The 121,896-nt window shown below is 47.2% G+C and overlaps 1 protein-coding gene across 4 annotated transcripts; it reads left to right on the top strand.

Annotated features, from left to right (window-relative positions):
- Positions 1-18,799: 18,799 nt before the first annotated feature.
- LOC126536594 (myeloid leukemia factor 1-like) lies at positions 18,800-88,072 on the top strand. 4 transcript variants are annotated; one of them, XM_072287438.1, is made up of 6 exons: positions 18,805-18,969; positions 39,489-39,615; positions 41,067-41,195; positions 59,846-60,005; positions 68,988-69,102; positions 80,693-80,729. In XM_072287438.1, the coding sequence occupies exons 1-6, from the start codon at positions 18,917-18,919 to the stop codon at positions 80,712-80,714; spliced, it is 606 nt and encodes a 201-aa protein (XP_072143539.1). In that variant the 5' UTR covers positions 18,805-18,916; the 3' UTR covers positions 80,715-80,729. The 4 variants fall into 4 exon arrangements, with proteins under 4 accessions (XP_054928769.1, XP_054928759.1, XP_072143539.1 ...); XM_050183628.3 differs by lacking the exon at positions 80,693-80,729 and adding an exon at positions 87,778-87,936 and having other exon boundaries at positions 18,807-18,969; XM_055072784.2 differs by lacking the exons at positions 68,988-69,102; positions 80,693-80,729 and adding an exon at positions 87,778-88,072 and having other exon boundaries at positions 18,803-18,969.
- Positions 88,073-121,896: the final 33,824 nt, after the last annotated feature.

The following is a 121,896-nucleotide window of genomic DNA, read 5'->3' as shown; positions in this document are numbered from 1 at the left end:
AACTCGACCTAGGCTCGTCCTTCCATGCCTTCGTCAGGTCTTTATTGAGCAAACGATGCGCCATCCTCAAGGCTGGAGATTTGGAATCGGAGAAAATGGAGCTGAGCAGAAGCGGCACTCCCCAGGGGTCAGTCATCTCACTACTCCTCTTCAACATCGCAATGGTCGACCTCTCAAGATACCTAGGCAAGGTCCAGGGCATCGGTCACACGAACTACGCGGACGACATCACTGTCTGGTGCGCGGGTGGCAGTGACGGACAAGTCGAAGCCGCTCTCCAGGAAGCTGTCGACACTACACAGCGCTTGTTAACAGACACGGTACTCCGGTGCTCCCCAAAGAAATTGGAGCTCTTTCTCTACAGCGCAACTAGAAAGGGCCGCAAGCCACAGAACTGGAAACGCTCCACTGAAATCGACATTAATCTCTACACCAAGTGCGGAGATCCGATTCTCAAAGTCGCGTCCATTCGAATCTTGGGAATGATACTCGAAGGGGCGGGCAGAAATAGCATCACCATTGACAAACTAGTAAAGAAGACGGATAGCGTCATCGGTCTAATCAAGCGGGTACCTAACAGAAGGAGAGGCCTGAGCGAAGAGAATCTGATAAGGCTAGTCCACCCTTTTTTGTTATGCCATTTTACGTACGTAGCGGCCATGCACGTCTGGAAGAGGGCCAAGCGAGACAACCTAAATTCCATGATAAGGAGGGTGATCAAGAGCGCGCTCGGACTACCAAACTACACACGCACCGACCGACTCCTGCAGTTGGCTATTCATAATACCCTGGAAGAAAGTGCAGAAGCACAAGAAAGGGCACAGATTCTCAGACTCTCCGACACCAGGGCGGGCAGACGACTCCTAACAGAAATGGGCGTCCCCCCGGCCACTGTCGAAGATGCCTACCAGGGCCTTCCGAAAGAGCAGAAAGACATCATATCACCCGCCCCGCGCCATATGCATCCCCAGCGCAACGTAGAAAGAAGGAAGGCCAGGGCGGTGGCGCTCCAACGCCGCGCGACAGAACTCCCTGGCGGCAGCTGCTTCGTTGATGCGGCCCAGTATGGCAACAGCAACAATTTCACGGTAGTGTCGATCAACCACAAGGGTTCGACGATTAACGCTGCTTCGTTACGAAGCACGTCGTCGCGTGCGGCCGAGCGAATGGCCATTATCTTGGCCCTCCTGGACGACAAACATGCCAATATCTTCAGCGACTCCAAGGCAGCCATCCGCGCCTTCAGCGTTGGCGCCGTATGTAAGGAAGCCTGTCGCATCCTCGACGGCAAAAGCATCGCCCCCACACTCTCACGTGGTTCCCCGCTCACATGGTATCCATCATGGGAGGCCCCACAAACTTCAACGAGCTGGCCTAGTCCAAGGCGCAAGGTCTCGTTTCCGCGACCATGGAGAACTCCAACGCCGGCCCGCAGTGGTAGAGAACAGAGATCAACCGACCACACACAATGAAATTACGCAGTACTTTTATCTCGGCAGGAAAGACTTTCCCCTTCCACACAAGAAGTTAAATAGAGCGCAGGCATTGACCCTCAGATTATTGCAAACAGGCTCGTATCCCAGCCCGGCTTTATTCCACAAGCTTTATCCCGACACTTATGCCACTAGTTCTTGCAGGCACTGCAATGACTTCGCTAGCCTAGACCATATGCTCTGGCGTGGTCCCTCGTTACGAGGCACAGAACAAATCAATGAGGACAAGGGCCTCTCCCCTATCAAGAGCCCCGATGCCTGGGCGCAACTATGGGCTGTCCAGAGGTCCCAAGATGCGACAGTTGGGCATGGCCTGACTGTCCCAACGTGGGAGCGGCCCTCAGCGCGCTGAGTCGTGTACCTGCAGGACCTTCATTTTAAAGTTTTGCATCCATCCATCCATCCATAAAGACTTCGACGCCTACTGTGACATGTGATGTGCCGTTGCGACAATTCAATCTTTTTTTTTTGTCTTTTAAATTCTTGGACATTTCAATATTATTTCTCAAGTTGCGTCGCACTGTATGTTTATCGGTCTTCTCAGCGTGCGATTTCCCTCTGCTTCTTTTTCGTAGTCCAGTGCATTAATTCATAACACAAACATGGCCATATGCCATGTCTTTTTTTTTAATGCGCTTCTTACCGCTCCCTTTCCATTCCAGTGAACTTGCCAGAATCTAGTATCAAGTACATAGACCTAATGACATTAGCCCGTCATGACATTAGCCGGGCAGCGGGTGCGGGCGAGCGTCTCAGTGCGCGTTTTCTGGTACTCACTGAACATCGCGCAGTCCCGGCGCCGTAGCAGAAATCTTCTTCGCGTCGGTGCTTGCTGCATGCTAGAGTTGTAGCCTATGGCTGTCCGCCGGTTCTAGGTTTCCCCAGCCAAGCTTCACGCAGCTCCTTGCCCTGCGGCTACGTGTGAATAAGGCTGTCATCGGGCTCCGTTGCGTACGTCCGGCACTGCGGCACCGAGCAGCAGCCTACAATGCTGCACGCCTCCAAAGGCAGCCACTACCTATTACAGTACTTTCAAATGTTGTCAAGCAGACACCCACGGCGGTAAAGCCTCGCCGCTTATAGAGTTACTGTATATGCTACCACAGGTTACCTCTGGTAGCATATACAGTAACTCCTGCCGCTTAATCAGAACCGCGGCGCTGGTGGTACTTTAAACGTTCGTTTTCAGCTCGCTTCCGAAGCAGCCGACGCGGCCGCTGCGTCCACGTGATCCCTCATGCACGTCACAGTGCACGTCACGCCGACGGTGGCGCTAGCTTTTCCAGTGGTGAAGCTCGCCCCCATATTAAAAGCCCCCAGATTTTCTCTGTCACGCTCGCTCTTATTCGTGCCTGCGCACAGACGGCTGACAATCCCTCAAATTAACGTCGCGTATGGCAGCCCTGCCCGAAATGCCGCTTTCTGCTGCTGCCGGCAGGTGGCAATACAAGTTTATACTGGCTTCCCTAGGTAGGCGTTTGGTTGATAACTTATTTGTTCTTACTCAGTGTATTGAAATATCAAGAGTAGAAAGCAGGCCGCATTATGTGGCCTTTTAGACATCAGAGGAGCCTATGACAACGTAGACCGCAACATTTTGTGGGATATTCTGGAAGGGGAAGGCGTAGGTGACGATTTCATGTTTCCGTCGTTAAACACACGGCATGCCGTCCCCTTCCTTAAAATAAAGGCTTTATTCATTCATTCATTCAATCTCCCTTTCTGTTCGAATGTGTACGGCGAAAGATTAATTCAATTCTCTGGTGTTAAGCTGTGGAAAAATTTGCCTTTAGAAATAAATCTGGCAAGAAATTTTGACATTACATGCAAATGCCACTTCTTATCGTGTCAAGCACGTTCTCGAGTTTTGTTTTTGTTTTGTTGGTTTTAACGCAGTTCTGTGATTATATATAGTATTTACGGCTTATCTATAATACTTTCGCTTTTTTGTTTGTATAAGACTGCTAATTATTGCAATACATGTTTTGTATTGGGGGGGGGGGGGGGAGGGACCATCACTAGCTGCTTTAGGCTATGGGACCAAATATCTTTGTACGCACTTTTCATATTATTGTGCAATAATATTTCCTTTTGATTTGATTATCTATAGCTTTTGAGAGAACTTTACACAGAAAATACCGTTTGCGTTGAATGGGAAGAGATTAGAAAGGAAGGAAGGAAATCAACTTTATTCGGGTCCTGCAGGCCACGAGAGCTTTGGGCTCTCATGGAGTGGGCGTCTCCCACGACGGAACCGGGTGGTTGAGTTTCCTGGCGGCGTCGTGGACCTGCTGGACGGCCCAGAGTTGGGGAGCGAGTTCTTCGCTCCGGATTGCTTTTTCAATCTTGCGCTTGTCCGGTTCGGAGTTTATGTGAGCTTGCGAGCACGGCCAGAGTAAATGATATACGTTAAGAGATCCCACGAAACGCGCAAGCAGCTATTTGATGTCTAAAAGATGTCTTGAACGGCTAATTCAAAAGCCTAGTAGCTGTCTTGATCAAGTCATTTTGTAGCCATGGACGTCTAGAAGTACTTCAGTAAGCCCTGCTAACGTTACGCTAAAAGTTGGCTAATGGACAGCTTGACAAGAACAACTGAAGACTTTTATTAGACATTCCCTCAAATTTTTGCGGCAGCTGTTACAGTAACACGACGTTTGCCCACAGTTACAATTTATTTTAAACGAGGCATGGATATCAGAAGAAAAAAAGTTTATATTGTCGGATAGAGTGATGCACAGGTAGTTTTTCCAGATGTGAACCATGGGAATAGTGTAGTACAGCCTCATTGGTCAATTAGTGCTTTTTAATTAGAGGAATCAATTGAATGCCGCCTGTTAGAATTATTTTGCAAATAAAACAAGATCTGTATTGTATGCTGATATCATTCCAATGTTCACCCATTGACCTAAACAAAAACGTCTCTGCGTTAAACACGTCATTATTGACAAAACTTCGCCCTGCTGCGTCTCCACCAAATTGAAATAGTTTCTAGCACAGAAACATTTTGTCAGTGATGCTGCAGTTCAGGCAAAAATTACATCCTGCCTTCAGCTACAGGGGGCACAATAGCCTTACACCAGTATACGAAACCGAACACTGCGCTGCAATGAGTTACGAAATAAAGGATAGTACATCTGGAAAAACACCCTGTGAACCACTCTAACTAGCAATATAAATATATTTTTTCTGATGTCCATGCTTCATTTAAAAGTAAATTGTAACTTACTTTGTGGGTGCCTCTTGTAAGGTAACGCCGCATGCTTGCACAGCATCACACCGAAATAATGGCCAGTTCGTCGGCATACCATCCATTAGTGAATTGCTTGCACGTTGCATGTTACCAGAACTGAAAGATAAATCAAAATACGCTGTTATTTTTTTTCATAAACTGTACGATGAGCTTTTCATGCATAAAAGATGATTGCAAGTGAAAATGCAGCAAGCCATCTACTTCACACCATGTCACATACTCATACTTTATTACCTAATAAATTAGAAAAGATGCAGAAAGTGTAATTAACAAGAGTGACAAATAGCAGCAAAGGTGATCATGGATAAATCTTGAAGATGATTGCCGCCGCTGCCAGAATAGGCCAGCCTTCGTAGGAGAGCACTTGCTGCCCACAAAAGCTTGCTGTCACAGGCCACGCGTGACGGTTCTTGTAGACATAGGCAAGCAATACCTGTACAGAACAGGAAAAAAAAGGAGAGGGAGGAAATGGGAATATTCAAATTGGAACTTCAATTAGCAATATGTGCTAAGCAAGAAGTTTGGCTCACATTAAAAATAAATTTAAGCACTCCTTTCTCTTAAATTACGGGTATCTTAAGGTATGTATGCGATGACGTTTAAAATGACTAGTATATTTCCTATCATAAGAAGCCAACAAACACTGACACCAAGGACAACATAGGGGAAATTACTTGTGCTTAATAAATGAAATAAATAAACAATAAATTAATGGAAATTAAAGTACATGAATAAACACCTTGCTGCAGGTGGTGACCGAACCCACAACCTTCGCATTTCGCGTGCTATGCTCTACCAATTGAGCTACAGCGGCATCGTTTTCCCATCCACTTTCTTGGGTATTTATGTGTCCTAGTAGAACCCTGGGAGTGTTAGCCAGCGCCACAACTCAGAGACCTTGTTCCTGTCATACAGTCACTAAGTTGCATAGCAGAGTCAAAGTCAGTCTTTAAATTATTTTATGGTGTTTTGTGGCTAAAAAGCCACTTACCAACCTGCCAAACAAGTCTCAGAAGCTTCCTGCAAAATATAATCAGTTTAAAACAGTAATTCACTCTGCAGGTAAATGATGTACTAACTTAATTAAAAAGTGAAATAGCGTGTTATATTGTTGAACTAAAAGCAAGTTTGGGATTTTGCGCTGCCTAGCTGTTGCCTTTCTTTCAAACTTAAACATGACACAGTACAGAGTAAGCAGGTAGCATGCAAAGGAGGACTGGTGATAAAGTAGTGTTCCAAAGCAACACTCCTAGCTGGATCAATCACTTTTGTTGATATATTTTCATGTGACCCTAATTGGCTTAGGGCAATACCTCACACAAATGATGCAACACCTTGGATGATGCGTCATACAAAATTGAAAGTATCTCATGATGTGATCAAACGATAACATTGCCCATTGTCTTGGAAGTGTTAACATGCTGTTTGCGCGAGAAAGTGCAAAGTGATTCGTATAAGTGGCAAATTCATCAGTGCATCTATAGCCTCAGGTAATTCTGGGCATGTATGTTGACTTGCAATTGAGAAGCCACTGCACATAAAAAGGTGTATTCAAGTGATGGTCCATGCTGAATAATTGCCCACCTAGTGAAAAGGCAAATGTGGCAGGCTAATGGGCCAGGGCAAATAGATTGCTAAATTCTGTTAACACCTCCAATGATATTATTGAAATAGGTGACAAAAAACAGCACAGGTAAAATTGCAGTAATGACAAAATTTTAAGAGCACCTCTGCAAACTGTTGGAACCCTCAGCATCATGCCTGTTCTACACGCACATATGTTGCAGCGCAATCTATATCTCAGACGCAGGCGCCTCCACACATCACTTTGCGATCTCCTCACAATAAGGTTAAAAAACAGTCTGGCACAAGCTACCTGATGTGATTCATTTTGCAAGCGCCAGCCAAGTGCTGATGGTGGTAGAGTGAAATTGAAGTTTGTCCTTGTATGGAAGCCTCGGCCCATGTTTTATAAATTCTAGCGGCAAAGCACACCTTTTACAGCACACATAAATCTTAAATTAGACTGCTTGCTGATGCTGTACAGTAAATTCCTGTAAAGAAACTAGATCACACTGAAAACATTTAGAATACCAAACTAATCACATACTGGCTTGAATACAGTTGTGCATTAGGGAAGCGAGGTGTAATGTACACTGTTGCAGCAAATTTTTACTCATGTATGGAATACTTGTATGATACAGCAGAGTTAATTTTTGAGTTCTTACATAGCAATGACTACCTACAGGTACATTTTGTAAGGCTTAGGGAAACTAATTATTAGTAGAACTGTGTATGTACACTGGCACTGAGTAATTGGTTATAAGAGTGGCAGCTTCTAACGGACCAGTGCAAAAAAAATGCCCGTTTGTGAGACACCAACTAGCTATTTTACCACGAAGTGCTCCCTGGCCTTAAACCATATAGAAAGCACTGCGAGGACCAGAGAGGGTACAGTACATTGGCTTACACTGATCGTGATGAGGTCCCGTCATCCAGCTAGCGCCAAGGTACAAGAAGGATGTCCAGCCGTCTATAGAGTGAAAGGAACAAAATAAGATAGCATCAAGTCAGTTGAAAGGCAGATTTGCAGCTACAAATAAGGTGACCCAGTCACAGTCATTCATTAATAAATGCCAAGCTGTCGTGATTTCCCTCCCACATGAAGCACCTACTAGGTTAAAGGTTTTGCTGCTTATTTAGAACAAAACACAAGTGAAATTTGTACATCAGCAGACGATTTAATTTGGAATTGTATAGATGAAGTTAACATTGCAGTTATATTTTTGTTTTGCTATAAAGTGGGAACGCTACAAACTGCATAGTCACTGACACACCCGCGCGCACACGCAAAAACAAAAGGACACAAAATAGGGCGACTTCAGTCTGGTTCAGCATTACAGCCAGCGCGTCGTCTTCGAATGCACTCCTTTCGGTTGGTTCGTGCTACGTTAACCACAAAGACTAACAAGCAGGGCAAAGTTCTGACTGGTGTTGCGGAAGTCGTGGAGCGCGCTAGTGCTGAACGGCTGAACACAAGCAGAACCCTCGTATAAAAGTAATGACGAAAACTCGCAGGGCAGAAGAGCCCATATATCAAGAATTGTCGCGGGTAACACCTAAAAATATTCACATTGTTGACGAAAAACGAAGTGCAATGTATTTCACTTACCGGAAAAAGTGTTATCCGAACCTGCGACGTACAAAGACGCACCGAGACACGAAGGCGGCGAACGCAGATCCCGCCATTGTGGTAGTAAGCCGTCGGCGAAAACACGCAATACAGCTGATGTCACGAAGCACTGATGCAAAACACAGGGCAAACAGCATCAGCACAGCTAAATGACTCCAGTTAATATCCAGTAGAAATGTACATAACGGCTTAGAATGACACACAACTTAATAACGAACCCACGACCGAGACATTGCGGGCGGCAGTGGCCGTTTTTTCAAACTTCCTGCCTCCCAGTGTTTCCAGCACAGAATAAGATGTCCGACAAATTTGGATTGTGCCGCCGAAGTGATCGCAGTGTGGTGGCTCTGTCACACCGCTGTGCAACGCCGGCGTTTCGCTCCTGCTGCTGTCAGTATACCTGCGGCGCGAGGATAGAATGGTTTCCAGGCGTCGTGTGCGCGCCCCGTATGGAAAACAGTAACACGCCCTTGATTTTTGAAGTTCTGGTGTGAAATTATTTAATAAAAAAGCCAATTAACTTATGTTGCTTCCAACGAGTTCGATTTGTCTGTGGCGTCTTTTATTCGCTAACGCCAACGGCCGACGGTAACCGCACTTTTAACACGTCGTTTGGCATTTTATGCACTTTTAGACAAAAAGATCTAGAAAAGTTCTTGAGTTAGACATTCTGAATGTGTTTACCAAAACAGGCTCTAGTGACACCAGCAGTGGGTTTTGCCGCAGATAGAATATATACTAGCATATTGCAAGTGCTGAGGTCATGTTTAGAAAAAATTCTATTTTCTGTCTTATCATAGACCAAGACGTCTATAGCCGTTTGTAGCCGTTTCAAGAAGTTTTTAAGAGGTTCTGTGTTTCGTGGGATGTATTGCAATTGGTGCAATAATACTTGTCGTAGAGCTCAGGCATGTAATGGTGCAATCTGTTTTGCGTGGGGTATGTGTCTGTTTGTAGCATTCTGAGTGTAACCGCTTGAGCTCGAGTGAGCGTGCGGTGTGGCGTGCTATACTGTCTGCGTTGTAGGTAGTAGTGTTTAGTGATTTCATTGTATGTAGTGGGCACGTCCTTATTCTCCGAGTGGTTGGTTGAAGCCGCGCGGTCTGTAAGCGCGCGCGTAGCCTCGTGTGCCGCCTCGTTAAGGTTGGGGACGTCGCCGATCTTTGGACCCAAGTGTGCCGGGAACCAGTATATGAAGTGGTTCTTAATCTCTTTCTTTGAAACAATTCTGAGAGCCTGTGCGCAGACCGTGCCCTTTTGGAAAGCTCTGATAGCGGCTATGGAGTCGCTGTAGATATGGGAAAGATTGTCGTCGGTGAGCACAACAGCGATCGCAACCTGTTCGGCCTGTTCAGGCTTCCTTGCAATTACCGTGGCTGCATATCTTATGGATCCGCGGCCGTCCACAACCGCCACTGCGAAAGCTTTGTTTCCCGTGTATGCCGCCGCGTCCACAAAAGCTGAGCGTTCACGGTTCGCCAAGGCTTGGTTAAGAAGGAATTGTCCTCTCGCTTGTCGTCTGCCCCTGTTGTTTTCGGGGTGTACGTTTCTGGGTATAGGGCGGACCGTGATCTCGGCGCGGATGTCCCGTGGGAGGTCCGCAAAGTCTTTTTCTGTGTCTCCTTGAGCAAAGCCTAACTTCTCTAGGATCGTGCGCCCCGGAGGCGTCGTCGAAAGCCTAGCAAGCTGGGCGCGCTGCTGGGCTTCGGCAATTTCTTCCAGGGTGTTGGGCATGCCCAGGTGCCCCAGCTTCTCGTTGCTGGTGTTGGTTGGAATGCCGAAGGCTTGCTTGGTGACCTTTCTGATATGGGCATTCAGTCTGTCTCTTTCGGATCGTGTCCTATTGAGCATTGCCGCAAGGTATGCGAAGTGACAGGTGACGAACGCGTGTATGAGTTTGATGAGATTATGTTCCTTGAGGCCCCTGTGTCTATTGGCAATTCTTCTGATGAGCCCAATAGCGTTGATGGTTTTGGTGATGAGCTTCTGAACCGTAGAGGCATTGACGTCTTTAGTCTCTACGATCATACCCAGGACTGATTTTGTCGACGCACGGTATGGCGTGTCCCGAAGTGGTTCGTACGGTAATTTCCTGATTATAATCGAAGTCTGACGAGTATGGCCTGCGGCCCTTCTGCGTGGGTCTGCGTACGAGCAGCTCCGACTTGGTAGGCGAGCATCTGAGTCCTGTGGGAATTACAAATTCTTCTATGGCGTTCACTGCTTCTTGCAAGATGTCCTGCACCATGCCCGGGGTTCCTTTAGACACCCACATGGTGATGTCATCTGCGTATATGGTGTGCTCGAGCCCGTGGATCTGTCCTAGTTTCTCAGCAAGTCCCGCCACGGCAAGGTTGAAAAGCATAGGGGAGATGACCGAGCCTTGGGGGGTGCCTTTGCTCCCCAGCGAGAGTGTCTCCGTGGAGAGGTCGGCAAATCGGAGCGTAGCCGTCCTGTTATCCAAGAATGACGACGTACGAGTGGAATCTAGCTCTGAGGTTGAGTTCGGAAATGGTGTCCACAATGTATTGGTGAGAGAGGTAATCGAACGCTTTCTCTAGATCCAACCCAAGAATGGCCTTGGCGTTTCTAACGGGGTCATCAATGATTTGGTGCTTGATTAAAATCATGGTGTCTTGAGTTGATAGACCGGGTCTAAATCCGATGAGGGTGTGTGGTAACAGTCCCTTGTTTTCGAGGAATCTGGAGATTCTGTTCTGAATGGCGTGTTCCGCCGCCTTACCCACGTGAGTGATATGGGTCTGAGGTTCTCGACGCCCGAGGGCTTGTTGGGCTTTGGAATGAGAACCATGGTGGCGTTCTTCCATTCCGGTGGGAGCCTGCCGGAAGCCCAGAGCCGATTGATTTGATCCGCTAGGAACCGGACGGAGTCTTCGTCCAAGTTACGAAGGGCCTTGTTACTAATACCGTCCGGACCTGGGGCCGATGTGCCATTCAGGTTTTGAAGGACGGTCCTGATTTCTTCCAGGGTGAAGGGTTCATCGAGGTCGGGGTTGTCCGCTCCCGTGTACGGGAAACCGGGTGCCTCGGCCTCGTTTTCGTGGCTGCTCGAGAGTGGCATGTATCTTTCGGCAAGTATTGCCATAAATTCCTGCTCGTTGGAGTTTTTGAGTTCACGTTTCGCTATCTTGTCAGCCGCCTTGGTTTGGGAGCTCCTGGTTTGACCTTTGTTAAGAAGGTGTATGAGTAGGTTCCAAGTTTTTCCATATGTCATGCTGCCATCGGCCCTTGCACATACTTCGTCCCATTGTTGGTTGGAGAGTACCACACAGTGGTGCTCAATGTCCTTGTTCAGTAATGCAATCTTTTTCCTAAGTCTTCTATTGAGTCTCTGGGTACGCCATCTCTGCAGTATGGATCTTTTCGCTTCCAGCATGTGAGCGAGCTTAGCGTCCATCCCGATTGTCTGGACATCTGTTTCTATTTCTTTGGTCGCGTTGCGGGCGTCCTCCTTTAGTTCTTGCGTCCATTGTTCTAGTGTAGCGGGCTTGTCGGTACGTTCCTTTCTTATCTGTCTAAACGCATCCCAATCCGTGTATCTCCACTTTCGTAGTGGTTTCAAGGCGATCGCTATTGACGTTTCCACAATGTAATGGTCGTGGCCGAGGTCGTCGCCGGTATTATGCCAGGTGGACCCCTCAGTGTGGAGAACGAACGTGAGGCCTGGGGTGGTGTCCCTCGAGGCCGAGTTGCCCATCCTGGTAGGGTAGAGCGTGGACGTGATCAGGTTGAGGCCCATCTCTTCCGCATCGGTGGCAAGATTTCTGCCTTTGGCGCTGGTGACGCCGTAGCCCCATTCTACGTTTGGGGCGTTGAAATCTCCGGCAATTATCAGTGGGTTGTCCCCGGCTTTGTCCCTGGCCTTCTTCAACAGTCTTCTGAAACTTTGCGTTCTGTGGTTCGGGCTGCTGTATATATTCAGTGCTAGTATGCTCTTAGCCTTTTTGCCTTTGGGAAAGACTTCGATGAACAAGTGCTCGCATTTGCTGTCCGGATTACTTCTGTCAATTTCGGCCCACGCGAACCTCTTACTGACAAACGTCGCTACGCCGCTGCAGGCTTTTGTTGGTGGAACGGCAATTGTTTCATATCCCGGAAGTGTGAGTGTGTCGGTGTTGGTCTCCTGAATGAGTATGATGTCCGGCTTGTCTGTAGTGTGTCTGATATGTTGTTGCAAGACCGATTTATTGTTGCGGAACCCGCGACAATTCCATTGCCAGATCATAAGCTTGCCTTGATTGTTCGTGTGCGCTTGGTGCCTTTTGGCTGGTTCTCGCTTATTTGCGTTCTCCATTTTTGCTTTCTACTATGGTTGCGGACTTTACCGCCATTTTGGGTGTGACGATATCGCTTGTTGCAGTGCTCCTTCTGACCAGGGGGGAGGCGGGGGAGTTGACCGGTGCCGTGGAGTGAATAAAGACGGTTCTCTCGAGGCCCTCAATCCTGGCGCCGAAGCCCTTCTCCATCACTTCTACCCTGCTCGTTAGGCCATCGACCACCTCTACTAGTCTGTCGTGCCCATTCTTTAGTGACTCGACATCGAATTGTAGTTGACCTAGGGTACTAAGGATCTTGTCCAATTTACCGTCTATGTCCTTGGCAGGCGTGTCGCATTCCGTGGTCTTGGCCTTGCGTTTCTTGGTGGCTGGTGTGCCCGCGGGTGGGCTTTGACTTGTCGTTTCTGATTCCGCTACGCTGGAGGGATTCGGACTGGGTGAAGTGTCCATGTGCATGTCCTGTGTCTGTGCATTTGGTGAGCTAATTTGCGTTTTAAGCAATCTATTCTCGTTAGCCAGTTCTGTCATTGTGCGTCTGAGTTGAGCGTTTTCGTGCTCGAGTGCTTTGATTCTCTCTAAGATGTCTTTGTATACATTATTCTCTGGCCGCGCTTGCAAGCTCACCTGAGATTGGTCCCTCAGTGGCCCGCAGTTAGTGGGCAGCGTCCCTGCCGTTGTCGAGGCCTGGCATCCCGTTGTTGCCTTGACTCGCTGGGCCCAGCTGTTAGCTCTGGCCGCGGGTGCGAAGCGCACGCCCGAGGTGGAGCGGCCCCGGCTCCCGGGTGTGCGGGAGCGGCTCCTGCGACCTCTGCTGGCCGATCGGGATCCCGAGCTCCCTGTGGATCTGGAGCGTCCTCTGGGCTCGCGCTGTCCGTCTGGATGCTGCGCCGCACCTGCGCCGTTCTGCCTTAAGAGACTCGTCGCTTTTTCTTGAAGTTTCTTGGTCGCAATGGCTGCCTGCTAGTTCTCAATTCTTCGCTTGCGTACCACGTACGGGACCTGGTATCTGCTCTTGCATTCCTTGCTGGCCGTGGGGTGTTTCTCGCCGCACAGCGCGCAAGAGACCTCTTCACAAGCGTGATCTTCTCCGGGGTCTGGAATGCCGCAATCCCTGCAAGTCTGCTTCTCCGGTGTGGGGCATACGTCTGCTCGGTGCCCTAGTTTGCCGCAAGCCTGACATATGGTGATCTGCTTCCTGTAGAGCGAGCACTCTGTCCATGCACATCCGTACATCACGTGGTTGGGAACTTTGTGTCCTTCGAAGACTACGATCACCGTCCCGGTTTCCTTAATGCGCTTCGCCGCCAGTGCGAGTGGGTTTCTCGGGTTGACGATGGACCTCGTTATCGTTTCTTGCGTGTGGTGGAGCGGAATGTTGCGAATGACTCCCTTGCACGTGTCGTCCGGTGCAGTCTGGTAGGAGAAGGCCTCGTACGTCTGCCTGGCGATGGTGACGCTCTGAATTTTCAAATATCCGTTGACGTTCTCGGGTAGTGGGGAACTCACGACCATGATGTTCTGTTTGAGGTTGGGGCAAATCGTGTCCCCGTCGCACTGCATCGGTTCGAGTCCGGCTGCTTCTTGAATGGCCTGCACAATTCCCACGTGTCCGGTTTTGGCGATTTTCAGTCCGCCGCGGACGTGAATTACTACTTTGGCCTCGTGTTGCGGGAGTAATGACATTCTACTTGCCTTGATGATTTCTTTACGGGCCGACATGGGCTTGGGTGCTTTCGCTCTGGCGCCGGAGGCTGCCACGTTGGCAGCCACGTTGAGGTTAGACTTAGGCTTGGTCGCTCTTCGTGGGGCGATGTCGCACCACCCATTCCTGACGGAAACCTCCGAGGGGTCGATTTCTCGGCCGATCACTTCGTAATTCATTGTAGTGCCGTTGGCAAGACTTGGGTAGATGCATAGAGTTTCTCGCTACATTACCTAGAGGGAAATCTGGCGCTGCTGCGCTGTGGTATGCATGGGAATGCCGGTATATTGTGGATTCGGATTGGCATCGTTCTCGTAGAGACAGGACACCTTGAAGACGCGCTTGGCAAGTACCGTTCCGTTTGTCACAATGATTCATTTTCTACTAGAACAGCACGTGAAAAGCTGTTTTAGCTTTATTATTACGCAAAAACATGTTTTGTTTAACTATGAGAACTTGTTATTGTGTGTACGACTACATGTTACCTTAAAAGTATCAGCGGGCCGCTAAAGTTGGAGGACAGACGACAAGGTTCGCGCTCGCTTTGAAACAGTTGGTCGTCTGTTCGTGCTTTTCTTCGCTTGGTCATGCATCATGGGTGAGTAAAGATGTAATATGCGTGAATGTAAACATTTTATGAAGATTTTACTTTGAGAACGCGTTATTTGTGTAGCCATATCCACGTTTTAGACGAAGCGTCTTACAACACCAGCCAACACGAGCCTCGCAGACACATATACCGTCATTCCCATGACGGCACGGTGCCCCCTTAAGAAACTCCCATAGACGGTGGCGCCAGATTACTCACTAGGTGTTATAGTGAGAAACTCTATGGGTAGATGTCTCTGTGCCGGTGGGAGCGAGGACAAAGTTGATATCAACAAGGGACTGAGGCAGGGGTGCCCTTTATCCCCACTGCTGTTTATGATTTACATGGTGAGGATGGAAAGGACCCTAGAAGGAAGTAATATCGGGTTTAATCACTCATACAAACAGGCGGGTACAGTAGTAGAGCAGAAGCTGCCAGGTTTATTTTATGCGGACGACATTGTGTTGCTAGCTAACAAGACAAGTGAGTTGCAACGTCTGGCTAATATCTGTGGGCAGGAAGGCAACAATTTAGGGTTGAAATTTAGTGTTAGAAAATCAGATGTTATGGTATTCAATGAAAACAGTGAACAGACAGTGGAGATACAGGGCCAGGAAATACCTCGGGTAACAGAATATAAATACCTTGATATATGGATAAACGAAGGCAATAGATATATGGAAACCCAGGAAAAAACCATAACATTAAAGGGGAGGAGAAACGCAGTCATAATGAAGCACAGAGCGCTATGGGGATACAAGGGATGCAATAGATACGAGGTCCTCCGAAGTATGTGGAAAGGTGTAATGGTTCTAGGACTTTTGGAAATGCGGCTGTTTGCTTTAAATCAGGGGTACAATCAGGACTCGGCGGGAACCGAAGGTCAGTGGGATGCCTCGTATTGGGCGCTCACGGAAAGACTACAAATGAAGCTGTGCAGGGTGATATGGGCTTAACTAGTTTTGTAGTGAGGGAAGCTCGCAGTAAAATTGAGTATGAAGAACGGCTGAGGAATATGGAAGAAAGTAAATAGGCTGGGAGAGTGTTCAGGTATCTGTACAGGAAAAACATTGATTCACAGTGGAGGAAAAGAACTAGGAAGCTTACCGGCAAGTATGCGGCCTGTAGGCTGGGCAACACAGCAACAAAGAAGGTCAAGCGAAAATTCAGAGAGGCTGAAATAATCTCATGGGTGGCGGCATGGGAAAAGAAACCTGCCATGAGTAACTACTTAAGAGAAAAAAACGAAATCAGGAAAGAAACAATTTATGATAACTCAAAGGGAAGCTCATTACTTTTCGAAGCGAGATCGGGATGCCTTAGAACGCGCACCTACAAAGCGAGATATAAAAAGGAAGAAGAAATATGTGCTTGCTGCGGTAAAGCTAGGGAGACTATGGAGCATGTTTTGTTAGAATGTGAAGACGTCTACCCCGCGGTCGATTTAGGCGCCACTGGCCTCCTTGAAGCACTTGGGTTCAGCGAGAGCAGTGGAAAAGTAAACATGTTCGCAATAGGCATTAGTAAGAGGTGATTGGAGGATTGGTGGAATAGATGTAGGGAAAAGACAAAAAACGGAGACGTACAAAAGCACAGTTCGCAATAGGGGATCAAAAAATTTGGTGGTGGGAATTCATAGCGTTTTCTTTTAACCTAGGTAGGACATTAAGCGGTATAATAGCAAGAGCTTGGTGGCGCAACCCACCGCCCCGTTCCAAAGGGGACGCTAATAACAGCCATCCATCCATGCACGATCACGGCAGCAGCTCGCATCATCATAAGAGAAGGCAAATTTGCACTTTTTCCCAAAAACCTGGTAACTAACAGTGACAAGTGTTAGACTGAACGACGTGTACTCCAAAACGCGATCCTTCTGCAATATTTCAGCAAGAACAGTGCATTGGTAAGCGCAAGAGCTTTTTTCGAAAGCACTAAGCGAGATATGCAGGACACTGTAGGCCATTAGTTATGTGCAGACAGTAGGCTATGATAGAGAGGAACAGCATATGACTGTTGATTAGGCCGCTTCGCTGGCAGTACTTCACGCACGATGCGAGATTTTTTTCTGCGCATTAGTTGCGTTCAAAACACCCGCGTATACGTCAAAGATCACGTGAGCGTTAACAGAGAGCCACGCATTTTGTTCTTTTCTTTTTGCTTTGCTCCTCCTCTCTTCACCACCTTGCTTCATTTACCGCGAGAGAGCGTTCCTATCGGGATGTCGGTCCGAGTGGCGGCAATGGAAAAGAAACCTGCCATGAGTAACTACTTAAGAGCGAAAAACGAAATCAGGAAAGAAACCATTTATGATAACTCAAATAGAAGCTCATTACTTTTCGAAGCGAGATCGGGATGCCTTAGAACACGCACCTAGAAAGCGAGATATAAGAAGGAAGAAGAAGCATGTGCTTGCTGCGGTAAAGCTAGGGAAACGACGGAGCATATTTTATTAGAATGTGAAGACGTCTACCCAGCGGTCGATTTAGGCACCACTGGCCTCCTTGAAGCCCTTGGGTTCAGCGGGAGCAGTGGTAAAGCAAACAGGCCCGCAATAGACATTAGTAAGAGGCGATTGGAGGATTGGTGGAAGAAAAGTAGGGAAACGTCAAAAGACAGAGACGTACAAAGGCACAGTTCGCAATAGGGGATCAGAAAATTTCGACGTGGTAGTTCATAGTGTTTTTTTTTTTTTTCATTGTTTAACCTAGGTAGGATATTACACTCTTAGGCAAAGTTACACCCTTTGGCTTGCCCCTTCTGCCACACAACAATAATCGTTATCTGCCTTGATGCGCTTCCTTTCTTTAACGCTGCGAGCCCGGAACTTTCCAGTAACGAACTGCACGCGCGTTATCAGAAGGGGCACTCCAAACGGTGTAAACTGTTCTATGCTGATAACACGCGTGCCGTTCGTTACTGGAAAGTACCGGGCTCGCAGCGTTAAAGAAAGGAAACGCATCAAGGCAGATAACGATTATTGTTGTGTGGCAGAAGGGGCAAGCCAAAGGGTGTAACTTTGCCTACACACTCTTAAAACGGTTGCACCCTTTGGGGTGTATATTTGTCCCACAACGATAATCGTCATCTGCCTTGCTTGCGTTTCCTTTCCTGAAAACTCGGCGCTCGCTATTTTCCTGTCGAGAACGCTGCGTCACACTGATAAGGCGCATGCCGTTCGTGACTGGAAAGTACCGGGCTCGCAGCGTTAAAGAAAGGAAACGTGGGCAGCACGGATGACGATTATTGTTGTGGGACAAGATACGCCCCCAAAGGGTGTAAATTTTTCTAAGAGTGCACTCTACACTCTTAGAAAAATTTACACCCTCTGGGGCGTATCTTGTCCCACAACGATAATCGTCATCTGTCTTGCCCGCGTTTCCTTTCTTTAACGCTGCGAGCCCGGTACTTCCCAGTCACGAACGGCATGCGCGTTATCAGTGTGACGCAGCATTCTCGACAGGAAAGTAGCGAGCGCCGAGTTTCAAGAAAGGAAACGCAAGCAAGGCAGATGACGATTATTGTTGTGGGACATATATACACCCCAAAGGGTGCAACCGTTTTAAGAGTGTAAGAACAGTTTACACCCTTTGGCTTGCCCCTTCTGCCACACAAAAATAATCGTCATCTGCCTTGATGCGTTTCCTTTCTTTATCGCTGCAAGCCCGGAACTTTCCAGTGACGAACGGCACGCGCGTTATCAGAAGGGGCACTCCAAAGGGTGTAAACTGTTCTATGCTGATAACGCGCGTGCCGTTCGTTACTGGAAAGTTCCGGGCTCGCAGCGATAAAAAAAGGAAACGCATCAAGGCAGATGACGATTATTTTTGTGTGGCAGAAGGGGCAAGCCAAAGGGTGTAAACTGTTCTTAGAGTGTACACTCTTAGGCAAAGTTACACCCTTTGACTTGCCCCTTCTGCCACACAACAATAATCGTTATCTGCCTTGATGCATTTCCTTTCTTTAACGCTGCGAGCCCGGTACTTTCCAGTAACGAACGGCACGCGCGTTATCAGCATAGAACAGTTTACACCCTTTGGAGCGCCCCTTCTGATAACGCGCGTGCCGTTCGTTACTGGAAAGTTCCGGGCTCGCAGCGTTAAAGAAAGGAAACGCATCAAGGCAGATAACGATTTTTGTTGTGTGGCGGAAGGGGCAAGCCAAAGGGTGTAACTTTGCCTAAGAGTGTATAGTAGCAAGAGCTTGGTGGCGCAACCCACCGCCCCGTTCCAAAGGGGACGCTCATAACATCCATCCACCCATCCGGTCAGCCGCAGAGGCATTGGAGGCATCGTCGCACTGTTTCGGTCGTCACTGCTGCTTTAGGCTTATAGTTGGTTGGTGGTCGCTGTCTGCGGCAGCACGGTCTGCGGCTCCTCCCGTCGATCAGGATGGCCCTCTTCGGATCGCTCATGAGAGACTTGGACAGCGACCCCTTCTTCGGGTGAGTATACATCATTAGTCGATCCGCGCGGACCAGCTTCGCCACGCCAGGGAGTCGCCCAGCGCTTCTGGGCGCCCACCCTTGGCTTGGCAACAGCGGCCCCTTCGGCATACGCTCGCTCTGAGAGAGGCGTGCACCCTTTGTGCTGTGTTTGAACCCGTGCGTTGGCGAGTGGTGTGTGCACTTTCACAAGCGCATAGCCAAAGGTTCTCGCCCCAAGCGCGGCGCAGTGGGAATATCTTCTTTCCCGCTGTTGCGCGCACATTACAGGCCACGTCGGCAGGCGATCCTGTCGTTGGCGAGTTCTTGCACGACTGTGGAACCCTGCTAGGTCCATCTCATTTTCGGGTGCTCAGTGCTTTCTAATGATACCCCCGGACGCTGTGCGAACACAACGGGCTGGTTGAAACACAGCAAACGGGACATCGGTGGCTGGCCGCGATTACTTGTTGCGCAAAAGAACGGACGTATGTAACCTTGGGTCTGCTGCGTGCTGCTTCCTTGGAGCGGGCCACACGGGCAAATTGCACTTCAGGGCCCCAAATGTCACTTTGGCAGTGCGCTGCTAAGCGAGAAAGAAAAGTGCCCGTTGAAATTGATAGAAATGGATAAATTAGTATGCACAACACACCTTCGTCATTTAAGCAACGAAATAGTAGTGTATAATATATGTCAAACAGCATTTCGAAAAAACTTCGGTCCAAATGAATTATTTAGGGTTGCGCAAAAAGTGATTTTTTAGACCGAATGCAATACGAATCAAACTGAATATTGACTACTTTTTGAATAGCTTTTGAATAATTAACAGCCATTTTAACAATTATTATTAAAGTGTGTTTACGACCTAGTATTCATATGGTTAGCGAGTTTGTCATTATTTTGCACATTATGAAGAGTTGTTTATTAAACGTGCAAATGAAGCATTAAGAATAGATTTCTTCGCAAGCACAGGAGTGTGCTCATGAGGATGAAATTTATTGTACTTTTGATGCAATTCTGTTTGTGCACAATTGATATTTCAGGGTGGTATAAAAATATTTGTATCTGTGAATTTCGGCAATTCGATTTGAAGACTGAATCGAATAGTATACGATTTGTTATTCTAAAGTATTGAACATTTATACATCCCTAAATTGATTGCAGTTGCAATGACATCAGTCATCACAAGCCAAGACACCCGAAACAAGCATAGAAATAATGGCAGCTTTCATTCCAGATCTCGTGGGGACGCCGAGAGCTTTTAAAGTCGCAAAAAGGAGTGGCTCAAGAATAAGTGCTAGCTCTGCATTGAGTTTTTTTTTTTTTTTAGTTATTTTTAAAGCACTGCTATCGGGGCTACACACTTAGTTGCAGTGAAGTGAGTTTGTCGAACACACTCGCTGGCCAGTGCACTGCACAGGAAGCATCACTAGACCTTTCTGTCTGATAGCCTGTGAATGCCACGTACGTGATGAGTGCACTCGCTCAAAGTGTCACAACTTTCCTTTGTGGTTTTAGAATACCGGTCGCATTGTAGGAAAATGTGGCACCACTGTTTGTGCTGTTTCAGCGTAATATATGGTTGCGGCTGCACAAAGAAATCTTTCTTGGAATTCACTCATTGTGTGCCTATATTTCACCACATGTAGAGAGAGAACATATCTTTCCAAATTTAGCGACCGCAGCACTACTTTATGTGACTACTTGCGTTTCACATGTCATTTCAGAGGGAGTATTGCTGAATAACACCTGAACGCGTGCTGTAATGTCCTCTGGCCCTCTGAGCAAGATACCAGCACCCTTTCTGCAGGGCCTACTTGAGGCTACGATCCCATCATGATGTGTCTATGTCCACAGCTAGGCAAATCTCATGTATATAAATTTCGTTGCGACTCTCGGGCTGTGCAGCCTTCTGAGTGCGTGAAGTAGGGATGGCACGAGTACTGTCGCTCAGCAGAAGGTTTATTGAAAACAGTTTCTCAAGAGCAACGAGATGCCTGTCAACAAAGGAGGTGACAAAATCGGTGGTGACATGCACCAAGTGTAGTTAAGCATTTAGCTCGAAAATGCCTCCTTAGTTAAGTGTGATAGATGGCTGGCTCACACAGGACTGTGCATGCTTTTCCATTTGGAAAGCTTTGGTAATTTCATGGGTGTGCGTACCTATGTGCCTTATGAGAATGGAAGTTTTTGTGAAACATGGCAAGCAGCCACATGACCAACAATGACTTGTTACATGAGAGCTGCATGTACCCTTTTGGTCAGTTAAGAATGTTCCTCTCAGGCGAACATTGGCCAATTTTGCCTATGCAAGCTTTGCTGCAAAACAGAAGTAAATGTAACGCCCTTACAACAGCATGTATAGCCAGTGGTACTGTACTGTACATGCTCCGACGCACTGTACATGCCCCCACCCTCCTATATTTTATCATTGACCACAAAAATGCCACTGAAATTTGATTTCATTGCCTCCTTCTCCCTTCTTTAGTCACACTGTTTCTTTTGTTACCCTCTATACTTTATTGGCATGTGTTTTCAATAAACCTTCAGTTCTCTGACAGTGCTCGTGTCATCCTTACTTTTCCTTGTCTTTTTGCACTGTAAGTTGTGAATCTGTTACAACTCACCCAGTACTCCATTCTTGTTTGTCCACCTAGTTCTTCCTCCTAAAGGGACAATAAACAGGGACAATAAACAATAGACCAACCAGGAAAACCTGGAATTCTTAAGAATGTTGAGTAGTCTGGAAATACTTAGGGAAAACTCGGGGAATTTGTGCTTCTATCAGGGAAAGTCATCTGTAATTTTAATGAAAGGGAACAAAAGTTCAGGTAATACTGGCTCGAGTTACAAAGAGGAATTGCAGTGAATCGTCTCTGATGCCGTGTCATCGGCTGGAGGAGTTGCTGGTGTACAGTCAATGACAGACTTTCCGGAGGCTCAATAATTTCGACAACTTCACGGCACCTCCACGTACCCCATAGAGTCAATGTATAAGAACGTCTCTGAAAACGTATCTGAAATTTGGGACGCAATAACCCTTTGCCGTCCAATTTTCCAGACTTGCCATGAGCACAGGTCCGAAATGGCATTAATCAAAGCCACCACCGCTGCCGCTTTGATTACCTCACCGCCTTGAACCGGTGCTCTCACACGCAGATGCGCTGACAGCCGTAGCTACCATTGCGGCAACGCTAGGCCTAGCTGTTTCGATGTTCGCTATTAAGCTTCTTGCCGTTAAGCGCCATGTTTTTCATTGAAAGAATTCAATGAGCCCTCCCCCTGTCTTTGTGATGCTCGCGAAGCACGATGCGTTGCATAATGCTGGTTCCCGAAAGTCAGCTTCACCTCAATACAGCAGTGTCACAAAGTATTGTTGTAAAGCATAACAAGCGTGGGAAGGGCAATTGTTGCGGGGCACAGTATGTATTCCTTAATTATAAATGCGTGCATCCCGCCATCTCCTGTCACAGTATGAGAACCATTATGCCTAATAAATGCACTTGCAGGCCTTCAGAGCTTTTTCAGATGTGCCTGTGGCGATTTGAGCCCTTAAGGGCAGTAAAAGACACATATTTTTTAACTGCCCGAATTTTCGGACGTATTTGTGGCCCCTAAGAAGTCCGAAAAAATCTGACGTTGATTGTACAACTGACCAAGAGGATGCTTGGTCTGTGGGGTGAACGTGCGGCGGAAGGAGGATGAGAACACTAAGGACCTACGCACTCGGGAATGAACAGGAAAGGAAGCATGCTGTCACTTCATTGAAGAAGCTCGAGCTCACAAAACAAAGTATTGGCTGACGAGTTTGCGAACCCCTGGTTTAGAGTATTGTTTCAAAAGTCTAATTTCGTTAAGTTCATGGTAGTAGAAAATTAAGGCCTAGCTTCCATTTTTTTGTTTAGTGCCAAAACCCCAGCGCTGGTGCATCAGTGTTGCAAATGTATCTTCTGATATTTTGGCCATTCAATAAATGTTCATGAACCTTGCCAAGTTTGTTCTGTGGCACGTAATGTGGTCCATCTTTGCTGATGTAAAGCTCACTGACCCCAAACAGATACGGTAAAGATTCGTGACTTCAAAGAGTTGGCGTTAATGCCACCATAGTTTTTTTATTCTATTGTGCCTTGTCAAGACTCCCGTCATGGCAAGAGTGGCTTTTTTATGCCATTGTAGAAGTGCAATTTACCAGTACTGCTCAACTTATTTTTCTCTTAAGTGACCCTCTTGCATCAAGTGAAGTATGGGCTGCCCAGCCATATTTGATCTCTTATCCACTCCACTGTCTTCTAGTCTTTTAGCCCTTTCCCTACTGCAAAAAATCACAAACGTTGTAGCAAACTTACTGGAATATTTCTGTTCACTCAGTTTGTAGAGATTTTTTTTCTGAACAGAACAGTACCCGCTTTTTCAATTCAGTAGGGTTGCATTATTTCCCAAATTCCGTGAAATAAAAGTTTGAAGGCTTCTCTGCACAACATTCAGGTTTTGCAGTGTGGTGCTCTGTGGGACTATATACGCTGCGAAAAAAAGAATATGAAAAGAAAATAGTCTAAGCGATGCAAAACATGCGGATAAATAGTGGCTACTTTTCGATAGCTCCAAAACCCGCTGTATTTGCTCAGTGGCTGTGGTGTTAGGCTGCTGAGCACGAGGTCGCGGGTTCGAATCCCGGCCACGGCGGCCGCATTTCGATGGGGGCGAAGTGCGAAAACACCCGCGTACTTAGATTTAGGTGCACGGTAAAGAACCCCAGGTGGTCGAAATTTCCGGAGTCCTCCACTACGGCGTGCCTCATAATCAGAAAGTGGTTTTGGCACGTAAAACCCCATAATTTTTTTTTATAGCTCCAAAGGCATTGTTAGTAGATGAAGGAACCGCCCACTAGCAGTCGTAAGAATCTTCAGTCCATCCACATAAGTCAGTCCTCAGAGGAGAACACATCACTTTCTGCTCCCAAGGAAAGCTTCATAGAGCTATCATCTGACGAGGCGTCATAAAAAAAAAAATTGCAGCAGAGCCCAGCTCACGATGACTGTCGACGATAATATGTCGGCATTGAATCAATATAGCGATGTAACATATTGCCACCGTCGAAATGAGTTGTGTATGAGGTGGGTACAGCAGTGGGACTCCTCTTTTGTGCTTCCCTAAGAACACTGTGCCATCTAGCACTGCTACTGTGAAGCTTGTGCATGGCCTCCAAAATTCTTTGCATGCTGGTGTGTGAAAGCTAAAAAAACGGCGGCAGTCTGGCTCCTCACTGGCGTCTTAAAGCCCCTCAATCTCCAAAAGTAGTGCCAACCACTTCCCTCCTCCTCCGCTCCACTGGTGCACTCTGCACGGCCTCGACAGTGGCGCCGCCTATGCTGGCCCTGCCTTAGCAGACAACGGCTAAACGCCACCGGAGGGAATCCATGGAAAAGTTTGTTCGAGCCCTGCGGAGCAGGTTTTGCTTCATCAGTCGGTAACTGGCCTTAATAATGTCGTGTTGGAATCGCAAAAAAAAAAAATAGAGAAAATGACCATTATTTAAGGCGTAAAGCACCCGCACGTTGAGAGTTTGTGTTGCTGAAACACGACACATGCACACGATGTGCTCAGACGCGCGTAATTACCTCAGTTTCATGTTTTGACTGCGTGAAAGTATGTGTATGGGGTTTCATAGGTGTATCTACATGCCTGCAGGATACTTTTGTTCGGCCGGCACGTGAGAGATTCCATCTGTGTGGGGCAAGCAGTGCCTAGCAACAGGGCCACTTCTGCTCCGCGCCTTTTACAGATGCGTGTAGCTCACACGTGGGTTGTGGCGGCCATGAGCAACATTTTTCATGTAGACAGTATTGATAATTTTAACAACGTACCAGCACATAGAATCGTTTATAACAGTGCAAGTGGTTGGAATTAGATAGCAAGTACGAAATTGATCGGACAACTGAAAGAGTTTCCGAAAATAATTACCCCCCCTCATTAGCACCACTAACACTTTTGTTGAAGTGCTCATATTATATCTGTATACTATGTGCGTCTGTATTCTCTTGCGTTGTAAGTTTTCGCAGGGAAGCAGTGTTGCTTTAACCAACTTTCAAGGCACACAAGACAGAAAAAAAAAATTGATTCTTGGGTTTTACGTGCCAGAACCACGATCTAAATATAGGCACACTGTAATGGGGGACTCCGAATCAATTTTGACCAGCTGGGGTTCTTTTAACGTGTTCCCCATGAACAGGACACCGGGGCTTTTACATATCGGCTGTATCGAAAAGCGGCCGCGATTTGATCCCGCAACCTCTCGCGATCAACCCATCTGTGCATACTTTTGTTGCACTGGGCCAGCAATGGTGGCTGGAGTGCGCTGGAAAGATAAAAATATACAACAGTGCGCCACATGCTTCCACATGACAGACTGGCCGATGGAGGAGCGGAGGAGGCTGCAGCATGAGGAGGCGTGGAGGAGGAAACGCCGGAGAGAGCGGGGTGGCAGGAAGAGCTAAGAATGGCTCAACTTTTGGAAAATTGAGGGGCATTATTGCATTCGGACATGCTGTGCCATCTAGTGGCACTACCAGGAAATCTGCATGTAGCCTCTGAGACTAGAAGCGTGGTGCACCAGTGCCTGTGAATGACAAGAATTGTTCCCTCGCTTGCTGCACATTTAGTGGCACAAACTCAATGGCCCAAACAGGCAAGAGGTTCATTAAAAAGTGACACATACCCTGTGCACTCATGGCTCAGCTAGCTAAAGCGTTGGCGCAAAATGTGTTAATTGAAATGTGGCAGATACCCCGTGCATTTGTGGCACAGGTAGCTAATGCGTCTGGGTGCTGTCTTTGAGGAACCCTTGTTTCCACTCAGTATTACATAAAGTTAGATCTTTTTCATCATTTACAGTGCCACATTCCCAGTAGCACATACCTATTTACCCAAATTGGCATCGAAGATGTTCATTGAATGGCACAAGCCTGCTGGCACATATTCAATGACCCAACTTGGCATCAAAGAGGTCCATTGGAGACCAGCACTGACCAAGTGGTACCGTACATATCCAGTACTCCAAGTCCCGCATCTACAGTGACCCACGTTCGCGTGAATGAGGTTTGTTGAAGAGTGGCATGTATGTACATGTTGGCATATACTCTTCTGACCCAAGTTGGTCGGAAGGTTGGTTTCGAACCCTGTTCCCTCTGCACAGCAGCCCGATGCTATACCCATTTGACCACAGACTACCCAGCGGCTCAGGTAGGCAGGAAAACTGTTAAATAACAAACATACATAGATACTCTAAAAAGGTTTAGGCTGTGGTCTGAGAGCAGCTAATGTGGCAGTAAAACAGCAGCAAGAGTCCCAGCAAGAGCGGCGTGTTGCAAATAAAGAAGGTGCACCGCACACGAGCGGCTGCCACAGCCGCTGGTTAGCAATGGCCATCACCAAGGCCATTGCTACAATCGATGCCCTGCTGACAGGTGAGGCCACCTCTATGCGGGTGCAGCACCAGCACCTCGAGCTTGTTACTCCAGCTTGAGTACTGGAAATCGCAGTGGTAACTAGTGCACCAGTGTGTGGCACGATCATCACCATGACGACAAACCTCGGTCTTGTTTATACTGATGCAACCCCTGAAGCAGCTGCTTTCCAAGAAAACGAGATCAGCATTCTCATTGGCTCCAATATTTACTGGGACGTTGTAACTGGCCGTAGCTTGACTATCGCCTCAAGCTACTGCAGTGGAAACCCGTTTTGGATGGACAATGCAGGGAGCCGTTGACAACTCCCAAGATTGAACTGTACAAAGCATCTCTCTGGTTTTTGGTACTGGAGAGTCTCCCAGAGACGATGTGCCATTGAAAGCAACTAGTTCTTTGAAGTTGCCTCTGAATACAGTTGGCATATGAGACATTACTGAGAATGGTAACCAATACAAGTACAAAGCTCCCCTCGTCATGGAAGGGACCGGGACAGCGCCGCAGCTCCTTCGTTCACCGAGCTTCCAAACAAGAGTGCTCCTATCCAGAGAACAAGCCGTCACCATGCCTCAGAAGGGTGGCAAGAAAGGTAGCAAAGACGAGGAAAATGAGAAAGGAAAAGAACACAGGAGCCTTCAAGAGACACGACAGTGACAAGGTTGCCGAACATGGAACGACACCTAAAGCAGCCGCCGCAGACTCGCCTAAGGAACCCATGTACAATAGCGTCGTCGCGAAGTCTCCCAAAGGCAAAAAATGCTCACCTCCTACAAGGCTGTCCAAGCTTAACAGACGAGGCTCAAGGCGATTGCCAACAATAGTTTCATGTACTCCAGACAGTAATTCAATGACGAGTACAAGCATGACAATAAGCAACTACGTCAAGACGAAGGTATACAAGCGCTGCCCTTCTAAAATGGACACCAGCGCATAACAGTCGAACGTTCAATCAGAGCTCAACGCAAGTGGAGACACACTTACTGCATAAATGCTGCATCGAGTTACAAGGGTGCCTGCGATGAAAAGCCACTTGACACCTTCACACTTCTTACTTGGCAGATGTGCAACATGTTTGACTCAAGGGTTGAGCGCTACGCTACCCAAATCAACTTTAATTCAGCATACATCGGCAAGCTTTAACAGATTACTTCTGGAAGCATTGGCACAAGGAGTACTTGCTGCTTCCGCGCTCTGCACACGAGGCAATACCGAAGTTGCCACCAGAACTTCCAATTAGAGATGTCATCCTGGGGTCGAATCTTAAAATGGTTCAGAATTGGAACGGTTCACTTGGCCTTGTCTGATTGGTGAAAATTTTGCGTGCGTCAGAGGCTGTCAGAGACAATGGGGCGGCACCGCAAATTACGATCACTTCACGCGCCTGTCAGTCATTTCCAAAGATGGGTTATCTTTGGCTAAGAGCGGAACTGACAAAGCGGTAGTCTGTTTTGGGTCCCGTTGCTGTGGCTTGGCTGTTCGCTTGCGACCTTGGCTGCGCGCGCTGGTCGCGTGACCACAAAGGCATGCAGGCGTTGCACGCACATGCGTTGGTTGCTTCGGAGGCTATTACTTGCCTTTGTCGTCTGCTTGGTGTTGCTCTTTAGCTGTCGACCACGGCTGGAAGTGTGATACGCGTTCGAAGAAATGACGGATAATGATTTGCATCGCCCCTGCCAGCTTTCTAAGTAGACCTTTTGTAGGCTACGCTATCAACTGGAGGAGACTCGGGTGCAAGCATACCAGTGGTCATTCCACGCAGAGGAAGGAATTGCGCGCTGTGGTTCATCGCCACCAGCCTGCAGCTCCCAGAGGTCAGTCGGAAGCGAAGCATTCATCGGAACGGCCTAGATCTCTGCTGCAGACACTGTCCACAAAGTTGCTCTCGCAATTACTGTGCTGGCCAGTAGAAAGGCTGGGTCAGCTTTCCCGTAACCTCTGCTTCAAAGCCAATGCCAAGGAGATATTTGCATGGTGAGATCGAATTCTCAGTGCTATCGCCAGCATGAATAGCTCGCAGATTGACATTCAGCAATCAGAAGGGTTCAACTTAGGCTAGTCCAGCGCTTCCTTCGTTCGGCTCATAAAACTACATTCAGGACGGGAAGATATTGTGGAGATCTTATGTGGCTGCCCTTCTTTCTCTACTTCGGAAGTGCCACACTTTGTTCCTCAATTTCACAGCACAGTGCACCGTCAGCACCACGCTCTTTGATTTTACTTCATGCAGGCAATGAAGGGTCCGTATATCGCAACGTTCGATTTCAAGTTCCATTGCTTCTATCACACGACGCGCCATAGGGCAGATCGCAGGGATAGCGGCAGCGCAACAGCGAGTGAGTCATGTCCGAGCCGATGACAAAGGGTGAGAAAAGAAGGAAGATTGATATAGTCAGCTAGTAAAGGTGGCCCTAAGAACCAGTTCACGGTTTTGTCGCGCTCGCTGCTTAAGGAGTGCTGGCAGTGAATTCCTGTTGCAGGCATCGTGCAAGCTTCTGGTAGCAGACGACATAGCGCTGCACTCTGCCAACTCATTTTTGCTTACAATACCACCTGTCAGCTGAGAATGAAAAAGAATGACGTAAAAAAAAATTATTTCTGCATTGCATAAATGCCTGGCACCACACGTTTATACTTTAGAACTTGCCATTAACTTATATTTTATATTTAATTTTCAAGCAGAAACATTGTGCAGTGCCTCAATTAGCTCATCATATGATCATGTCCACTTCAAAGGTAGCACCCTGTCATCTATTGGTCATGTCCTCTTCTTCTTCCATTTCCAGCTTGGGAGTGGCACATTTAGTGATGTAAGCGGCGAAGTTAACGGTTCGTTTTCCGAACCGTTATAAAATTCTGCCCCTGGTGTACAACGTCGATTTGCTGCCTATCCTGTGGAAGCTTGCCCGTGTGATGAAACTGCTTCCTGGTAACAACGGAGTCCCTCGAGCGTGCTGCCTGAAGTTGGCATCCAGCTCTGTGATAAGGCATCTCATGCTAAAAAGTTCTTTCGAGAAGCCAGCAGCCTTTAGCAATTCGTTGGCCGCGGGAATGCGTTGCAAATAAAGTACACCGCGCCCGAGCGGTGGCCACGGGCGCTGCTCGTGTAGTTGCTGCCAGATGACGAACGAGTCTGACATCTGGGTACGGGTCTAATCTATGTCATTGTTTGCTACATGGCGAACCCCATGCCTAGCGCTGATGATGATTGGCCAGTGTTTGTTGTCTTTACTGCATTTAACCCTTGGAATGAAAAGGAGCTGTCCTGAAGACCTAAGGGCTCACCTTGATGAGCATGTCATAGTATGTCTTCAGGTGCTGCACATGTACAATATCTCGACCCCAACGGCGCAGGTCCAAAGACGGCGCTCGATGATGCGGTAAGGGCCTTTGAGCAGTAGTTTCAAAGAGAGACCAGTTGCATTGCCATGAACTGACAGCCACACAAGCGTGCCAAGAAGAAAAGTGGGCACATCAATGTTGTCTGCGTGGCTGCTCTTCTGACGCTCCTGGTCAGTTGAAGTTAAGGCCCGTGCGAGTTCATGGCCCTTCTCAGCATGTCTCGCAGCGACAGAAACGGGTACACACTTAGATGCATCATGCCAGTATTGTAGAACTGTGCCGATAGTGTGCAATGGATGGCGGCCGTATAATAAGAGAAAAGGCGAAGAACCAGTGGTGTTGTGGGTCGCGGTTTTGTATGCGTAGATGACAAGGGTAGAATTAGGTCCCAATTTGTGTGGTTAGACGCGACATACATCGCAAGCATGTCGCCAAGTGTACAGTCGAACCGTTGAGTAAGCCTGTTGGTTTGAGGTAGCAGTAGTTGGTTTGTTGGTATGCAGTAGTTGTCTGATAAACAATGCAGCACTGATCGAGGATGGCTTCAACGATTTTGGACAAAGAGACGCGCCTACGTTCATTGAGCAGTTCTTGGGGTGGACTGGGGCGGAGGATAAGACTGCGAAGAAGGAATGCTGTAGCTGCTGGTAAGGGGGCGGTTTTGGCGTATTGCATGAGAGGGTCAATTGTGACAATGGCCCAGCAGTTACCAGCAGTTGTCAGGGGAAGTGGCCCATACAAACCAATGCCGACACGCCCAAACGGCCGGGCAGGGCAAGGTAGAGGCTATTATGTACCTGGTGACTAGGGGCCTGGAGATCTGTGGCATTGGCAATTGGGGCAAGAGCGAACAAAATTCTGAACATAGTTGTACATCCCTCGCCAGTAGTACGGCTGTTAAAGGTGTTGGTAAGTCTTCAAAACTGCCGAGTGCTCACACTGGTGATCAGCATGGAAGGATGCATAGATTTTGGAGCACAGTCTTTGAGGCATTACCAGTAACTGGTACGGTCATCTGAGCAGTAATTACGTCAGTGAAGCAAGTCATCACAAATGGCGAAATGGTAAGCTTGACGATGCAGCATGCGAGATGTTGGTTGTGTTGAATCGTAGAGAAAGATAGAGTAGAGAAAAATAGAGGCAATCTAGTGGTCCTTGCACTAGTGATGATGATTGGCCAGCATTCGTCATCTTTACTATAATACAAATAGATACAAACATTCCCCGAATAGTCTTTGAGGCACCCTAAAAGTGCTAACACATTAATACTTCCTTTTGCATGCACTTTTATTCCCCTGCGGCAGGAAAGCAGCCATGTTCCCCGCACAGGCATCAGTTAGATGAGGCATCAATTGGAGAGTAAAGAGAAAGGCGAGATACAATGGCGCAGCATGGACAAGTCTGGCCATCCAGCATCAAAAATTGCAGCTGGATGAAATTTGACAACTTTAGTCAGCATCGGTTCACTGCGCAAGGTATTTTAGTTCATGGAGACTATACTCGTCAGCGATAAATAAAGGGTTAGTCCGACACGTGTTATATTTTGTTCCATCACTTATTGCAGGGTCCTTAGCTCTTTCTCAAGCCTAAAGGGACACTAAAGGCAAATATTAAGCCAACATGAACTTAAAAGTACCATTCCATAAACCTTACAGCACTTGTTTCATGCCCAGAAAAGAGTTAGTCGAAAGAAAATCGAATCTGAAGTGTGTGCTTATATTTAGAGAAATTCAAATCTCCCACCCCCGAGAGGGCGAGTGGTGACGTTGCGTAAGCCATCACGGCCCTTTTGTGCCCTGGGTGAGTAAAGCACCACCTGACAGACGGCGCTACAGCTTTTTATGCACAACTCAAACGTGTGGCTGTGGAGGAAACTGAGCCAGGGCATAGCAAGGGATTCGCCGCCGCAACTGCTTTTGGTCAAGTGGTGTGGGCCGTTCTGGCATCCCACTACGTCACATGAACCTGGAATTCCCTGCAACTTGCAGTTTGTGCGAGTTTTGCGAGCGATCAAAACCAGCGCAGCACTACACGATACTGAAATTACTGATAGGCAAAAGCACGGGTGGTATAGAGCCAAAAACGAAACCTTTCGACCACCTCCATCGTTGTGACGGGCAACATGAAGGATTTCTTTTTTTTCTTCTATATATTGAATAGAACTGGACAAGTAGCATTTTCTTCTGTCTTATAATGCAATGATCTTTTTATTAGGAGAAGTGGAGCACTAGAGACAGAATTGTGAGTGCCTATGTCATTGGACAAGTACTTGAATGTCCCGGTTCAGCTGCACATCGCATCCTTCATTTGCCTCGATTTTTTTATTACTGAAATTTTGTTTGCTATAATATTGAGGCCTTAGATGTTCTGCAGCATCGATCCATCAATTTAGCGCGACCTAATATTTGCCTTTAGTGTTCCTTTAACCCATGATAGTGTGTGTAAGCGTGACTGAATGAGGGCGCAGGAAGAAACGTTTAGTCGTGCTTACTCTATCATAGATTAAAACAAACTAGCGCACCAACCTGTTTTAACCAAGTTCCTTTAACATTCACATTTCTGCCCCATATGTTAGTACCAGTGCAATGCGATCATTTTACACTTTCACAGATAATGACAAGCTGCCAAACATGGCTTCACGTTGCCTACATTATATGGCCCAAGCTATTTCTAATTTCGGTAAATGTTGTCATAACCTGGGTCACCTTGACAATTTGGCCTAGAAGAACGTCGCTGAATTCCAATTGCAAATTCTTTTTTGACTGAGCTGTTAAACGATACTTTAGTCGTCAGAATATCAATTCTTAAGCCTCTTCTTAGCACATACAAGCTTGGTGTGTAGATTAAGCGGTGACAATTGTGTCTGCACAGTATCAAGCAGCTGCACTACACGAAAACAGCTGAAATATCTGAAGCTCATATGCACTTCCTCTTGAGGAGCCTTGCTTCCAGCCAAAGAGTCGCACGTACAAATGTTTCTACGCACTGCCTGCCTGCACTGTTACCGATTATAGTATGTGACCTTGGTAAATTGTCTAATGTGGAAGAATGGGCAAGCCCCCATTATGGCCGCACCATGCAGCAAAAAGAGGGTGGGAAGGAAAAACTATGCAGATCCTACTGACTGTGGAATTATGCCAACTTATGCGAAGCATGCCCACTATGGCAACGCGAACATGTTCGTATATACCCAGCGGCTCAGGTTAGTAGGCACTGCCATCTCCGCAGTGTGGGAGACTAGATAGATAGGTGCACTCAGAGTGCCTGAAATTTGCAAAGAATGCTCCACATTAAAAGAATGGCAGCGGGGCTCATGATGTAAACACGACGTGGTCCCTCCTTGGCTGAGAGAAAGCAGGGAAGAAAAGTTGGTTAGTGAAGCTCTAAGTCTGGCAGAATGGTAACATAACATTTCAATTTGTTCCATCTTTTCTACAATGACTCGGTTTGAAAAATTATTCTGTTAAGATTGTCACTTGGTGGTGCCCTGCAAGTTCCAGTGTAAAACGCAGTAGCATTATAGGTGGACTTCACCCACTTGGGAGGTATCATCGTCTGGCCTAAAACATTCTTCCAATCCCAAAGGCAGTGCAGTCTAACTTGTAGCGCTAGCTGTCATGAAGAAAGAACGTGCGTAACTGGCGTGAGACACAGGCATCCGCAGATGTTTTAAAGAGCAACATTGGCGTTCGAAAAGCATGCAATTGTGGCCTAATGGTTAGAGCATTAAATAGTTTAATGAACTGTTTATTTATGTTCCTAAAAATAGCATACATTAAGCCTTCTAATCTGGTGCACAAGGAAGAAAAACATTAAAAAGTATCATAAACAAAATGCATATTGCATATGCATATACACATAACTATATAAGCAATAGGTCGGCAATGTGCTTATACTTATTTTACTGGTAGGTACCCAGTGGCAGTTTCCACCTGCATCCCACAGCCACGACGGATGCTATACTAGAATGCCATTATTATGGTTGTGAAGAAGAAGACGCGCCTCGCGGCACAGCCGCATCGCCAACACGCGGCTCGTCTCCGCTCGCGCTGTTGATTGCTGGCGTCCATTTGGACAGTGCTTCGGGCTGCCTCGCCGTTCCCGGTCGCTGTGCCTTCGCATTAGGCGCCACCAATAAACCTTCTCACAATTGGTGGAGGTGCTGGGACTCAAACCCCGTCGCTTGAAACCCTGGAGCTAAGATCAAGAACGCTACCGCCCGCCATGACCGACAGCTCATCCCAAACGGCACCGACGCCACAGTCCGTCACCTGCACCGGCGTTCCACGACAACGGGACCCCAAGATCTTCAGCGGTGCAGACGACGAAGACGTAGAAGACTGGTTTGCGTCATATGAACGGGTGAGCGCACACAACAAGTGGGATGATCCAGCCAAGTTAACGCACGTCATCTTTTATCTGGCTGGTGTTGCCCAACTGTGGTTTCACAACCACGAAAGTGACGTACCCACATGGTCACTCTTCAAGACAACCTTTACGGAAGTGTTCGGCCGACCCGCTGTTCGCAAGCTGCGCGCCGAACAACGCTTGCGCGCCCGAGCACAGCAGACGGCAGAAACGTTCACAAGCTACATAGAAGACGTCGTGGACCTTTGTAAACGAGTCAACGCCGCAATGCCCGAAGCTGAGCGAATTCGCCATATACTGAAAGGCATCGATGACGGCGCATTCCAGATGCTCCTAGCCAGGAATCCGCGCACTGTGTCTGAAGTTGTCAGCCTATGCCAAAGTTACGATGAGTTAAGGAAGCAACGGGCTTCGACTCGGCGTCCTCTGGGAAGCGACGACTTGTTGGCGAGCCTTGACAACATGTACGACCCATCCTCATTCCTTCAGCGGGTCAAGGACTTCGTGCGTGAGGAAGTTGCCCGCCAACTTTCTTTAGTCCCCTTCACTCAGGAGCCCACCTCCCGTATTCCAAACACGCTCCGCACCCTCATTTCAGAAGAGGTCGCCCAAGTTGTCCCTTCCGCACACCATCAGCCGCCTGCAGCCGCGAATCTCAACTCTGCGCTGGCAGTGCAGCCTGTCGCCACGCCTCTCACCTATGAGCAGCCAGTCCTGCCTGTGGCCGCGCTTCTCACGTACGCGCAGGCAGTACGCAGGCCTCCACAGGAGTCTTTCGCGACCCAGTCCCAACCGCTGCCACCGGCAACCCATGCTGCATCTTGGACCACACCGCGAGCTAATCCTTGGAGGACACCTGACAATCGACCTATCTGTTATTCTTGCTGCACTCCCGGACACGTCGCCCGATATTGCCGCCGTCGCCCTCAAGCGTTCGGCGACGCCTCGCGGCCCTTCCAGTACGGCAGCCAGCCATTTCGCCAATACGCCGCTCCTTCCCCCCAACCGTACGCTCGTGCTGACATCCCAGAATTTCCTTCACGTCGTTCGCCATCCCACGCCGACGCTCGCTCTCCCCAATGCGTCGGCGACCCGCACCACCTGACCAGGAAAACTGAACGTCGCAGTTCAAGAGGCAAGAACTGCGCCCCATTCGAACTGTCTAAGTCCTCGCGCCTCTCCTGCTAACGTGGTCGAAATTTGTGTAGAAGGTGTTCCTGCATTCGCTCTTGTGGATACCGGCGCAGCCGTTTCTGTGATAGCCGCCAAACTGTGCCGTTCGCTGCGCAAGGTGACCACGCCGCTTTCTGGACTGTCGCTTCGTACGGCAAGCGCGCAGCACGTCACTCCGCACGCAGCCTGTACTGTACGTGTGCTTATTCATGGCATTGTTTACATCGTCGAGTGTATTGTCCTTCCCACCTGCTCACATGACGTCATCCTCGGATGGGACTTCTTATCCAGCCATAAAGCCGTGATCGACTGCGCACGCGCCGAAGTTGAATTTTCCCCTTGTGACGCACCCTTGGACGAAGATTGCGACCGCCCTTCTAAACTTACCGTGCGCGAGGACACAGATATTCCACCTGGCTCCTTCGCCCTCGTACCTGTCTCTTGCGATGCCATTACTGATGCAACGGTCCTCTTCACACCGTCCGACGTCTTCATGAGCCGTAAATCTCTCCCACTACCCTTCGCGACGCTTGACATGGCTGGCGGCTGCAGCAATATATACTTTTACAATCCCCTCTGTGCGCCTATTACGTTGCTCGTTGGCGAATGCCTTGGCTTCGTGGAACTCCTCGACTCTTCGTCTTTGGTTGACGTCCCCGGAGACTCTTTTGATGTCGACTCCAGCCAACCGTCTTCGATGTCCGCGCTTGAGGAAACGTCCAGGGATGCGTTCTCGAATGCCATCGCCGATACCCTCACACCTGCCGAACGCGCCGACCTTCTTGATCTCCTGCACAAATTTAGAAATTCATTCGACGTTTCACAACCTCACCTGGGCCGCACGTCGGAAGTGCAGCACTACATTGACACCGGTTCACATCAGCCGTTACGTCAACGACCGTACCGCGTTTCTGCCGAAGAGCGTCGTGTCATTACCACCCAAGTCGAAGATATGCTGCGCCGTGATGTTATTCAACCTTCGCACAGTCCCTGGGCATCTCCTGCCGTTCTCGTTCGCAAGAAGGACGGGTCTATTCGCTTTTGCGTCGACTACCGTCGGTTAAATAAGGTAACGCGCAAAGACGTCTATCCTTTGCCGCGCATCGATGACGCCCTCGACAGTCTTCAGGGAGCAGAATTCTTCTCGTCCCTTGACTTGCGTTCAGGGTACTGGCAGGTCCCGATGGCTGCTGCCGATCGCCAGAAAACCGCATTCATTACACCTGACGGCTTATATGAATTTAAGGTGATGCCTTTCGGACTTTGTAACGCCCCTGCCACCTTTGAACGACTCATGGACAACACGCTGCGTGGCCTCAAGTGGTCTATATGTTTGTGTTACCTCGACGATGTCGTGGTTTTCTCGCCTGATTTTCCTACTCACCTGCTCCGCCTCAGACAAGTTTTGACCTGTCTAACGAACGCTGGCCTTCAGCTCAACCTCAAGAAGTGCCGCTTTGCCGCGCGAGAGCTTACCATTTTAGGCCACGTTGTGTCCAAGGATGGCGTTCTACCCGATCCTGCAAAACTTCGAGCAGTCGCTGAATTTCCGAAGCCTCAGACCATCAAAGAACTTCGAAGCTTCGTGGGCCTATGCTTATATTTCCGGCGCTTTGTTCGAAATTTCGCATCGATCATGGCGCCATTGACTCAGCTTCTACGCGGCGACGCCGCCCTCTCCTGCTGGTCCCCTGCATGTGACTCCGCCTTTGCGACGCTGCGTCGTCTTCTCATCTCCCCACCTATTCTTCGCCATTTCGACCCGTCAGCTGCAACTGAAGTACATACAGATGCCAGCGGGGTTGGTCTCGGCGCCGTCCTCGCCCAACGAAAGCCGGGCTACCCCGAATACGTAGTCGCCTATGCGAGTCGCACGCTGACGAAGCCTGAGGCCAATTACAGCATGACCGAAAAAGAGTGCTTGGCTTTAGTATGGGCACTTGGCAAGTTTCGACCATATCTGTACGGGCGCCCATTCGACTTGGTCACAGATCACCATGCGCTTTGTTGGCTCGCCAACTTGAAAGATCCCACTGGCCGCCTAGCCCGTTGGGCACTACGCATCCAGGAGTACGATATTCGTGTCGTATACCGCAGCGGACGCACACACTCCGACGCAGACGCCTTGTCTCGTTCACCTTTACCTCCAGACTCGGCCTGCGGAACAACCTCCGCACATTCCGTGTCATCTCTCGACATGGACTCCTTTGTCACCGCACAACGTCGTGACCCGTGGATCGCTTCTCTTTTCGACTATCTTTCTGGATCATCGACCATCCCTGTATCCCGAACCCTCCGACGCCAAGCAGTTCATTTTGCCATTCGCGACCAGCTGCTGCACCGACGCAATTACACCCCTGAAGGTCGTCGGTGGCTCCTGGTGGTTCCCCGCAGCTTAAGGTCTCAAATATGTGCCGCCTTCCACAACGATCCGCAGTGTGGCCACGCCGGAGTCTTCAAGACGTACGAACGAATTCGCCACCGCTACTACTGGCGCGGCATGTACAATTTTGTACACAAGTTTGTTCGGTGCTGTCTTGACTGTCAACGCCGCAAATCGCCGCCTTTACGCCCGTCTGGTGCCTTGCAGCCGCTCCCGTGCCCTGCCGCACCCTTCGATCGCGTCGGCATCGACCTATACGGCCCGCTTCCTATGACGCCAGACGGCAATCGGTGGATCGTAGTTGCTGTTGACCATTTGACACGCTACGCCGAAACTGCTGCTTTACCAAGTGCTACAGCGCGGGATGTAGCCTCTTTCGTCCTACATCGCTTCGTGCTTCGACACGGCGCACCTCGAGAACTCCTCAGCGATCGAGGTCGCGCCTTCCTCTCCGAAGTCGTCGAAAGTTTGCTTTCGGAATGCCACATTATTCATCGGACAAGCACGGCATACCATCCACAGACTAACGGGCTCACAGAGCGATTTAACCGCACACTTGGTGATATGCTCTCTATGTACGTGGCATCTGATCATGGTAACTGGGACCGCATCCTTCCATTCATCACGTTCGCGTACAACACCGCAATCCAGGCCACTACGGGATTTTCACCTTTCTTCCTCCTGTATGGCCGCGAGCCCACGCATACCATCGACACGCTCCTTCCATACCGTCCTGATGCCTCCGAGTGTCTACCTGTGTCCGACGTCGCCCGACAAGCCGCAGAATGCCGCCAGCTAGCGCGCTCCTTTACGACAGAGCAACAGCAGCGCCAGAAAGAAAACCGCATCGACACGCGTCCAAACACCACCTACGCTCCAGGCGTTCTTGTGTGGTTGTCGGTCCCTTTCCAAACGCGGGGGCTTTCCTCGAAACTCGTCCCAAAATTCGAAGGGCCTTGCCGAGTCTTGGAACAAACGTCCCCGGTGAATTTTCTCATTGAGCCCCTGTCACCACCTGAAGACTTGCGCCGGCGTGGACGTGATATTGTCCACGTCTCGCGTCTCAAGCCCTACCACGACCCTCTACCTCCCGATTCTTAAGGCGCCAGGATGGCTCTTTTTGTCCGGGGGGAGATTGTGAAGAAGAAGACGCGCCTCGCGGCACAGCCGCATCGCCAACACGCGGCTCGTCTCCGCTCGCGCTGTTGATTGCTGGCGTCCGTTTGGACAGTGCTTCGGGCTGCCTCGCCGTTCCCGGTCGCTGTGCCTTCGCATTAGGCGCCACCAATAAACCTTCTCACATGGTCATTGTTCTTGAGAAGTAAGATATGTAGAGATGAATTACTGTCTTTGTAAAAACTTCTAACAAGGGCTTGAAAGCATTTATGTGGGCAACAAGGTTTTAATGTATGAGATTTAATTACAGACAACTGAAGTTACTGAACTATTGCTGCTCTGAAGAAACAGCTTCACTTGAAACTGTTAAGATACTGCAAGGTCGCACAATTCCACTGTCTTTTCTTTTTTAATTCAACTGCACACCAATGGGATGGAATCATTTCAGATCTTCCGTCGGGTTGGATTAAGGGTTGGATTTCGCTGTAACTGGTAAGCGTTATGAAAAGAGCAAGGCATTTGCATCGACTTTGTTCACTTACTGACCCTAAGCATTTTATATCAGCCTGGCTTTTTGAACCTCGTGCATTCCTTGAAACAGTGCCAAAGAAAAAAGTGCCTTGTTTGTTTGACGCCTTAGTTACGACACCAACTCGCCCATTGCTTGAGCATTCATTCAGCCTTGTCTTCTTTTACAGTCCATTCGAAGGCATGAGGCAGATGGAGGCCATGCTGGGTCCCATGCTCGGAGCATTCCCGGGAATCGGGGGCACACGGCGTTCAGCCAGCCTTGGGCTTTTCCCTACCGACATGTTCTCCACCATTGTGAGTGCCCCGTGGGTTGTAGCCCTGCATTGTTTATCAGGTTTTGTGTGACGTGCATGCAGTTCAAAAGTTGCGGAGCCCTTCTGTTCATGTTCAGTTTTCAAATCATAATTTTGCTCTGGTCCTTAAATACATTTTTCCTGTTGTTGTGATGTTCCATATAAAGTCCAAGGGTGACAATACCGTCTCCACGCGCCGTATGCTGTATGTATGAGTGAAAGTACATGAGGGAAGCTGACAATCGCGTCTCGATCTGGTGTACGAGAAAGAGGAAATTGTAGAACAAACACGCCATCTTCCATTCCGTGAAAGGCTGTGGGCGAATGGGTGGGAGGGGGGGGGGGGAGTGGCATTGTGCTTTCACAGCAACTGCGTATCTTGTGGCAGGGTGCAAAGGGAACTGATAATTGCGGCTCGATCTCGCGCACAATAGGGAAGAGAGTGGGGAAGCAGCGCGCGGGTGGGAGGAAGCGGGGGCGGCTTCGACTCTTCCAACAAGTGCATGCTTTGCACAGTAGCGCACGCAGTATTTTGAACGGGGTCTGCAGACGGTTCATACCTTTGTGCACGCTCTGTTCTTGCCGCTCTTGCATTGAAGTGATAGACAGCGTTAAGGTCATTTCGCTCGCTGCAGCTGCCGCACTTGCTCACACCAGTGCTTTAACAGCGAGTGACCATGCTCATCGAGTGTGATGTGTTCATGTTCACTTGTGTGCACTGACACCATGCTTAATTCAGTTAGCAAGTGAATGTTTCCAAGTTTATACAGGCAATAAAAATACTATCCTTACTTTGTGTAGCTGTCTACCAATTTGCTATCGCAATCGATGGTTTGCTTTTTGGGCAAAACTGCAACTCTTGCTTTTTTCACATGGTCCTCGTGCTTTATTTTTGAATCTGATCTATAGCAAGTACAAAGCCGCCCACTGCAAGCAATGCTATCAGCCACGCCAGCGGAGTGGACCTGAATGCTTCGCAGGCTTCGTTTTGTGCCATCAATGTAAAGACATAATGAGCATGGTATGAAAGCTTATCTTTGGTCGTGGACTCACAAGTTAAAAAAAAAAAGAAGACTTAGAACATGAAATTTGTTTCTTTTTCCGGTTGCAGAATAGTGCCAAAAGCTTTACAGCTCCTTTCGTGCAATAAAATTTGTCAGCGACTGTACTTATTTGCTTAAAAGGTCCAATTTCAATATGATAAAGGGCTGACTTTATCAACTTCGTTACCTCAAAGTTCAACTATAGTGTCTTCAAAACGTGATAGTAAAAAATTGCTACATGGGATGCCACACTGTGCCCTTTTTAAAGTTTGGCAGGGCTTTGAAAGCCCTTGAATTTCTGTCTCGGAGACCTGTACGAACCCTGATTGAACAAATGGAGTCTCCGTGTAAAGCCCTGCAGGAGACAGTGCCTCTGAAGTTATGTCTCCCTCTCTCTCTTTCTCTGCAGGGCCGCCTCTCTCAGGACCCAAACTGCCACAGCTTCTCGTCATCCTCGGTGATGACGATGACGACTGATGAGAATGGGCGACCGCAGGTCTACCAGGCCACCCAGTCAACTCGCACTGCCCCAGGGGGGGTGAGTTCCTTGGCATGGCCTGCAGTACACTGGTCAATGTTGCAAACACACAGCGGGTAGGATGAACTAAGAGCCCTGATTGTACAGTTAAACTCTATATAACTCGATACTTTACTTCATTTATTTGAAATTTCATTATATCGAAATTCAACCATTTATGCAAATAAGTACAGTTGCCAATGAATTTCTCTCATACTGAAGAGGGGCTGCAATATTTTCTAATTACCAGGCAATCAGAAAAAACAAATTTAAATGAAAAATGAAGTCATTTCTTTGAAATGCGGAGTCGATGACCAAAGATACAGTTTCATGCCCTGTCGACGACATCTTCACGTCGACAGTACGAAGCGTAGCCTGCGAGGCTTTTGTGTGCACTCTGCTGCCGTGGCTAATAGTGATACCCACAGTGAGATGGCGCAATCGTGAAGAGCGCAGGCAGAGGAGAGAGAACATTTCATTTGGCTCTTGCGTCGACGTGCCTCCGAAAGTCGAGATTACGTGACCTCCAGCACTAAATGCGCGGGAAGACAGCACATATGAAGGCACTGCCATCTCTGCTCCTCCAGACTGCACCAGCCACAGATCTAAGGTCATTAATTTGGATCTCGCGAGAATAAAAAAAAAAAAAATTCCTGAATTATCTGGCATGCTGAATTAATGAATGAACAACAAAAAAATCCGGCCGATCCTACGTCCTGTGGGAGTGTATGTTATGCGAAGCAGAGTGCGGGAGGCCTACCACGTTAACGAAACTACCATGAGAGCACCAAGACGTAGGTGGCTGTTTCATGGCCTACATGACTTGCTTGTCATGTAGGTCATGAGAAGCCTGAGAAGCATTCGGGGATCTTGAAATGCTATCGCCTTCCACACTCAAAGGCAAAGCTTAAGCTTCCTCCCAATTTTTCTTTTCTCTTTTATTTCGTTCAGCATTGTCGTCACAATCACTTTGTGTGGGAGTTTCGTTCAACATTCTGCATGTGGTGTGTCCACGGAGCAAGTGTGCCTTGCAAACGTTGTCGCATCTTCGTGTGTGTTTGTGTGGTTTCACATTTGTGTGCGAAAAAACGTGGCTCGCTTATTTTCGATCTGCGTTGCTGAAGATCACCAACGCGGTGATGCTCTTGTCGATTGTACACAGAAAGGACTTCAGTCTTGCGCAAATCCAAGCAAAACTGATTGCCACCTAGCGTAGTACCACCTAAGCCCTCTAAGCCTAATAAATTTTATTTTTTGGGCTGAACGAATTTTTTTACTCTTCGGCATTTCAGACTACAGTTAAACCTCAATATAACGAAGTCGGTAAAATCTGTAATTTTCTTTGTTATATCAAAATTTCGGTCTAGTGAAATTCGACCTTTCTTGCAAGGAAGCACAGTCGCTGATTGATTTCTCTTGCACGAAAAGGCGCCACAGAATTTTCCGAATTATGGGGCAATTGAAAAAAGCAAATTTGAATGAGAAAACACTGCATCTTGATAAATTTGGGAGCCGGCGCCGAATGATACGGTTTTATGCCACGCACGTCAGTGATATCTTCTCGACAGTAGGAATTAAACGAAGCCAGCCACACTTTCGCGTACACTCTGCCCCCACAGCTGATAGCATCGCCCGCACTGGGACGATGTTATTAGGAACAGCACCGGCAGCAAGGAACAAATGCTTCGGCTGCCTCTCGCTCCAATGGGTCACCGAAACTCGAGATTACGCAACCTTCAATACTAAACGCGTGGTACGACCGCTTATATGGAGCCACACCGTCTCGGCATGTCCACTCTTTTGCGCACACGGCAGATTACCTCTAAAGCAGGGCGTGTGGATGCGTACGCGCTCACCCACCCTTACAGCCATGCGCAGCCATGGTGGAGGCGCACACCAACTTAGGTACCTCCCCACTCCTGCTCGTCGCGCGCGCTTGATAATGTTACCGCGAGCTCGCTCCACTCCCCCTTTTTCCCTTTGCTCACGCAGGAAGGCGGCACTTGTGAAGCCACCATCTTTCTTGTCTCACCCTCGCACACTTTCACTCATACCTAAAGCACACAGTGCGCGGGGCATGATAGGATCTTATCGCACTTTGAGCAAGATGCAGCTCCACTTTGGAGGTCGCTCTTGTCACGGGGCACAGGATTTGAGAGGCACATTTCCAAGCAGCCACTTGTAGTTCGACCATCTCCTTCCATGTATTGTCTCTGCATTCCTTTGCCGTGGCAGTGAAATTTTGTTATACCAGCGAACCCACATGTAACGATACCGGTTTTAACAATACAGTCAAACCCGGCTATATCGAACTCGCAAAAAAACTCCTATCAGTTCGATATAGAGCATAATTTGATATAAGCCTGCTAAATAATTGGATGTCATAAAAGCACATACCATATATAAAATCACTTTATTGAAGAAACTAGCTTAGTTTGGCATAAATTAGTCCTGCATTTTCTTCTGCTTGGGCAATTTCGCTGCCTGTGACGCACGCACTTCCCCACGTTGTCTAAGGAGTCGCAGCAGCTGAGGCCACAACCTTCCGCATTCGCGCAGAAGCACCGGACTAATGCGAGTGCACCAATCACTTCGGAGGATGTGGGCAAAGGACCGTCGTTGCTTTCCTCAATGTGCCTACTTTCATTTGTGCTCGGTACGATGTCGGCGATGTAGTCTTCGTTTCCGGGCTCTCCCGTGGTCGCGACACCATCATCTGCACTCACAAACTCGTCCACCGTTGATTCGAATGTCCCGGAAATTTTGACAGCTCGCTCCAAACTTCGGCAACACCGCCAACGGCTTCGTCGCATTCATTAAAATTTACAGTCATCACCGAGCACGCGGAAACCGGAACGTATGAAGAACCCCTCGTACGCGGCCGTGCGTACGCGTCGGGCGCCATGGGCACCGGGTTGCGAGTCTGGCCTCTTTAGCCCTAATCGAGCCGAGAGTGCTCCGCGGAATCTTGCACGCTGCGGGAACATCCAACTTCTCATCGCGTTGGACGCAATTTATGATTATGAGCTTCACGACGAAAGGCGAATTCTGCCACTTCATCCCTGCAGGGGCGTCTGCGTCAGTAGGCGTTTGGTGTGTTGCGACACCACGGACCCGAGCACACGTGGGTTGGACCCTCCCGCGTGTAGCCGTGTGCGGCTTAGCCGTGTCCGGTGTCCGGGGAAAGGGGGATCCTGGGGGTTGAGCCGATGCCGGGTGTTCGGACCTTTAAGGCCCCCCGGCGGAGGCAACACACCTCTTTGGCCTCTGCTTCACGTAGACGGCACCCCCGGACTGACCCACCCGGGGGAAATCGGTAGTTGCCTTTTCCTGTCTCTCTCTCCCTCCAGCCTTCGTCTTTCTCTAACTTTTCATCTTTCCTGTCTTCTCCTAGCTTCCGTTTACTTCCAATTTTTCCAGGCAGCAAGGGTTAACCCTGTGTGAATAACCAACCTAGGTTATCTCATATTTGGTTATAGTGATAACGTACAGCTGGCGTTTGCAGGATGTGTTTTTACAGTCCCTGTAACGTCCCCTTGTAGGGCTCCACGGTGGGTGGTTGGCGTTATTGCCGAAAATTACATTATTCTATGGCTAGTTCCTTCCCTGCCCTCCCAGATCGCCCTCAGAAAAGAGGGCGCACCGAAGATGTATTTCAGTTTTTTGGACAACAAAGACCGAACTTTCCACGATTTCACGTCATTCATTCAGAAAAACCAGATAAACAAGTACGCACAATCTCCCCATGTCTAGTTTCGAAGTCTTTAACTGAGGCTCTTGGTCCAGGTTACAAGGCATCAAGGATGGCAAGTGGAGATCTCCTTTTGGAGCTCCGTGACCTGAAACAATACGATAAGCTACCCAATCTAGTGTCTTTTGGAGACTTTCAAGTGACAGTGACTCCGCATCGCACTATGAACACTACACGCGGCGTTGTCTCAGATGATGACCTGCTTCAGCTGACAGAAGCAGAGCTCCTAGAGGGCTTCAGTGAGCAAAATGTTGTTAATGTGAAAAGAATAAAGATGAGGCGTGATGGTAAAGAAATTGCGACCAAACACCTAATTCTCACCTTCAATTCAAGTGTCCTGCCCGAATCAATCGAGGCCGGGTACATCAAGCTCCGTGTCAGGCCTTATGTGCCCAATCCACTCCGATGTTTCAAATGCCAGCGCTTCGGCCACAGCTCGCAGAGCTGCCGCGGCCGCCAAACTTGTGCTAAATGCAGTGCCAAAGAACACACCACTGAAACTTGTGAGAACGCTCTCCACTGTGTAAACTGTGATGGAGAGCACGCCGCGTACGCGGTCGTGCCCATCCTGGAAGAAAGAAAAAGAAATAGTAACGATCAAAGTGAAAGAAAATATCTCATTCAAGGAGGCATGCAGGCGGGTAGCATACCTGCCAAAGAAAAGCTTTGCCGATGTGGCACGTAAGGGGGCAGCGTCACAACGGCCTCCGGCGGCTGTCCGACCCACAAGCAGTGAGTCGACAGCTACGCCATCTGCCCCCGCGACGGTCGCAGCTAGCGCTGCTCCGTCAACCCAGAATGAGGGATCATCGACCCCGAAGGTTGGCGCAGCCGAGGCTTCCCCGGCCCCTTCCTGCGCTGGCAACAGCCGGCGCAGCTAAATCCCTCAGGGAGCCCCATCGATCTCCGGGCTGGTGGGCGCAGGGGTCTTGCCTTCCAAGGCGGGACTCGCCCGGAAAACTTCTCGCTCTCAAGAGCACGTGTCCGGCGCCTCAATAGAGGCAATGGACACTACACCTGTCCTGAAGGCGCACCAAACGCCTAAGGAGCGGCGGGGCTCCCTCGAATGCTTCAAAAAGGGCAAAACCCCGATTACAGGGCCTCGAAAGGGCTCTGTAATCTAAGGCATAACTTCCATTTCCATACACACAGCACCAAATTAACTTCATTATGGACACGCTAATTATGCAGTGGAACGTCAGAGGTCTCCTCAGAAACCTTGATGATGTTCAAGAACTTCTCTACGAACTCAATCCAAAAGTGCTGTGTGTACAGGAAACCCATCTGAAATCTAAACACACTAACTTTCTTCGTCATTATGTTATTTTTCGTAAAGATCGTGATGATGCCATCTCATCATCTGGCGGTGTAGCCATTATACTCGATAAAGGTATAGCGTGTCAACATCTACAACTACAAACGCCCCTAGAGGCAGTGGCCGTTCGAGCCATACTTCTAAACAAACTTATTACCGTCCGCTCTCTGTATATACCCCGCACTATCAGCTCCTGAAACATGAATTTTATGCATTAATAGATCAATTGCCCCAACCCTATTTGGTTCTAGAAGATTTCAATGCACACAGCAACCTATGGGGTGACTCTCATTGCGATGTGCGAGGTCGGATGATTGAACAGTTTCTCTTTTCATCTGGTGCATGCCTTTTGAATAGTAAGGCACCTACATATTATAATACTGCACATAAGAGCTATTCCTCTATAGACCTCAGTATTGCATCACCCACCCTTTTACCTGATCTTAAATGGAACGTTATTAGAAATCCATACGGGAGCGACCATTTCCCGATAGTTCTATCTACACCGAAGACGAATGAATGTCCCCCACAGTTTCCTCGGTGGAAAACTGATTCAGCTGACTGGGAACAGTTCCGAAAAATTACTCATATCGTGGGCTGACGTTTCTGCTCTAAGCCTGGAAGCCGTGGTTGAATACTTCACCTTTTTTCTGATTGATGCCGCTACCAAATGTATCCCAGAAACAAAGGGATCATCTAACAAGCGCCGTGTTCCATGGTGGAACGAGGAATGTCGTAACGCGCGTAAAAAGCAGAACAAAGCATGGGGGCTGCTCCGCGATTCTCCGACTGCAGAAAACCTTGTTAATTTCAAGCATGTCAAATCTCAGGGAAGGAGGACGCGCCGACAAGCTAGAAGAGAGAGTTGGCAAAGTTATATATCAGGAATGAACTCTTACACGGATGAGACAAAGGTGCACAGAATAAAAGGTCGACAACCTTACTCGCTACCCTTAGTAAATACACAGGGAGATAGTATGGAAGACCAGGCGAACTTTCTAGGCGCACACTTTGAACGCATATCCAGTTCGTCGCACTATTCGGACACATTTCAAAGACATAAAGCACGAATAGAACGGCAGCCATTAGTACGAAAAACTGCAAAATGCGAGGTATATAATAGACCATTTGGCATAGCAGAGCTTCAAGCAGCACTAAACGGCTGCAACAAATCTGCCCCAGGCTCTGACCGCATAATATATGAAATGTTAAAGCACTTGCCATCTGAAACACAAAAAACCCTTCTTTTTCTTTACAATGGTATATGGTCTTCCGGCCAGATTCCCTCTGGAAAGAGGCCATTATAATTCCCATTTTGAAACAGGGTAAGGACCCTTCTTTGCCAAATAGTTATAGGCCGATAGCGTTGACAAGCTGCCTATGCAAACTCTTTGAAAAGATGGTGAATAAACGCTTGCTCCACTATCTTGAAACCAACAAAACATTAGACCCATACCAATGCGGTTTCAGGGAAGGTAGGTCGACGACAGACCAGCTTGTCCGCATGGAAATGTACATCCGTGAAGCCTTTATCCACAAACAGCTTGTCGTATCTGTATTCCTTGATATGGAAAAGGCGTATGACACTACGTGGCACTTTGGGATCCTTCGGGATCTTTCTGGAATGGGTATACGTGGCAACCTGCTGACCATTATTGAAAGCTACCTGTCTGACAGAACGTTTCGTGTTAGAGTTGGCAATGTGCAGTCACAATCATTCGTACAGGAGACAGGTGTACCGCAGGGTGGAATGCTGAGCTGTACACTCTTTATTGTGAAAATGAACTCCTTACATACCATCATACCTCGCACACTCTTTTACTCGGTTTATGTGGACGATGTGCAGATAGCTTTTAGATCGTGCAATCTTAGCATCTGCGAGAGACAGCTACAGCTCGGCCTAAACAAACTCTCAAAGTGGTCAGAAGAAAATGGTTTTAAATTTAACCCTCAAAAAAGCACATGTGTTCTCTTCTCAAACAAGAGAGGCATTTCACCGGAACCCGCCATTGACCTTAACGGAGAACGACTATCGGTCAGTCTTGAACATAAATTTTTAGGTATTATTTTGGACACAAAACTTAATTTCATTCCCCACTTAAAATATCTTAAAGCCAAGTGCCTAAAGAATATGAACCTGCTGAAGCTGCTGTCTCGAACAAGCTGGGGAAGTGACAGGAGGTGTTTGCTTAGCCTGTATAAAAGCCTTGTACGATCACGCCTCGACTACGGAGCCGTGGTGTACCAATCCGCATCGGACAGTGCTCTCAAAATTCTCGACCCGGTCCACAATCTAGGCATACGGCTGGCAACAGGCGCATTTAGGACAAGCCCTGTGGAAAGTCTGTATGGCGAAGCGAACGAATGGTCCCTACACCTACGCAGAACATACCTAAGCGTTTGCTACTTTTTAAAATGTAAATCGAATGACGAACATCCGTGTTATTCAACTGTACTTGACTTATCTTCTGCTAGACTTTACCGTAACCGCCCATCTGTTCGAGCTCCTCTGTCTGTGCGCTTAGAACAACTGGCTCACGAAACTGGTATTAAACATCGAGAAACAGTCCTAATGACTCCCACTAACCTTGCACCACCTTGGGAATGGCAGTCTATCCAGTGCGATATGTCTTTCGTCGCAATAACAAAACATGCGCCTGAGGTGCATATACATTCACACTTCCTCGAACTCCAGGCGAAGTACTCCTGCGCAGAGTTTTATACAGACGCTTCAAAGTCTACTTATGGTGTAGCTTATGCAGCGCTGGGACCTTCGTTTTCAACGTTCAGTGCATTAAATCCAAACACCAGCATTTTCACAGCGGAGGCATACGCGATCCTCTCTGCTGTGAAACATATAAAACAAACAGGTATAACAAAGGCTGTCATATTCACAGACTCATTAAGCGTTGTTTGCTGCATATCAAGTATACGAAAACACAAAAACTCCATCCTTAATGAAGTCTATAACCTTCTATGTTCAGCGTACCTGTCTAACCAAATGATTGTTCTTTGTTGGGTGCCTGGCCATAGAGGCCTAGAGGGCAACGTAGCTGCTGACGAAATGGCTACATCCGTACCTTTTTGTGATGCAAACATTAATATACCTGTACCCTACACAGACCTTAAGCCATTTTTACAGCATAAACTACGGAAATATTGGCAACGGCAATGGGACAGTCAGGTATCCAACAAACTGCACCTAATCAAACCGAAAATAGGAAACTGGATCTCTGAGAAAACAAAGAGACAACAGGAAGTACTGCTCTGTAGGTTAAGAATTGGACACACCTATAACACTCACTCGTACATTCTGACTGGAACTAACCCTCCGACATGCACTAGGTGTGGAAGTAGACTTACAGTCCTTCATGTTCTCGTTCAGTGCCCATTATTAGAAGAGGAGAGAAAAAAGTTCTTCCCTTAATTATACCGTCATAATATACCTCTGCACCCAGTCTTCTTTTTAGGCAATGACCCTCTAATTAATTTTAAATCAGTACTCAAGTTCTTAGAAGAAACTAATACCATAGAAATCATTTGGCCAGGCTATTTGTAGCACAGCCTCTGCTTAGAGGCTGTAGCTGCAATGAAATCACTTACAGAGCACATGCCTCGCAGCCCTTGCACTGAAGGGCTCTGCAAAGGCACTGGTGCTGCTATAAATTAACATCTTTTAGTATCTTATCGTTCTCAACGTACTTTTACAACCATAGGACTCACTTCTCATTGACATTATTTTAATTGATACATATTTTACACCATTTACAGCGAATATTTTAGGCCAATATACAGCCACTCGATAACTGCCATATTCATCGATACTCATTGCCATTCTTCACCAAATGTCATGGCGCTCTTTGGCCATTTCTGGCCCTTGCGCCAAGAAACAATATTCATCAATCTGCCACTTCATCACGGCAACACTGCGGGAGATGGCCCACAAGGCGCAAACACGATAAACCAGAAAAGCAGCCAGACAACTCGCACTTTCGCCATCTTGCACGAAGACAGCACAAGAGCCTCTGATTGGCTGTCTGAGCGAGCGCTGAGGCGGGCCAGGATCATTTTTTGCTGGGGAGTGTCGCTAGATAGTGATCTAAAGAAAGGAAGGACACTTGATTCTGCAACCCGTGATGGAGCACGGCGAAGCGTCGTCAGGGGAGAGGGAATGGGAAGTGAAAGATGATAAAGAAGGAGGATGTGGCCTAATAGACTCCACTATGCGCGACAGGGGGAGTGTCAACGGCTCGCCCGAACAGCCCGAGGCAGCGCGGTCACAGTAGGGAGAGCGGTTGGATGGAGCTGCGCCGCCGGGTTTCCCCGCTACCGCGTGGGAAAGCCAACTTCTGGGGGCACTTTTCCGCCGCTTGACGTTCGATAATATTGGAAGTCACTGCAATATTTGTTCGATGTAAGCGTAATTTTTGCTATATGTACTCATTGTAACTATACCGTGACCAGAAATTGTTCGATATATAGAATAATTCGATGTAAATGGGTTCGATGTAAATGGGTTCGATATAGTCGGGTTCGACTGTATTTTGGTTATAACAATGAAAAGCTGCTGCAATGTTTTCTATGGAGAAATAACCCGCTTACTACAATGTCCCCATGCCGCATTATTGGTTATAACGATGAAGTCTGGCTGCTGGGTGTCCGTGCCAAAAGGTATGGAATGCGAAATCCTCAAAAAGAAAATATAAAAAGTGAAATGCGAGCCACTGCATGATCGCCCTCTACCTCAACTGCCGCCGCATGCTTCTTTCTAGGAGAGACGCCCTTCCACCCCTCCGAACACTAATGGGCTGCGCCCAAAGCTCTGCGCCGCACCACCCTCCGTAACAGGAATGGACCACGCTGCGCTGACGCTGCCGGCGCTGCTCACAGATTAGGCCACCCTACCCAGATTGCTCACTGGGCCAAGCCCTCACAGTTGGTTCTTTATTCTATCGTCTTCATTCTGCGCAGTTCTGCTAACGCGCTAAGCCGCTCGTGCTTGTCTTTGTTCGTTAGGACTCGCCGCTGAAATGCAAGATAGCTGGTCCATCCACTGATCATCAGCAATGCACAACGTTGCCGGTGAAAAGAAGCGCGCTGCTTTAGATTTAGAAATGAAGTGCTTCTAACCGATGAGGTATCATTGTGAATGTGCTTACATTGGATAGCAACAGTGACGGCCACGACGGTAGCGCTGACACGGTAGGGCAGGCTGCCTCAACATTGTCCCTGCGGCAGGTCCTGTAAAGCTCGGGATACATGGAGTGGAAAACCGACGTCCAGGCGACGAAATACACCCGGCGGCGAATGCTCGCCCCTCGGCTTCCAAAAATTTCACTCCCGCCGGCTACTCGGTCCGATCGGAAAACTGCCACCCGGCAATAATCGCCGGCGGAAGTGGCGGGAGTGCCTGGCGTGCTGACCAGGCGTCGCGACGATCGATCTCCCTCCGACTTCCGGCAGCTGGTTGGTTTTTGTGTATTTTTGGTTTTCCATCGGAGCGTCCATCGTGCTGCCGTGCTGAAGCGACGGAATGCGAGCGTTTGGACTACTTTGGCCGCACATTTTCGGGCTCTCTGCCCGTGAAATGGATGCCATTTATCAGCCGGATATTGAATGTTTAAGAGAACAAATTTGTGTAAACTTATTTTTCGTCTACAAACTTAAGTGAGATCCTCAGGAAACTCAGTTTGGAACCTCTATTTGTAGCCGCATCGCGTCCTGGAGCCACCGGTCGATTTTGTGTCCGCGACGGCCTGCTTTACAAGACCAATTATTCAGCTAAAGGCACACGCTTCCTTCTGGTGGTGCCGCAGAGTCTGCGAATGGACATACTGAGAGCCATGCACGACGATGTGACCTCTGGCCATCTAGGATTCATCAGAACTTTGAACCGGACACAGGAGCGTTTTTACTGGCCCAAAATGGGGGACACAGTCAAGCACTACGTCGCCAGTTGCGAATAATGTCAACGCTACAAGCGCCCTACGAACGCTCCGCCAGGTCTTCTCCAGCCTCTGCCGCTGCCTCGCCTGCCATTTGAACAAGTGGGTATCGGTCTTCGATCTTCTGGGCCCATTTCCCCGATCATCTAACGACAACCGATGGGTGATCATATGTGTCGACCACCTGACCCGTTACGCGGAAACGGCGGCCGTACCATCTTCAACAGCTGCGTCCGTTGTCTTGGTTGAAGTACCCAGCACCTCCACCACAAAACTGTTACGGTTAATGTTAAACCGGCTTTATTTAAGGGCCGAGATTGATGGTGAAGTCAAGATGGCGTCCCGAGGCTGCACACGCTAACTTCTTCTTCCTCTTCTGCTCGCCCGGCTCATGCCATAGCAATATAATAATTAAAAGTGCACTGCAGTTTTCTTACCAACCCGATCGAAGGTTCCATAGCACAAAATAGTGTGTGCATAGTATTGCTTTTCTTGTTATTGTCTTTCTTGTGTGTGTGGGGCGGCCCATATGGGTTCGGGTATAGGGGACGAAATAGTTTCTCGTTTGCGGTGCCCGAAGCTGTCTTTTCTTTTTTCTTTTTTCGCTGTTGGCACGCGTGCTCGCAAAGCTTGGTTTTGTGCTTCTTCGGTAAGAAACCACCCCTGCTCTACAACAACCACAAGTCCCTTCTCCTCGAGTGCCTTGAGGGAAAAGAGCGACGACAGATTATAGCTTGAAGCCGACCATGCCTGGTCTTGTGGCTGTTCGCATCTGTGTGGGCCCAGGCGGCGCACGGAATGCCTAGGGCATCAAAACGAGAGCCGCTGAGAGGTCCATTTCACACCAAATACCGATAATTCTATCCTCTCCGGCTGCAGTAGTAATTACGGAGGAGGCTTTAAAACAGGAACTGAAACTGACGTAGACATGAATAACCACAATGTGCCTTTTACAAAAGTAAACTAAAGTCATAGTTGACAAACCACAAATCCTTCTGCCTGCGCTCCACGGTGCCACCGCTCAACGTAGCCAGACGGCGCAAAGCCAGCCCGCTAAAACGCTTGCAGCTCAATGAAACGTTCGGAAATCGTTTGTAAGCGCCTCTATGAAACATTTTTCCAAGTTGTTTAGTCATTAAAGACAAATAATACAATAAAAAGCCTATTTAGTATTTTTTTCTTATCCGAAAAACTCATTCCTAGAGTCTGGCAACGCGGACAAATGCTCGGCAAGCACACGGCTGCGTCCGCCTGTTTTTCGCTGAATGTAAGCGATGCCAACGAACTATTGGCGGCGTCCCGTCACGTCTATTTGTGCTGGGCGAAAGTCCGCTCCATGTATCCCGGGCTTAAATGATTCAGTCCCTCGTGGGCATTTTCCCGAGGGACATTCCGCTTCACTGTGTGGAGCACCTGGGTGCCTTGCAGAAGGATGCCGGCAAGCTTTACGTAAAGCAAGCAAGGCTGACGGACATGCAGTTTTCTCGTGCAAGCCAGTGGGAAGTACGTGGCAAGATGCTTGTGGTGATCAAGTCCCAGCGTTTCTTTTGGATTTCTCAAGCTGAAATGCTGCCATAGCAAGCTTTGCGCGTTGTATAAAAAGCGCTTTTTGGGGCCACCAAAGTGATGCCTCGACAGAGCCTGCTTATCACATGCCTCCCATGACCCCTCTTTGCAATTTTTGTAGCATTGCCATTCTTAAATGCTGACAGCCGCGACTTGTTAACGACATGTGATCGGAGTGCGTGGGGAGGTGGGGAGCAGAGTTTAAGTTAAACGAGTCAACACAATCGGAAGTTTAATGGAGGAAGGTGGTGGGTAGCAAAACTGGCCTACGCCATTATGGTTTTCTCGGAATAGCTACACCATCCCCCATTTTGATATTCTTTTTATGCAACCCGGTTATAACAATTATTGGTTATAACAATGGAATTTTCCTGGCACTTGAATATTGTATAAGTCTGTTCGACTGTACATCTCATAGATGGCCACAGAAACTCGCTGTCAAAATGCTGGAGTGAGGAAGCACGGCAGCAAGCAAGTGAATTGACCTTCGTGCTGCCTCTTGCATCAACGCTGACTAAGCAGCGAAAACAGAGCACCCGAAGCTGCCAGCACTTGCAATCTATCCCCATCGCAAATCGCTTTCAAGATAGGGCCCGCACGGCTGTGCCATACCTAGCAGCCGCCAGAGTAGAACCCCGCCCCCGCTTTTCTTCCTTGCGCGCGCGAGATCGAGCCACCATCGTCGGCTCACCCTCGCACACTTTCACTCATGCATGCAGCATTCAACGTGTGGCGGCGATGTTATCGCCTGTGGACTTTATACGGAACATGACAGCGACAGCAGAAATGTACCTGGAGTGCCTATATAATTGCTTTCACAATAAAAAACATATTGGAATCGTTTTACGTTATCCATAAACTATACGTTAGCTATAAAAAGCGATATACCCTAGGAAGTGCTAGGTGACATCCCTGATCATGAAAGTAAATCATGCAGACTAACCTTTCACTGTAAGTACATCACCCTAGGTGGAATTTATCGGCCTCTGAACTCCCCACCAGAATATCTTGGAAGTGCTTAGTGACTACCTCACCAAACATACAAACTCCCAAACATACAAACTCCCGATCTACCTTAATTTTAACAGGCGATTTTAATCTGCCAGGCATGAATTAGATTGACATGTCTCATGATGGCAGAGAATAAACAAGTTCTGAATCCTTATTGTTCACAGCTTTCAGTTCTTCATTGAGCCAGTTAACTGCGATATACGGTTCTTTAGTAGTTCATCCTCGTTATTTCTTGACCTTCTGTTATTCAGTACTTCACTTGACATCTGTACAGTTAGCATCGATAAAGGAATCTCTGACCACAAACTAATAGCCCTGACATGCCCAGTTTTATGTGCTAAGAATTACATTAAACCAGCTCCTATTCTTGTAAAAGACTACGTCTCAACTATCTAGAATCTCTCTATTCTGAGTTCGATGAAATAGATAATGTCGAGAACCTTTGGTCAAAATTCAAGGAGGTCATAAATTTCTGTGAGGCCCAGTTCGTTCCTTCCAAAATGAAATGCAAAAACAGGAAAAACCCGTGGGTAACACATCATTCACTTGAAACTGAAAATATAACGGTGTCGAAAGCGTGGTGAGAAAAGTGATCTTTTCAGTTTGTCGAACACAATGCAAGAAAAAGTAAGCGAAGCAAAAACTCATTGCTTCACTATAACACTCCCATTGTTCATGGTGAACAACCCACATAAATTCTGGCGTTACCTATCTAGAGAACAACACATGGTTTCACAGATTAAACGACCAAATCGAGTCATCAGTGGCCATTTGTCAATAGCGAGAGAATTCAATGCTTTTTTCCAGACGGTATTCACAAGAACCGCTTCTTTCACTTCCTTTCTAGCATGCGATTTCAAAGACCCAATCAGGAAATCGCAATAAGCGAAGACGGTATTTATGTCTACTGCACAAACTTGACCTCAAAAAATGTACTTGCCCTGACCTTATTACTAATACATACTGTTCTGCACAGATCCGCGCATTAGGTATCAAAATACCTGCATAACATTTTCACGGTGTCTTTCAAGACGTTGTCTATCCCCAAAGATTGACGCTGTGCAAATGTGCCAATCCATAAATTTGGTTCCAAGTTAGACCTGAACAATTACAGGCCAGTGTCACTCGCAAGCATGTGTTGCAAGGTATTGGAGCACATAATTTACAAAGCAATTGTTACTCACCTTGAATAGAACGATCTTTTGTGCCATCAACAGCATGGTTTCGGGTCTGGCTTGTCAACCACAACACAATTAACATAATTAATGCAGGACATTGCTAACGAACTTAATAAAGGAGGTCAAACTGATGCTATCTTTTTGGATCTCTCCAAAGGTTTTGATGTTGTTCCCCACGCTACTTAATTACCAAACTCCATGCATATGGTATTCAAAGAAATGGGGTATCCTGGATTTCATGTTACTTTACTAATAGGAAACAAAGTGTTGCTGTGAATTCGTGTTCCCCTGAGAAATTGAGTGTTTCTTCTGGTGTCCCGCAAGAATTTGTTTTGGCACCCATTTTAATTTATATCAATGACATGCAATGCTGTGTTCACCCGTTGGTACATACACGATTGTTGACAGTCATATATATGAGTCAGTGCTTAACTGTTCAGATCAACTTACAATAAATGACTCTTTACGTGCTATTCAACAGTGGTGCAAGGTATGGGCTATGAGACTTAAAACACTGCTAAGACAAAATAGCTTTCATTTGCTAACAGAAAACAATGCTTGACTTTACATACACATTACACAATACCCCACTAACCAGAATTTCGTGCATAAAATATGTGGGGGTAACTATGACAAATAACCTAAGTTGGGAGACCCACATTAATGAAATTTGTCGCAAATCCCAGAGTAAATTGTCACTGTTTAAAAGTAAACTGCACGAAGCATCAGTGCCTGTCAAATTGAAAGCCTACAAAAGTCTAGTAAGACCTACCTACCTTAGAGTATGCCGATACAATTTGGAGCCCACATCAGAAATATTTATTTGACAAACTGGAACGAATACAAAGATTAGTGGTTCGGTTTGCCTTCTCAGATTATTCAAGATGTAGCAGTGTCAGCTAGTTATGTATGGAAACTAATCTACAGTCACTAGCCCATCGTAGAGTCCTGTCGAGGTTAAAATTTATGCATGAGCTCTATCATGGCCACTTGAAGATAGCCGCTCTGCCTACTTACCTGACCTCAAGAGATGTACGCTTCACACGGGTCACAGTGAAATGGTCAAACAAACTATAAGCCACACAAACTCACACTAGTATTCTTTGTTTCCAGCTGCCATTGCCTGCTGGAATAAACCACCAGAAATAGCTGTTTCCTCTATTTCAGTAGAATCCTTTGTTAATAATATTGGGAACGTCAGCTTTGGTGCGGAACATGTTCATTAGGCAAGACTGCGTGATTCATGATTTGTATTTACGTGTTTGTGTTGTTTTTCCCTGTGACATAGTATTTTTTATACGCTTAACTTAACGTTCATGTATTACGTCTTCTCTTGTGCTTCACTCCTGCTTGGGCCCGACTGTGGCCTTCGGTATGTATATAAAAATATATATATATATATATATATAATATCCCAGGGCTGATTGCGGCTCCCTGTGCGTGTGGTGACTTATGGTGACCCAGATGCTACCGCATCGATTGGACTGCATAATTTCAGAACATTTTCCGCTATTATCATAACATGGGAATATGTAGTTTGATTGTAGTGCCACTGGTGTTTTCGGCTTCACGGGAAAGCCTGCACCATGCCGCTGCTTGATGCACTTTTACATGTTGTACACTACAGTTACAAAGCACGCTTCTACTACACGCTTCGTGTTGGTTTATTCTGTGTTTCGTCAGGGTTTCAAGGTGCACTGCTGTATTCTATTATTCCACCAAAACTGAGATTGCCAAACTGCTCCAAAATTAAATTTAGTCTCCGAAAATTGCTCCAAAATGGCTTGGGGCAGTCCCACCCCTGCGCTTCTGGCAAGTTGCCGGCTGTCGTCGCTGCTGTCAGTGTGGCCAGGGCAGCTGTGTTTAAATTGGAGCGCAATGGAATGCGGTTGAGTGGGCCCATCGACCGAGGTGCAAAACAAAGAAAAATAGGTGGAGGGCGCTGCGAGCTGTTGGAGAAGCATGCGCTGCAGCAGGTTCAGCCGGCGAGCGTGTCTGTCCCCAAGGCCACTATAACGTAAAACTGTTACAACCTGTTTTTATGCCCCTATGGGCGAGGCCTCAGCTATCGTGAAGGGCTAATGGCAGATTTGAAATAAAAACAGGTTGAAATAGTTTTACATTATACTAGAAAGTTAAGCATCAGGTGCTTTGGAATCGCCCTGCTCTATTCTGTTGAAATGGCTTTCAATTAACCAGAGTACAGTGGAAACCTCAAGGGACCAAGGAAATTGGTTCTGTTTATCAGGAGTTCCATTTGCTGAGAGACGAGGTGAATACAATTGCTTGAATACAATACCAACCAACCGTGAGGGTGGTGTTCCGTATAAGAGACAGTTCCATTTAAGCGATTTCCATTTATCGAGATTCCACTGTAGTTTGTAACTCTGGCTTCTCCGTAGCGTCTGTTGGTAAATTGCATTTCCAGGCACTTCAACCACACTGTTGACACATTAAAGAAAAATGTATTTATAAAAAATGTATTGTGTTACTTTTCGAAATTTCGGACTTGCTATTATAGAATGCATGTTTTTTTTTTTTGTGGTTGCTACCACTAATCGAAAATCTAAAGGCACTACAGTGGACTCTCACTTGAGTGAACTTCAAGTTCACTAAACTGAATATTCAGTAGAACATAGAACGACATAGGGCACAGCAGACATCGAGTTAAACTTTGAAATGCAATTTATGGAGTTATGTACATCAATACATACGAAGTACATAACAGTTACGTTGCTGCCTATCTCATTCTCAAAAAAATATATATATATAATATTCATTTACACTGGTGCTCTTAAAGTGCAAGAAGTAATAAAGCTGTCCACAGAGACTGTTTCTGTGAATTTCCTCTTGCACAGCTTGTTGCCGAGACACGTTGTCTCGCAACTTTCCAAGGCATCCTGCAGCCTCGGCTAGAATTACAGGATTTGAATCTGCCTCTGCCATTGCATCTTCCTCGTCGCACTCTACTTCTTCGGGACGAACACAGGAAACAATTTTCGGATCTGATAGTTCAGCACAGGTGACTAGCTCACTGTCACACTGCACATAGCCGCCGCGGGAAGGGGAATTTGGGGGCGGCGGGCATCGGCTATGCCCAAGTGCTGCAGAGTGCTAAAGTTTGTTGAACTGACTTAAAGAATGAGCCCGGGTCCACTGATCAAGTTCGCTCAACTGAAATATTCGCTATTCATAAATTTGTTTAACTGAAAAATTTTTGCATTGAATGCATAAGAAAACTGCTGGGAATTTAATGAAATGGTATTCATTACACTGACGTTCGTACAGCCGAGAGCTTGCTGTATTGTCAAAATTTGCATACACTAGGCAGTGTCAGTATCAGGGTATTCTACTTCAAACTTCAGCTTAAGACATTGCTTAACACAGTTGCAGTACAGTACAGTGCTTGTGTTGGTTTAGTCTGTGTTTCATCATGGTTTCGAAGTGTGCTGCCATATTCCATATTCGATTATTCCACAAAATTCAAGTTGGCCTGCTCTAAACTGCTTCAAAATGGAATTTTATCTGCTCCAAATTGCTCCAAAATGCAATTTTACTTGCTCCAAAAATTGCTCCAAAGTGACCTTGGGCAGTCCCACCCCTGCATAACATCAACCTTGTACCTATTGCCAATCATCTTGATACGGCGCAATACCGAATGCAGATACATGATTGCACCTATTAAGTGCTTGAGCGACTTCATCAAGGCACTTCCGTCCAGCAATCTTCATCTTTACCAACAATTGCCGAGAGTCGCATATAAAGAAACCAGGCATACCAGCAGAACCCAGTCACATGTCTTATAGTTGTTGCATGCCTCATAGTTATCGTAATGGAGTGGCTTGCATTATCTAAATGCGTCCAATGCGTGTTGCTTACCACCAAGCATAATTTCTGACTCTCAGGTGAAGGAGACCCGGCGATCACTGCAGGACAGTCGGTCAGGGCTGCAAGAGCTGACGATTGGCCACCACTTGGATGACCGGGCACACATTGTGGGACGCAAGCGCAATCGCCTGACAGGAGAGGAGGACCAGAGCGTGGAGTACGTCAACCTGGACGAGGGTGAGTGTTGTAGCATAGCCTCAGCCATCAGGCAACACTCTTGTTGATAACAAGAAATGAAATAGAGCGGCGATTTGCCAAGATGGTTTTTCATGCTCGAGTGCAAATTTTTGCTAAGAGGCATCAGCTGGTGCAGGCTTTGTGAATTGGATGGCTTTGGGAAGAGTTTGTCAGCCAAACAAAAGCGCAACCAGGATTCCAAGTGTCCTGAAGTTGAGTTTGTACTTCTTGAGTGGCTGAATAATGCCAGAAGTGCGAATCTCCCTGTTAATGAACCCGCACTGACCTCAAAAGGAGAAGCTCTAGCCCTCCAAATAGGCAAGCAGGGAGAATTTAAATGCAGCAATGGCTGGCTTGAACGCTTCAAGCGACGACACTGTGTATCTTCAAAACCAACTGTTGAACTGTTGGCGAAAGTGGAGCCATGGACTGTGACACCACGGAGGGATGGCATAATCATCAGCTGAGCTCCTTACTTCAGCAGTTATAAAGACATTTGCAACCTAGATGAGACTGCATTCTTTGACAAAAAGGAAGGCAAACATAGCAGGGAACAGGTTACTGTGTTGTTTGGTGGAAGTGCAACCAGTGAGGACAAGCTTCCTTTGTTGATACTGGAGACTGCAAAGAACTCGCAATGCCTAAAGACGGCGTTAGATGAAAACAGTAAACGTGCATGGGTGTCTGCAGCTGTTTTTGAGGAGCCTGTGTGCCTCTTGTATTGAAAGTTCAAGGTAAAGCATTGCCATGTGCTTTTTGTTGTGGACAACTGCCTCAGCCATGGGAAGATGGACGCTCTCGGAGTGATCACTGTGGAGTTTCTGCTGGCAAACACAGCCGCAATTTGCAGCCTATGGATCGGGCCTTTATTGAGACCACCTGAAAGCTACACAGCAAGAGTCTTTTACAACGCAGGCTCATCGCACATGGTGCCAACAAGGGCTACAACATCGACCTACTTGGTGCCATGCATTTAAACCATTCATGCAAAGAGCGGGCACCTGCATAGATTGCGAACTGTTTTGTGCTAGCCAGCTTTACCCAGTTGCACTTAGGCGAGCCTGCGTATGATCACCAGGTTTGCAATGATCTTTACGGCACTGTGCACATAATCTTTGGTGAAGAGGTGGAAGTCAACTTTGACCAATTTGCTTAGGCTGACATTTATGTTCCTGTCGTTGCCTCTACTATGGATGCCAAAGCATTAGACTTGGTTCTTTGTGTCCCCGATGAGGACAAAGAGCCGACAGACAGCCTCGTGATGTACAGCCGAACCCACTTATAACAATATTCAACGGCCACAAAAATTCGGTTGTTATAACCGATAATTGTTATGACAGGGTCGGATGTAAAAAAATGAAAATGGGGATGACGTAGCTGTTCCGAGAAAGCTTTAATGGCAGGGAGGTCAGTTCTCCTCCCCACCACTTTCCTCCATCTGGCTTCTGATTGTGTTGACTCGTTTAACTGCTTAACTCTGCATCCTGCACGCTCCGATCACGTGTTGTTAACAAGCCGTGGCTGTCGACGTTCAAGAATGGCACTGCTATAACTGCAAAGAGGGGTCATGGATGGCAAGTGACATACAAGCTCTGCCGACGCATCGCTTTTGTGGCCCCAAAAGGCGTCTTTTAAAAAATGCGGCAAGGTTGCCGCAGCAGCGTCTCGACTTGAGAAATCTAGAAGAAATGCTGGGACGTGATTGCCACAAGCATCTCGCCACGTGCTTCCCACTGGCTTGCACGAGAAAACTGCGTGTTTATCAGCCTTGCTTGCTTTACGCGAACTTTGCCAACATCCAGCTGCTCCACGTAGTGAAGTGGAAAGTCCCTCGGGAAAACAAGCCCACGAGGGACTGAATCATTTGCAAGACCTCCCGCAGGGACGACGTTGAGGCAGCCTGCTCTACTGCATCAGCGCTACCATCGTGGCTGTCACTGTCGTTATCCTATGCAAGCATGTTTGCAATGATCACCTCACCAGTTAGCACTTCTTTCCAAGTCTATAGCAGTGTGCTTTCTTTTCACCGGCAACGTCATGCATTGCCAATGATCAGCGGGCAGATCAGCCATCTTCCATTTTGGCGGCGGGTCCGACGAGGCAGAGAAACAATGTGGCCAGGAACGACTTCGATGCAACAAACAAACACAAGGACGAACGACTTAATCTGTTAGCAGAATTGGGAAGAATAAGGGCCATAGAATAAAGAACCAACTGTGAAGGCCCAGCGACCAGTCTGGGAGCAGCGTTTACAGCGCAAGTTGGTGTTAGTCCATTCCTGTTTCAGAGGGTGGTGCGGCACGGAGCTATGTTCGTGTTCGGATCGGTGGAAGGGCGACGAGTACTCGTGGAGAGAAGCACACGGCGTCAGTTCGGGTGGCGGGCGATCATGCCACGGCTCGCATATTATGTGTATTTTTTATTTTGAAGGATTTCACATTCAATTACCTTTCGGCATGGACACCCAGCAGCCAGACTTCGTTATAACTGACAATGTGGCATGGAGACATTGTAGCAAGTGGCTTATTTCCCCATAGAAAACATACAAAATTTGACGGTGCAGCAGTTTTTCATTTTCATTGCTATAACCGATATAGTGTTAGAACCGGTATCATTATAAGTGGGTTTGACTACCAACAGTGGTGCAGATGCAGCAGAGCCTCCATCTACTGCAAAACAAAGGTGAATGCACGGGCGGTGACCACAACCTCATCGGTGCCTGAACAAACTGTAGCGGGCATTACTTGCACTCTGCAGAAACACTTGGCCCAAGCACCCAGTGGACCTTGCTTGACTGCCTTTTTTCACCTCAGTGAAGGTTCGCTTCATTGAATGTCTTGCACTTGTAACAGCGTTACACGGCTACTTTCAGTTGCGATCAAGCCTGATGTGGATGGAAATTCTTGATCATGTTTGGCTCTCTGCCACAGCTTGTACCAAGGAGCCAATTACAATCCAGAAGTTGAGTCGCGATTGAAAATGCGCCACATGACACTCGTATTAGACTTCTGTAGAGTTGTGCTACTCCCTCTACTCTCTTTACTTTTAAGAGGTCGTCGCTTTCAACTAATCGCTGCTTACATTGAATTTTTTCAATGTCCCATTCACTTTATCATAATGTTTTACTGTATGCGCTGTGTCATTTGTGAAAAAAACATAACTTGGCTAGCTACAGTTTTTGGCACTACTTGTTATGTAGCATGAGAGCTGATCATAATTAGCAATGTTATCACTAATTATTCATCCTGTCAAAGCATTTATGGTTTCATTCTATGATTATTAGAGATAGAACTCATGAAAGCATACAAGTCAAAATTTAAAAAAAATTGCAGATATAACGCACCTTTTGGAGTCTACGTGAAGTGAAGCTTTGTGTGCTTGTGCATAAGTTTATCTGTGTTCCTGCTTACATGGTGCTCATGCTTATGAAGGGAGCGCACAAGATGTCTGGTGAGTAATTGCTTTGTTTCTGATTGATTAGGCATCTTGTATGGTATTGCACACCATGCACAGACTTCCAGAATCGTCCTGAAAAAGTGCTTATTGAAGTGACGGTCGGCCAGCGTGAAGTGCTGAAGCTTACTGATTGCTCTGGTTTCATGTCTCTCGACTAGGCGTGCTTCGTGTTGTTTGCGTCCAAAACTGACTCGCTGCCCTTGTTTGTGTGTAGGTGCATGCAAGTAGACGTGTACTCTCCACTTCCACGGCAGGTAGTCTCCGGTCCCGCGACGCACACCAACTACTAAATCCACACGCATAATGCATGTGTAGGCAGAGCTGTGCCAAATAATTATGTCCAACTTGGTTAAGAAATGACTACAAATGGCAGATAAGAAAAAAAGAAAACTGCATGATTACATTGATCTCTTGTTATCCATTATAGTGGTATGTTCACTCTTGGTGATTGGCCAGGAATGGGCACATATCCAGCAGTCCAAGTTGTCTGTGTATGTCCACAAGTTGAACCCCTAACTTTACATGGTAGAATATTTGAAATTTTGCAAATCCAGATAGAGGAATCTGCAAAATTCTGCAGCAACACTGAACAGACATAAGGTACATGCAACAGTGGCCGCGCTGAGGAAATGTCCACACGCTGTCCATAGCATGCGAGCCGACATTGTCCTTGGGTACACCGCTGGTGTCCGCTGGTCACAGCAGCAGCTTTGCAGACTTGACGGCACGATTCCAGGCCAGGACTCCGGAAACGGCGACGCAGTAGTCGGAAAGAGCAAGCGTCGCTCGCGCTGACTGCTGACAGCTACTGGCGAGAGCCTCAGTAGCTGTCGGTGACCGCCGGCTCTTTTCTCCGCCGCCGAGGGTTGCAAGCTGGATACAGGCGGCCGCCGAAGTCGCTGCGCCGAACTCGCCACAGCATCACCATTGCCCGGTGGCTCGATCATAGTCCGGGGGTAGCAGCGCAGACGATGTGCAGGTGACGGCAAACCAGGGGCGACTCCAATCACACTGCGTACACTCAACACACTCGGCAAACACTAAAGTAGTTCAAGGGAGAGGAAGTCTGCATGCGCATCGCCCACGTGGTACGATGTTCAACTCAGCTAGCAAAAGATCGGGCAGCTACTCAGATGCTAAGCTCACGTGAACGAAGCTCGCTTCCTTGAGTCGAACGAGTAATTTCAATTCGTGCGAGGCTAAATAGAATGAAAGAAGCAAATTGCAACACCTCAACGCCATGGTCCACCAGGTTGTGTCCCTCCACGTGCGACAGGCAGCTTCGTAAAGCCTTAGGCCTAAATCGTCGCTACCCTGACAACAACCGGCATCCAAAAACAACACCCAAAATGAGCTCGACACAGGCAGCCGTGAGGAGACGTCAGCTCTGTGAGGTGGTCCTACTCCGCTCGGTGCACACAGCATCCGAGTTGACAGCGCCCACCGTCCCAGACTGTGTCGGAGTGCCCGGTGCCAGGCCGCAATACCAGTCAGCCAGTAGTGGCACCCGTGGCCCGCGGCCACCCGGCTCCCAGAGCCGCGACTTCATCCGAGTCAAAGAGATAGAAGATGCTATTTACATAAGAAATTCGGACCACCCACGAGGCTTCCGTACTCGCTCGCTTCAGGCTTGCGAATGCTCTGCGGGCGCTAAGCCTAGCTCTCCCAGGATGCAGACCACGTGGCTCTTGTACAGACGAATGTCATTAAAGAAAACACTTGCGAAAAGGCTTAGCATGTAGACATGTTCAAGCACAGTTCAGCCACCATCGCCTCGCTCAAGAAAGCACACTGCCAACGCTAGCGATCAAAATCCACGCTAGCCCTACGCTTCGGTTCAAGCAAAGGTCTCGAATGAAGCAAAACTGTTAAATCTATCGTCCGATGCCCCAAGAGGTCCACGTTGGGCCGCCAGATGTGGGGTTCTCATGCCCATGCTCTTGGGACAAAGGAACGACAGTACAGTAGTGCAAACAATCACAAGGGCATTTATTGCACCTTTCATAGATCAATTCCAGCTAGCCGAGTTGCTATCCAAAAAACATGCCAATGGGTGCGCGACAAATCTAGAAGTCCGACTCACCGCGACCGGATAGCGAGCGAATATGTTCGCCCCATGCTGGATCCCAATGCCTGGTCGTTCGCGTGTACTGTCACGTGAACGGTGGTGCGTGCCAAGGCGGCCACGCGAGACGGTCTCGCAGAAGCATGGATCAGCGCACGCACGGCACGGCACGTCTGCACTGCTTGCTGTCCCGAACCAAAGAGAAAGCGCCTTCTCTTTCGGCGCCCAAGTAACCCCGCCTGTCGGCGGCGTTAGCAGCGCAACACTCGCACCATCTCTCGTACTGCGCCTCGACCACCGCGGGCGCCAGGCCACGTGAGCCGTGCGGAAAAACAACATATCAGGGGACGCGTGAGAGTTGCGCATCCCCACAAATGCAAGGATCTTTTTGCAACGAGTGACTGAGTACTAGTCACCGAATTTGACTGAGGAGTGCTTTCGTCATCAGGCAAGTGCTTGAATGTCCCGGGGGAGTCTCTGATCATGTCCTGCATTTTCCTCAATTTCTCTATTATTAAGGCTCTGTTTGGGATAATATTTACTACTCCTTAGAGATTCTCGAGCACTAGTCTATAACTTTAGCTTGACCTAATATTTGCCTTTAGTGTCCCTTTAGTGCATCCAGGAATTTGACCACCATGTCGTGCTTCGCTGGCGATTGTGGATTCCAGCGTTTGCAATCGGCTTTGCTTTCTCAGCGTTCCTGAACCTCCAGCGCTGTCTTCCGATGATTCTTCGCCACTTTTTCGCTTTGAAGAGTCTCTTGTTCCTTCATTCTTATGATGATGGTTGCTCCCAGTGTACTCGTGAATAGTTCACCTGCCCCGACGGTCCGCTGTTCACGCACAAGGTCAGCAAAAAAGGACTCCTCCATCTTTGTAATAGCTGGCATGCTTGTATTCTTGAGCAAGTTCTTTGGCTTTCTTTTTGCTTAAATGAGATCCGGAGGGAGCCATCTTGATTACCAACTCGGAAAATAAAGCAAATGGTAAAATGCTGCACTTTCTATTGCTGCGCAAACATTGGATGGACAGATGACTGCGGCTGGGCCACTTAGCCATGTTTTTTATAAGGTCAGAATATTCTAATATAAAGTTAATTTTCTTCTACAGTAAAAGATGATGAGTCAGTAGAAACCCTTTTAATATTAATAAATAAGAAAACGCTACTTTCCTGTCACTTTTGGCACCGTTCACTTGATCTGTCATTTTTAAGATGCGTAGGGCCAGCTTGTGAAAACCATGATTGATTGATTGATTTTATTTATTTACCACACGCAGTGTGAGAAACCATGAGAAACAATTGTTTCTCCGTAGCTTCAAAAAGTATCAATTCCAGGATTTCTCGTGGAATTGTGGAAAGCTAAGGCCTACATGGTGTATCTGGCAAGGAAATGAGAAACGCCACGCCGAGGGAAAGAGCCAAACAAAGCTTTGCTTTAGAACTTAGCTGTCAATGGTCCTTCAAGTGTTCAGTTAAAAGCAGTAAGAGCAAATGGGAAAGGAAAGCAGTCAGGATTGCAGGCTGTTGAAAGTTGAGAGATAAGAATTGTAAAATATGAAAATAACCCAATGCAAAAGCAGAAAAGGTGCGCTAAAGTTCAGATAAAGATGATAATAAAATAATTAGTGACATCATTAATATGCAATAATATGCAGCTTGCAAGAAAGATAACTTTGTAGAGGAATAACGTAGAAAAGTTGTTTCCATTTCAAGCAAGCTGAAAGGGATACTAAAGACTGTTCGTTAACGAATAAGTCTATATTCTTTCATTTTATGGTAAGTTGCTGCTTAGAAAAAGATTTCTAAGTATTTTTTTCATATTGGGTCATCGTAACACACTCAGTTTGCCATACTAGCCAAGTTTAGTTTTTGACTCCGTGAGAACACCGGTAAAAAAATTAACTAGGCCCAAGCAGAAGTAACGATGCAGTAGGTGTCTCGCGTCTAATCAAACATCCTCTCATTGTTTTGTTGAAAAGTAATTTATGGCTTGGCTTATTTTCTTGGATATAAGTCGTGCTTGGAGATGCAAGCCTTATGCAGGAGGGTCAACTAGGACGACCTTTTGAGCAGGGCTGGTGGAAAGAAAGTGCCCTTTAGCAGCTGAGGCCGATCGAACACGGGGCAGATCGGGTGTTGCCTCGGTGATCGGCTCGAAAAGAACATGCTGAAAGTATGGCAGCAGGTGCACTGTTGGTCACACAGATGCAGGCGAAAACTTGAGGCTGTCATCAAAAGGCATGCCGATCATCAAGGCGTTCACAATTATGAAAGCCTCCTGTGTCAGCATTCAAAAAGATGACGAAGGAATTGCATATCTTCTTCATAAACACTCTGCACACGGTGACAGTCACTGACGCAATACAGTAAAACCTCGTTAAACCGTACCCGCTTAAACAGTAGTTTCGTTTTCAAAGTAGTAAAATCAAATCCCTGGCTCAGTGGCCATTGAACATAATGTGTTTTGTATCCGCATAAACTGTACCAGGTTATTGTGTACGTATCGATTAACACGTAGTGTTTCCACTTTTCGTCGCGCAAACTTGGTGGTGCGTCGTCTCCATTAGGGGGCCCGACAGAACAACAAGCCTTTAGAGATCAGAACGGCCTCCAAGCGCTCTGTGCGTTTGCGCATGAAGCAACATCAACACCATTTCGGTGCCGTGCCAGAGAACATTGTGGCCTCGTACTAACAAGGAGTCACGTCATGCCGAAGCTCGGATAAAAAAAGACGCCAGGTGCTCAGCATAGAAGAAAAATTAGACATCATTCATGCTATCGAACGTGGCACGAAGAAGTTGGCACTGGCACACGACAGGGATCTACTGTTGACTATGGTGTGTGGCATGTGGAATGCAAAGAAGTTGCTCAGCAGCGCTTCTGCGACCGCGAAGAAATGTCGGCTGTGAGGTTCGACTTTTTGCCATTGTTGCCTCTGTTGTTGCCGAAGTGTCGGAAAGTGACAGCACGGGCGATACAGGCCCGACAGTGGCAGAAGCTGCGCGTTACGTCAGCCTCATGAATGCAATCGTCACGACGAGAACAGCACCCCGCAATGAAAAAGGCACCCTGCGACTTCTGCAGTGCTACGGCCCGTGTGCACAGAGAACATGCAGTGCCAACAAGGAATCTACCATGAGAGTGTTTGCAGAGAAGGGGCTGGCTGAAAAGCTGGCTTACAGCTTCAGTATGTTTGAGGCTGCTGTCGTCGCTGCTAGGCCATGGCAGCATCAATCGAAAATAACACTTTTGTCAGGCGAAGTGAATAAATGCTTGTTTTCTTCCCCTTCCATCACACTCTCTGTGAGTTCTGTTTTTGACAGGTAAATGGGCAATCTCATGCTATTTTGTTTAAGCAGTACTGCTTAGTACATACTTTTTCTGAGCTCTGGCCAACTACGGTTTAACGAGGTTTCACTGTAGTGTTTTCAGCCAGTTTATTCTAACATGTTATGCAGAGGAGGCCGAAGGCTTCGGCCACGAGTGGCAGCAGCGGGCACAGTGCATGAGCCGGCCGCACTCCATGTATGCCGCCCTGCCAAGCCGCACCGTGCCAGCCCTTCCCCCCACCAGGTGAGGAAAATGCAACTAGGCAGGCAGGATGAACCGGGAATTCAGGCCCCGCATCATTCGAGAGTGAGAACTGAAGTTTCTCGGTCATGTGTGTAGTCGCACTGTTTCTGCTAATGTGTTCCAGCTTGCCCAGCAGGAAGGTTGGCATGATCCCTTGAAGCCTTTTGATTCCAGCTTGCATGCACAGCAGAAACCAAGTCTTGAAATGAAACGACCCTCACAGCTGAAGGCTTGCTCGGCACTGCAGGTGGCTCCTATTGTGTGCTGTCTGCGGGCTTTCTCCCAAAAAGCACCCTGCCCAATGTGCCTTGGTAGCACAGAGAAGTAATAAATCAGTTTGTTTAGAGGCAGCACCGTAGGCTCTGTTTTAGGTAAGGCTGACAGAAAAGTTGACTTAGCAGCTCCTGCCCTTTTGTGATGGCCTTATAGTTAGCATGCCATAAAATCCCATGAGGCATTGTTGTAGGTTTGCAAAAAAGAAAAAAGCTTGGTCCAATCGTATACTGCTGCGTATTACCAACCGTACATTGATAATATTTTTTTTACGTTCCTCCTCACTTTTCTCAACTGGAGGCTTCCTCCTAGAGGCGCTAATCTGTGCAGTCCACGGCAAGTGCACGTATTAAATGAGTAGCAGCTAGCTTATCCAGTGCCTACTGGTCTTGCACTTCAATGCTGCAAATGAGCAACAAGAGTGTAGTAAATGACATGAAGTATTGCATGCATTCAGAACACAGGAACACATACAGGGTGTTTTTTAGCTGCACCAAATTTTTTAAAGGTTGCTCAGAGCAGATAGCACAATCCTAACCCTTTATTTAAATTACTCGATCAGGCAGCCATTACTTCTGTGACAAATCAAAATGTTCAGATCAAAATGCATTGTGATGCATGCGCCTGCGGCAATATTTTGCATTGCAGTCGCAGTATCTGAAACGGCTTTAATGCAATACCTTAGTTTGAGCGAGTTCGCTCGCCTTGACAGTTTTAATAAAAACATGCTAAAGACGAAAGGAACACAAGTGCCAGTCCTGTCGTATGTGTTCCTTTCGTCTTCATATTTAATGTGTTTTTATGAAAACTGGCTTTAATGTGTTGAAGTGTACTGATAGCAAAAAGAACTAACCACTTTTCAGTGAATGATACGCCTCCAGTCGTTTGTTATCAGAAATAGTATCACCACACTGCTGCAAGAAAGCAAAAAAGAGGCCTCCTGGACTCCTGGTCAGATACGGACGTTCCACAATAAAGTATGAATGGCATTCAGTCTCCTCGCTGAGGGGTTCAGGGCATGTGGTGCTGAACTGGAGGTGCCTGCTCACCGTGCTTGTCTTGTAGAATTTCCGCAAACAGCATTTTAGGGTTCCTGCGAGTGGCCAAAACGTATCTGATGCCAAGCTTCACTCTGACAAATTTGTACATTACAGTTTGGATTGAACAAAACCACCGAACGTCACATTCTCACTTTGCGGAAAGACTATCGCAACAGCAGCGCATAGGACTCGGTGCTGTGCGATTTGCAAGCCCACAGTCAGTGCTGAATGTATTTCAGTGCAGGCTGTGGACCTGTACAAGGGACATATCAGTGGGAACGGACTTGCATGTTCTACAGGCTGAAAGCCATTTTCAAATCTATTAGCATCTACATGGGCAACTCGTTACCGACATATGATGATTGCCCATGTATGTGGCGTACTGTAACAGACCTCGGCAGGGCACGTTACGCACAGTTCACAGTACAGCTGTGCTGATGGTGGCACAGTGCATACAGGCTGGTTTGCTTCTGCACTGCGTCTCTCTCCTTTATCGTGAATAAAAACATCCAACAAACATTTTGAAGTATGCTAGGAACTCCACGGCCACACGACGTGGGCTTTGAGGTTAGCGTTGCGATAAGATTATCAAAGACTATTCTGTAGCCTGAGTGACTTGCGATGTTCGCACGCAAAAATAAAAATACAGTCGCCGACCGTTTATTCGGGCCTCACGGGGACCACGGAAATGTCCGAATAAACAGGTGTCCGAAAAAACAGATTCAGAAAAAAAATCTTTTATTTCCACGCCCTATTTGGGTGCGGCAGCAGGCGCGAAGAAATCATGAATGCGCCGTTGCACGCTGTTGCGTTTACGCGCAATCAGATCAGCCTCAATCTCGGAGAGGGTCGTGCGGTCACTGTAGGCGGCTGAAAGCACAGTCACTGCTTGTACAAGCTCCGCGTGCGACGGCAGCGGCGCACATGGTGCGTCATCCTCGGACTCAAGAGTCATCATCCGGCGGGGCAGCACAAACCTGACGAATTATCTCGTCGTCGTCAAGTTCTGCGCACGTCAGTACAGAACTGTCAGCATCTGTAAAACTATCAAATGAGACAGTGTCTGGAATCGCAATGCCACCACTGCTCAAGTCTTGAAGAAAATTTTCGGCTTCAGTAGGGAGCCCATCTGAAGGCGACAGATCTGGGGCCTCCATGGCACTCACTTCATCGGTTATAACAAATCCAGCGTGCCGAAAGCAGTTATGTAGACTGGCAGGGGCCACCACCTTGCAGGCATCCGCAAGCATGTTTATAGCCGACAGAAGGCCAACAGCGTACTGCTTGCCGGCGTCGATGCAGACGACCATGCGGTTCAAGAGGCGTGCTCGGTATAGGACCTTCAAATTTTTTATAATGCCCTGGTCCATGGGCTGGAGGACACTCGTGGTGTTGGGCGGCAGGAATTCCAAGCGGATGCACTCGAGATCATGGATGTGACCGTGTGCACCGCAGTTATCCATAAAAAGCAATACCTTCCGGTTTTGCGACTTGAACTTCCTGTCAAGTTTGCGGACGTAGTCGCTGAACAGCTGCTGTGTGATCATGCTTTTTTGTTGGCCTCATACCAGACGGGCAGCGACTTCGCTCCCTTGAAGCACCTCTGTCTTTTTGATTTGCCAATCACAAGAAGCGGAAGCTTCTCTGTCCCCAACATGTTGCTGCCTACCATGATGGTGACGCGCTCTTTACTGTGCTTCCCACCGTGGCAGGGATCGCCAGACACAGAAAGGGTCTTATCAGGGAGCATCTTATAGAATAGGGCGGTTTCGTCACAGTTAAAAACGTCGTCTGGCGAAAACTGGGACAACAGCGACTCCAGAGTCTCCGAGCAATAATTCGCAACAAGGGTCCGGTCGACGGCACCACTCTCGCCGCACATCCTCTTGAAAGCGAGGTCGTACCTTTTTTTGAAGTTACGGAGCCATCCGTCACTGAACATAAAGCCCTCGATGTTCATCCGGAGAGCGAGCGTCTCTGCCTTCTCCTTCAGAAGGTCTCCAGACACAGGAATCCGCTTGGCAACTGTAGCACACAACCACATGTGGAGGGCTTCTTTGAGCTTTGGGTGGCTGCCGTCTCTAAAATTTTTCCTTTCCAAGCTGGAGGAAGACTTTGTTGCTTCGCCGAGAATCTTCGTCTGGTTTCTCATATAATCCGAGACCGTCTGCTTCGAGATGTTAAATTCTCGAGCAACTCCGCTTTGAGACCGGCCGCTCAGGACCTGTTGCACAATGGCGATCTTTTTCGCCATTGACATTGTGGTATATTTGGTACCACGCTTGCCAGCATTTCCCAGCGCACTATCGGCGCCATTGGACACTTGATGCGATGTTTCCGTATACTAAACCGTTCGATCACCGTGACCTCGACACAGCACACAAACACCACTACACTGTCATGCCGGCACCATTCGCGCAAACTAAAAACGTGGCCTACTCACAGCGTCGTGCACGAAGAAAGAAACAAATCAGCAGCTGGATTGCCTTGACATGGCTATGGTGACATGGCTTACTAAGCTGAGACCGGAACTGCTGTAGTCACTCATGGCCACTCTACTGAACCAGGCAGAAACGATGATGATGGGCGGGGATTTTCAGTAGCGCCACCTCGTGGGGCAGCAAGGAGGCTCAGTTCAAAACAAAAATGGCGTTCAGCAAGTCGAGCCTTGCACCGGACAGAGTCGGTGGGGGCGAGTGCCATCGATCGAGTTGGCTCAAGGAGTGTCCGAAAAATCGGACGAGAGGTTGACGCTGTCATGCCGGCACCATTCGCGCAAACTAAAAACGTGGCCTACTCGCAGCGTCGTGCACGAAGAAACAAATCAGCAGCTGGATTGCCTTGACATGGCTATGGTGACATGGCTGACTAAGCTGAGACCGGAACTGCTGTAGTCACTCGTAGCCACTCTACTGAACCAGGCAGAAACGGTGGTGATGGGCGGGGATTTTCAGTAGCGCCACCTCGTGGGGCAGCAAGGAGGCTCAGTTCAAAACAAAAATGGCGTTCAGCAAGTCGAGCCTTGCGCCGGTCAGAGTCGGTGCATGATGCCCTCGATCGAGTTGGCTCAAGGAGTGTCCGAAAAATCAGACGAGAGGTTGCAAGGTGTCCGAACTTTCGGCAGTTGTTATACATTGTGGTCTATGGGGAGAATGGCAGTGCCGCGAAGCTGACCAAATAATCGAGCATGTCCGAATTTTTGGAGTCCGGAAAATCGGTCGGTGACTGTAACAGCATTTGATGCAGGCTTGGACAAATAAGTCACTCACTTCCCGCCTTTCACGATCTCTGGACACTGTCTGAACAGTGCGAAGTTTTCAGACAAGCTTCAGGTAGGCATACTTTATACTGACAATTATCGATATATCGAACTAGTGCGCTTTCTCTTTTGAGTTGATATATCCAGGATCGACTGTAATTTAAATCCACAGGCACTAATCCACACTGGTTCGGATGCAATACCATATTTACTTGAATCTAACGTGCACTTTTTCCTAAATAAAATGTGTCCAAAAATTGTATGCGCTTTAGAATCGAGTGTGACCCTAGATCTGTGCTACCATATAGCCATCGGCATTTCAAAAGGGCCACCTCGTACGCACTTCGAGCCTAGCTACCGTAGCTTCCACCATGTGCTGTAGTATGTGTGCTTAGGTTACTCCACCTTCCCTTTTTCTACGTTTGTTCTATCAGCACGTAAGTGCTGACTGCGAAGAGATGCCGAGTGTCCATCACGATGCTGCAATGAAAAGGAAAGTGATCACGTGTGTGGAGACGGGCAGAAATTGGACCGCATCACGGGCGTTCGGAGTTTCCGAAACTTGCATGCGGGACTGGCGCAAACAGGAAAGGCATTGTACTCCAGCAGCTGCTACGTAGCCCCGGCCGCGCAGCCCCTATCTTTAAAGCAATCTGCAACGGAGACAAGAGTCTGCATGTAGGCGCACCGTGCTGTGTTCTTGTCGCTTAGTTCGCATCAAAGCGAGAGGCCACACAAAGGTCAATTCACTTGCTCCTGCTACCACACTTCTTCACTCCAGCGTTCTGATAACAAGTTTCCACGGTCATTGAGTGAGACGTGTTCATGTTTGCTTGTGTGCATGTGACAGCATGCTTGTTAATTTAGTAAGCGAATGTTTACAAGTTTATACGGCCGCTAAGACTACTATCTTACTTCTTGTATATCTGTCTTCTAATTTGCTATTGCAGCAGGCACGTACCCAGGATTTTTTTTCGGGGGGGGCCCACCACCTCCATCATCATCATCATCACCACCAGCCTGTTTTATGTGCACTGCAGGACGAAGGCCTCTCCCTGCGATCTCCAATTACCCCTGTCCTGCGCCAACTGATTCCAACTAGCGCCCGCGAATTTCCTAATTTCATCGCTCAACCTAGTGTTTTGTCGTCCTCGATTGCGTTTCCCTTCTCTTGGTACCCATTCTGTAACCCTAATTGTCCAACGGTTATCTAATCGGCGCATTACATGACCTGCCCAGCTTCATTTTTTCCTCTTGATTTCAATTTGAATATCGTCTATACCCGTTCGCTCTCTGATCCAAACCGCTATCTTTCTCTCTCTTAACGTTGTGCCTAGCAATCTTCGTTCGATCGCTCTTTGCGCTGTCCTTAACTTGCTCTCAAGTCTCTGCCCCATATGTCAGCACTGGCAAAATGCACTGATTGTACACTTTACTTTTTAATAATAATGGTAAGTTTCCAGTCAGGAGCTGGCAATGTCTGCCGTATGCGATCCAACCTATTTTTATTCTTCTGTGAATTTCCTTCTCATGATCAGGGTTCCCTGTGATTGATTGACCTAGGTAAACGTACTCCTTCACAGTCTCTAGTGGCCAACTGGCGATCCTGATCTCTTGTTCCTTTGTCCAGCTATTTATAATTATATTCATCTTCTGCATATTATTATTCAACCCCACTCTTACACTCTCTCTGTTAAGGCCTCCAATCATTTGGTGTAACTCGTCTGCATTGTTGTTGAATAGAACAATGTCATCGGCAAACCGAAGGTTGCTGAGATATTTGCCGTCGATCTTTATTCCTAAGCCTTCCCAGTTTAATAGCTTGAATTCTTCTAAGCACGCAGTGAATAGCTTTGGAGAAATTGTGTCTCCCTGTCCGACCCCTTTCTCTATAGGTATCTCCCCTGCTTTTCTTGTGTATAATTAAGGTAGCTGTAGAACCTCTGGATATTCTTCCGCGAAGGACGAGTCAGTAAGACGAGAAACTATTTACAGATTATATTTACGACAACGGTTGCAGCGCTGACCGGTTAGATTCACAGCGCGAGCCCAGTTCGTTCTTCCTCCTCTTTTCTGGAGTGATGGCGCCCACGTGCATCGTTCAAACAAACAAATACCACACGCATGTAGCAATACTTTCCAAGCTTTTTACGTAAGCGTACTGTACTCCTTGATTACGTATGCCTCTATCACTGTTGGTATCTCTACTGAATCAAATTCATTTTCGTAATCTATATAAGCCACATAGAGAGGCTTATTCTACTCTGCAGATTTCGTGATAACCTGATTGATGACATCGATGTGATCCATTGTAAAGTATCTCTTCCTGAAGCCACCCTGTTCCCTTGGTTGATAATATCCAGTGTTGCCCTTATTTTATTGGATATTCTTTTGGTAAATATTTTATATAATACTGGGAGCAAGCTAATGGTCCTATAATTTTTCAATTCTTTAACCTCTCCTTTTTTGTGGATTAGTATGTCTGCCTTCTTCCAGTTTTCTCGGACCCTTGCAGTCGATAGACACTTCGTATAAAGAGCCGCCAGTTTTCCAAGCATTATGTCTCCTCCATCTTTGATTAAATCGACTGTTATTCCACCTTTTCCTCCTGCTCTTCATCGTTTCATGTCTTGCAGGGCCCTTCTGACCTCATGGCTAGTTATAGGAGAGTTTCTCTATCCTGGTCATTACTGTTTCTAAGTGAGGTATCGTGACTCCTCTGGGTACTGTATACAGGTCAGCTTAGAATATTTCCGCTGCTTTTACTATATCTTCGAGATTGCTGATGATATTATCCTTCTTATCTTTTAGTGCATACATCATGGTTTGTCCTATGCCAGGTTTCTTTTTTACTGATTTCAGGCTGCTTTCATTTTTTACGGCTTCTTCAGTCTTTCTCATGTTATAGTTTCGAATATCAGTTATTTTCGCCTTGTTGATCAGTTTTGACAGTTCCGCGAATTGCGTAACGCTGTGCGGCCGCCGGTCCCATAGAACCGCGTAGAGCGCAGGACTCTGCGATTCTAGACGTACTGCGCTCACCGCGATAGGTTAGAAAAACACCCACCTAAGCACAGCAGAGAAGTGGCTACGTGAGGCGGTTCGACCGATAACTGTGGAAGCGTCATTGAAAACAAGTAATTGTTTTCCACTTCTGGCGGCCTTTTCTCTACTTCCTTTTTAAATAAAAAGATGTTGATGCATAAATATTCTCATAAACAACGGTTAACTTTTTTATTATTCGCTTTTGCTTGCAGTTTGGTTGTTGCCTTGGCTCTCTCCCTTAGTAGATCGCTTAATTTCTCAACTCCTTGCGATTTTTTGTTTCCAGTTGCCAATTTTGCACGAGAAGTGCTATACAATTAGGGAAAACAGACGAGGTAACGGGCGACAGTCATCTTGCTTATGGGTTTAAGGGTTATTGCAGGGTTTCATGATGGACGCTCTTGCACATTATTTTATTTCCCACCCATATCACGTGTGTATGGTTCCAGGCATCTGCCAGCGTCGCGGCGAGCCGTAACTCGAGGAAATAATGAAGCAAATGGAAAAGTTAAACGCAATTGGCGTTTTCTCCGGCCGCAACTCGTTCCATGAGAGTACAGACCAGCAAAGTAACAGCCGTATCCCTCTCCTCGTCCCACCCAGGATCAGCCTAAACAGAGAAGGTTGAACTAACAAAAGCAACAGCTATGCGCGTGACGGTTGAATAGATGGTGACAACTGAACGCATCTCGAGTTAATCGCACGGGTGCGGAATCTGAGAAAACTGTCCTTCACATTACAAGAGATGCCGGTAACTACCGCCATCTAAAAGGAGTGAAAAAGGCAGCATAATGCTGACCGATGAACAGCTGCCAAGTATCAACATTGATCTGGCGGCGCTTAAGGAATGTGTGAGGAGTGGTGGCGTGGGTGGGGAAGGGGGGGGGGGGGGGGGGTATGCCACTTGATTTCGGGGGGGGCCCGGGCCCCCCCGGGCCCCCCCCTGGGTACGTGCCTGTATTGCAGTCTATGCTTCGTCTTTCGGGAGAAACTGTGACCTTTTTTATGTATCCCAACTTTAGTGCACTGGGAGTAAATCTTTGTTTTTCCAAATGAAAGTTGTATTTCTGTATGAAATAATGAAGTGCGCAGTACTGTAAAGGACTTTTCTTTTTTAGGTCATGGCAAATGGGTGCATGGTACAATCGAGGGTGTTCTTTTTTTTTTTTTTTCTCCCCTTTTCTGGTCACGAAAAACAGGTACACGTTACAATAGAAGGTGCATTATAATAGACTAAATATGGTACATATTCAAGTTATCTCTTACCAAGGTGGGCTGAATAGCATGAGAAAAGACAACAGATGTGTGTTGTCAAGTTGGTCGCCTTTCTTTTTTGTGCTATTTAGGCTTACCATGAAAGAAGGGCATTCATCAGGGTTAACATAGAGGGCATTGCACTTTTCGTTTCTCGGAATGAAAATTGGGCAGGCTTGCAGTGAACAATGTATTAGAATTTAGTAAATACGAAATCTTGCCAAAATTCTTTTTCAACCTGAAGCTGTCGAGGGGCTGTACCAACAGCGTTTTGGCTGAAGGAAGTGATGTCATAGCCAAGATGTTCAACCCATCGATCTTTAGCTCTTTTAATGCAAGAGACTTGCTGTGAAGTGTCAACAGCTGCACACCCCTTGCCACTGCATTTTTCCAGCTTAGTCCTCGTTCACTTGGCCTCCGTTCCACTGCTTCCATCAGCCTGGCATGATGAAGAATTTTTTAATAATTGCAAGTGTCTGTATGATCACCTGTGGGTGAACCAATAGGTGGCAGCGCCTTTTATTGCCTTTTGCTCAAACAACTTTGTAATCAAAGTGGCAGTTTGGGCACGTTGGTATTACATAACAATGTTAAAGGCATGAACTGGACATGGACAAAAAGGGCAAATATACACATAGTACACACAAGCACCTGTGTGTGTGTGTGTGTTCCCCTTTTTGTCCGTGTCCAGTTCAAGCTTTTTAACATTCTTGTGGATTGCCAATGTGCCCAAATTGCCACTCTGGTGAACTTTATTTAGTGCCTACTGTGTAACACCAAACTGCCTAATGGTTTAGGCAACCTGGACTTCACTTCAAACAGAAAAAATTATTTTCGCACAAGCCTAGCGACAAGTGATTTGTTTTGACTTTATATGAATGATCGTGGTGAGGTAAGATGGTTGTGGGTGGTTTGAAAAAGTTGTCGTGCAGAGATGTGTGATTGCATAGCTTATGGATGAGTGAAAGGCTAGCAATTTTCCAACTGTCATGTCATTGTTGGGTGTTTCCATGTAAGATCAAACAAAGGATGGCTGGTCGTCTTTTTGTATATATTTCAAATCTTTACACATTGTCTCCTGAGGAGCAAAAAAAGATCCACAATTCGTTTTGCTGCCAAAAATTTTTTCGAAGCACTGGGGATTAATAATGACCAAGAGGTGGAGTGCTGCACTTACCTTTTCTGCTGTTTTGGCCAACTTTAGTTATGAATTATGCAAAATATATTAAAGTTGGGGAGCTGAAAATTTTCTGACTGAATATATGTACGTTTTTATTTGTGTTTAGTTATTTGTGGTTTTTCTGGGTAGTGTAAATGTTTTTATAAAATTTCTCAAATTTGGCCCAGGGAATATTTTTTTTTACTTTGCAGATCTTTATCTCAAAAAGGCTTGTAGCAGAGTGGCAATAATTCCACATTATATTCTAAGCATACTTACCTATCAAACTGCTAAAGCTTATATTTATATAACTTTTCAATAAAGAGATACGATTGGGCTAACTTCAAGAAAACACTGAATAGTGGAAATTTCTGAAAGTCTAAAAAAAAAAGAACATTTTGGGTATTTCTTAAACTTTGCCCACTCCACTTCAGCTTTCACAATCATTAAAAACGTATTGCATAATTTTGTTGCACTTGTAGTTACGGCCACTCCAATGAGGCTCTTGCACAAGGCTCTCAGCGCACCATGCAGGTCTGAAGATTCTATGGCATTTGTGATCGCGTACGACTTTTCAATTTTGGCATGATATTGTATTTAGTTCTTTATGTCTCAACGCTGCAAATTATCTGTGAGAGGCACCGTAGTGAAAGATTCGGACTCAGTTTTGTATGCATGGGGTTCCTTGATGCGCTGCGGCATCAGAGAGCATTTCACCTCCACGAAATCAGTCAGAATTCGATATGGAGCTTAGATTACCCATAAAGAGGATAAAATTCAATGAGCAAGCAATGTATTCCAAATAATCTCTAGCGAAATGGAAAAATTGTGGAGGTCATGGACAGCCACTTTATTAAAACAGAATTTGTTTCTGGGCTCCAATCAGTAGCGTAGCCAGAAAGTTTGTTTGGAGGGGGCTCACGTTGCAGCTCGGCCTCTTCATTATAGAATTTGTCGGTGGATCAAATTCGATAATACTAACTGAATTGCCATTGCCAAAGATGCTGCAAATGAGCGAATTCTTGAGCGCTACCATGTATAAAAAATTGTGCCCGAAATACCGATATCAATGCTGCCATGTTTTCTGTCTATTTAGTAAGTAAAGAAAGTATCACACGAACTTTAGAACTATGTCAGTTTGGAACCAGCAAAGCAGTGCTTGCCACTGATATGAAAAATGTAAAGGCCATGAAATGAACAAGTTTTGGACGCATATTTCAATGAAATCTTGTCATTCAGGAACCTTGTTTACATTTTAGTACATGTGCAACAACCGAGGAGAAACCTCAATGACGCTGTCCTTTGTTACAATGTATTGCACAGGAGCAGCTGTCACCGTTCGTGTATTGTGAGTAATTGCACCGAAATTATACTTGCATCAGAGAGCACATATGAAAAGCAGGAGTCCTGAAAAGTATCGAGGGTGAGTCAAATGAACGTGAGCCAATGCGAATATATGATAAAGGGGGTACTTTATTTAAAAGTAGTCTCCATGAGCATTTAGACATTTGTCCCACTGAATAACGAGTCGCATGATTCCCCTCTCGTAAAACTCCTTAGGTTGCTGCTTCAAAAAGACTGACTGTTTCACGTCATCGTCCGACACGGATCTGCTCGCCTTCCCCAAGTATTTGCAGCTTTCTACTTTTCTAAGCTTATTATCCTTTGTTTTGTACCAGTATTCTAGCTTTTGTGCTGTTTTTACAAATGCTCCGAAATGTTGAAGTCGCAAGGCGACAGGTCTGGGCTGTACGGCGGATGTTGCAGCTTTTCTCACTTTGCCAGTTTTGTATTAGCCACATAAGTGACCTGGAGACGGGCATTGTCATGGAGCAAGATGACCCCATTCCTCAATTTTGCACATTGTTTGTTCTTGATTGAGATACGCAGCCGATCCGGCGTGTCACAGAATCGGAAACGATTGAGTCTCTTTAGGTTTAGCAAATTTGATCAGTGATGGCTCCTGACGATCAAAAAAGAAAAGTCAACAACACCTTTTGGGCAGAAATGACGGCCTTTGCTTTCGTTGGTGCTGGTGAACTCTAATGTTTCCACTGTGAGCTTTGCCGTCGTGTTTCAGGCTCCTAGTAGCTGCACCATGATTCGTCCCCAGTCACAATTGCAGACAAAACGTCGTCACCCTGAGAGGTTTGGCAGCGCCGAACCTCTGTCTTCTGGCGGTGGCTCAAAATCTTGGGCATCCATTGCGCTCGCAAGAGCCGATAACCGAAATGTTCATGAATTATGGTGTGACCCAAACCATGACTGATGTTCACACGCTCTGTCGATTCAACTTTGATTATCCTCCGTTCTTGTCTAATCAGCTCATCAGCCATTGCAGTTGTGTTGTGGGTGATTGCACGGTGGCTTTGGTCCGGTCTTGGATCCTCTTTGCAACTTTCACATCCTTCTTTGAACTGTTTGCTCCAACGCTTCACAGTGGCCAATGAAATGCAATGTTTAACGTACACAGCAGCCATACGGGAAATGCTTTTGGAAACATCTTTTGGGAAACGGCTTCAGCTGTCAGAAACCTCACGGCACCACGCTGTTCAGCTTTTGGAGTGTCCATTATGTCATGCAACCATGTTCAACCCAGTGTATGAGAGCATTAAAGAACCTTTATCTTCACACCTGCATGTCACTTTTGTAAATGAGATGCCTGTGTGCTACGCACATGCCTCGCAGATAATGAACCGAACCATTATTGTGTGGAGTGTGTAGACGCACTTTCATTTGACTCGCCTTTGTACATTAGAAATGCGAAGATACAGTGGCATGTACAAATACGAAGATACAGCTTGATAAAGGGTAAGAAAGTGCCACTGGAATTAAAGTTCACTGCACGTATACACAAAACCTCAAAACAAGATATTTAAATATACGTACAATTCTCCAATAAATCTACTAATTTAAGAAAAAGTCGCTGTATATTATGCGTCAAACAAGGGTAATAAACATGTTGTGAAACCAGATTTGCAGATCGCAGCGCCCCCCCCCCCCCCTCTTCTTCCACTACCCCTGATGTATCGCGCGCGACAGGAGGCGCGAGGCATAGATGAGCAACCATTGTCGGCTCACCCAGGCCAGCCCCCTCCCCACCCCCACACGCTTTCACTCGCACATGTGCACATAGAACATGCGGCGCGCAGTCACAATGTTATCACCCTTGGACTTTGTATGGAACATGAGGGCGATGGCAGGAATACGCCAGGAGCATCCATATAATTGCTTTCGCTGTAATATAAGAGTATCCGGCAACTGAAGCATCCCATGGCTCATTGCTTTCCGCAAAAGAAGTAACAAAATCAAACTTTTATCAGGCGACAATTTGCTGTGCCGCAACGTCTTTTTTTTTTTTCTTTTGTGGGGCGAGGGCACTGAAATGAAAAAACGCAAAGGAAAGCATGTTGGCTACAATCAAATGCCTACTTTGGGCACCTAATGTGGCTAACAAAGGAATATAGAAGAAAATGTGAGCCGCTTGCTCCACAGAGAACCATACGCATAATGCTAGGCATCCTACATTGGCGAGATAAAATTTTCCGGAGAGGTTGCGCCCAAGCGAACGCGTTGCAATCCTTCAAGTCCTTACAGTGATGGTGGCGAGCGACTATGCATTGTTTAATTTTCTCGTCTGCTAGCCAGAAAGCGTCCAAAATTCTGCCAGGTGAAAATCCACTCGGCCAGAGAAAAACGAACAGCATCGAAGTGTGTGCGTGGTGCTCGGGGCAACACGAGAAAAGCACATGTGCTCTGGCAGGCTTCGGCAGCCCGTGGGTAGCGAGAACAGAGAAAAAAAATATTGAAGAGGCTCAATGCGTCCTCATGAATAAAAGTCAAAGTAGAAAAATAAATGAGAACGTAGTTACCTTTGCTAGATTTAGTGTCTTGACATGGATGCTTTGGCACAGGTGAAAAAAAAAATGCTGATGTTTTCTGCGACATGACTGCAAAAATGAACAACCACCATGCTTCATCTCATCGGACCTCGCTGCGTGCTTTATCAGCTTGTCTGATGGTGTGTTTATTTGGCTTGTCTCGTTGTATGGTCCGATGCAAGACTTTTAGAAAAGTCACTGCACCTTTGGCATCAAATGTTTATCAGAACATTAAACCCACAAAGTTCCGGAATTGAGAATCTAAAGCACGACTTTGGAAATGTCAATGCACCTTTTGCATTAAAAGTTTATGAGAACTTTATACCCATGAAATTTCAGAATTGAAATCCATGCGCGCTCCATAGATTCCGCGCGATGCCGCGGCGAGCCCACTCGCCATCAAAACGCCCTTGATACTTTTCGCTCGGATGGGTCACCTGGCGTTATGCAACTCCCTGTGCATAGGCGTTGCCGCAAAATCCAGCCCGATTTCACTATGGTTGCGCTGAAATGTCTTTTCGAGCGTGCAAATGACATTCTAGACAAAATCCAGAATGATTTCCGGTGCCGGGGGTTTTTTGGTCAACGGCGCATGACAGCACGAAAAAATTTCGAGGGGGGGGGGGGGGGCGATGAAGCCCCATAAGTCCACCACCTGGCTAACGCGCTAGCTGCAATCGTTTATTTGTATGATTCGACAATGCAGATTGCCTTCATTCCTGTACATGTCATTTCTTCCATGCAGACTTGGCTATGCGTGCCACGTACAATTCAGGAGATTCTTCCGTTGACCTGGATAGCTGCCAGGCATACCAAGACTGAATGCCGTGGAAGGCAGGCACTCTCATCCACTCTTTTAACTCACGGAAGGCAGCAACTTCTTTTTCTTCAATGTGTATTAGATCCACACCTTTCAGTTTTTGTGATAAAATAGTTACAAAGTCTCTGGCTGCCCGAATTGCACTTTCAGGGTTTGTTCTCAAGTTGTTGAGCATTGCTTGATGCTTGATGAGTCCTCCAACTCCATCGCACGTGTTTTTCCTGTGTCCAGTTGCTGAGAATATCCATTGGGCTTTGGGACACTTGCACTTTCCAAACTCGAAAAGCTGGTATCTATTTTTCAAATGACTGGCGGCTCCATCACTCGCATATGTGACCTTGGAGTACACCAGCAGGTTACTGTCCACCCATTCTTTCACTGTCTTTAGAGCCAAGCAGGTGTGAGCGGAGTCGTGGCTCAAGTCATCAGTAACAGTAGCAAAACTCATTGCAGATATTTGCTGCTTTTGCCAGTGAAATGGGTGAAATGGACTGAACTTCGTCAGGAGGCACGACAGTCCAGTTTTCGGCAAAATAAAAGTGGAATACAATGCTCCCATGCTGTATGCATTGCTTTTCCTAGTAGATAGCTTTGCCTTGTGTCTTCCTGACGGGGTTTGCACGATCCACCTTGCCACTAACACCCGAAAGGGATTTAAAAAAGTGTCAGCATGCAAAACCTTTTTCGCAAGGTTTTGCTCCCACGTCGCTAGCAGTATTTCTTCGACTTCTGGGATATTAAGTTCCTCCACTGTCAGGGAACTGCCTTTTAGACACTGATTGCATTCAGCTAAAAGGCAATGTGCTGATGACGGAATGCAAATGAATGCCGAGTGAAGATCATCAGCATAGATTCTGTGGCCAGTAATGTTCTCAAGAGCAGCAAGTCAGTTTATATTTGGCGCAAATGACACAAATGCACATACCATGCTGGGGATAATATTTTACCCAGCGCGGCCGCAAGGTATAAAATTTTGATAGGTCAATGCCAGAATCGGGATGATCGTCTTTGTATATGCCGAATGTCCCTCTAATAGATATTGTCATGAAATGCTTTGTTACTATTTTTTCCCCATCAGTTGTAACCGACAGGACATCCTTTCTGTTAGGGCTTTGTCTGGAACATTCCAACACGTCCTTCGTGTAGTACTCACGCGCCGCAGATATGCACTCGGGGCTCACCTTATGCCTGGTGAAAGGATCCGGTCGGTACCACGTGCCGTGATTTTCTTTCAATTTCCTGGACTAGTTGATTTGATACAGCGATGCTTCAGGAATAAGCTTAATCTCATTTTTCGCTAGTGTTGATGGCAGGAGAGTGAGAAGTTGACAATGTTCCCGGGGTGTGATCGATGTCACATGGGTTTGCCGAAAGCTTTCGGTTCACTGCGCGCAGAAGGAGCACTTTCCTTTGGCTGAATTTCCCGATGCATCACCTTGGTTGTACGCCCAGTGTACCTTGCAGCGAACATTTTCGGCTCCCGCCTTCTGCACCTGCTTTTGTTTTCTCTTGATGCAAGCAGGCCTCTCCCGACCGCTCACTGCGCCTGGAGGTTTCAAAGGGGACACTCCAATAGTCGCAATGCTCTGGCTGATGACGTTGATTTCTTCAGGGGGCATAAAAATGTCATCGCTCAACTGCGCGTTCTGTGAAGATATTTCATTGCAGAAATAGCAAAAGCATGGGTAGCACAAGTAGTCCGTCTCTTTGACAGTCACTGATCTTTCGGATGTTATAAAAGTTGCTTCAAAGCATTGATGTCTAGGTGGGTAGCTCTGCAAAAATTTCGCTTCTTGTGCTTCAAAAGGTTCGAAGCTATACTTTGTCACCATGAGACGCACAGGAGCAGCAGAGTAAGATCAAAGCGCAAGCACTGTCGGCGTTGAATGAAGTGTGAACAGCGGATCAAACGCGCGGCCACAGTGCAGGCCGTCATCTGAGATGGGCGTCTGGTTACTGATAGTTTTGCTTTTGTTTCCTTTGGCGTTCCATATGTTCCTTTGCCACTGGAGCACCACGGTCACACTTTCCGCTGATCGCAACTGGCACAGTGCAGTGGCTGTAGCGGCTGTCGCCCGCATGCGTGAAGCGAGCGCTCATAGCTCCCTGATAGTTTTGATCTTGCTTCCGTCTCCACCGTATTACCAGGGTCTGGCTGCGATGCGAACAAAGGGCGGATAGAATAGCAAAGCTCCAGTGCACAAGTGTTGAAGTTACCTGAGAGGTCTGTTTCGAACTCTATTGGTCTGAAAACGAGCTCACCCTGCTGCACACGCCTGCTCGGAAGCTCGCGACTGCTCTGGTGACCAAATCATATCGAAAGTGACGTTGCTGCCGACACCTTTTTCCAAACTGCTGGCCTTTTAAGAGGCAGAAGTCGGATCTGTTGCCTATCCTTGCATAAGGGTCTCATTCGATGGGCCGTAATTACTAGTGGAACAAAATTATGCAATATGTTTTTAATGGTTGTGAAAGTTGATGTGGAGGAGAATAAGTGGACAAAGTTTAAGAAATATCAAAAATGTATTTTTTTATTGTCAGAAATTTCCATATATTAGTGTTTTATTGAAATTAGCGCGATCGTATCTCTCTACTGAAATGTTGTATAAATATAAGCTTCTGCAGTTCGATAAGTAAGTATGCTTAGAATGTAATGTGCAATTGTTGCCCCTCTGCCGCAAGCCTTTTTTGAGATCCCGGGCCGATTTCGAGGTATATTATAAAAATATCTACACTACCCATAAAAACCAAAAATAACTCAACGCAAGCAGAAACATGCATGTATTTAATTGAACTTCAGCTGCCTAACTTTAATATATTTTATGTATTTCATAACTAACATTGGCCAAAACAGCAAAGCAGGTAATTGCAGCACTCCACCTCTTCGTCATTATTAATCCCCGGTGCTTCGAAGAAATGTTTGGCAGCAAAACCAGATCTCTTCTTTCTACTCATCAGGCGACAATATATAAAATTTTGAAATATATTTAAAAGGCCGACTGGCCATCCTTTGTTCGATCTTACATGGAATCGCCCTGTTTAAGTATGCTTGGTCAGCGTCCCAAATAGCAGAAGCGTATTCAATCTTGGGATGAGTAAGCGTAACATGCATAGGTTTACATAAGTGCATGGGTGCCTGCTTTAAGTTGCATTTAAGCATACTGAGCCGGCAGTTAGCTGAAGTCAAGATTAAGTTAACTCTTTCCTTACTGCTAGAAATGTGCTCATTTTCGGTGTTTTCATGTTCTTAATAACTTTTTATGTCAAGTCACATTAGTTGCGACAAATACCATGATATATTAAATTGTATCCTGATCATAAAATGCTGCTTTTCCCATATGCAAAGATTTGATAGGGAAAGGTGGGCTTACCCTGGAATGACTGTGCAGGAATACTTTATGCAGTGGGATCACATGATTGCATTGTTCTCTAGCACTTTGAGGTAGCCTACGCTGCTGGGCTCGCGCTGCTGGGCTCAACGTCCAGCGGGAACGCCCGTGCACTGAATGCAAATGGCCATGAAAAGAATTTATTCACACTGTTTGCAAGGCCCATAGATAAACCCACAGAATGATAAGTGTTGAGGCGCAGAAATTACTGTGTGCACATTAGCAGTAATAAGACAAGGAATGCTATGAAGCCAAAAATTTGTCAGTGGAACAAGAAAGCAAAAGATTTCTTTGTCATGAAGTCTTTGTTTATAAACGTGCTTCTTCAGCCCAAAATTTTTGGCTTCATTTGCACTTGGGGTCACCTATCCTTGATAGTTACACCTAGATCACATTCTCTTGCTATAAAAGCATTAGGGAAGACATGTGCTGCTAGTTTGACTGATTTCTGTCATGTAACACCTGCTCAACACTTGACATACATTTTGGGCAAAGGTGATGAACATTTGTTGCACCATTACGGGCTGTCCTAATTGTTGCTGTTGTTGTGTGCAGTGCCCAGCAGCCACAGCATCGGCCTAAACGGAGGGCCAAGCAGCGACCACGTCATGAGACCAGCATGTAAGGCTGCTTGCAAGGGGTGCTGTGGGCATTCACAATGGCAGTCCTCCCTTGGGTGGCACACAAGTTGTGCACCTAGGGACTCCAGTTCCTTCCTGTCAACCCGGAAAGCATTAATCCTCTCTGCATTATATATGCAGCCATTGGCATGAATAGCCAGATTGTCAGCATGCACATTACACTGGTTGTAAACTGGCACAGGAGCTAATAAAGTTGTGGTCTTTTTTTATTGTGGCATTTTCTGTGTCAGCAGGCTGGAAGCAGCACGGGCTCTCAGATCGTTGTAAATTATGAAAACTATAAAACAGTTTGGGGTTATCTTCTGCAAGTGCATCAATAGCGGGGTGATGCATTTGGGCTGTGGATTTGAAAACTCCGTAGGCAGACGTAGAGTTTGAGGCATGAATTAGTCACATGCGAAATCACCTGTGGTAAGCAGGGCACTGGAGGAAGGGTGCCGTTGTTGCATGATTTGATGACATGGATTCACAGTTTCTTCACCTGCAGGGGTGGAACAGCAGCAGCAAATTGTGCCAAGAGCAGTCCTTTGCGATGTCCTCTGAAACAGCATTTTAGCATTAATTGCGCCTAACCTGTGCTAAATAAACCATAAAAATAAAGACCTCGTTCCGTCGCTGCCTCACTGATAAAACTGAAACCAACACGTAAACCACACCATCATCGTTGTCATCCTGTCGGAAGTCAATAGAGTGGCCATAGCGGATGCCGTCTTTCCTCTGTTCGCTCTTTTCGTCCTCTATTGCATCCCACTTCAGTGTAGGTTGCAATGTACTGCTACTCTGCAGTTATTTGTGCTGCATGTGGAGACTCCTTCTGCTAATGTGGCACGGAGCTCACTCAAGGAACCTGCCGGATCAAAAAGAAGCCTCGAATAATAACCACTTGCACATTGTTATTAGCATAGTCGTTGACGCAGTGCCAGCTTACAATACCTCGTAGTATGCATACTCAACCAATGACACATAATTTGCATATTTAGGGAGACGTAATCTTGCACGATAGAAAGGGCAGATTCCATGGTTGTAATTTAAATAGCATTCACACAAGACAAAAGATGGAAACTGGAAATGATGAGCAGTTGAACAAGCAAGGTCGCTTTAAGCCAATGGTTCAACAAGGGGACCTGTCTTCGTCAGGGCAGCAACTGCTTAGCATCGTTTTATGTATGCATAGCTCACTCTCCCACACCCTCAATGAAGGAGAAGAGGCCAAGATGTGCTGCCTATATGGTCCCGTTTTGCCCACAGCTGCTCCAGCTGGCCAATGCTTAGTGACGCTGGTGCTCACTATTTTTTTCACACTCCAATGATGGCAGAGAGTTTTACAAATGGAAATGCGCTATGTTGAAAGAAAGCTTTGCAGACTAGTCCATAGTGTGCGAACGTCATGTTGAGGACAATAATATATATTTTTAAATACTGTATTTACTTGCATAATGGATGCACATTTTCTGGAAAACCGAAGCAGAGCTGGGGGATGCATTTATTATGCAGGGTAAATTTTATAACTTTTGAGTTGAGCAAAAAGATGCATTATTGCAAAAAAATATGCATTAGATAGCTTACCTTTTGCAGGAAACATATGCATACACCATTTTCAAACAGCTTTTTTTATTGCAGTTCACTCAATTTTGTTTCTCTATGCTTCACTCATCAGAATCGCTAGACCTGTTGCCCATCGTGCTTCCACAACTGGTGTCCTCGCTGCCGTCCAGCAAATTTGTAATTCTAGTCTTCTTGAAACTCTGAGATCAACTAAGCCGGCAGCGAGCACCACGCGTCCAAGATCCAGGAACATACCAGCTCGACAGACGGCCTCTTGCCGGTTGGCGTCAGGGTGTGCCCTCCCTGGTCCATCCAGTCTGTGTACAAGTGGTGCACGCTGTCTTTCAATGGCTTGTTCACACAAACATCAAAGGGCTGCAGAACCGAAGTAAGTCCACCCGGAACGATGGCGATCTTGGTGTGCAGTTCCTTTAGTTCCCGGTATACATTCTCTCCCAGGTGGCCATGAGAACTCGAGCATGAGGAGAGACTGGAGAAGCAAGGTGCCAGGTCACCGTCCTCAGACAGTCCGGATCCAATTGGCCATTAGGTCGACCAACATCCATCCTTTCTCGTGAACTCGTACGTGTATGCTGGCTGGGAAGTTAACCTTTGGCACAGTTTTCCTTTTAAAGATACTGTATGATGGCAACTTCCTGCCGTCTGCCTTGGCCGCCAGCATTACCGTGAAACGCTGCTTCCCAGCGCCTGTCATTTCAGCGAGCACACTGCGTGCACCTCTTTCATTGACCATCCTGCTTGTTGACATGTTGAAGTTGATGGTCGTCTGGTTGGCGTTCCCAATTTGCGAGAGAATAAATTATCCTCAAACTTGTGAAGTCCACTACGTTCTCTTTGTACCAAGGAGGCAGTTGTTGACAAAGCAATATGCACTGCCTCAAGCACAGTCCGTTGCCCCACATGAAGCACGTCGTCCACCCAATACTCACTTTGAAAGTGGTGGTCGCAGTGCCATGCTTCCTGGCTGTGGCTCGCATGTGCGTACCTATCATTTCATTCGAAACGACACAGCCTTCCTTTCGCAGGTCCCGGTCACATTATAGGACGTCGTCTTCCATGCCAGGAAACTTTCCAGTGCTCGGTCCCCTAGAGGCATGCTGCTCCCGATTCGTAGCACGCAGCTCGTCGTGCTGCTTCCGCCGGTAATGCATGCAGACTTCGTCCTTTCCGAAATGCCTACCGGCAACACGATTCCTGTGCTCAGCTGAATACTACACAGCCTGTAACTTGAAACCGGTCATGTAACTGACATTTCGGCCCACCGCTGATAACAAAACGCAATACAGCAACAAAAAAAAAAGCTAGCAACTGACAGTGTTGTCACAGGGTGAGAATGGCTGTAGGAAAAAAAAAAAGGAGATCTAGAACCTGCGCCACTTTCTGGTGTCGTTTTGATTGGCTGTCTCTGTGCACTCCCGCCGCCGGTTGCCACCGGCTCCGTAAGGTTTTGTATTAGCGGGAAACAGCCGTTGGCTGGCATGGGCAGTTTCGTAATCTTTGCTCACTTTGCGCTTGTGCACCGTGACATCTCTACACTCGCACCATTTGTGAACCTTTCTATGGAGCACGAATGTTCAAAAACAAGTACTGCAAGACTCTTCGAAGTCGCGAAAGACAATGGGTGAGCGTGCAGTTTGTGTCCCTGTGAACCGTCTCCTTTAATTTCGAAACCTTATAGTGAATTTTGTGATGTTTAGTAGTCGTGAACATGTCATGCATCCTTCACTTCTGTTCATTTTCTGAGCGTGTATCACACCACATTATATGAAAGTCTTGGTTTTCGAAAACAGTCACTAAAACGAGGCCAAGGATCTGTTGTTGTGTTAGTGGAATTCATTTTTGATATTCTGGCACATGACAGTATGATCGCAGTTGTGGACAAGACTGCATACATGCAAACACATGGCACACCACGCTCAAGTGCACAATGTCAACATGTTCACCAAAAAACAAGAAAGATGTGCCGTGCACAGGTAAAGAGGAAAGCAAACAAAAAACTGCACGTGGCAAGGGACGGAGAAAGGGACTGGAGGGGGTCGGCATAATGAGAGCACTAGGGCAAGGGGCACCGTGTGGCTGTTGCTCTTATTGTCATGACATCAGCTGGATCGAGTGAAGTGGGAAACCTACAGCACGGCCGTTCGCGAGGACTGCAGGCGATCAAATTTAGGGTTGCGTTTGCTATGTGGGAGAAAAAAAAATTTATTTTTGACAACTAAAGTTGGGGGTGTGTCCTTTACGCAAGTAAATACGGTATTATTCTTGGAAATAGATATATCGATCGTGGTAAATATGGGCGCTGGATTCCGGTGCGATTCCATCTCAGAGCCAAAGAATGTGATGTAAAAGTGAAGTTCACCAATAGGAGCTCGAGTGTCGGCAGGCACTTCGGCAGAAGCTTGCAGTGATGAGCTTCAGTTTCAAACCAGTTGTGCTTAGAATATTGTGCTTGCCTTCAAAATACGCACTGCTGACTGTTCAACGAGCTCATGACCGTGACTTTGCCTTCTGTACTCTGAAAGCTTGAATTTATTGAGGACGGCCCAGCACACCTGCACATGTGGATCGTTTTACATGATGCAACTCGTAGGTAGGCATCTTTTGAGTTATGGAAACTGTTGTCCTTGGAAACTATTGCACCTAATTATTTGCTGCATGGAAGGCTACAACAAAATCCACAAAATGCTTCTTCTGGCAGATTTACTACCCTTGGAAGCTTTGGTGCACCTTACAAGTTTGAGCTGCATGCGAAACGTTCTTAATACCGCTGCTTCTACACATGTGCTCATTGTCTTTAATGGACATGTTAAAGGGACCCTTAAACGCTTTTGACGATTTTCTACAAACGTACTGAGTCATTAGAGTAGGTCCTTCTGATCATTAATTGACACATCTAAGTGCTCCGCGTAAAGCGTGTAATTTATTATAAGGTTTTAAAAATGCACATCGCTGCCGTTCGCAGCACACTGCTCGGCGGAATTTTAAGCCGCCCCTACCATATGACGGAAATCACCCAAATGACGTCAGTGGGGCGAGCTATCCGATTGGCTCAAGAGGGCGCGTGATCAATAATTTTTCCATCTTTATGGTAAACGATCTTCGTAATAGTTGGAATGTTAGTTCATTTGTTTTTATGAGAAGAAAGTAACATAAAGAAAATGCACAAGAACAATTTTTCAGTACACTTAAGTACTTCCAGCACACAGCAAGTGTCGTCTGCTTGTGTTACAACGCACTCCATTTTGACGAGAGCTCCGTGGTCAGAGTCAGTCTCAGTCTCTTCGCGAGCACTATGATTCGACTTTGTTGCCTTTGGACTGCAAACTTAGCGACTGGCAATATGTCAAGCTGCGTCATGGCGTCCCTCTGCAAGGCAACATACGAGCGAACTGGCTGCTGCGCATCAGACTGCCGCTATCCGATCGGCGCCAGGATTCGCGCGTTTGTGGCCGTCACTTTACACCGGAAGATTACTAACGCAATAGCGTTTCGCGAGTCTGGTATTAGGGCAAACGCAAGCGCAAGGGGACAGGGTCTGGTCGCTTGACTGTGCCATAACGGGATGAGCCATGAGATGAGCAGAAGGGCAAATGTGAATGGTCTGCATGATGCAGCCACCTGGTGGCACAGAGCTCAACCATTGGCTCAACCATGCACAGTAGCAGTAATAAAGTGTATTCTTCTTTGCCGCTGGTGTGTATTTTTCACAGGAGTGTAATCATCAACAAATTGTTTTTATAAATGTTTAAAATGTTTTACACTTGGTTAGAGCAATATTAGCGCTTTGTTTGGCTGGTTAAGCGCTGTGCCAACAAGTGTCTGGACCGTGCAGACTGATCAGCCCGCTCACGTACGTCTACGCTAAAGTTCCTTCATCAGCTTGAGCTTATGCCTCCAGTCATTTGCCGAAGTGACCAGCTTGCCTGTGGTTACCGGAATGCCAGACACGCTCAGCGCTACGACAGAATGCTCGCAATGCCCGCTGCTTCGATAGCTCTTGCTTGGGGTCGACGGTCAAGCGGCTAGCGGAGAGGTCTCGCGCAGGTGGGGGCGGGCTCCAAAACAACCGGAAGTGGACCATGTGACGTTGCATCATGACGCAGAACCAGTGAAAGCGGAGCTTAGCCCCGCTCGCTCGGCGAACGAGTTGAGGAGGAAAAGCATGGCTAGGGAGGAGGGTAACTTCTAATCGCTTGTAGCTCCATTAATACGTGACGCTTCACTTAAATTGTGGTGCGAATGTTCTACTTAAGCTGTACCCTACGTGTACAAAATTTGTCCGAACCGTTTCAGGGGCCCTATAAGAATAAGCTGCCAGAAAAATAAAATTTGTACGGCGATGCGGGGCTTTTAATTTTGAAAAGTTGATTGGAAAGCAGAATTGTCGCATGTGGCCACTTATTTGCGTCGTGCAGCTTCAGGCATCGGCTACACGTGTCTTACGAGGTTTGCACAGGCTAATTTCTTTTCACGTCAACCTTGGCATAAAGTTTTCAGGTGGCAGCTAAACTACATTCACTGACGAGCAAGCGGTTCAGGGTAGGTGGGGAAAAGACCCATCGCAGCAATCATATAGCGGACAAAGCATCGTTCGTGAAGACAGACATGACCACAAGACACACAAATACAGAGACAAAGTAATGTCCCTGTAATTTAAGCATGGCAGGTTTGTTTTAAAACCGTGTGTGTAGCTAAACTACATTTACATATGGACAAGCAGTACAGGCCAGTGACAAATGACACATCGCAGCAGAAGCAGAGAACATGCGGTGCACGACAAGAAATGCGACAGCGGCGCCAGTAGTTCCAACAACAGCCACAGTGACCGCGCTGGCCTGTGCACACACATAGGAAGCTCTTACACAGAAGTTTGTCTAAAAATGCTGGTGCATGTGCACGTATCATGGTGCTGGTGTGTAACGCGCAGCTTGCTGCACGACGCACAATCAAGACTTAAACAATGCATGCAGCCAATGCCGCAGGCTGACTTGGATGCTTGTGGCCATTACCGTGGCCTCTGCGACGGGCCGATGGGAAAGGCCCATCATTAGTGAAACTTAGTACACTGACGATTGGGGGCACTGAGAAGCATCCAAAAATGCTTATGCCTAGTATGTGACATGTCTACTTGAGCAAAATGTATAGTGGCACGTTATACTAAAAGTGTTGTGGCGTGCTTCCTTTGCACTGTATGCAATGTATTGTGTACTATGTAAGAATGTGCTGCGTGTGCTCAGCCAAGGGTGCCTAATATCAGGCTTCTGTGCTAGAGCTCCTGTGTTCGAATCCTGCCGTCGGACAATTTTAATTGTTTGTTTATTTATAGTACAGTACTTTGTTGAAAATGATGAGTTCACAAAGTCACGAAGCCATTTGAAGCAAAAGGACGAAGTTTAGGCAAATGCATATACTAACCATGCTGACTAAACCACCGCTCCACTTGCAGCTTTTGTAGGTGCTAGCACCAGACTTCCCTCTAGCAATTGAAGGGTCCCTGAAACTGTTTGGGCAGATTTTGCAGACGCATAGGGTACAGCTACAGTAAAGCATTAGCGCCACAAGTGAAGCATCTCGTATTAAGAGAGCTAGGGACGATTACAAGTTACCTTCCTCACTAGCCATGCTTTTTCTCCTGAACTCGTTCGCCGAGTGATCGGGGCCAAGTTCCGCCTTCGCTAGGTCTACATCATAATGTGGCATTGTGGCGTCTAGTTCTGGTTGTCTTGGAGCCAGTGCGCGAAGCCTCTCCGATCTCTACGTTAGCCACCTGGCCGTCGATCCCCCGCGAGAGTTCAGCGTGAGTTGCAAGCGTTCTCCAGAGAAGCAATGTCTGCTTGTTGGTATGGCCTCTTGATCCTAGTTTCTTTGTGTGAATAAGACTGGACTCAAGAAGAAACCTAGAACAGTGCTGTGTGCAACGTTTATTGAACCTGCTTCAGCTGCTGCAGTGTCGGCCTCCGCTGTACTTCCAAAGTCGCGCCTGACCGACTGCCGGTACAGGTGGCACGGCCGCAGCAACAGGCTCCATGTAGCAGACAACAGAGTAACAGAAAAGGTGGCAGCTTAGGTACATCTGTGACTATCGGCGCTCAATATTGAATTACCTAGCCAACCAATTGAGAGATCCACTAATTTCCCCCTTTGGGTAGTCATACAGTTAATCTCTGGTCCATTCAGGACTTGTAATTGGAGCTCGGTTAGTGTTGCAGGCTTGCGTCAAGTGCAGGGCGGCAAGGCTGAACATTGCACACTGGTTAAGCTCAATTTGCCATGACAGAAAGAGGAGCTTTGACTGACCTTTTTCCTGGCTAGCAGAGAAAACTGATCAAGTTCTCTTAGGTTCGGAAGCAAATGCGCTACTGCAGAATTTCGTCGGAGGATTGCTAGGCGTGGGGTCTCGTGCAAGTCTGTTTATTGTTTGTTTTGCTGGCGTTTCTTGCAGTGAGACCATACATGATTCTGAAAATTGCAATCCAGATTAGGTTATGGCAGACAGTTTGAACACACTCAGCTTAGAGGACCCTGAAACGATTTTGATGATTTCGGACAAACGTAATGAGTCGTTCGAGTAGGTCCTTCTGATCGTTGACACATCTAAGTGCTCCGTGTAAAGCATGTAATTTATTATAAGGTTTTAAAAATTTACATCGCTGCCGATCGCAGAACGTCACTCGGCGGAATTTTCGGCCACCCCTAACCATTTGACGTAAATTGCCCTAATGACACTAGTAGGGCAAGCTATCCCATTGGCTGCCCAGGGTGCATCATCGATAATTTTTCCAGCTTTATGGGGAACAAATGTTGTTTGTAATAGTTGGAATGTTAATTTGTTTCTATAGACCGTTTTTTCGTAGGCGCCGCCATATTGTGAACACAGTGGCGCCGCCTATGAGCAGCGCCATACTGGCTTGGGTGAAAGCGGTGTTTTGCATGGCAGGTATACGCTCGGCGGTAGGTTCTGGCGTTTGTTTTCGGGGTCGTGCGGTCTGTTTAGTATGACGTGCGTCTTCTACGTGGTAAACGGTTCTGTGAGACGTGCTGAAGTGGTTTAAGGCGTCATGGCCGAAATTTCTGCTGGCGTTGAGGTGGACGGAACACGGAGCGCGATGTGTGCGCGCATATTTGAGCATACAATCAGCCTCGGAGATCAATTGTGTATTTCGGAATGTTCCAATCACTAATGTGACCTTATTGCAGTATTATCCTCTATTTCTAAGCTGCGGTTTAGGAGTCATTAAACATACGCGACGATCGTAACAGCATGGGTACCGTTCTGCTACGATAGTAGCTGTGCTGTTATACTTTGACAAGCGTTCAAACTGTTCGCTGCAGGTTACATTGCGTGACTACTTGGTTGGATGGATGAGGTTTCCACCCATGAATAACATAGTTTTGGCTAGTAATAGCAGCATACCTTACAGTCTGAATTTAGCTTGTCCAGCAAAGCGACCGTTTACGAACTGCGCGAGCGTCGATCCCAAGCAGTAGTAGGTGCTGGATTACAGATATCTTTGTTCTATATAGCGCATGGTCCAAGCATACGGCATCAGCGGTTATATATTTATATACGTTGTGCGGCGTTAGCCCGTTTTCTCTTGCTTTATAGAGAAAGAGGATGATAAGCGAATTTTTTTTTTCGGTTGTGTTCGTTCAGTTCTCTACGACGCACTCACACGTATTACGGAAATTTTGCGCTCAAAAATAGCCATCGCATTCTTTTTATGCGAACCCTCTCATATATTATGGCTGTATACCGGCCAAAAAGGCAATGCCGAAGTACACAGCTTACATATGTATCGTGCTGGCTCACCAACCGCAAGGATCGCTGTGTTGAGCAGCGCCATGGGCCTCATGCAGCAAGGCTAGCGTAGACATATGGTAATTTCAGGCATACTAGACTTGAAATGCGTGAGAACGATGCCAGTGTATCACAAATATTTGATAGCGCCTGCCGCTCAGATGTTTCGTGGTTGCCTTAGGTTGGCCGTGCACGAGCATGCGCTCTTGTGTTTTGTTTTACTCCCTACGCCAATCGATCAGACAGTGAGCTGATTGACCATTTAATGCTGGTAATTCAAAGACGCCGGTTTTCTTTGTTGAATTAAAATCGATATAAGCAATATAGTAAACAACACATACACGCACCGCGACTGATAATGCGCGTACATCGCGGCTGATTATGTGCGTCACATTTTTGCGCCCCCAAGACATATTTCTGCCCACAGTAGCTACCGATGCACCGAAAGGCTTCCCTGACATCCTTATATGAACGAACATGACGTAAATTTCACAAAGTAAGATCTAAAACATCTAGAAATCGTTCCGCAGCACGCGACAGCAATACTTTCAAGCAGCGCCGCTCCGGATCGCCCAAGCCAGAGAGGAGGAAAGGCTCTCCGCGCGCCCTATCCTCCTCGCCCGATGAAACGGTCTATAAGAAGAAAGTAACAGATTTCTCGCTACACTTAAGCACTCGGTCACTGCGCATCTGCACAGATCACTAAACCTTTTGCTCTTGCAATGCAGATCATCATATGTGAAGCTCACACGCAATATGTGTTTCTCTCTTGTGCGTATCACCTTCGCCGCTGTGCATTTCCTGCTGCCTGCAATAACCAGTGCTGCTCCGTCTGTTTCGTCGAGGTGCATGGTCGTCTGCCAAGAAAACAAGCCAGCCTACACACGTTTTTCCTGCCAGCAATGCGCCATACCCGGACATTCTACTACAGGAAAAGTGGCGGCCTGTAGTCCTCAATCAGGAATGGCAATCCCCATCGTCATCAACGGCAGCGCAGCCACCAGACATAAACCGGACATGGCCGTCGACACAGCTTTGCGGACTCAGTGACTGTACATCTGCACAGATCGCTAAGCCTTTCGCTCTTGCAATGCAGATCGTCACCTTCGCCACTGCGCATTTCCTGCTGCCTACCATAACTGGTGCTGCTCCACCTGTTTCGTCGAGGTGCGTGGTCGACTGCCAAGGAAATTAGCCAGCCTACACACAAGTTTTTCCTGCCAGCAATGTGCCATACCCGGACATTCTACAGGAAAAGTGGCGGCCTGTGGTCCTCAATCAGGAATGGCAATTCCCATTGTCAGCGACGGCAGCGCAGCCACCAGACATAAACCAGACGTGGCCGTCAACACAGCTTTGTGGGCTCGGTGACTGCGCATCTGCACAGATCGCTAAACCTTTCGCTCTTGCAATGCAGGTTAGGCAACCACACACTCTTTTCGCTAAGAAAACAAGGAATTATTTCCTGGCGCAGTTGCCGAGCCCACACTGCTGTGTTGCCGTTGCTGTCAAATGTGCTCATGTAATCCACGCCTTGCTGATTTTGGCCGGTGATGTGGAAACAAACCCGAGTCCTGACATTTCTGAGAGCCTCCTAACCGAATTGCGAAAACTAACCGCCAGCCAGACCCAGCTAATCACTGAAATTCAGGGTCTCAAGTCTCAACTTTCTTGTATGGACAAAGCAATTACTGACCTAAGCAAGCGAATGAACAACCTCGAAGGTCACTACAAGACGCTTTTGCCCATTCGGAACGAAGTGGATGCAATGTGCACCACAACTGAGCAGGCCACTGATCGTATTTCTGAGCTCAAAGCACATATCAACAATGCCGAAAATCATTCACGGTGGGATAACTTAATTTTTTACGGCATTCCTGATCCTTCCAGCTAGGAAACCACTGCCGACTCGGAAGATCAATCGTGGATCTGTGCTGTGATACGTTACAACTGATTATTGATCAAAAAGAAATTGACCGTGCACATTGCATCGGCCGTCACTCCCCAAATCGTCCTCGCCCTCTCATAGCAAAATTTACATTCCATAAAACCAAGCAAAACATCCTTTCGAATAGTCGGAAGCTTAAGGGAACTGACTACAGCATTAGTGAGGACATATTGCAGCCAGTTCCAAATTCCCGAAAACATCTCGTGTTCGCAAAAAGTAAAGGCGTTCTGTCTTCTCTCCGCTATAGGACCTTCATTGGTTCAAAGAGGTATATTTTTGATGCCACCTCAAATAGTGTCAAAGAGGTAGCATAGCAGTTACATCACTACAAATGGGAAAAGAACAAAACACCGACCTGCTCCAGAAATAGTGCTTCGCTTTCTATATATACACGAATGTGCGCAGTTTGCTCCACAAATGCTGTAAGCTAAAATGAAGGAGCAAATGACATGCTAACCGTTGCCAATCACCATTCACCATCTTAAAACTTAACTGCCGCAGCGTTGTCAACAAAGTAGAACAGCTTGAAGGCATCCTTTGCTCGCTTAACCTCGATATTGCCGTATTGACAGAAACCTGGTTAAATGAAGATATATATGATATCAAATTTGTCCCGATAAACTACAGAATAATGTGCAAAGACCGCGATAGAAGAGGAGGGGGCGTAGCCATTCTTTTTAAACATTCCCTTCAAATTTTAAGAATGCCGGACACCTTGGGAGTAGAATGCATTTTATGCAACTTTTCTATTAACAATGTCAAATACATTCTTGGTGCCGTCAGGCCCCCTAACTCGCCTGTTGCAAACTTGGAATGCTAAAGAGAATACATGTGCACCCATATAAAACAAGCAGATAATCTTAACTGGTGATTTTAACCTGCCAAATGTCGACTAGAGCACATTCACGTCCCGCTCCATCACAACTATTGATAGTGAAATGCTTGATATTGCTTTTAATTTTGACTTACGACAGGTAGTTAAGGATTTTACTAGAACCCACAACGATTCAAATGCAGTTCTCCATCTATTTTTCGTAAGTAGAAATATTCAACACGATGTCTCATGTATGGTTACAGATGGCATTTCAGATCATCAAGCAGAAGTATTGTCATTTCAATGTGCCCCCCAAAGTAAAAATGACAAGATTCTGTATTACCCTAATTTTTCTCGTGCAGATGACACGTCTGTAATTGATACACGAGCATATCATCTGGATGACTTTAAAATAACACTGCTAACATGAATGATCTGTGGCTTTTATTTAAAGGCATTATATTCAACTGTATGCAACAGTTTGTTCCAAAGATTGCGAGGAAGGCTATGTGTCGGAATCCCTGGATTTCCCGGGAGATGTTGTGCCAGCAACACAGGCTTAAACGGCTTTAAAATTCCGCAAAATTAAAAACTAGTTCAGATTTCGAAACGGTCATTGAGGAAGCGTCAAATAAATTAAAACAAATGATCATAAATGACAAAGAGAATTACTTTAATGTACAGCTTCCTAGTTTTATGGAAACGTCATCAGGGACATCCTGGAGGATGATGGCTCATTCTTCTTCCCTGTCCGATATGTTTTTAATAGACGGCAAGAGTACACGATGAGCAGGTTTATGTTCTGCTTTTAACAATCATTTCAGTACATTCACAATGGATGATGGTTGTCTGCCTTCCTTTTACATGGATTTGCCTTCCATTCCCGATATAGTTATTTCTGAGAATGGTATACATCACTTATGGTTAAAAATTGATGAAAAAAAATCCCCTGGTCCAGATGGTATACCAAATGCCTTCTTAAAACCCTATGCCGAGTGGTGTGCAAAATAGTTGGACATTTTTTTTAGTAAATCGCTTCAGGATGGCATGCTTCTGGATGACTGGAAAACAGGAATAATCAAACCTTTACATAAATTGTGAAACAAGAAATGTATAAAAAACTATCGACCAATTTCTCTGACTTCGACAACATGCAAAATTTTTGAACACAATCTATAAATGTAATCAGTTTCCTTGATAAGCATTGCATATTGACAAATGCTCAACACTGATTTCGGCAGGGCTTTTCCACAAACACTGTTAGTAGAAACAATTGACGATTTTGCCAACACAATGAATAATAGAAAACAAACCGACGCTGTATTCATGGATTTCAGTAAAACATTCGACAAAGTCGCCCACAGCAAATTACTTTAAAAATTAAGTTTTACACTTAGAAACGATAAGCTAATAAAATCGATACAAGCATACCTAACCACTTGTTTCCAATTCGTTAGAATAAACCAGACTTCCTCCAACACATTACCTGTTGCCTCTGGCATTCCCCAGGGATCCGTGCTGGGTCCTCTTTTATCCTTGCTTGATATAAATGACATTGGCAATAATCTATCTGTCAAAATTAAACTTTATGCGGATGAGTGTATACTATATGACGAAATTGACTCACCCCAAGATCAAATCAGGCTAAATAGTGACTTTGGCAAAATAGTTGCATGGTGCCATCTATGGCAAATGGCTATTAACTATGAAAAAACCGTCTTTATGAGAATAACACTAAAGAAAAAGCCCCTTCCACTATTTTGCCCAGAACACTTATATCTCCAAAGTATCTCACTATAAATATCTCGGTATACACATATCTCACAATCTTTTATGGTAAAAACACACTGACACTGTAATGGCTAATTGTCTTCGCAAGTTGTTCACCCTCAGACGGTCGCTAAAATTCTCCACACCAGCTGTCCGCCTCTTGGCATATAATACAATAGTTCGTCCTAACTTAGAATATGCAATAATCATTTGGGACCCCTACACAAAAACAAATATTGAAAAATTAGAAAGAATTCAAAAGGAAGCTGCCCAATTTATCTACAATTCTTACGGTCAAACTTTTATAACAGATCTCCTGAAACGTAGTGGCTTCTCTTCGATTACTGAACAAAATCGTGTTTCCCGATTAAACTTATTTTTTCAGCTAATGAATGGTTATACCATATTGGTACCTCGCACATCTTAACACCTTTAACTGGTTATGCTACTCGTCATAAACACTCCCTAGCAGTAACCTCGTTAACACCGCATAACTGCTTCAAATACTCTTATTTTACAAGAACAATAGTTGAATGGAATAAACTTCCTGATGAGGTTGTTACACTAAATTCTGTATCCCGTTTTCAGGTGCACCTGCATTCATGACTCAACCACACAGTTTATTTGCTCCTTTTTTCATGCATTCTGTCCTTTTGCCATGCTGAATTCAAGCGTCGGCATGATTGCTTGAACTGTATGCACAAACGTACTTGTATGTTCCCACCCTGCTAAGACCTTGTAAACGACTGCAGTATCTATAAATTAGGCTTGTGTGAATATTTGATATTTTCGAATAGTTGAATGAATAATGCGCTATTCTATATACGCTTCGATTCTAATTTTGTAATTCGGAAATTTCGAAGTATTCGCCTCGAACAAATAGCCACACGCGGCAGGGAGAAGCCGTTTTCAGAAGTTTCGGTTTTGCATTCAGTAATACTCTTCCGAATCCAGTCCAAACCAAGCCAGGAAAACAGAACTATACTCGGAACAAAGCCGTACAAAAACGCATCTCGACGTGGTGGTGTGGTCGATTGCATTTAGTGGGTGACTCCGTCTCTGCCGCGGCGGCATTTGATAATTCCCAACCGCCTTGGACCACTCCAGAGAGCACCAAGGGGGACTTGCATGCGGCCAGCAATCCGATTTGGAACCTTTTTGTAAAGATTCCACATGGAACCGAAGCTCAATGTCCTAAATGCAAGGCAATCCTGAAGACCCCGACAAGTACGACAACAACCCCAGAAACGCATTTAAGGAGACACCCGGACTTGCACAAGGACTACCAAGAGAAGCGGGACGCACACGAAAGGCCATCCAAGCTCAAGGGGGCTAGCAAGGCAAGTGGTCAACAGCCATTCATAGCCGACAGTTTCAACCCGAAAATGTAAGCGTTGGCCCCAAAAGCCCAACAGATGACAAAAATGATAGCTTGCTTCGTAGCTTGTGAGTGCACCCCTACAACATTGTAGAAGAACCGGGTTTCCTTGACATGATGTTCGCTATGCCGGATTATGCCGTGCCGTCTCGGACAATGTTTTCGAGAGCCATTATTCCGGACCTCTATGCATCAAGCAAAGAGAAGGTGAAAAAGAAGCTTGGGGACATTTTTGCAAGTAGAGTGGAGTCGCTTTCAATCACAACTGATGGTCGGACATCGTAGGCAAATGACAGCTACGTTTGTGTAACTTGTCACGTCATGGATAGTGACTTCGTGCAACATGTGCATGCGTTGGCTTGCACGGAGATGACAGACTCTCACACTGCAGGAAACCTGGCGCTATTTATCGCAGGTGTCATCGAGGAGTGGGAACTTCCAGCCCACGATAATGTGTCACTCTTCGTCATTACAGATAATGGAAGGAACTTTACTTCTGCAGTAGCGCGGTCGTCCTGGAGTGGTGTGCACTGTTTCGGACTCGCCCTTCAGTTGTGTGTCAGTGATGCCAAAAGAGACGTGTCAGGGTTTTTGCAGCTCTGTGCTAAGGCCAGAGCGATTGTGGCTAGATACAAACGGAGTGTCAAGGCCCGAGGACGGCTTCAGAAAATTCAGAGAAACATGCAGCTGGACCCTCTCGAGGTTATGCAAGACGTCCCGACGCGATGGAACAGTGAGCATGCCATGATGGCCAGGCTCGTGGAGCTACGTACGGTCATCACTGTAGAACTTTCAGAATCTGACGCAGTTCCAAACTTGAACGCAAGTGAGTGGAAGCTTATGAATGCAGCAGTGCAAGTCTTGAAGCCACTTGACCATGCCACAACTGAACTGTCTGGGGACAGATATCCCACGCTGTGACAAGTCATTTTCCTGTTGCTGTGTACCGAGGTGGTTCTAGCTGAACATGCTTCCGAAGGTGATGAGGCAGCATTGCTTGCCTCAAGCATATTGCGTAGCATCAAAACGAGGTTCCCTGATATCAAGATGTCACGCCTTCCTGCATTGGCCATGTTGGTCGATCTAGGTACAAAGATGTCTGTTATGCTGAACGACCCGCAAAGCAATGGGTGTTCACTCTACTCACAACGGCAGCAAAAGAGACTGTGCCAGTTGATCAACATGGTACAGCAACAAGTGAGAACAGCACCTGCTCTGCAGACACATCAGGGGACTCTGTGTGGAGTGCTTTTACACACTTCAGTTCGCGTGCAGATCATCAGTCAAGCCGTACAATCTCAGTTAAGGTTGCCGAGTACTTGAAGGCCCCTCTTTCCCGGTCCAAAGACCCCCTTGTGTGGTGGAAAAAGCAAGGGCAGCCACCTTTACCCAACCCTGGTTGCAGCTGCCCGTAGGTATCTTTCGATACTAGCCACCCAGACAAGAAGTGAAAGGCTTTTTTCGACTGCAGGAGCCGTTCTAAGCTGCAGAAGGGCGCACCTCAAACCCCAGCATGTGGAGCAGCTAGTGTTTTTGCACGAAAATTTGTAGATTTTCGTAAATAATCAAGTTGTTTACTTTCCTTGAATAAATCCCAGACCTTAACGCTCTGCTGTTTTTTTTTTTATTTACTTGCTACTGTTCGAAGTGTTTACTTCGACATTATTCGAGAAGAATTACAATCCGCTTCGAACCAAAAAAGCACTATTCGCAAAACCTGCTATAAATAAATAAAAAAAGTGTGCATTGGTGTCTAACGTAGTCTTATCAACCGGTAGTGACATAATTTTGAAATAACTGAAACGCGGCTGACCAGTAACATTACTGATAGCGAAGTTCTAACAGGCCTTCCCGGTTTCTGCTCGTATCAGAACGACCGCGCAGGAGCTCGTGGTGGTGGTGCACTAGTCACAGTTTGCGAGCACGTAACATCAGATCTTGAGATGTTATGGATGATAATCCATGCCGCTCCAAAAAACTGCTACTTGGTGTCTGTCACAGAGCTCCCAGTGCCACTCCTGATTTCTGCCATAAACTTAACGTCATAAGTGAACTTGTAACAGCCTACCCAAATGTGCAAATCCTGCTCTTCGGCAATATTAACTTCCCGCAAATAGATTGGTGTAACATAAAATTATTATCAGTATCCTAACACACAGAGACTAAGAATTATGTCGATTTCTGCCTTAACTTTAACCTTTCCCAGCTAGTAACTGAGCCAACCAGAATTTCGCTGCAAACTGCAAACATCCTTGATCTCGTACTAACCGACCACCCTGACAGCCTTTCATCCATTTGGTATTTACCCGAGATAAGTGATCATAAAGTCATCCATGCCACTTTGTCGCTCATTTTCTTGGCACGGGATACTTTTAAGAAAACAGTATGTCTATACGACAAAGGAAATTACGAAGCAATAACAGAAGCTATGAATACATTCTTTCCTGTATTCGAATTCACTTTCCAAAAGCATACCGTTAACAGCACCTGGACGCGCTTCAACAACAAAATAAGTGAACTTACAAATTCATTCCTAAAGTGACCTTTCATTTGTCTCAGCAAAAACCATGCTTCACAAAGCTCCAAAACGCCTAGAAAATTAAAGAAAGTGTCTTTATCGTGCTGCCAAGCAAAGAGGATGCCCATGCACCTGTGATAAATATTATGAAGCTGAACAGAACTACGTTGACGCACTGCATCATGTTAAACACTCCTTTTGCACAATGATCTACCAAACCTTCTAATAAATAATCTAAGGCAATTTTGTAGAGTCATAAACAATAGCGAAGTGCGCACTATTAAGATAACTAACGAATCGAACAAAATTAATAATGATTCCGATTGTGCTGACGTGTTTAATTCTGCCTTTGCTAGTGTGTTGACTAACGAATCTGATGCACCTCCCGTTTCACCATCGCTTAGTACATACTCTTCAATGCCAGCGATCGTGTTCAATATAGACGGTATTTGTGCAGTCATTGACAAAATCAAGTGTTCATCATCTTCCGGCATGGATGAGAGTAATTCAAAAATTTTTAAAAACACAAAGCATATTGCCGCAGCATACCTGCCTTTGATATTTGCCCAGTCTCTCTCTTCAGGTTTCATTACAGATGACTGGAAAATTGGAAAGGTCGTTTCAGTCCACAAATCGGGGAACAGAAGCTCACTACGGAATTACCACCCCATCTCCCTAACAAGCGCCCTTTGCAAAATCATGGAACATGTCATCTACTCTCTTATCATAAATTTTCTTGACTCAACTCACTTTTTTTATCCCACTCAGCATGGATTGCGCAAAGGTTTCTCGTACGAGACACAGCTGGCCATCTTCCTGCACAATGTTCACACTAACCTCGACACTAACATGCGAACTGACATAATTTTTCTGGATTTCTCTAAGGCCTTCGATAAAGTCCCTCATCAGCATCTAATATTGAAACTTACAAGACAATTTACATCCTGACGTTTTGAATTGGATTATAGAATTTCTTAGTAACCACTTTCAATCTGTCATTATAGATAGGCACCTATCTAGCCATATCTAGGCACCTATCACCAGTAACATCAGGCGTCCCTCAAGGATCTGTTCTTGGCCCTCTATTATTTTTAATATATATTAATGACTTACCTTCACATGTCTTCTCTAACATACAAATGAATAAAGGGAAAATCAGACATCCACCCGTTCGTAGCAATTGCGCACAAAGGGAACCCATACGGGTTCCTCGAAAGAAAAGCCTCAAGTTGAAGAAAAAAAAAACTTTTCCCTTTATTCATTACTTCTCTCCACCTTGCGGGTTTCCGTAGAACTACTACGTCTAACATACAAATGTTCACCAATGATTGTGTCATTTATCGCACTATGCGTAGCACCCTCAATCAAATAACCATGCAGAAATACCTCGCCAACATACTAACATGATGTGGCAATTGGTTAATGACACTTAATGCTAAAAAATGTAAAGTTATGTCAGTCACTCATAGCAGTAATCTCCTGATATTTCTTTACCAAATCAGAAACATGCCTCTCGAACTAGTCGAGTCATATAACTACCTAGTTGTCACTGCGTGTAATAATCTGTGCTGGTATAAACATATTTCTAACATTATGTCCTCTACTAATAAGACACTAGGTTTTTTAAAACGTAATCTCCGTCAAATTGCTTCCATACAAATCTGTTGTTCGAGCAAAACTGGAATATGTATCTGCCATCTGTAGCCGACAGCAAGCATGTATTATCAACTCACTTGAATCTGTCTATAATCGTGCTATTAGGTTCATTCACTCACAATATTCATATAATAATAATAATAATCTTTATTTCATCCATTCTCTTCGGTATGCCAGTATTGCTGCTCTTACAGCAGAACCCAGATCAACACTACTATCTAATTGCCGATGCATTGCTAGTCTTGAGCTCTTTCACAAGTTCTTTTTTAGCACCCGTCATCATGCACCATACATCGACATCTCTCACCGCACCAGTCATCCGCAGCGAATCGCACGCCCGCATGCCCGACCAGCTCATTTTCCCACCTTGTTCATTCCTCGAACAGCTAAAGACTGGAACGGCCTTCCTGCTGACATTGTTGACATCGCTTGCCCGTCTTTGTACTAACAGCGTGGGATTGATCACTTTGCATATAGCTAATGATGCACACATAACGTGGAACTTATGTAAAACCCACCCCTTATGTAATACCCCCTCCGGGGGTCTTTAAGGACAATAAACTGAACTGAGCACTTCTGGCACACAGCAAGTGTCGTCTGCTTGTGTTACAGCGTGCTCCGTTTTGACAAGAGCTACACAATCAGTGTCGGCCTCATTCTTTTCGCTAGCACCATGATTCGCCTTTATTGTGTTCTGGGCCTCAAATGTAGCGACTGGCAATATGTCAAGCTGCGTCATGGCGTCCCTCTGCAAGGCAGCAGATGAGCAGAGTGGCTACAGCGCATCGGACTGTCGCTATCTGATCGGCGCCAGGATTCGCGCGTTTGCAGCCGGCACTTTACGGCAGAGTATTAGTACCACAATAGCGTTTCGCAAGTCCAGTATTCAGTTAAACGCAAGCGCAAGGGGACTGGGCCTGGTTGTTTGACCATGCTGTTTTGCAGGATGAGCAGAAGCGCAAACGTGAATGAAGCGCAAATGTGAATGGTCTGCACGGTGCAGCCACCTGGTGGCACAGAGCTCAACCACACACAATAGCAGTAACGAAATGTATTCTTTGCTGCTGGTGTAAATTTTTCGCAGGAGCACGATCATTAACGCATTGTTTTTGTAAAGGTTCAAAATGTTTTACACTTGGTTAGAGCAATATTAGCTCTTTGTTTGGTTGGTTAAGCTCTGCGCCACTAGGTGACTGGACCGTGCAGACCGATCAGACCGCTCACGTACATCTGCACTAAAGTTCCTTCATCACTTTACATCTCCACTGATCCGTCGAAACACCCAGCTCGCCCGTGGTTACTGGAATACGAGACAGATTTGGCACTGCGACAGAATGCTCACAACGTATGCAGCTTCATTAGCTATCGCTGGGGGTCGACTGCCAAGTAGCTGGCGGAGACGGAGAGGCTTCGCGTGCTTGCTTCCGGACCAACCGGAAGTAGACGACATGATGTGCGATCATGACGCAGAGCCAGTGAAGGTGAAGCTTAGCCCCGATCACTCTGCGAACGAGTTGAGAAAATGCATGGTTATTGAGGAGGGTAACTTGTAATCGTCCGTAACTCTCATAATATGACATGCTTCACACGAATTGTGGTGCGAATGGTTAACTTTAGCTGTACCCTACGCGCCTAAAAACTTTTTCCAAACCATTTCAGAGGCCCTTTAAGAAACAGCGGCGATACCAGGTAACACCGCTGCACATTAATTCTTCAAGCTGCGAATGCAGCAGAATGCACGTATGAAATTTTAAGCTTGCAGGCACATCAACAGTCATACTATTGCAGCTTGGTTTGCACAACACCATGGCCGATAATCGAAGCTCAGAAAGTCAATCAGATTGCTCGATTGAAACATACATTGACTGGAACGCACATACTCGGACAATTACGATACCCAACATCAGAGTTTGCCCCATGCAAACCCCTGTCAATTGCACCAAACATCAGAGAAAACATTACATTGGCCCCATAGCTTGGAATATGCACCCTGAACACCATAAAGGCAGCCGCGCTGAACATGGAATGGCACTGCACCGAGCATATGGCAATGATCATGTGATATCCTGTTTCGGTACCCAGTTTAGGTTTCGAATGTTCATGACCACTAGCACGACTCCGCACCCAGCACTGTAAGTGTACCCTGCCGTGTTTCCTTTCCCCTCACTGGAATGTGTTCTTTGTCTGGCCATCCTGTCGAAGCAATACCACAAAGCCTCCCAAGCCTTGCGACGTTGGCTTAGGAGCCGTCCTTTAGCAAAAATGCAGAAATGAGCTCTTTACAGTTGCTTTTGCACCTTGAACATTATCTTCTGCAGAACATTGGTACTCCGTGGGCAAACAGGAAGCATTGGCATGTCTTTTTGCTTGTGAACATTGGCATGTTTACTTGTGTGGTAGACAGTTCACACTACGAACTAAGCACCAAGCTCTTGTCACATTACTGTCTTCAAAACGTTCTGGACAGCATCCATTAAGCATTTCAAGCTGGAGTGCAACATTACTATATTAAAATTTCGCCATTGAGTACTGCAAGGGTGACCAAAATGTCATAGCGAACGCACTGTCTTGCCTACCTGTTCCTCCCGAATTTGAACCAGCACAACATGAGGAAATAGTGTCTTTGGTTTCAGCATGCATTACAAAGGAAGAGTTCCAAGCAGCTACACAGGCTGATTCAGTTTGCCAAGCGTTAAAGGAAAAAATAGTCAAAGGATGGAGAAATGCAGCAGACCTTCAGTCTGAATCATCCTATGTGGATAATCTGCTTCTCAAAGGCGAATGTATCGTTCCTCCTGCGTCCTTGCATCAGAAACTCCTGTCTTGCTCATGAGCATCACTTAGGAGTCACTAAAACCAAGCTCAGGCTGAGAGGCATCTACTGGTGGCCTCACATGGTTAGACAAGTTGAGGAACTTGTGGGAAACTGCTTTGTGTGTAATCAAGCAGATAAATCTGCCAAACCTTCTTTTGCTCCACCAGAACCTGTCGAATGGCTGTTAAGACCATGGCAAAAATTAGCCATAGATATAATAGGTCCTCTTCATTGTGTTTCACAGTATGCATGTTTGCTTTAGTCATTGATGACTATCATTCCAAGTGGCCCGAAGTTGCTTTTGTGCCTTCAGTCACATCCGAAACCATCATGTGCAGTCTTATTTCCATATTCAGTACAGAAGGATTTTTTGATGCCATAGTGTCTGACAATGGACCACAGTTTGCGAATCCACAGGCTGAGTCTTGTAAGAAATTGTAACCATATCTTTGTTTCTATCCTTATCTTCTGTAACCCCCCCTTATGTAATACCCCGACAGGGGTCCTTAAGGAAAAATAAATGATGATGATGATGATGATGATGATGATGTTTGTTCCTGCGGAATTTCAGACCTTCCTGAAGGAATGAAGCATTAAGCATTCCTTGTCATCTGTTTACTACCCACAGGCCAATGGCGAAGTAGAAAGATTCAATCGTGTCCACAAAAAATTCATACAAATTGCTAATTTGGAGCAACGAGACCTCAGGTTTCCACCTTAGAATACTTAGCAATTTACAGGTTTACGCCATGTACAACTACCGGTGTGTCTCCAGCTACGCTGCTCCATAGTTGCCAACCGAGGACTTGACTTGGCGTTGCAAACATGCCTCCAATTCATCCAGAATTTGCTTCTCCTAAGTAGGGTGGCTAGAATTGGGAGGTGTGAAGAACGCGGCGCCGCCGCCATTGCCTAGGGAGGCCCCGCTGCGCGTTCCTCCCACTGGGGGAAAATTTGGCGCTTCCGTCGGGGGCGCGGGTAGCGTGGCTAGCGCGGGTATAGACACCATAGCGCGGGGGCGCCGTGAGCTTGTCAGTCTCGTAGGCGACGGTGCAGTGCAAAGTAACTCTCGTGGTCGGTGTAGCGCAGCTGTGTTTTTCTCGCGTTTCCCAAGTTTTTCTTCAAAGTAGGTGGTGTGAGCGGCTGTCGCTATTCCTTGACACCCTGTGAACATGTTACATTGACATGGAAGGTCGACAGCAGTGCCTTGACATTGAAAGTTGCACCCAAGTTGACATATTCACACATATATTCTAGTGGATTTGAAAAGATGGTGGTAAATCTGGCCTTCAATATTTTCAACAGTGCGGTTGTGCACGCCATGGACTTACACAAAGAAAAAATTGAGCAACAGTACTCAAATATGGAGCCAACAAGGGTGTTCATTGACGTGATGGCTCAAGCAGTTGAAGCCATGACATCACGGTTTCCAGCTGAAGCTTTGAGGTATGCCCACGGCAACTGTGCTCATTTTCGTGTGCCGGTGGTAAATGCTTTTAGTGTTTCAGACGTGGCAGCGCTCAAGAAACTGCACTTAACAGCATGCTAGCATTTCTGGATCAGTGGGAGGCCCATGCAAAAGGGCTCGGCTTCTTTAGCAAGGGCACATCAGAAGGTCTGCGTGTGGCCATACATTCCACTAATGACCTCTTGACGTATCTAACTGAGAAGGTTGAGTTCAGGTTCTTGATGACTTCCCGCCTCATTCAGGACTGCTTGGAGCGTTCATTTTGTATTGTGAGACAGTCCAGCGGAGCCAATGGCCACCCCACTCCTGCGCAGTTCATTTTTATAATGAAGTATGCAAGCTTATGCATTTCAGTCTGGGGGTGCATGGGGACATGGGCGGGGGGGGGCTTCTGTATCCCTCAGTCTGTCCATACAACCTCATTCAGACACTCGAGGACAGGTTCACTCGTGCATTTAGCACTACGCGAGTGCACGCAAACGTTGTCCAGAATTTCTTGCTTCTAGCAGCCAATGTACCACAGATTGGCTGCAGGAAGCATTCCGCTGATCTAACAGGATCGGTGTCTAGGTTTTATTGTATAACACGTATTCACTTTCTCCTCAAAGGCTTAAATCAGTGTGTCATCCACAACAGAGCCAAGAAGGTTTAGCCCTGTGTTTTGTAAAAATGTGATGTTATGCAATAACTGTTATTTCCAATAAACATGTATTAAATCGCAAGCGCTTTGTACTTTCCAGAATTTCTTCACCACAATGCATGAACTTCCTCCATTTAAAGTAATGTTACAATCCCAGATATGTGACTTATGTGCGGGCGACACATTCAAGGTTATTCCAATGCGCTGGCATTGCGCGGCGATTCCTATGAACTATACTTTCGGCAAGGAATAAGCGCGCTAATCTCGGCAAGAGGTGGTCGCAAAAACCGTTTCTGTGTCGGCTGCGTAGTCGGTGCTCGCTGTTTCCATGTGGAATGAGAGCAGCGAAACATTAAATTCTCTCTGCGTCTACAATGTAGACAAAGAAGTCTTGTCAGATTCTAACGCATTCAAACGCTAAAACTAAGCGCTACCAAATCATTTTCCCGCCCGGAGGTATGCAGACGCCGCGAGGAACTTCGGCGCCCTAAACGGCGCCCCGGCCGGCCGCGCCGTCACGCGGCAGGAACGCGTTTTGGGGCCAGCTTCCGGAGGCCGGTCTTCACACCTCCCCATTCTAGCCACCCTATCCTAAGTCGCACCAGGAAGTGCAGGGTTGCGAGCACGTCAAAAACAGGAAAATGCCAAAAAGTATGTGGATCATCGTCGCACAACCAAATTCCTGCAGTTTCAACAAAGAGATCTTGTCAGATTACATACCTCACAGAAACCTTGTCCTAAATATTCTGGTCCATTCAAGATTCATCGTAAAGTATGTTTAAGTACTTTTTAGCTTGAAAATGGCAAGTGTTGGAATGCTTCTAAACTGGTGAAATACCTGGTATGACAGGATTCTATTGAAAGCTTAGGCGAAACGACTCATTTCAATGACTACTCATCCTTTCATGATAGTTTCCCACCTTCCAATTCCTAGTGGTAGCGGTTTTCTTGCTGCATCCACTTCATTACAACCTCCTGTTTCTCCCCTGCGACTGGGTTCATCCCATGCAGAAGAATCTCCTGAGCTTCGGTCCGACACTCCCTCCCAAGACAGGGCTCCTGAAGGCACTCTGGACACCAACACACATTCTAGTTCATTTACGAGTACTTATTTTTCTGGTCCTACTTCACAACCAGAATCAGTTCTCTGTAGGTCCACATGTCACAGACAACCCCTGTTACGGTTTAAGGATTGTTTCCAAGTAGCTTTATTGCCTTGGTTCATTTTCTACAGAGGTTTGAAACCTCCCATGCAAATTCGGCTCTTACGCCAAAAGTATCTTTCCTTACATGTTTGTTAGGTAGATAGTGTACAAGTACGGTAGTATCCTTCAAAGGGGGAGATTCTGGCAACATAAACGTGCACTACGCACATTCTTCAATCCATGACGGCCACAGAGTTCTCAAGTCGGGCTCAGAGCGAATGAGCCACACATCTGTGTTGTCCAAGAGGGTACATGGATGTTTGCATTGTCCGTTTCTTTCTTGTACTCAGTGAATTCTTATTAGGTATGATGTGTATTTGCAAGTACGCATCCAGTCGGTGTCCTCCCAAGACGGGTACTTTTGCAAACTTCAGTGCAATTGTGTTCATTTTTATTGTCTTTATATTGTATTGTATGCTTTCTTTCTTAAAAAAAGGTGGAGTAAACCAAATACGCGTGCTTAAAGAAAGTCTGTGATAGGTACACATACCTGAGTTTTCTACTGTGTAAAGATGTCACCCACTATTCGTTGTACAACTGCCTACAATTCTGTGTTCTGTAAGTCATGGATCTTGCTTTTCTTGTGCAAGGAGGGCGAGTGGTGCATTTCCTTTTAGGGGAAAGATGATGTGATGTCATTTTTCGATACCCAGGTTCGGTTTTGAGTGGTTATGACCGCTAGCGCCACTCCGCGCCCATCGCTGTAAATGTACCCTGCCGCATTTCCTTTCCCCTCATTGGAATAAACACATTTTTTGTCTGGCCGCCACTTCGGAGCATTACCACAGGGGGACAAAAAGCAAGATAATTATTTAAATTTGAATAATTAATTTTTGTTGGCTGCAGCAAGTGGGTATGTTGGTATCGAAAAGTTGGAGGCACCCGCGTTTCTACACAGTATCAGGTGTAAGAATTATTCTAGCCTGTCTGGGCTCCGAGATATCGGACTAAATTTTAATTGCCGTTCATATGATTACGCATGCAAGAGAGGGAGCATCTGCGCAAGGCTCCTCCCTGATGCGATGCGGCTGTTGTGTGCGGTGCTTAGTCTGACAATGGGGTGGAGGCATTGGTAAAGATGAGAACTGACCCCTTTCCCCTCTCAACTGGCGAAATAAAAAAACTCAGTGCCCTTCTACTGTGAAGAAGGATGACCTGCGAAGCATCTTTACACAGTAGAAAATTTAGGTACGTGATTTTTAAAGCAGACATACGTGGACCCTCAATGGCGAATTGCACCTCCGCCGCGGGTCGGTGCGGCATTGCATATCTTCGGAATCGGCCTACGTTTGGGGAGCGCCTGCTTCACCTCCGCCGCGGGTCGGGCCGGTATTGCACTGTCTTCGGGATCGGCCCACGTATGGGGAGTTTTTTGCTTACAACAAAGACACGAAAATTTCCTTGGACGGTAGAGGTATACAGCATCGCTGTAAAATCGAAGTACCCGGAACTGCTGTCTTAACACGCGACCGCCCATGTCTCCTCCCTCCTAACCGTCAATCCCCTCCCTAAAAATATGCATCCAGAACACCACCCCTCCCGTAGAGCAGCGCACGCCTCCGCGTTCTGGCGTCAGTAAGAACGGCAGGCCGCCGTGGCTTATGTGGATGCTGCCCCATACCACCGCTACCCAGCACATGCCCTACCCAGCACATGCACTGACAATTCTCTCCGATCCACTCTTACTGCCTCAGTCTACACTTTTACCTCTGTCAAGGCCGAGAAGGCAGCTATTGCCCTTGCCATCACGCAAACCTCCGCGAAGTATATTTTCAGTGACTCCAAACCTGTGGTCTACAACTACGCGGTTGGACGGGTGGCACACCCGGCCATCGGAATCTTGCGTTCCGATAAGTCTCCCCCTCGCCCCATCCAAATCATCTGGGTTCCCGCTCACGCGGCACATCCTGGTAACGAGGTGACCAATTCCGGATTCGACTGACCGAGCGAGCCCGCCCCCGCCGGGAATGGATAAGCGCGACGCGCTCCTCACGTACCGCGATACCACATACCACGTTGCACTATCGCCGATCTCGACTCACCTTTCCCTCTCCCCACCAATCGCTTTCCCAGCACGGATGGATGGATGGATGTTATGAGCGTCCCCGTAGGAAAGGGTCGATGGGTTGCTCCACCAAGCTCTTGCTATTATACTGCTTAATGTCCTACCTAAGTTAAAAAAGAAAACAAAAGCGCAGGATGAATTCCCATAAGCAAACTTTCTGACCACCTTTTGCGAACTTTGTTTTTGTACATCCCCGTTTTTCGTCGTTTCCCTACTTCCACCAATCTTTCAATCGCCTCTTACTAGTGCCTACTGCGGACATGTTTACATTTCCTCTGTTCTCGCTGAACCCAAGGGCTTCAAGGAGGCCAGCGGTGCCTAAATCGACCGCTGGGCAGACGTCTTCACATTCTAATAAAACATGCTCCATGGTTTCCCTAGCTTTACTGCAGCAAGCACATGCTTCTTCTTCCTTTTATATCTCGCTTTATAGGTGCGTGTTCTAAGGCATCCCAATCTCGCTTCGAAAAGTAATGAGCTTCCCTTTGAGTTATCATAAATTGTTTCTCTCCTGATTTCGTTTTTCCGCTTAAGTAGTTACTCATGGCAGGTTTCTTTTCTATTGCCGCCACCCATGAGATTATTTCAGCCTCTCTGAATTTTCGCTTGATCTTCTTTGTTGCTGTGTGGCCCACCCTACAGGCGGCAAACTTGCTGGTAAGCTTCCTAGTTCTTTTCCTCCTCTGTGAATCAATGTTTTTCCTGCACAGACTCCTCAACACTCTCCAAGCCCATTAACTTTCTTCCATATTCCTCAGTCGTTCTTCATAACAAATTTTATTGCGAGCTTCCCTCACTTCAAAACTAGTCCAGCCCATATCACCCTGCACAGCTTCATTTGTAGTCTTCCCGTGAGCGGCCAATGTGAGGCGTCCCACTCACCTTTGGTTCCCATCGAGTTCTGATTGTACCCCTGATTTAAAGCAAACAACCGAATTTCCAAAAGTAAGTCCTGGAACTATTACACCTTTCCACGTACCCCGGACCACTTCGTACCTATTGTATGATGATAGTGATCTAAAGAAAGGAAATACACTTGATTCTGCAACCCTTGAGGAAGCACGGCGAAGCGTCGTCAGGGAAGAGGGAGTGAAAGATGATAGAGAAAGAGGGAGGATGTGGCCTAATATACTCCAATATGCGCGACAGGTGGTAGGTAATTCTCAAAGTTGCCAGCGTTGTAGGGGGCGCTTACAAGGTGTCTATACCAGTGGAATTGATAAACTCCAGCAGGCTTCGCAGTGCAGGGAGCTGGGGACACACCGGGAACAGCAGGTCAATCTGTGGCCACTGGAAGGCCGTGGCGTCTGTAGGTGTTGATCACTATGGAGCGTTCCTGCGCCAAGGATGGGTAGGCACAGAGAAGGTGCTCCAGAGTCTCGGTGTCCCCGCACCTCTTGCAGGCAGGTGACGTGGGGCGGCCCTTGGCGTACAGCCGGGCCGCAGCCCAGGTGCAGCCAGTCCGCAAGCGCAGGAGTGTGGAATGGTCTCTTCTGGAAAGGCCGTTCTCTGGAAGCGGCTTGGGGGTCCTGCCACTAGCAACTCGGGGGTCCGGGTGAATGGATGTGAGCAGGCACCGTAGCTGATATCTCGTGCAGTCCGAAGCCGCTATCACTCTGGTAACCGGGACTACATCATGATGGGTAGCTTTGGCGTAGGTATCCGCCTCCTCGTTACAGGCTACCCCTACATGTGAGGGCAGCCAGTGGGAGGATATCGGGATTCCGGCGGTGGCTAGAGCCGTTAACTTGGCAAGCAGCTAGCACACCTGTAAGTCCTGCCTGCTGTGGGTTGACGCAGGCCTGTAGCGCTGGCTTAGAGTCGCACACCACCGCCACCGGCTGCTGGGGAGGATGCTCAGCAAGGAGGTCGGCAGCCTGCTGCAGCCCCGTGAGCTCAGCTGCAGTAGAACTTGCTGCAAACGGGTTCCCACACTGCCTGTGACAGGCGAGAGCTGGAACTGTGCATGCCGCTGCTGCGGACCCACTGGGGAGTACTAAACCGTCCATGAACACCAGCAGATGTCCTTTCAACTCCCCCTGGAGCTTGCAGGCTACCGCCTGCTGCAGGGCTGCGGCTGGTGCTCTCCGCTTGGCTATTCCCTTGAGGGAGAGGTGGAGGTCTGTGAGGGGTAGGAGGAGGTCTGTGAGGGGTAGGAGGAAGAGCCACTGCCACAGGTAGGTGGGGAACTGACTCCTCATAGAGGCGGCACAGGCTGCCCATACGTGAAGCCGGCAGGCTGCGTAGCCGATCTAGGAGAGCTTGGCCGTCTGGTGCGCGATGTAGCCTGTCAGTATGCCCCAGTCCCCGTTGCAACATGAGCAGTGACAATGGCCATTCGCCGGCCTCAGTCAGTGTTGCGGCGATCTTGGAGTGCCTTGGAAGCCCCAGGACATTTCTGATGGCCTTCCTGCGCAGGACCTCTAGTTGTCCCTTCCTGGCATGCGTCAGGGAAACCAGCAGCAGGGCATACAACAAGGACGATGTTGCTGCAGCCTTGTTCAGGCGCAGGGACCACTTGATGGAGCATCCTCAGCCTCGTTGCAGGAGTCGGCCCACGGCTGCATGTACTCGGCGCACCTTGGCGCTGAGGGCTTTAGTAGCCGGGATTCACGTCAGCCCGTGGTCTATAGTGAGGCCAAGGTACGTGACTGTCTGCTTCCACGGAAGAGGGTCGGTGCCGATTCTCAACTGGTGGACGCTGAGGCGGAAGGCAGCCCCCGGGTGTATCAGTAGGGCCTCCGTTTTTGCAGGAGAGATGGTTAAGCCGATACTCCCGAGGAATTTCGTCACCGCGTCCAAGGCCCCCTGCAGTGATCTCCGGACGGCTGAAAGGCACCGCCTTGGTCCCCGGACCCAGAGTGCCACATATCAACGTAGATGGAGCCCTGTGTGTGGTATCGGGTGTCTGCCGTTAGTGCAGCTGGAAGACCTGCCAGGGCTGCATTGAACAGAAACGGGCTCAGTACCGATCCCTGCGGCACGCCGGTGGCGATGGCTCGAGGGGCGTTGAGCGCCTGGCCCACTCGTACTCGGAACGCTCTTCCCGCAAGGAAGGCGGAGACAAAGCGCCTGAGGCTGCCAGTGATCCCGAGGACATATGGAGGCCTCGATGACCACGTGGAGAAGGCTGTCAAAGGCGCTCTGCACGTCAAGCAGCACGAGAAGGGCCATGTCACCACTGTTCTTTGCATCATCCAGTGTGGTCACGACGTCGGTGATGGAGTCGGCAGTGCAGAGGTGGCGCCTGAAGCCGGTTTGCTGCTCCGGGAAGTAGTGCACCTGCGCGGCGATCCACTCCATGCGTGTCAGGACAATCCTCTCCATCATCTTCCAGACGGCACAGTTGAGACACACTGGCCTGTTCGAGGAGGGTGCCGCCGAACGTTTCTGTGGCTTAAGAGGAAGCTTTAGCTCGGGCGCTCCTATCTAAATACATGTAAAAGGAGAACTCGTTTTTCTCGGGAACCACTGCACCAAATTTGACGAGGTTTGTTGCATTTAAAGAAAAACTTGATATCTAGTGACTGTTCGTTTCGAATTTTTGAGTTAGGTCGTAAATTTTTTATTAAAAATTGGCAACAATCAAAAATTTTCAAAATTCAAAACTATCAAGTATACAACTCTGTAACTTAACAACAAAAACGATAGTACAATTCTGTAAATTGTATCTAATAGTACATCTAAAGCGGACAAAATTGATATGTTACACTTGAATATAAAAAAATTTTATAATAGGGAAATACAACTTTTGCAAAACCCTTGTAACCAACGTAACAAATTCACGTAAGATTTAAAATGGCAAATTGAATTTGTCCGCTTTGAATGATCTAATGGATGCCGTTTACAGAACCGCGATATCATCTCTCGATGCAGAGCTATGAATTTGTGAACGTCGTGCTTCTATTTTTTTTTCATACGGTCAAATATTTGAAAATCGTTTTAAGAAAATTCAAGCCCTAAATCAAAATTCCGCTTCCAACAGTCACTAGAATTTAACTTTCTCTTTCAAATGCAACAAGTTTCATTGACGTCAGTCCAGGGGTTATCTCATAAAAACGTTTTTGCGTTTTACATGTATTTGAATAGGCCGCGTCGGAGTTGGGCCCGAGCTAAAGCTTCCTCTTAAGGATTGGCGCCCCTACCACGGTGAGCCAGCTGTCCGGGAGAGGTCCAGTGCTCGAGATGCTGTTGAAGTACTTCAGGAGACGAACCCTCTCTGCATCTTTCAGGTTCCGAAGCATTTGGAACGCGATTCCATCGGCTCCTGGAGCGCTGCGTCGCTGGCTTTGTCCTAGGGCGGCCTTCAGCTTATGCACCCGGATGGGCTCGCAGCAGAGCGCATCGATCTGCTCGAGCACCTATTCCGGGTGGTGACAAGTGGGGGGAGGCGCCGAGGCTCAGTAGCTGGTGGAGGCAGGACCCGCTGTACCAGGGGCCGGTCGTTAAACCGGTCGGCTAGTAACTCCGCCAGATGCGGAGATGCCCAGGGAGATAGCTGCTGAGAGAACCTGGCGTTGCACACGAGGTCTATAAGCAAGGCCCTCAGCAGGCGCCATGTGCGCTCCATCCGGCACCCTGATTACCGTGGCACAGATGCCCTGCCAGCTTTGGCGCCTGCGTTGCCGGGAGTGTCGTCCGCAGGCGGCGTCAATGCGACGGTGTTCCGTCCAGTGCTCCGCCTGATTGGTTCGCAGTGCTCTACGTTCAGCCCTGCGCCTGGCAGCTCGTAGCTGGAGGGGGCGAATGTCTGGTGCTGCTTGGCCCTCCTGCGCAGTGAACCAGACTGTGGCTGCCCGGCCGCTGTTCGCCACAAGCTGCAGGAAGTCCCTGGTACTGGTGTCCTGCAGGCACAGCTTACGGAAAGCACTCAAATCAACAGTGGCTTACACGCGCGTCCTGGGTGTCTTGCCCCTGAATGCGGCCAGCACTATAGGTAAGTGGTCGGACCCCCAGGTGTCCGGCTGCGGTGTCCAAGTGTATCGGCAGCCCTCAGTGGTCAGGCTCACGTCAATTACCGTGCTAACAGCACGGGATGTGTGGCGGACGAAAGTGGGAGCCCCGGTGTTGAGAATCTGCAGACCCAGGTGGTTAACAACGTTCACAACGCTGCTACCACGCCCGCAGCAGCGGCGACTGCCCCAGATGGCGTGGTGAGCATTTATGTCTCCGCAGAAGACTGTCTCTGCCGAAACGTCGGGCTAGCTGCAGCAGGCACGTGGGATCCCAGGGCCGGAACGGTCGAATATACACTCTGGCCACAGTGTTGTCAATGCCTCCAAGACGCACACGAACAGCGCAGCATTCGAGTGGTCCTCTAGTCCGATCCGCCGCATCGACCTCAGCTTGCAGAACACCTGCCCGCACGTACACCGCGCAGTGGGGAACTCCCTGTGGATGCTCTTTGTTGAGACATGGGGTCGCCGTGCAGGGCTGCAGCGTGCACGAAGTGCGGCTGCTGTAGCCCACACAGCCAGGTAGACGCAAATAATCCGCATTCGCGTACACCGCCTGCAAAGCAAGTATACGTCGTAGTCGCTCTGCAGGAGGTGCAAGGAAAGGTCTGCTTGTCGCCGCCGCAACGAGTGCGCATTCCACTGAAGTACGCTCAGCCGGCGGCGGTGGTTCCCAGCTGGGGCATTAGCCATGGTGGCTCTGCTGAGGAGGCTGCCCACCTGCCTGGAGGCAGATTGAGCGCAACTTGTTGTCGGCTGGCGGTAGGTCAGCAACGGACCGCAGAAGGAGCCTTAGGCGGGTGGCCTCCGACTGTTGCTCAGAAGTGTGGCTGGACGGCGCCATGTCATTTGCGGCTGGGGGTGCGCCTGCTGCCTTTGCGGGAGATTGCCTTGCCCCCAGCTTCTTTTGGCCACACCGGATTCCTTTCGACGAGGTGCTTTTGGTGGAGCCGGTGGCCACAGCTGCATAGCGGGGGCGCGCCGCCGTCTCCAGTGCATGTACCCCAGAAGCGATGGGATAGGCTTGGTGGAGGCACACATAGCTGCTCGAGCTTCCCGGTGAGGCATGTGGGTCGGCGCTGTAGCCTTTACCGTGGCTATGCGCCTCTCAGTCTGCCACAGCTTACAGATAGGGGCGTCGACAGTGTGTGCACCTCCACAGTGGAAGCACTTCGGCTTGGCTGTGCACTGGTGATCCCTCGCATGCTGACTGCACAGCGCACGCACCGCTCCGGCCATTTGCACGTCGCCGTCGTGTGGCCATAGCGCCTACACCGCAGGCACTGCAAGGGCCGGGGCCGCGACGGTCGTACATCAATAGGCAACCGGAAAAGGAGGATGCGGGCCCGGGTGCTCGGGGCGGCAAAGCGCAAGGTCAGGGTGCGACCGCTCCGCTTGATCGCCGTCACCGACACGACCGAGGTCACTGCCGCCGTT

The sequence above is a fragment of the Dermacentor andersoni genome, chromosome 3, assembly GCF_023375885.2.
Source record: "Dermacentor andersoni chromosome 3, qqDerAnde1_hic_scaffold, whole genome shotgun sequence".
Lineage (NCBI taxonomy): Eukaryota > Metazoa > Arthropoda > Arachnida > Ixodida > Ixodidae > Dermacentor > Dermacentor andersoni.
This window is presented reverse-complemented; position numbering and strand designations above follow the sequence as displayed.

Excerpts from the sequence above, each read along its gene's own strand:
- LOC126536594 (XM_055072784.2), top strand. The coding sequence starts at position 18,917 with ATGGCCCTCTTCGGATCGCTCATGAGAGACTTGGACAGCGACCCCTTC. Across the intron at positions 18,970-39,488 it reads GACAGCGACCCCTTCTTCGG|TCCATTCGAAGGCATGAGGC; the intron begins GTGAGTATACAT and ends CTTCTTTTACAG. Across the intron at positions 39,616-41,066 it reads CCGACATGTTCTCCACCATT|GGCCGCCTCTCTCAGGACCC; the intron begins GTGAGTGCCCCG and ends CTTTCTCTGCAG.